Source organism: Musca vetustissima, unplaced genomic scaffold (genome assembly GCF_032173495.1).
Source record: "Musca vetustissima isolate MV318-11 ecotype Yass unplaced genomic scaffold, APGP_CSIRO_Mvet_v1 utg19164, whole genome shotgun sequence".
NCBI classification, from domain to species: domain Eukaryota; kingdom Metazoa; phylum Arthropoda; class Insecta; order Diptera; family Muscidae; genus Musca; species Musca vetustissima.
Window position 1 is genome coordinate 2,611 of NW_026874237.1, and position 144,179 is coordinate 146,789.

General features: G+C 35.1%; 11 protein-coding genes across 11 annotated transcripts in view; 8 read left to right on the forward strand and 3 right to left on the reverse strand.

Moving 5' to 3' along the window:
- Nucleotides 1–1,759, forward strand: part of LOC133331822 (uncharacterized) — a 2,742-nt gene extending 983 nt beyond the window's left edge. Inside the window, exons 3-5 of the mRNA XM_061540200.1 lie at nt 1,413–1,472; nt 1,524–1,661; nt 1,698–1,759. Coding sequence (XP_061396184.1) covers nt 1,413–1,472; nt 1,524–1,661; nt 1,698–1,759 — 260 coding nt within the window. The remainder of the gene's footprint in view (nt 1–1,412; nt 1,473–1,523; nt 1,662–1,697) is intronic.
- Nucleotides 1,760–23,252: 21,493 nt separating this feature from the next.
- On the forward strand, nt 23,253–24,111 carry LOC133331830 (uncharacterized). The gene is made up of 2 exons (XM_061540211.1): nt 23,253–23,354; nt 23,500–24,111. Exons 1-2 carry the CDS (start codon nt 23,349–23,351, stop codon nt 24,109–24,111), a joined length of 618 nt encoding a protein of 205 aa, XP_061396195.1. The 5' UTR covers nt 23,253–23,348.
- Nucleotides 24,112–30,962: 6,851 nt separating this feature from the next.
- Nucleotides 30,963–31,649, forward strand: LOC133331837 (uncharacterized). The gene is made up of 2 exons (XM_061540223.1): nt 30,963–31,006; nt 31,125–31,649. The coding sequence occupies exons 1-2, from the start codon at nt 31,001–31,003 to the stop codon at nt 31,647–31,649; spliced, it is 531 nt and encodes a 176-aa protein (XP_061396207.1). The 5' UTR covers nt 30,963–31,000.
- A 2,870-nt stretch (nt 31,650–34,519) lies between these two features.
- On the forward strand, nt 34,520–35,278 carry LOC133331848 (uncharacterized). Its single transcript, XM_061540235.1, has 2 exons — nt 34,520–34,582; nt 34,814–35,278. Exons 1-2 carry the CDS (start codon nt 34,520–34,522, stop codon nt 35,276–35,278), a joined length of 528 nt encoding a protein of 175 aa, XP_061396219.1.
- Nucleotides 35,279–48,896: 13,618 nt separating this feature from the next.
- Nucleotides 48,897–49,659, forward strand: LOC133331859 (uncharacterized). Its single transcript, XM_061540246.1, has 2 exons — nt 48,897–48,902; nt 49,069–49,659. The coding sequence occupies exons 1-2, from the start codon at nt 48,897–48,899 to the stop codon at nt 49,657–49,659; spliced, it is 597 nt and encodes a 198-aa protein (XP_061396230.1).
- Nucleotides 49,660–57,224: 7,565 nt separating this feature from the next.
- Nucleotides 57,225–57,648, reverse strand: LOC133331866 (uncharacterized). Its single transcript, XM_061540259.1, has 2 exons — nt 57,643–57,648; nt 57,225–57,572 (listed from the first exon to the last, which is right to left on the reverse strand). The coding sequence occupies exons 1-2, from the start codon at nt 57,646–57,648 to the stop codon at nt 57,225–57,227; spliced, it is 354 nt and encodes a 117-aa protein (XP_061396243.1).
- Nucleotides 57,649–67,840: 10,192 nt separating this feature from the next.
- On the forward strand, nt 67,841–68,796 carry LOC133331877 (uncharacterized). The gene is made up of 2 exons (XM_061540270.1): nt 67,841–67,846; nt 67,924–68,796. The coding sequence occupies exons 1-2, from the start codon at nt 67,841–67,843 to the stop codon at nt 68,794–68,796; spliced, it is 879 nt and encodes a 292-aa protein (XP_061396254.1).
- Nucleotides 68,797–76,436: 7,640 nt separating this feature from the next.
- LOC133331888 (ctenidin-3-like) lies at nt 76,437–77,075 on the reverse strand. Its single transcript, XM_061540282.1, has 2 exons — nt 76,769–77,075; nt 76,437–76,714 (listed from the first exon to the last, which is right to left on the reverse strand). The coding sequence occupies exons 1-2, from the start codon at nt 77,049–77,051 to the stop codon at nt 76,437–76,439; spliced, it is 561 nt and encodes a 186-aa protein (XP_061396266.1). The 5' UTR covers nt 77,052–77,075.
- A 10,130-nt stretch (nt 77,076–87,205) lies between these two features.
- Nucleotides 87,206–88,246, reverse strand: LOC133331899 (uncharacterized). The gene has a single exon (XM_061540292.1). The coding sequence runs from the start codon at nt 88,244–88,246 to the stop codon at nt 87,206–87,208; it is 1,041 nt and encodes a 346-aa protein (XP_061396276.1).
- Nucleotides 88,247–102,025: 13,779 nt separating this feature from the next.
- Nucleotides 102,026–102,433, forward strand: LOC133331910 (uncharacterized). Its single transcript, XM_061540298.1, has one exon. The coding sequence runs from the start codon at nt 102,026–102,028 to the stop codon at nt 102,431–102,433; it is 408 nt and encodes a 135-aa protein (XP_061396282.1).
- Nucleotides 102,434–107,001: 4,568 nt separating this feature from the next.
- Nucleotides 107,002–107,688, forward strand: LOC133331920 (uncharacterized). Its single transcript, XM_061540310.1, has one exon. The coding sequence runs from the start codon at nt 107,002–107,004 to the stop codon at nt 107,686–107,688; it is 687 nt and encodes a 228-aa protein (XP_061396294.1).
- The last annotated feature ends 36,491 nt before the right edge of the window (nt 107,689–144,179 follow it).

A 144,179-nucleotide genomic window follows, 5' to 3' on the forward strand; every position in this document is an offset into this window, starting at 1 on the left:
AATATTGAAAAGTTTTACCCTCTGTGAAGGAGGACCAATGGGTACGATCTTCGTACTTGATTTATGCTTGGTAAAGATAATAGGTTGTACAAAGTTTGAATAGTCCGTTTACATGTCATTATAACATTAATTTTTAGCACAATTTTGACCATTTTGTGAGGGAGGTACCAGAAGGAGTGGACCGATATTCCCCATCTTCCCATCGAACTTAAACTAAATTTGGATGAAATATTAAGTTGTGCATAGTTTGGATGAAACCGATTATTCCCTTCGAGAATTATCGTGCGCACCAGCCGACGACTACATGTAAATCGACTACAAATTTTCTAAAACGGATTTGGTCCAAGGAAACATGGGGTCTAAAACCAATATTTCGATGAGACACATTTTCACCGTATCAAAGTGTATATAACCATGTGTATATTAACCACGAGGGTACAAATATATACTTCACTTTATGGTGGCGGATATAAAAATATTATTGCAGCTAAACTCAAATATGGAAAATTATATTTCAATTCTAAAAATTACAAATTATTTCGAATGTGAATAACAACAAATGAAGCTCGTGATGGCCTACGAAAAGTACTTCAAAATACTGACAATTAAGTGGAAACCTTCAAAGACAGTAAATGGCACTGTGCCGTTATGTGTGTATTTTCTGCAAGTATATTTTTCATCCTCCAAGTATTCGAAATACCAAATAACAACCACTTAGGTGGAAAATACCTCAAATGGAGACGGGTCATTTATAAAAGGACTATGGAAAAACGTTTCACACCCCATATTAAACTTCGCACTGTTTAAATCGATTTAAATATATGACTGGTAAAAATTGTTAAAACAAAATAAACAAATTGGCTAGAATATTTGGATAAGTCAATCTGCATATTATTCTATAGCAAATGTGTCTCATAAATATAGCATAACGTATTATTTTTGATGAAATTTAATTCTATTATAACTACCTATCTCTTAAGAACAAATAAACAAGAAAAAAATTGTCAAAAAAAAAAACCAAAAATTCAAAATTTCTCATGACTTGTTTTGTAATTATAATTTTGCGGTAAAATAAGTACGCTTAGCACAAACCTGGAACTTGTTCTGCTTAATCCATCCCCCACAATGATAGACATGAAATCTTTTTATTATTTTTATTATAAAATCGTTAATAAAAAAACAAAAAATAATTGAATTTATTTCTAAAATCCATGTATTTAAGCAATACCGTTCGTAATGAGGGTACTAGTTTCGAAAGTCCGATAATGAAAGTAAGTTAAGAATACCCGATCGAGAATTACAGTAATAGAAATTAATACAAATTTTCTTGCATGGACTTTAGGTATACGTTAAAGTTTTGGCTTTGGCGTGCTTAGTCGCCACGGCCCATGCAGGATTCTTGTTTGGTGGAGGCGGAGGAGGTGGATATGGTGGAGGATACGGTGGGGGCTATGGCGGTGGCTACGGCGGAGGTGGCGGACATGTTGACACCTATAAAATTATATCCTATGGAAGTGGTGGAGGTTATGGCGGTGGCGGCGGAGGCTATGGTGGTGGCTACAGTGGAGGCTATGGCGGCGGTGGATGGGGTGGTGTCGGCGGCTATGGAGGCGGTGGAGGCTATGGTGGCGGTGGAGGCTATGGGGGCGGCTATGGCGGAGGTTCCCATGTTACCGTTTACAAAATTATAAGTCTAGGAGGAGGTGGTGGTTGGAGTGGTGGCGGTGGCGGCGGCTGGGGAGGATGGTCGAAAAAATAATCATTGCGAATATCAAAATAAAACGTAAAACAAAATTGTAATGAAGATCTGTGACCAATTATTTTCTCGGGGGTCTTCAGTGAACATTTCGATTGATATGTGGCAAATTTATTGTCCATATCAATACATTTCGATTGTCTAGAAACAGGAGTCATATATCACCTACATCTAGTTAGCTGTGACGGAAATTACGCAACATTTTAAACACATGGATGCTATACTATTCTGTCAAAACATCTTTTGGCTCCCTCATGACTCTGGAATGCCAAAGAACTGTGTCTTCAGTAGGAAATTGTATCTATAATCTTGAAATGGGATAAAAAAACAGATCTAGCGTGCAGAAAATAAACCAGTGAACGGAACAGTATCGTCGAACGGGACCGACTCTATGTTACCCTACTTAACGAACACGAAAATCGAACATTCTGCGGTTCTATATTCTGGGCCTAGGCAATATTTGCACCCTCTTGACCGATTATATGTTAACAGCTCCACTTTCTTTCCCTGGCATAATTTTTATATCTTGTTTTCCCGAAACGAATATTTACGCCATAAAATAAAAAAAAATTGTCATATTAGACATTGGTTGATTTGACCTTCGAAATATTCGTCGATCACCATCTAAACAGCCTTTCTAAGTATTTGGGCACTTTCCCTTTACCATCTAAAATATGTAATGTTCTGCATATTATAATGGCCTCTATAGCGACTAGGAAATCTGACAAAAAAAAAAGTTGTCGGTTTATTTCACATCCTAAATATCATCTCAAAATCAACGAAAATTATAGGCTACCCCCTTGACCGTAATCGGAACTTCATGTAAAATTTCAAAGATATTTCCGTAGTATGTACTAAAAAATAGCATAACGCATAGACACATTTAAATATTTACGTATAACTCCCACGTCCGAGTACATACAACAATATAATTGGTATCAATTTAAAGGTCAACAACTCTTCTTGAATATACGTCAAACTACTTCTTCAGGAGTAAATATATACGCCCCAGAATACAAACTTTGTAATTTTTGACACAAAAGTTTTGGCATATTTAACCCGCTTAATATTGACCGATCTTCATCGTATCATAATTGTGGCCTCTAGTCGACCAGAAAAAAAGGAAAAAATAAAGTTTTTGTCCATTTAATCCCTTAAATATTAACCGATCATTAAAAACAAACTCTGACCTCTTTTGGCCAAAGCTATAATACCCTTACAACATAGTTGTGTAGGGTATAAAAATTAAGTTAAAAACCTATCGAACATTACATAAGACGGCTTTGAAGTTTTTTTACTATAGAAATGGAAAGTAGACTCAAAACCCTTTCCAACGATATCAATGTTGTCCTGGCAGAAGTGTCCTGATGAAGCAATGTTCATTAACATATCCTTAATTATCCCATCCTTGTAATAAACGTGTCCATAAAAATTGCAGTCAACTCGGTAGGAAATTATTTAAAATTCAGCGAGACCTGTAAGTATTTTAATAATTTGTTGCGAATATGTTTTTACATCCTCAGCCTTATGACTAATGAGGGTATATGCACTTTGATACCGTGAAAATGTGGATCATTTGTTTTAGACCCCATGTTTCTTTGAACTAAAATCGTTTCAGACAATTTAAAGTCTGCCGGCTGGTGCGCACTATAACTCTCGGGGGGAGCACGGCTTTCATTCCAAAATTTCAACATCATAATATTTCTTCCAAACTTAGTTTAAGATCGAAGATTGGGAAATTCCGTCCACTCCTTCTGGCACCTGCCCACAAAATGGTCAAAATTATGCAAAAAATAATAATTTTATAATATCATGCGCACGGACTATCCGAATAGAGCCAAACTAACTATTATGTTTACTAAGCCTAGATCAAGTAGGAAGATGGGATCCATTGGTTAAAATTTCAATATTTCAATATTTTTAAATCCAATATCAGGCGAATTGAATGTTCGATTTTAACCAAATCTGGACCGATTTTCACGAAACTTGGCAGACATCATTCTAGACCTATCTTTACCTGGCTTGGATTAGATCCATTCCTTCTGGTATCTCCCCCATTATTGATCAAAACTTTCATTATCAGCATAATAAAATGTCCGATTTGAACCAAACTTGGCATAACCTATTATTTTTACCAAGCATATATCAAGTCCGACGTTGGGACACTTTGGCCCACTACTTCCGGTACCTCCCTCACAAATGGTCAATATTTTATAAACGTATATATTTAATTTGAAGCGAATTGAATAACCGATTTGATCAACAGTGAATCTGAAATAAAACCAGTAAGGAAAGTAGTAAAGTCGGACGGGGCCGACTATATGATACCCTTCACCACTATGGGTATATTAAACTGGACTATTAGCATAAAATTGGATGAAACAAAATATGTGATATTTATCTAAATGTGAATCTACCTAGATCTATCCATAAAGTATGTAAATCGACTTCAAACAAATATAAATAGGTCATCCGTTGGGCTATGTCTGTACTTCTAGAAAACGCAACTATATAATTTTATGCTCAATTTTGTACGATGTGCAAACTTTGATGTCAATCTGACTAACATGAGGAGTTTGATACCCAATTTACTTGAAATCGGGCGAAAATATATATGGTGCGTCAATTACTTAAAATCTATCTATAATAAAAAGGGCTATATCTATCTAAATCTGGACCGATTTTCACGAAACTTGGCAGACATCATTCTAGACCTAAATGATTAGGCTGTACCAAATTTCGTGCAAATCGAAAGATATATAGGGACTTTGGGGCACCATTTGCATGAAATCGGACGAAACTATATATGGGAGCTATATCTAAATCTGGGCCGATTTTCTCGAAACTTGGCAGACATCACTCTAGGCTTAATTCAGTACGTTATGCTAAATTTAGTGCAAATCAAAAGATATATAGTGACTTTGGGCACCATTTACATGAAATCGGACGAAACTATATACAAGAGCTATTTCTAAATCTGGACCGACTTTCTCGAAACTTGGCAGACATCATTCTAGACCTAAGTGATTAGGCTGCACCAAAATTTCGTGCAAATCGAAAGATATATAGGGACTTTGGGGCACCATTTGCATGAAATCGGACGAAACTATATATGTGAGCTATATCTAAATCTGGGCCGATTTTCTCGAAACTTGGCAGACATCACTCTAGGCTTAATTCAGTACGTTATGCTAAATTGCGTGCAAATCAAAAGATATATAGGGACTTTGGGCACCATTTACATGAAATCGGACGAAACTATATACAAGAGCTATTTCTAAATCTGGACCGACTTTCTCGAAACTTGGCAGACATCATTCTAGACCTAAGTGATTAGGCTGTACCAAAATTTCGTGCAAATCGAAAGATATATAGAGACTTTAGTGCACCATTTACATGAAATCGGACGAAACTATATATGGGAGCTATATCTAAATCTGGACCGATTTTCTCGAAAGTTGGCAGACATCATTCTAGGCTCAATTCAGTACGTTATGCCAAATTTCTTGCAAATCGAAAGATATATAGGGACTTTGGGGCACCATTTACATGAAATCGGATGAAACTATATATGGGAGCTATATCTAAATCTGGACCGATTTTTACGAAACTTGGCAGACATCATTGTAGACCTAAGTGATTAGGCTGTACCAAATTTCGTGCAAATCGAAAGATATATAGGGACTTTGGTGCACCATTTACCTTAAATCCGACGAAACTATATATGGGAGCTATATCTAAATCTGGGCCGATATTCTCGAAAGTTGGCAGACATTATTCTAGGCTCAATTCAGTACGTTATGCCAAATTTCTTGCAAATCGAAAGATATATAGGGACTTTGGGGCACCATTTACATGAAATCGGACGAAACTATATATGGGAGCTATATCTAAATCTGGACCGATTTTTACGAAACTTGGCAGACATCATTCTAGACCTAAATGATTTGGCTGTACCAAATTTCGTGCAAATCGAAAGATATATAGGGACCGTTAACATTAAATCGGTTAAATATATATATATATATATATATGGGAGCTATATCCAAATCTGAACCGATTTTTCCCAATTTCAATATGCCAAATTTCATCCAATTCGGATCATAAATGCGACCTGTACTTTGTTTACAATTTAACAGACAGACAGACGGACGGACGGACATGCATAAATCGACTTAGAAAGTGATGTATATTCTCAAAAGGAACCATGGGTCTATCTCGATTATTTTTGCCTGTTACAAACATGTGCACAAAGACATAATACTCTGTACCACAGTGTGGTGAAGGGTACAAATATAAATAAGTTATGCCTATTGTTAGAGCAGTCCACAAAAAATTTACATGCGCAAATAAATTTAATTTAATAATAATCATGGACGGAACATTGATTGTAAAGTATTTATTTATTAATAACTGACAAAAATATATTTGTTTAAATTATTATATTGTCTATTGATATAAAGAAATATAAAAAACAAATGTTAATAAATAATTAAACAATTACAGTGTTTCAATATTTCATCATGGCTATATAAATAACAATTATAAGGTACTAGACTCAGGCTATAAAATTGTAATATCTGATAAAACAAATTTAGGGTAATATAAACAATAATAAATACATTAAATGTTAATTTTGGGTTAGCATAGCCTATAAATATTAATGAAAATTATTGTTATTTTACTTTGTTGAAAATTGACTTCCGAATTGAAAGTCGTTAAACGATGGACATAATCATATTTTATGTTAATAGGTTAGCTACTGTTCGGGGGTCAGTCTATTAAACAGGAAATACGTTCAATCTTAACAGATTTGTTTACTAATTTAAATTCATTGTTACAGAATATTAACTTATTTTTGATTTGTCGGTCTGGTGTATATTTTATTTTAGCTACGTCTCTTCATCCAATATTTCGATTAGGTCTAATATCCGTCACCCAATTCACAAATCCGATCGACATTAATACATTTATTTAATAATTGTTTTATACAGATTGCCATGATGTCCAATTATTATATTTAATTATATTCATTACTTCCAAAAAAAGAAAAGAAGGAAAGGGTAAAAATATATGTTATTTTTATATTGCATATTAATTCCAAAATACGAGTTCTTTTGCAGCCTTGAAACGCTTAATAATACATTTAATATTATATTAAAAACATTGAACTTCAGGTAGAAATTTTTAACTAAAAGAATGTGTTTATTATAAATTTTTAATATAAATCTATCGGCATGATAAGCTCAGATATTGTTTAGCTTAGTCATTACTTCAATAACGTCGCATAAAATGTTGCAGATCATCGTCCGTTATTGAGACATCCTGATTTATAATGAAAATACTAATTCAGCTGATAAAATCGCCAAATGAGTTGGGATCACATAGATTTAAAATGTTTCTCTTTTGAGCGCTAAAACAGAAAGAGATTATGATAGAACCTTGATCATAACGAAAAGTACGTTAGAAAATGATGATTGAAATTCTCCAAATATATCAGAGTGGCGATATCGTTATATGGGCCTATAATAAAACGGAAATCAATATTGATATTTTTGGTAGTGAGTTTTTACAACCAATGATAATACAAATTAAAACCAATTCGGTTGAAAAACAAAATGCTGACATGGCTCAATATTAACAATTCTTAGTGCGGACATTTGGTGATACCGTTATGAGAACCCAAAATACAAAACTGAAACATTAATTTTGGTATGGACTTGTGTTATTCAATGATAACCCAAAATACCAAATTACAGCCAATTCAGTTGAAAAGCCTGTCCAAAATACTGAGTATTGGGGAGTACCGTTAAATAAGGGCTAACCTCTAACTTGGGTCAATATTAATAATTTTTTATACCCTTCACCACACTGTGGTACAGGGTATTATTAGAGGAAACGAGATAGACACATGGTTCTTTTTAAGAATATGCATAGAATCACTTTCTGAGTCGATTTATGAATGTCCGTCCGTCTGTAGATGTTAAATTGTAAACAAAGTACAGGTCGTATTTATGAACCAATTTGGATGAAATTTGGCACAAGTCACTTATTTGGCCAAAGGACGAACCCTATTGAAAATAGATTCAGATTTAGATATCGCTCTCATATATATTATGGTCCGATTTAAGGTAAATGGGGCACCAAAGTCCCTATATATTTTTCTATTTGCACGAAATTTGGTATAGAGTACTTAATTAGGTCCAGAATGATGTGTGCTAAGTTTCGTGGCAATCGGTTCAGATTTATATATAGCTTCCATATATATTTTCGTCATATTTAAGGTAAATGGGGCACCAAAGTCCCTATATATCTTTCCATTTTGCACGAAATTTGGCATAGTGTACTGACTTGAGTCTAGAATGACGTGTGCCAGGTTTCGAGAAAATGGGTTCAGATTTATATATAGCTCTCATAAATATTTTCGTCCGATCTAAGGTAAATGGGGCTCCAAAGTACCTATATATCTCTCGATTTGAATGAAATTTGGCATAGGGTACTGAATTAGGTCAAGAATGATGTGTGCTAAGTTTCGCTTAAATCGGTTGCGATTTAGATATAGCTCCAATATATATTTTCGACCGATTTTATTTAAATGTACTGAAGTTATTATAACCTTTCGTGTACCAAGTTTTCTTAAAATTGGTTCAGATGTATATATAAAGTTTTCTTAAAATTGGTTCAGATGTATATATATACTTTCGTTCGATTTTAAATAAATGGTTCACTAAAGACACATACCTAGGCGACTGACAAAACGTACTGAAATTATTAAAAATTAATACCTAACAAGTTTCCTTGAAATCGGTTCAGATTTAGATATAGCATAGCTTCCATATATCATTTCGACCTATTCATGTTGATTGTACACCAAATAATCAATGGGTGCCTGATTGATACATTTTAAACCGTGAAGCGTACCAAATAGCGTGTGTAAAGTTTGCTTTAAATCTATTTACAAAGTATGGAATAGGTTACAGAATGGAATGTGTTGGAATTGATGTTAGTTGGTTTACTTATAAATAAAGATCGCATATTTAAGTTCGTTCAATTTCATGTCAATGTTCCTTTGAAAAGGCGACGTCTGTTAGGATGCTCTACAAAGTGGTGAAGGGTATCATATAGTCGGCCCAGTCCGACTTTAATACTAACAGGGGCTGCACAAAAACCTAGACCGATATATCCTATTTGCAATATCAAATATCCTTAGATTAGTAGCAACGTCTGTGAAGAGCTCTATCTTAAATATTGCGATTTTCATCGTTATTTCAACTCGGACAGACAGACACACGGAAATGCATAAATCGACATAGAATATTACTTTGATCAAGAATAATACTTTATGGGGTCTCCGGTGAATATTTCGTTATACTCTCCAAGTTTGATATACACTCCACCTTATGGTGGAGAATCCTGATAACCAATAAGAACCCAAAGAACCAAATTTTAGCTAATTCGATTGAAAAAGGCGCTCAAGGACCCCAAAAACTGAAAATAAGGGATACACTTATATGGGAGCTATGCTTAAACGTGGACCGATATAGCCCATCTTCGAACTTGACCTGCATGCAGACAAAAGACAAATTGTGGCGATCTATCTCAATTCGTTCAGAGGCTTGAGTGATTACCACAGACAGAAGGGCATGCGTAAATTTGATTAAGGATATAAATATATACTTTATAGGATCGGAAAATGAGTTAAAAATGAGAAAATTAAAATACCTACCATACTACGGAGGAGGATATTAAATATTGGGTATTTGTTGCAACTTTTTAATATAATCGGATGAAGAGGTGGAACAATTTTGCCGAAACTTAATACTTGTCATTCAGACTCGATACGGTACAATATTATAAATTTAGTATCAATCGGACAAACCTTGGAAGTTTGGCACACCATTTACATAAAATCGGCTAAAAATATATATATATATATATATATATATGGGAGCAATATCTAAATCTGAACCGATTTCAACGTACACAGTTTGCTATTTCATTCCAATCGAAGCCTTGGTAGTTTGGTGTATCATTTATATAAAATCGGAAGAAAATATATGTATATGGGAGCTATATCTAAACATAGACTCAATTTGGTACGCTATGCCAAGTTACGTCCCAATCGGTCAAATTTTACGAGGTTACGAGGTTGATGCTGATTCTATTCATTTTCACAAAAGTAACTATGAACCTTTTCGACTTTGAGCTTATCCCAAATGTGTATTCAAAATCGCAAAAAATATCAAAATTTGATACTGTTATATGGAGGCAACCCAAACAATTTGAGAAATAGTCCCCGTTATATGGGGACTATGCCTAAACAAATTTAATCTATTCTATATTATGGCGGAGGGTAGAAAAAGGGTTTATATAGTGGCGAGTTTTAAAATAATCCAAAATTCCAACATACAGCCAACACGTTTGTAAAGGATTTTAGAAAAAGGATCGCTTTAGATTTCGACGCTAGGATCATCGACGAAGCACAACAATATAACGTCGGATGATTGCCCACTGTTTAGACTCCCTAATTAGCAATGTATAAAAAAAAACACTACTGGTTTTTCTCTACTGTAAGTTAACTGTCCCAAAACCAATGCAATACGCAACATTGGACATTTTTTAAACTGTTTACAATTTTTTCATCCTCCCATTGCAGGAAATTGTAATTAAACATATGTTTTGTTTATTCGATTGTTTTTTTATTGCAATTGTAAATGATTTACCAAATATATATTAATTTCATATGACGTGCGATTATTCAATTCGAAATCAATTTGTTTATATCAAATCGTAATCTCTTCAAACATAAACAAACATATATTTTTGTGATTTCCATTTATTTTACGACTTCAAAAATATCTGAAGGCCAACGAGTTTTTAAATCTATTTTTATTACCTAATTTTCAAGATTCGGGTTAAAGGTTCATCGCTGCACCCTTTGTGGAGACTATGTTGATGTAAAGTAAACAAAATAAGTTTAATAATGACCCAAACTAAAACCATCCAAACAACGGATTTCCCTTATTTAGTTTAAGTATGTTATCGATCTCTTTAATGTTTTGATTGTGGCAGTTGTTTCAGTGTCATTGACCAGTTGTTATGGGTTTTTGGTCAAATTATGTTCAAAGACACACAGATGGGAACGGATGCTCACACTACGATCTTACAGATTTTCATAGTCGTGATTAATTTGTTGTTGTAATTTAAATAAATTATATGTTGTGTGGGTACTACATAAGTCGATTATTTTCAAAGTGGCTCAAGTCCATTATATTGAAATAATTAAAGGTTTAGGTTTGTATTGTTTGAAAAATGTTGTTAAGTGGTATCAAGGGAACCCCTCCCATTCTCTATTTTAATTTTTCAAGATTTTCAATGGGCTGGTAAATCAATTCCAATGCTTATTAAGGTTTATAACTTTGCACATATATATTTGAAGATTTAAAAAGGAAGAAAAATAATTTACTAAAAATTTTTGTTGTTGTCTTGTTGTAGTTTTTTGTAATTAAAGAAAAGTCCTTATTTTTGATGGCGGACATGATAACTCCTCACTGGAACATCGGAATCCGAAAATTCCAACGGTGTTAGAAAGAGTACATGTCTGGCTCCCGCATGAACTATGATTATTGATTTCGCTATAAAATTAACCAAATGGCGGACCTTTGAAAAAATATTTTTGGAAAATCGCCGATTTTTGAGTTAAAAAATAAGGTAGATCTTCACCGATTGGCTTTATCCTAGTTCATACGATAGCTATACACTCACAGAGAAACGTGTAAAAATTTGGAATCGATTGGGTTATTAGTTTTTGAGTTATCGTGCCCGCCACTCGCAAAAGAGAAAAACGCGTTTAAAGTTTGAGAAGCCCTTTAGCCGTCACTTGATGCTGACACAATAAATCGGCTATATCTTCAAAAGTTATTAAGATTTTCACTTAAAATTTTGTAGGGACATTCTCGAATTAGTGTAGATTCGAATTAAATAAAAAAATTTTTTGACCCGAGCATGGGGGGTCCCCTTAACTTTGCTTGTTGATTTGCGCTATTCAACATGATAGAATAAATAACGTAATATGTTTTGTTAATAAACAACACCAAAGGTTCCATGTTAACTTATCGACAAATATTCTTCTTTATTCAACATGCCTTGTTATACCCTACAGAACTATGTTGTCAGGGTATTATAGCTTTGTGCATCCCCAAAAGTTTGTAACGCCACGAAATATTGGTCCTAGACCCACCTTTAAGTATACCGATCGTCATATCTCGACTAGCTGAGTCGATCTAGACATGTGTGTCCGTCCGTCCGTCTGTCCATTATAATTTGTAAACACGATACAGGCCACAGTTATGGACCAATCTTCACGAAATTTTGCATGTAGGATGGGTTCTGGCCAATGAAGACCCCTATTGTTTTTGGGAAAGATCGGTTAATATTTAGGGGATGAAATGGACCAAATACTAAATTTTTGTCGGTTTTTCTGGTCGCTCCAGAGGCCGAAACAACGGTCCGAACATCGTGAAATTTTGCATGGAGAAGCGGATCGGGCCAAAGAATAAGCATGTCTGTTAGGAGAAAGATCGGTCAATATTTAGCGGGTCAAATGGACTCCGACTTTTGTGTGAAAAATGACAAAATTTGTATTCTATGGCGTATATATTTACCCCTGAAGGACATATATCCTAGAAGTTGATGTTATATCCAAGAGGACTGGTTGACCTTTAAATTAAGACCAATTATATTGTTGTATGTGCTCGGATGCGGGAGTTACACCTAAATATTTACAGGTATCTCCGTATTCGTATATTATTTAGTAACCCATTATCACTCTGGAGAGCGGAACTATAGCGCTGATCGCTTTGAAATGTTCCATGAGGTTCCAGTTATGGTCAAGAACAATGCCTATAATTTTCGGTGGTGATCAGATAATCAGTTTGGAATGAAGTGGACCGAAAACTTAATTTTTTGTATTATTTTCGAGTTGATCTATAGACCTCAAATGAAAGCCGAACATCACAACACAACCCACGGTGAAGGGAATCTGGACAATAGCTGTACTGAATACTCGTAATATTCGGAAAATATGTCAGTGTGAGGAAGAGGAGCTGTTTACCACTAATCGGGCAAGAGGGTGCAAATATCACGAAATATTGCCCAGGCTCGGAATAAACATCCGCACAAAATTTGAGTTCCGTGGTAGTTGTGTAGGGTATCGTATGGTCGGCCCCGTCCGACTATACTGCTCCGCTCACTGGTTTTGATTAAATTTTGTCTGTGTTTTGTTTTCAAAATGTTCAAATTTAAAAGCTTTTTGAAAGTTTATCGACAATTTGTCTACATTTTTACAAAATAAAATTTTCGTTACTGCCAACGCTTTTATGTGTAGACAAATTGTCGGATCATTATAAGTTATTGAATCGATTTTGCAGAATATACTGAAGTTAGGATAGCCTTACGTGTACCAAGTTTCCTGAAAATCGGTTTAGAGTTAGTTACAAATGTTCACCCAATATTAAGTAAAAAGTCCAAAAAGTTAAAAAAAGTGTGTCGGATTGACATTATGCGCAACGTATCGAAATGGATCTACAATAACGTCTGGTAAGATTAGATGAAATTGGTTCCGATTTAGATATAGCTCCGATATATATTTTCGTCCAATTTTTGGTGAATGCTGCACAAAACTCTTCATGTTTGTTCGATTGATACCAAATTTTGCACAACGTTCTAAAGTCAGTATAACCTAACATATGTTTAGTTAAGGTCTTAAATTGAACCTAGAATATTGCGGTTTATAAAAATTGGTTCAGACTTATTGGCTCCAGTGTATTTATGTTAATTGTGAACCAAATAATGAACTGGTGTCCAATTGAGATTAAATTTTGAACAGCGCCCTGTGTTGTAGCATATTTTGTTCCATTGCACAACAACGACTCTAAATATGCCCTAATGAAATGAAATTTGACATAGGTTACCGAGGACATGTTTGTTGATTGATGTACCCAATAAGAACCCATTGAACTAAATCTGCGAATTCGGTTGAAAAGCGTGCTCATGAACCCCAAAATATCGAAAATTGTGGGGTACCGTTATTGGGGGCTACCAGAAAAAGTGGACGGATATTCATTATTTTTATTGGAAACATTTGGTACCCAATAAGTACCCATCGTACAAAATAAGCGCTTGATAAGCGCCCACGAACCCCCAAAAAAAAAAAAAGGAAAATAGGGGGTTCCCTTATATGGGAGCTAAAAGTGCACCGATATAGCTCATCTTCGAACTTAACTTGCCTGCAGAGAAAAGACTCCATGCTAAATTTTGGCGATCTATCTCAATTTGTTTAGAGACTAGAGTGACTACAACAGATATACAGACATGCTTATATCGCCATAGAATTTCAAGCTGATACATATATACTAGGATCGGAAATAATTATTTCACACCATTTAGTATTCAATGGTGATACAATTTTACACGGTATATTTAATTGACGAACCCTATTGAAATTGTTAAGATTTAAATATAACTACCAAGTAAATAACCAGTAAGGAAAGTTTAAAAGTCGGCCCGGCCCGACTATATGATACCCTTCACTGCTTTGGGTACATACAAGAGATGTTAATATCTACAATATCCTATAGATAGAACAGACATCAAATCTTTGGAAGACCATTGAGATGCAATCGGGCGAAATTAAATGTGCTATCTACATAGATATTTGAAACGATTGAAAAAATCCCATACACATACCATTCTGAAATCAATGAAAAATTGCATGTCAAACGGGCAGACTTGGATTCTTTGGTGTACCATTTGTATGAAATCGAGTAAAATTACGTATGGGAGCTATATATAAACACATGGACCTAATTGAGCTATACACCAATTGTTTTTTAGCTGGCTTGTTACAAAACGGTTGTTCCATAAGCCGAGAAAGTTTCCAAGCGCGTCGGTCTTGTGCGCAAATCCACCAGTTTGGAAGACCACGTTCCAAGATGTTTTTTTTCTACTTGATCTTTCCTGCGTGACCTTCCCCTTCTACGGGAACAATCAGTAGGCTCGTTTTTATATGCCTTTTGAGCTGGGGCATTCTCATTCATGGCCTAGCCACCGTAGTCGCTGCAGCTCAATACGACTGACTATGTCGATGACCGCGTATAAATTGTAGAGCTCGTGGTTGATTCGACGCCGATATTCACCGTCGACGCAGATCGGCCCGTAGATCTTTCGGAGAATTTTTCTTTCAAACACCCCAAGAGCTGCCTCATCTGCTTGTGCAAGTACCCATGCTTCTGATCCATATAATATCACGGGTAGTGGCCTTGCTTTTGAGTTGTTTGCTCAGACCATAGTAGCATCGGGTGGCCATCACATCCTTCTCCGATTTTCAAAGTTGATGTCGGTACCAAGGTATATAAACTCTTTAACTACCTCGAAGCTGTAGTTCTCAAGTTCCACAGTTAGTCCGAATCTACTGGACGTCTTGCGAGTTGATACCATCAGCTTGGTCTTCTCGCCGTTTACTGCCAGACCCATTTTGGCAGACTCCTTTTCAATTTGTTCAAAAGTGGCTGTTACCGCTCGCAATGTTCGACTCATTATATCGATGTGATTGGCCTAGGCGAGTAACATGTGTTGTTCGGTGTACAGAGTGCTATGGGAGCTATATCTAAAGCCGAACATATTTTAACAAATCTTCGCAGACATCAAACTAGACCTAATTCAATACTCTGTGCAAAATTTTGTCTCAATCGGACAAACATCTATGGTATGGTGCACCATTTACATAAAAACGGAGAAAACTATATATGGCAACTATATCTAAATCTGAACAGATTTCAACAAGACTTCACATTCATAAATTCGGACTTACTTCAGTACTCTGTTCAAAATTTTGTGCTAATCGGCCTAAATTTAATACTTTGGTGCTCCATTTACATAAAATCGGAGGAAACTATATTTGGGAGCCCTATCTATATCTGATCCGGTTCCCACAAAACTTGACATACATCAATCATGGCCTAAGTCAATACTCTGTGCAGTCTCAATCGGATAAATATTGGCAGTATGGTGCTCCCTTTACTTAAAATCGGATGAAACTATATATGGGAGCTATATCTAAATCTAAACTGATTTTAACAAAACTTCGCAGACATCAGTCTGAACATAATTCAGTAATCTGTACAAAATTTTGTCCCAATCGGACAAATATTAGGAGTTTGGTGCATCATTCACATAAAATCGGGCAAAAAAAATATATATCGGAGCTATATCTAAATCTTAACCCAATTTAACAAAACTTCGCAGACATCATTCTGGACCTAATTCAGTACTCTGTACAAAATTTTGTCCCAATCTGACAAATATTGGGAGTTTGGTGCATCATTCACATAAAATCGGACGAAAATATATGTCGGAGCTATATCTAAATCTGAACCAATTTCAAAAAAACTTGGCCAGTATCAATCTAGGCCTATTTCAGTACTCTGTGCAAAATTTTGCCCCAATCGAAATAGTGTATCATTCACAAAAAATCGAACGAAACTATATATATGGAATTTATATCTAAATCTGAACCGATTTCTACAATTACAATAGGGTTCGACCTTGGATAAAGATTAGTGAACTGTGCCAGATTTCATCCAAATCGGATCATAAATGCGACCTGCATATTGTTTCTATGCATATTCTCAAAAGGAACCATGGGTCTATGTCGATTCCTTTTGCCCGTTTCAAACATACATAATACATAATACCCTGTATCACAGTGTGGTGAAGGGTATAACAATGTTTAGTCTATTCACTTGACACGATCGTTTGCATGTGTTACCTCCATATGTAGGACCCTTATATATGAGTATATTGTGGTCCAATTTAATGAAAATAATGTTCCAAATAACTCACAAAATGTAACAAAAACTTTCGAATCAAGTCTATAATGGTGTTTCTTATGTATATTTATCTCGGTTCAGATTTTCACTAACTTCCATATATAATTTCATCCGATTTCATGTAATGATAAACGGCCTACGTCTTCGCGATATTTTACATATACTTTTTAATTGAGACTGGAATTACACGTGTCTACTTTTATTTAAATCGACATAGGACGGATGATTTGAAAACTCTTTATACTTGGGAATATATTTCGTTTAACGATTTGATCTAAAAATTAAGACGGAAAGAATTGTACTGCAATTTTATTATTTTCCCGCAGATGTGTTACTTTGCCAACGATCAACCGATAAATAATTAAGTGATTAATCTATTAGCGTTTGAAAACTCTTCAGATGTTACCTTGCTGATGGAGCGCACATGTATGCATATTTAATGTGAATTTAAAATCGCAAACATACACGGGTGCATACATACATATATGCAATCGGAAACACCCATGGACCTTAATTATACAGAAAAATAAAATACGTTTTCATATTGATTTTGAAGATTTGTTAAGTTTGGTCTTTGTTTTGTTTTTATGGAGTATTTTTCTTTTTGTCTTTTGTTGGGATATTCACCTTCAGCGGCAATTTGATGTTTTTTGACCACCAACTGATTGATGTGATTAAATATCTTATAACGTTCACTCAAACTAAAATAGCCTCCGGCATTATAGAGCTATCATTAACCGATACAATACTAAAATCTCCACAATAAAAACACAAAATCCGAAACATAAAAATAAATAATTAATGAAACAATACATGTTGAGAAAATTATAAAAAAAAGAAAAACAAAACGCAAATAAAAACACTAAAATTCAGTTTCGAATTCAAATCAAGTGATGTTTTCGAGCAGAAATCTTTAATCAACAACCGGTAACATTGTATGGGCTAGACAAAAGTGCGACACTTCAGCAGCACAATGACGAAGTACAATGAGAACTGGTTTTTGTTTGTGGCTTTGTTGTCATTATAATTTGCGTTTAAAGGCCAGCAAAGCACTTTGCAAACACATATGTATTTAAAGTACTTTAAATTTGGTATACCGCGACCTATTTATATTTTTGGCGTTTATTATTTTTATTCATTATTGTTTATTAAATTTTAATTCCACATAATATTTGCAAGCATAGTTTTTTTTTAACAGAATGAAATCACAAATAATGGCCTGCATTTAGCAAACATATTTATAGTTCGTGTTGATCAAATATTAAATTGGAACATGCCAAATATAGAAATGATTTAATTTAATCAGAATAATATTCAAAATATTTTGGAATAATTTGTACTATGAATTTGAAAAATATTAAAACACACCGGTAAATAACCGGAACATATGGAAATATTCAATGGATGTTCCCAAAATGCGATAATAGCGAAATTTGGGTGGTTCGATTATATGGGGGCTACATGGAAACCATGACCGGCAATGATATAAGATTTTACAGTAAATCTCAAATTCCCATGATTTTCAATATATAACTATCTTCCACTCCACCTGAAATTAATTTTTTTTGTCAAAAAAAAAAAAAAAAAAAAACAATAAGGGAAGTGTGCTGCACTGTTGAAAATTTAATCTCAACCACAGATTATTTGATGCACAATAAACATGAATAGATCGAAATTATATATATATATATATATATATTATTGAGTGCTAATCGGCGAATCTTTGAGTCCTTAGTGCATAATTTACATTATACGAAAAAAAGTATATGGGAGCTATATCTACATCTGAACCGATTTCCTTGAAACTGAACACACAACATTCTAGACTCAATGCAAGATATAAAGGGACTTTGCTACACGACTTACATAAAATCCGATGAATATATATATGGGAGCTATATATAAATCTGAACCGATTTTCAGGAAATTTAACACACTTCGTTCTAGGCTTAATTCAGTACGCTGTGCCAAATTTCATGCAAATCGGATATATAGGGACTTTGGAGACCAATTTACCTCAAATCGGACGAAAATATATATGGGAGCTATATCTAAATCTGAACCGATTTTTCACAATTTCAATAGTGTTCGTTTTTGGGCAAAATAAATGCGCTGTGCCAAATTTCATCCAAATCGGATCACAAATGCAACCTGCACTTTGTTAACAAAAATACCTCGACGGACGGACAGACGGACATGCATAAATCGACTTAAAAAATGATTCTATGCTTATTCGCAAAAGGAACCCTGTGTCTATCTCATAAGACATAATACCCTGTACCACAGTGTGGTGAAGGGTATAAAAAGCAGTAAGGAAAATAGTAAAGTCGGACTGGGCCGACTATATGATGCGTCTATACATGAAATTGAACGAACTTAAATATGCGATCTTTAACTATATGGTAACCGACTAACATCAATCCCTAAACATGTCATTCTGCAACCCATGCCAAATTTTGCAAATTGATTTAAAGCAAAGTATGCTGCACTGTTTAGAATTTAATCTCAATCAGACACCAAGTGATTATTTGATGTACAATAAACATTAATATGCCGAAATTTTATTTGAAAGCTATATATTATGTGCTAGTCGGCAAACTTTGGATTCTTAGTGCATAATCAAATATATATGGGAGCTAATCTACATCTCAACCGATTTTCTTGGAACTTAACACACGCCATTCTAGAGTCAATTCCGTACACTATGCAAAATTTCGTGCAAGTCGAAAGATATATAGGGACTTTGTTCCACCATATTCATTAAGCGGACCCCCCCCCATTCTCGGGGTCAAACATTTTTATACCCTCCACCATAGTATGGAGGGTATATTAATTTTGTCATTCCGTTTGTAACTCACCGAAGTATTCATTTCCGACCCTATAAAGTATATATATATTCGTGATCAGGGTAAAATTCTAAGACGATCTAGCCATTTCCGTCCGTCCGTCTGCTGTAATCACGATATCTTCCGAAGGAATTGAGATAGGGTGCTGAAATTTTGCATTGGGTTGTCTTTGGTCTGCAGTCAGGTCAAGTTCGAAGATGTTCGAAGATATATCGGTCCACGTTTAGGCATAGCTCCCATATAAGGGTACCCCCCAATTTTCGGTATTTTGGGCTTCTTGAGCGAGTTTTTCGACCGAATTCGCTGAAATTTAATACATTGGATTCTTATTGGGTACTAAATGTCTCCACCAAAAATTATAAATATAGATCCACTTTTTCTCGTAGCCCCCATATATCGGCATTTTGAGGTTCTTGAGCGCGTTTTTCAACCGAAATCACTGAAATTTTGTATTTTGCAGCCGTATATGGAAACAAATCTCCCTACCAAAAATTATTAATAGTCAACCCCTTTTAGGCGTAGTCCCTATATAAACTCCATTTTTTGTATTAATATAATTATCTGATTTTTCCGTTTTTTGAGTTTGGTTCTAACACTCTGTTGTAATCATTTCACCTGCGAAGGATATCGAGATAAAAAAAATAGAACATACGGTTCGATAATGAACTATATGTGAACTATAGCCGCATTTAGGCTTAGCTTAGCCCCTGTGTGGGAGGTACCAGAAGGCATGGACCGATATTCCCCAAATTCGGACTTAAACTAAGTTTGGAAGACATAATAAGATGGGATGAAATCAAATTTTTCTGAAACAGATTTGGTCCTAAGAAACATGGGGTCCAGAAACAATATCTCGATGAGCACATTTTCACCGTGTGAAAGTGTACACACACTATTTAGCCATAAGGCTGAGGGTATAACTTTCTATTAAAAATTATTGTTTACATAATCGGTTTGTAGAAATGTCGGTATAGGTCCATTTTTTGGTATGTTCCCTATATTTTCATTTCAAGTACCTGTCACTATATCTATAGTGGAGGGTATCCAAAGTTCGGCCCGGCCGAACTTAACGCTCTTTCACTTGTTTTAATTTAATTCGAATCTACACTAATTCAAGAATGTCCCTACAAAATTTCAAGTGAAAATCTCAAGAACTCTTGAAGATATAGCCGATTTATTATGTCAGCATCAAGTGACGGCTAAAGGGCTTCTAAAATTTAAACGCGTTTTTCTCTTTTGCGAATGGCGGGCACGATAACTCGAAAACTAATAACCCAATCGGTTCCAAATTTTTACACGTTTCTCTGTCAGTGTATAGTATTGATTTACCAGCCAATTGAAAATCTTGAAAAATTTAAATCGGACAAAAATATATACGGGAGCTATATCTAAATCTGATCCGATTTTTACGAAATTTATCACACATTATTCTGGACCTAATTTACTACCCTGTGCCAAATTTCGTGCATATCGAAAGATTTACAGGGACTTTGGTACACCATTTACCTGAGATCGGGCGAAACTATATATGGGAGCTATATCTAAATCCGAACCGATTGCCACGAAAATTAGCACACATCATTCTAGACTTAATTTTGTACGCTATGCGAAATTTCGTGCAAATCGAAATATATATAGGGACTTCGGTACACCATTTACATAAAAACGGACGAATATATACATATGGGAGCTATATCTAAATCTGAATCGATTTTCCCCAATTTCAATAGTGTTCGTCCCTAGAGCAAATAAATGAGCTGTGTCAAATGTCATCCATGTTGGATCATTAATGCGACATATTCTCAAACATCTCGTTTCCTTTTGTATCAAGTTTTATTGAAATCGGTTCAGATTCAGATATAGTTTCCATATATATTTTCGTCCGATTTTTAGCAAATGGTGCTCCAAAGAGTAACAGTGTTTCGGATTGACAAAACACCTTATCGAAATTGGTCTGCAATAACATCCTTCTCTGAATTCCAAAACTGATGTCATTCGTTTTATTTATGGCGGTACCAATGTATGTAAAGTTTTTAACTACCTCGAATCTGTAGTTCTCAATTCCACAGTTGGTCCGAATCTACTGGACGTCTTGCGCGTTGATACCATCAGCCTGGTCTTCTCGCCATTTACTGCCAGACCCACTTTGGCAGACTCCTTTTCAATTTGATCAAAGTGGCTGTTACCGCTCGCAATGTTCGACTCATTATATCGATGTCATCGGCGTAGACGAGTGTGTTGTTTGGTGTACAGGGTGCCATTTCTGTTCACCTTTGGGTCTCGTATGACCTTTTCCAGTAGGATGTTAAAAAGATCGCACGACAAACTGTCACCTTGTCTGAATCCTCGTTCGGTATTGAAGGGCTCCGATAGGTCCTTTCCTACTTTAACTGCTGACCTCGTGCCACTTAAAGTTATCATGCATAGCCGTTTTAATTTTCAGGAATGCCAAACGCAGACATGGCTTTAAACACCTCTGAACGGATAGGGCTGTCGAATGCGGCTTTATAGTCGACAAATAGGTGGTATGTGTCGATGTGTTTTTCGTGGGTGTTTTCCAGGATTTGGCGCAGAGTGAAAATCTGGTCAATGGTGGATTTGCCAGGTCTGAAGCCGCATTGGTATGGTCCGATGATGTCATTGATCATTGGCTTCAATCGTTCACACAGCACACTGGATAGCACTTTATATGCGATGGGAAGGAGACTTATTCCTCTATAGTTGGCACATATCGTCTTGTCTCCTTTTTTGTGCACGGGACACAGGTTGCTGAGGTTCCAATCATTGGGCATGCATTCATCTAGCCAAATTGTGCTAATCAGCTGGTGCATGCTCCTGACCAACATCTGGCCACCAGTCTTGAATAGTTCGGCTGGTAATCCGTCGGCTCCTGCTGCTTTGTTGTTCTTGAGCCGAATAATTGCTTTTATGACCTCATCTTGGCCAAAAAGGGTAAAGGGTATCATAAAATCGGCCCCGTCCGACTTTACTACTTTCCTTACTGCTTATAATGTGTAGTTATAACTACCACGCTTTCTTATAAGCATCCTCTTAAAATCGAGGCTTATAGATACACACATTCTTCTGAAATAATCCTATGAAAAATATATTTAAAAACTTCCATAATCGATTTTTTTTGACTGCTAATACGACTGCTACAATTCACGTTTAATACGGATGTGGTTCATCTGGTTATATTATTATTCAAATTTCGGAACTTATGCAAATACTAAGAACAAACAACTTTCTTATGAATTGTAGTCACTTCAAGTTTGTGATTCAATATGAAAAAGTTTCCATTTCTTGCAGAACATCTCAGTAGAGCTCACAATGAAGAAGACCAACAACATAGCCAGACAATGTTTGGTGTGTTTTACCGAAACCAACCCAACTTTTTGTCAACGCAAAAATGAAATGCATATTTCGAACAATGAAATCACTGAATGATATATTCGAACAAGTTAGAGTAGTTTGCTGTTTTTATTTAATATTATTATTTTTTATGTTTGTTCAAAATCCATTTGAATTAAGTTCAGATAAAACATTAACAAAAGATTAGTTTAGATAATGTTTTGCGGTTGTATTCAAAAATGATAGCGAACGCCTTTGATTTGACTTTGATGTGATGCGTTTTTTGTCAGTTAGTCTGTCTGTCCGATTCTTTAACTATGGCACGTTTTTGCAACACATGCATGCATTTATTAATTCTCTTTTATGATCCACTTTTTCAAATTGCTGGCCGAATTGTTTTCTAAGTTTTCGATATAAAAAGATGCCAAAACTAAATGCTAGTTATCAATCTCCATTTGGAAGTCATTGGATTTTGAACGTAGAAATTCAATTGATACAGCAACTAACATGAAGGTGTGTATAGTAGAAGGATTTATTTTGGATGGGAAAACTTGCCAGCCTAGCACTGTGGATTATAGGCACAAGTTTTTTTTTCCGTAATTTCCTTTGAAGTGGTAGAAATAGTTTTTTTTTAACAAAATTGTGTCTTTATTGACAGGTTTTCGTTTGTCTTATGGCCATTTGTGCCGTCGCTAATGCCGGCTTCCTGTTCGGAGGCGGTGCTGGAGGAGTTGGAGGCGGCTATGGCGGTGGTTATGGTGGTGGCGTTGGAGGCGGCTATGGTGGTGGTTATGCCAGCGGCCACGGTTATGGCGGTGGCCATGGAGGCGGTCATGCCGGCGGTGTCTCTGTCATCAAAGTAATTTCTGAAGGTGGTGTTGGCGGCGGTTATGGCGGTGGTGTTGGTGGCGGCTATGGCGGCGGTATTGGTGGCGGCTATGGCGGTGGTATTGGCGGCGGCTATGGCGGTGGTATCGGCGGCGGTTATGGCGGTGGTATCGGTGGCGGTGAAGTCAAAGTTATCAAAGTCATTTCTCAAGGTCACGCTGGTGGTCATGGAGGCAGTTTCGGTGGCGGTTATGGCGGCGGCTTCGGTGGCGGTTATGGCGGCGGCTATGGTGGCGGTCACGGAGGACACGGTGGTGTCGGTCACGTCAAGGTCATTAAGGTTATCTCTGAAGGTGGCTCCTACGGTGGTGGCTTCGGTGGCGGCTATGGCGGCGGTTATGGTGGCGGCTATGGTGGTGGTCATGGCGGTTGGGCCGATTAAATCCCTTATCACTATTAGACCAACTTTGTATATACATTCTTTCAAACGAAACCTTTTAAAAGAGTTGTTAAATTCTTTTAAGACAGTTTACAATAAACAGCTTCATTTTTGTTGAAGCTGTGCTGTTATATTTAGAAATAAAGTCTTTTTGTTATACACCAAAAATTATATCGTTTTATCTATACATCGTTTTATCTATACATCTATACCTTCAATGAGATCTATACCTTTCCTACCTCAGCTATCAACCATTTGTTTTGAAAATTCAGTCGAAAACGGTGTGGGTACCGTTGGGTATGGGCGGGTATGCTATGATAAAATTAAAAATGTACACTCAGGATGGAAAACCGGGCTAGGATCTTCGACGTATTTAAAAGTTAGGAATGAACTGACTTAAATCAATCCATACTCGTGCCATTCTATCATCTATACTTAATTTCATTTCGGGCTTAGAGTCCTTTCTGTACAATGGGCAACATTATGTAAATTGATTTAAAGCAAACCTGACATAAGCTACTAGGTATGCAGTGGTACAGGGTATTATATCTTTGTGCATATGTTTGTAACAGACAAAAAGAATCGAGATAGACACATAGTTCTTTTCGAGAATGTGCTTATCACTTTCCGTCCGTTTGTTTATATATATATATATGTAGGTAAATGGTGCACCAAAGATTGGACGATTAGCACACAATTGGGTACAGTGTTCTGAAGATAGTATAACCTTACGTGTGCCAAGCTTTCTTGAAATCAGTTCAGATTTACATATAGCTCCTATATATTTTCGTCCGATTTTAAGTAAATGGTGCACTAAAGACCTATAGCTAGGCCTATAGTGCACCATCAATCGGCCCGGCCGATTGACACAATGTACTGAAGATAATATAAATTAATCTCCGGAAAGTTTGTTTGAAATCGGGTCATATTTAGATATAGATTAGCTTTCATATATAATTTTGACCTATTCATGTTTATTGTACATCAAATAATGAGTGGGTGTGTGATTGAGATTAAATTTTAAACAGTGCAGCATATTTTGCTTTGAATCTTTTTGCAAAATTTGACATAGGTTGCAGAATGACATGTGTAGGGATTGATGTTAGTAGGTTTACATATAGATAAAGATCATATATTTTTAAGTTTGTTCAATTTCATATCAATGTTGCTTCAAAAAATTGACTTCTGTTAGGATACATATGTGGAATATACGCAAAGTTGTGAAGGGTATCATATAGTCGGCCCAGTCCGACATTACTACTTTCCTTGCTGGTTTCTTATATTGAGGTATTTAAGGTTTTGTTTTCGATATTTTCTTATTAATTGTTTAAACCTGTTTTTTTCGCTAATATACCGACAATGAAGTGTAGTAGCCATATTTGTGAAATATTTTTACATATTATGATTTATATCGCGATTTCAACAGACGAACATTGCTAAACTGAATTTAATAATAACAATGATAATGAATAATACTTTGTGAGGTCTTTGGCGAATAAGAAATGTAATTTAGTTTCAACATCGCTTTTCTGCCGAAAATTTTCCTAACCTTTCCCAATGAAATAACAACATTTTTCTATATGATTGACACTTTTTTAGAAAAGTGAGCACTATATTAAATATTGAGAGCTCTATTATAATTTCAATATATATACTTTATAGGATCTCGGCTGAATATTTCGAGATTACAACATCAGGTTTATAAAATTAATACACACTACATATTATGGTATAAAAAATGGATCCGCATGATATCCGCCGATCATAGGATATGCTACACTTGACTTACATTTCACAATTCTTTGGTATATATATACTTTATGGGATCTCGGCTGAATATTTCGAGATTACAACATCAGGTTTATAAAATTAATACACACTACATATTATGGTATAAAAAATGGATCCGCATGATATCCGCCGATCATAGGATATGCTACACATGACTTACATTTCACAATTCTTTGGTCAATTTTCCCATAATTACATCTCTAATATAGCTTCTCAGCTCTCTGGAATTGAAGTTGGGAATGTTTTATACCTTTTTCCATAGGAATATTCAAAAAACCTAAAATCGATCAGAAGTTTTATGGACATGTTTTGCCGTGGAAAACGAAATATTACACTATAGACACTCAGGATAGAAAATTGGGCTCCGAAAAAGAAAGTGTGACCTTTGTATGAGGGCTATGCAGAAAATAGATGTACAAAATTGTGATTAACTTGTTTATATGATCGTAGCCCAATATTGATAATTATGAATTAGAAAGATTTATCACCTAATGAGTACCGAAACTATTTAACTACAGCCAATTCTATCAGTCATACTGATATCCTCAACATTCCAAATCGTGGACCGATAAACCTCTTTTTCAATACCTAACACCCAAGCAACTTTTTCAATAGACGTGGCTAAATTGACACAGAATTTTATTCTGATGATAAATATACAAGGTCTGATCCATAAATAACCATTTATTTATTCGTCAATAAATACATTAGTTCTGGTCAGTGTCGATAAAAAAATTCCAGATTTTTGTAAAAAAAGCTAGAAAGTGCTAAAAACTTTAGAGAAGGAACTTCGTTTATAGCTAATAATGAGATCTTTGTCTTTTAAAAATGCATTATACAAACAATATGGAGTAGGTGTATTTTAAATATTCTAGCAACACCTCGAAATATTCACCTTATATCCTACCAAAAATTATCAATAGGGGTCTTTGTTACGGAGTGGAGCGGTACTTCAATTATTAGGTGTGTTGGTGACTTTAGTCACTTTTTTAACCGAAGTTGCTTCAATTTGATATTTTGGATTCTCATAAGGCATTCCGTGTTTCGGGATAGCATCCACGTTACACGTTAAGGTTAAAGTACCGACCTATTTTCGGTATTTTGAGGGGTTTAGTCGTATTTTCTGGGCTCTGTTAGGGTAGAAAATATTTATGCGGACATATACTCCATATAGCACTTCATTTCTATTCGCATACTTTTAAGGCTTTAAAACCTTTTTACCCCACTTAAGTGTCTGTATTTTAAAAAAAATGTGTGTGGAAAATTTTTCGATGTTGGTCCATCTCTTGCCATAACCCCCATATAAATTGGGACGCGACCCAATTAGTCCCATCCCATTTACATAAAGTCGTATATATATATATATATAAATATAAATCTGAACTGATTTTAAGGTGAAGTGTGGAGCTTGTGCTCTATTATAAACAGAAGTGTCATATAAAAGACAATTCGGTTCCAAATGATGTTTATTCGTATTTTTTAACCAAACACGCTGTAATGTGCCATTACGAATTCTTGGAGCGTTAAAACAGCTATACAGACATGTCTGAATATAGTCTTGTCTTGGACATTATGGGAGACTGGGGCACCTTCGGCGATCGCGTTTTCGATATGAAGCTTTCACCGTACATCACTAGTTTCGATACATAGGTATCCAATATCGAAATAAATAATTGTCACAAAGTTTGAAATTTCTAGCAAATAAACTTATTTAGATGCACGGATTTTTGTATTTATACCCTTCACCACACTGTGGTACAGGGTATTATGTCTTTGTGCATATGTTTGTAACAGGCAAAAATAATCGAGATTGACCCATGGTTCCTTTTGAGAATATGCATAGAATCACTTTCTGAGTCGATTTATGCATGTCCGTCCGTCCGTCTGTCCATGTTAAATTGTAAACAAAGTACGGGTCGCATTTATGATCCGAATTGGATGAAATTTGGCACAGTTCATTTGTTTGGCCCAAGGACGAACCCTATTGAAATTGGGAAAAATCGGTCCAGATTTAGATATAGCTCCCATATATATTTTCGTCCGATTTAACGTAAATGAGGTGCCAAAGTCCCCAAATATCTTTCGATTTGCACGAAATTTGGCGCAGCCTACTGAATTAGGTCTAGAATGATGTGTGCCAAGTTTCGTGAAAATCGGTTCAGATTTAGATATACCTCCTATATATAGTTTCACCCGATTTAATGTAAATGGTGTACCAAAGTCCCTATATATCTTTCGATTTGCACGAAATTTGGTATAGCCTACTGAATAAGGTCTACAATGATGTGTGCTAAGTTTCCTGAAAATCGATTCAGATTTATATATAGCGCCCATATATATTTTCGTCCGATTTCAGGTAAATGGTGTACCAAAGTCCCTATATATCCATCGATTTGCACGAAATTTGGTATAGCCTACTGAATTAGGTCTAGAATGATGTGTGCTAAGTTTCCTGAAAATCGATTCAGATTTATATATAGCGCCCAAATATATTTTCGTCCGATTTCAGGTAAATGGTGTACCAAAGTCCCTATATATCCATCGATTTGCACGAAATTTGGCATAGCGTACTTAATTAAGTCTAGAACGATGTGTGCTAAATTTCGTGAAAATCGGTTCAGATTTAGATATAGCTCCCATATATAGTTTCGCCCGATTTAAGGTAAATGGTGCCCCAAAGTCCCTATATATCTTTCGATTTGCATGAAATTTGGTATAGCCTACTGAATTAGGTCTATAATGACGTGTGCTAAGTTTCCTGAAAATTGGTTCAGATGTAGATATAGCACCCATATATAGATTCGTCCGATTTTAGGTAAATGGTGCACCAAAGTTTCTGAAAATCATTCGATTTGCACGAATTTTGACATAGCGTATTGAATTAAGTCTGGAATGATGTGTACACCTCCCATATATATTTTCGTTGGATTTTATGTAAATCCACAGCTAGGCCGATTGACACAACGTATTGAAATTAGTATAAATTAATCTCTGGTAAGTTTGCTTCAAATCGGTTCAGATATAAATATCTCGTAGCTTCCATATATAATTTCGACTTATTTATTGAGATTAAATTTTAAACAGTGCAGCATACCGAATAGCGTGTGTCAAGTGTGCTTTAAGGGAACCCCCCCCCCCCATTCTCGATTTTTTATTTTTAAGATTTTAAATGGGCTGGTAAATGAATACCAATGCTTGTTAAGGTTTGTAACTTCGCACATATATATTTGAAGATTTAAAAAAGAAGAAAAATAATTTACAAAAAATATTTGTTGTTGTTTTGTTGTTGTTTTTTGTGATCAAAGAAAAGTCCTTATTTTTGATGGCGGGCATGATAACTCCTCACTGGAACATCGGAATCCGAAAATTCCAACGGTGTTAGAAAGAGTACATGTCTGGCTCTCGTATGAACTAGGATTATTGACTTCGCTCTAAAATTAACAAAATGGCGGAACTTTGAAAAAATATTTTTGGAAAATCGCCGATTTTTTACCAAAAACAAAGTTAAAAAATAAGGAAGATCTTCACCGATTGGCTTTATCCTAGTTCATACGAGAGCTATACACTCACAGAGAAACGTGTAAAAATTTGAAATCGATTGGGTTATTAGTTTTTGAGTTATCGTGCCCGCCATTCGCAAAAAAATGTTTAGAGAAAAACGCGTTTAAAGTTTGAGAAGCCCTTCAGCCGTCACTTGATGCTGACACAATAAATCGGCTATATCTTCAAGAGTTCTAGAGATTTTTACTTGAAATTTTGCAGGGACATTCTTGAATTAGTGTAGATTGGAATTAAGTCAACAAAAATTTTGACCCCGAGAATGGGGGGGGGTCCCCTTAAATCGATTTACACAAATATGTGCCAGTGTGCGCAAGCGACTCTAAACTTGCCTAAATGAAATGAAATTTAGCATAGGTTCCAGAAAGAGAGTTTCCAAAAAGGCGACGTCTTTTCGGATACATATGTACCCAAAGTGGTGAAGGGTATCATATAGTCGGCCCAGTCCAACTTTACTACTTTCCTTACTGGTTTTACAGATGTTTTTGTAATATTTCCATTCCATTTCGTAAGTATTTCGTGTATAAAACTTTTCAAATATTAAAAAGTACAAGACTGATAGAAAAAAATTTAAAAAAAAACTATAAAAAGGACATTCGGGGTAGATTCGGCATTTTAATACCAAATAGAGTCTTTAGAGGATCTGAATTTTAACCAGACTGATAGCGATGATTATTATGCCGAAGCTACCCCGGGTTGGGGCACATTCGGCGAAACTGAGTTTTTTTACGAAACTGTAAAAAATTTGTAACTAATACTAATTTTTTATATCCTTTTGGTACAAATTTTTATAATTAAGAGTCAGAGGACAATAATAAGCCATAAAGTTTTTATATATGTTGAATAAGTACTGAGATATAGAGCTCTAAACCAAAAGTACCGAAGGCGCATTGTACCAAAATAATATCATATTATGCCAAACTGTTTTGTTAAGTCTACATAGTATATTTGCATAAATATATCGGTATGCATTTAACTTCAAACATAAACTAATACATATTTATGTGTTATTATACGGCAAACTAAATGTTTGACAAACCTAGCAGAATTTTGAACGTCAAATTTGTTTATCAAGAAATTAGGTCACAACCGGGTTACAATGTTTTCAATTCCACAAATAAAAATAAAAAATAAAACTGCTATTTTTGGAATTTGCATTAACATACTGGTATGCCAAACAAAACTGAGAACTTGTATGATGTGTCTATCTATTCAAAAACAACAACATTTTGAATTCCAAAATAAGACATTATTACAATGTTTTGTTGTATATGGACTATGGCTAACTATTTAGCCCTGGAACATCTCATCGATGCAGAATGATGACTGGTTTACTGGTTAAAAGAAACAACAACAACATCAAACATCGCTGAATAGGCCAATGCTAAAAATCGTTGATGAGACTCTTGTAGTGAAGAGTGTCTTTGGCCATCAACGCCTACATTTGAGTATATAAAGAAGTTGTAACTCTTGGAATGGCATCAATCTCAAAACAACATTCATTCAATTTACAATACAAGACCAAGTCAAACAAAAGTCTAACATGAAGGTTAGTTTGAAAAAGAAAGAAAAAAATATTATTTCGCCTAACACTGTGGATTATAGGCTTTTATTCCATGTGAGGTCCTTATCGATATCATAGGTAATCTTTGTTTTCAATTTTTCAGGTTTTCGTATGCTTATTAGCTATCTGTGCCGTTGCCAATGCTGGCTTCTTGTTCGGAGGTGGTAGCTCAGGCGGCAGTGGTGGTCAAGGTGGCTGGTCCAGCGGTGGTAGTTTTGGCGGCCATGGTGGCTGGTCCAGTGGTGGTAGCTCTGGCGGTTATGGTGGCTTTTCTGCACCTGCTGCTCCTCCAACCATTGTCAAAGTAATTCATCAGACCGCCGATGCTGGTCAAGGTGCTGGCTGGTCTGCTGGTGGTGCTTCCGCTGGCTGGTCTGCAGGCGGTTCCTCGGGTGGCTGGTCTGCTGGTGGTGCTGGCGGTGTTGGTGGTGAAGTGAAAGTTTTCAAGGTCATTACTCAGAGTTCATCCGGCGGTCATGGTCATCATGAACATGTTCATCCTGCACCAGCACCAGCTCCAGTTAAAGTTATTAAGGTCATCCATGAACAAGCTCCTGCACCAGCTGCTGGTTGGTCTGCCGGTGGTGCTTCAGCCGGTTGGTCTGCTGGTGGTTCCGGTGGTTGGTAATCAAATTACTGGAATTTCCATTGCATTGAATCAAATAATAGCGAATCACCTTCCCATGTTTAGTTAACTTTGTGATATATATCTTGTTATTGATGACAATGTGAAGATCATTTGTTTGACTTCCATTGGGCTGCTTCTGTTTTTCTGAAGCAGTGTTGTTATAGTATTTTTTTTTTAATAAAATATTAGAAATAATTGTTAAAGTGAAATTTTGTTGTGTTTATGATTTGAAAGGGACATAACGGAGCTTTTTTCTTGCCCATACACAACTATGTTTTGGGGGTATATTACGCTTCTTTTGGTCCAATTAACAATACAAAACATTTACCAGAGTTTCGATGTTTCGATGATTTAAGACAAATCAGTATCAGTCAACTTTTAGGCCAAACGACCTGCCAACGTGTGTCCATTATAATTTGTAAATAAATTACAGATCACTGTTGTGGGCCAATCAGCATTTTTTATGTAGGCCAAGTTATCCTTCGAAATAATCGGTTTAAATTAAGGTTACATTGTGGACCAATCGTCATGAAGTTTTTTATATAGGCCCGGTTCTGACTATACTTGGAATATCCGGTTCAAAAATTTAGATAACCGGTTCTTTCTTTCCTCGAAATCTACTTTTTACGTATTTGGCGTAATTATATATGTTTTTAAAAAGTAAATCAGACTCCAACAGTTTTCTATTTTTACGTATTTGGCATAATTATATATGTTTTTAAAAAGTAATTCAGAATCCAACAGTTCTACATAATAAACCAGTAATGAAAGTAGTATAATTTTTCAAGTGAAAATCTTAACAATTTTGAAGACTTTGCCGAATTATTGTGTTAGCATCAAATGACAGCAAGATGGCTTCTCAAACTTTAAACGCGTTTTTATACCCTTCACAACACTGTGGAACAGGGTATTATGTCTTTGTGCATATGTTTGTAACAGGCAAAAATAATCGAGATAGACCCATGGTCGTAAAGTCGGCCCAGTCCGACTTTACGACTTTCCTTACTGGTTTTCAAACAGCGTTTTTGCGAATAGAGGGTACGATAACTCAAAAACTAATAATTCAATCCATTTCAAATTTTGGGACGTTTCTCTGGGAATGTATATCGTATGAACTAGGATAAAGCCAATCGATGAAGATTTTCAGAAATAGGCGATTTTTCAAAAAAATTCAAATTTCCGCCATTTTGATAATTGTTGAGGGAAGTCAATAATCCTAGTTCATACAAGAGCCAAACATGTACTCTTTCTAACATCGTAGGAATATTCGGATTCCGATGTTCCAGTGAGGAGTTATCATGCCCGCCATCATCAATACAAAAACAACCAGTAAGAAAGTAGTAAAATCGGACTGGGCCGACTATATGATACCCTTCACCACTTTGGGTATATTCTACATATGTATCCTAACAGACGTCGCGTTTTTGTTATATATCTATATATGAACCGAAGTTTCCTTGAAACTTGACAGGGAATAATTTATATTACTTTAGTACGTTGTGTCAATCGGCCTAGCTATGGATCTTTTCACAAAGCTTAGTGTTGGAGGAGATTATTTTATATATTTTTATGTTTTACTTTATTATTTTAAATTTTAATTCATTTATTATAATTTCATATTTTGTTCGGCCCACCTTAATGTTTTTTGTTAATTTTAATAATCGGCTCACCCTAATGTTTTTGCATTCTTTTTTGTCGCCCTTTTTGTCGTTCGTCTTGTTAGGAAAGCAACAACAACAATATTCAAATACTGTTTGAATATTTGCTTGTTACTGCTTTCCTAGTTCTTCTTCGTAACAAAACAACAACAATGCAGTGATCTGTCGTTGACTGCATTGTTGACAGTTTTATATGTATGTAACATACATATTAATAACTGTCCTTTGTTTTGTTTTGATCGTCAATTTCTTTTATGTTTCAATTTCGTTTTGTTCCATTTGTTTTGTATGTGGCCCTACAAGAAGGGAATGCAATTATGCTTTAGTGAGTTGACTTTTAACCGGCATACGGAGCAACAAATAAAATTGTGAATATTAATATTTTAAATTAAAACCAACGTGTTTCCTTTCGGGAAAAATACCAAAAATTCTTTCTGCGCAACACTTAGCAACATCTTTCTAGACTTAATTCAGTACCATATACCAAAATTCGTGCAGATCGAAAGATATATAGGGACTATGGTGCACCAATTACATAAAATCGGACGAAAATATATATCAGAGCTATATCTAAATCTGAACCGATTTTCACGAAACTTAGCACTCGTCATTCTGGACTTAATTCAGTGCACTATAACAAATTTCATGCAAATCGAATGATTTTCAGATCTAAATCTGAAACGATTTTCACGAAACTTTGCACACATCATTCTAGACTTAATTCAGTACACTATGCTAAAAGTCGTGCATATGAAAAGATTTCCAGGGGCTTAGATGCACCATTTACCTAAAATCGGGCGAAACTATATGAGAGCTATATCTAAATTTGAACCGATTTCCATGAAAATTAGCACACATTATTATACTATTATACTCTATGCCAAATTTCGTGCAAATCGGATGAAAATATATGTGGAAGCTATATCTCAATCTGAAAAGTTTTACGCGAAACTTTGCACACATCATTCAAGACTTAATTCAGTACACTATAACAAATTTCATGCAAATCGAATGATTTTCAGATCTAAATCTGAACCGATTTTCACGAAACTTTGCACACATCATTCAAGACTTAATTCAGTACGCTATGCCAAATTTCGTGCAAATCGAAAGGTATAGGGACTTTGGTACGCTATTTAGCTTAAATGTATTGTATTACATTTTAAAAGCAACGAGTGGATGACATTTCGAACACAACAGAGAACATCTATAATGCTAGTTCGCATTCAACTACAACATCAACGCTTGATAAAAAATTGTGATTACAATGCCTGCGTATACTTTGGCACTACTAACTACTAACTACTAACGGAAGTTTAAGTATTTGGATTATGGTTAACTATTTAGCCCTGGAGCATCTTTGAATGGAGTTTTAAATTACTGGTTTTGACCAAGAAAAACAAAATTTGTTTTAACCTTACTCGGTTAATAGGTCAATGTTAAACATTTTTGAGAATTTTGTGATCAATATATTTATTTTAACTAATTTTTGTTTTCGCATTTCAGGTTTTTGTATGCTTACTAGCTATTTCTGCCGTTGCCAATGCTGGTTTCTTTTTCGGAGGTGGTAGCTCAGGCGGCAGTGGTGGTCAAGGTGGCTGGTCCAGTGGTGGTAGCTCTGGCGGTCATGGTGGCTTTGCTGCACCTCCAACCGTTGTCAAAGTAATTCATCAGACCGCCGATGTTGGTCAAGGTGCTGGTTGGTCTGCTGGTGGTGCTTCTGCTGGCTGGTCTGCAGGGGGTTCCTCGGGTGGCTGGTCTGCTGGTGGTGCTGGCGGTGAAGTGAAAGTTTTCATGGTCATTACTCAGAGCTCATCCGGCGATCATGGTCATCATGAACATGTTCATCCAGCACCAGCTCCAGTTAAAGTAATTAAACTCATCCACGAAGAAGCTCCTGCACCAGCTGCTGGTTGGTCTGCAGGTGGTGCTTCAGGCGGTTGGTCTGCTGGAGGCTCCGGTGGTTGGTAATCAATTTAATGGAATATCCATTGCATGGAATCTAATCGAATCACCTTCCCATGTTTTGTTAACTTTGTGATATATATCTTGTTATTGGTGACAATGTGAAGATCAATTGTTTGACTTCCATTGGGTTGCTTCAATTTTTCTGAAGCAGTGTTGTTATAGTATTTTTTTTTTTTTTTGTTAATAAAAATTAGACATCTTTGTACCTGTAATTCGCTGTCTGCATGTTATTAACAGCATCGTCAATAATGGGCGCAATTGCCAATATAACAGGAAACAAGTGAACCAAGTCAACCAACACTCCATTATAGTGGATTCCGATGGTGTTGTAATTCTTCGGAGAAATTTCGGGTTCAACCAGGATTTCGGGATTGAGAACATGTAATTTTCGTGTTTTCAAATGACCATGAAGTGTTGCTATAATTTTAACCTGACATATTTTCCGACTTACAACTTCGATTCGAATTGTGGTATTTAATAGACATATGTCTCTGATCATTTGACCTCTCAATATTAACCGATATTCCATTCTAATTAATTGGTCAGATCCCTTTCCCCATGGAAAATTTGTGATGTTCTGCTTATAATTGTTTCGATTAACGTGACTAGAAAACCAGACAAAAATAAAATTCTCTGTCTCTTTCATTACCTAAATATAATCTTCCAGGAAAATGTCTTAGCCATTACCTAAATATAATCTGTAAATATTAATGTGATAATCACAATAAAATTGGTATCAATTTAAATGTCTACTACCCCTCTTGGATATACTATCAACTTCCCGGGTCTATGTCCTTCAGAAGTGAATATATACACAACAGAATGCAAATTTTGCCAAGCCAAGATTCATTTGACCCGCTAAATATTGACCGATCTTTCTGATTTTATGAGCGACCAGTAAAACAGACAATAATTGAGGATTTGGTCCATGTAATCTCTTACAACAAAAGGGATCTTCTCTGCCGGATCTATATAACTGCGTGTTTACAAATTATTACAGACAGACGGACGGAAGGACACACATGACTAGATGGACTCAGCTAGTCGAGACATGACGGTCAGTATACTTATCTAGGACTAGGACAAATATTTCGTGGCATTACAAACTCTTGGGACCACACAAAGCTATAATACCCTGACAACATAGTTTGTAACGACACAAAATATTGGTCCTTGACGCATCCTTTTGAATACCGATGACGATTTCGACTATTTGATTAAATTAACCCATTTTATTTATATTTATTAATCCAATTGACTTTTGAATTTGTATAAATTGAATTCATTTTTATACTGGGATATGGAAGTGTTACTTAAATGGCCAGAGGGTTTACATACGCTGATATTGTTAAGTAGTATTATTATCACATCAGGAAATGTATGTCTTGCGGAATTTTTCACCATCATATATATATGAAATCGAGTATGAAATTTTTATTTAGTTGTTGTCCCCTTGCAAATGCGTGTTTTGATGTTTTTTGTTCGCAGTTTGGATGTAACGATCTGCCAGAAACACATCCGCTGCCGGTGCTATGTTGATTCCGGATCTGAAAGTCTGAAAACCATTAATTTTTTTACATATGAATTCACTAAATTTGTTGCCAATCAATAATATTTATGGCTTAATTCAACGTTACAATATTATTGTTTTTTAATATTTTAATAATTTCTTAAAACAGAAACTGTTTTATCAAAATACCATAAACAAAATAGTTATTTACATATGACGACATTAGCATACTTCTGTTACGATCTTCGATTAGTTAAATAATTATGTTTGGCGCTAAGCTTTATGAATGACGGAATACACCATCCAATTAAAAATTTGACTATAGACCTATGCAGACATTATCATTTTGCTATGGTCATTGATTTGGCGCCATCAAAAATATTTATATTCATTGATTCGGTAATTTTCAATTCAATATTAAGCCAACTTTTTCAATTCGATATTAAATAATAAATAAAAATAAACAAAAACCAGTAAGGAAAGTAGTAAAGTTGGACTGAGCCGACTTTATAATACTCTTCACCACTTTGGGTATATTGTACATATTTATCCTAACAATTTCATGTCAATGTTCCCTCGAAAGAACATACTCATGTCTGTCTGCAACATATGCTATATTTAATTTCATACGGGCAGATTTAGAGTCCCTTGCAATCTATTGCGAATGTTCGCATTGTACGAAAAATTCACGAACGATGAAATTTCTCTGCAAGCGAGCATTTATTGCTGAAGAAGATTCTTTCAAAAAACTCAAAAAAAAAAACAGTCAGGAAAGTAGTAAAGTCGGACAGGGCCGACTATATGATACCCTTCACCACTATGGGTATATTAAACAGGACTATTAACATGAAATTGGATGAAATAAAATATGTGATATTTATCTAAATGTGAATCTACCTAAATCTGTCCATAAACATGTCATTCGTTTGTTACAATTGGCCAAAGGTATGTAAATCGACTTCAAACAAATATAAATAGGTCATCCGTTGGGCTATGTCTGCACTTCTAGAAAACGCAACTACGTAATTCTACCCTCAATTTTGAACGTTGTGAAAAATTTGATGTCAAGCTGACTAACTTGAGGAGTTTGATGCCCAATTTACTTGAAATCGGGCGAAAATATATGGAAGCTCTATCCAAATATTAAGCGTTAAGTCAAACAAACTTGTCACAGGTTAGGTTATACTAATTTCAGAACGTTTTGTTCCTATCAGCCTATTGGATCCTTGGTGCGTCAATTACTTATAATCAATCTATAATAAAAGGGTGCTATATCTAAATCTGGACCGATTTTCACGAAACAAGGCAGACATCACTCTAGGCTCAATTCATTACGTTATGCCAAATTTCGTGCAAATCGAAGGATATATAGGGACTTTGGTGCACCATCTACATAAAATCGGACGAAACGTTATATGGGAGCTATATCTACATCAGGACCGATTTCCACGAAACTTGGCAGACGTCATTCTAGGCTCAATTCATTACGTTATACCAAATTTCTTGCAAATCGAAAGATATATAGGGACTTTGGGGCACCATTTACATGAAATCGAACGAAACTATATATGGGAGCTATATCTAAATCAGACATCACTCTAGGCTTAATTCAATACGTTATGCCAAATTTCGTGCAAATCGAAAGATATATAGGGGCTTTGGGGCACCATTCACATGAAATCGGACGAAACTATATATGTTAGCTATATCTAAATCTGGACCGATTTTCACGAAACTTGGCCGACATCATTTAGGACCTAAATGATTAGGCTGTACCAAATTTCTTGCAAATCGAAAGATATATAGGGACTGTTTACATTAAATCAGTTAAATATATATATGGGAGCTATATCTAAATCTGAACCGATTTTTCCCAATTTCAATAGGGTTCGTCCTTGGGCCGAATAAGTGACCTATGCCAAATTTCATCCAATTCGGATCATAAATGCGACCTGTACTTTGTTTACAATTTAACATGGACGGACAGACGGACGGACATAAAAAAAACATAAATCGACTTAGAAAGTGATTCTATGCATATTCTCAGAAGGTTCCAATGTGTCTATCTCGTTTCCTTTTGCCTGTTACAAACATATGCACAAAGACATAATATCCTGTACCACAGTGTGGTGAATGGTATAACAAAAATATTCGCGAATACTCGCAAGCACTGTAAAAACAACTATAAACAAAAATGTCACAAAAAAGTAAAAACACACACAACGAATGAATGTGTGTGTAGCAGAAATTGTGTGGAATAACAAAACACATGTTAAACAACAATTGAGTTCACGAACGTTTGTTGTTGCTGTTTTGAGCATTCGCGAGAATTCGGGAATGTATATTTTCATTCGTGAGAGAATGTCAGAAAGAATTCGAACCACCAAACGAAACGATCGTTGTTGTGTGCTCTCACTCGTTTGTTATGTGTGTGCGAATATTCTTTGGCGAATGCTCGTTTGGTAATAATTTATCGCCATAAATTCGTTCGTAAAATGAGCACAAAACGAAAAGAATGTATTTTAATTCATCCGCGAGCGAATTTTTGCGCACCCTGTACAAAACGCAATAACGTCCTTCTAGTCTCAATTTTATAAGTGGTGCAAAATTTCTTGTCAATAGGACAAACATTAGGAGATTGGTGCATCATTTACCTAAAATCGGACGAAAATTCATATGGAAGCTATATCTAAATCTGAACCGATTTTCACGAAATTTAACACACGTCGTTCTATATTTGATTCAGTACGCTATGCCAAATTTCGTGCAAATCGAAAGAATATATAGGAACTTTGGTGCACCGTTTACATAAAATCGGACTAAAGTATATATGAAAGCTATATCTAAATCTGAACCGATTTTCACGAAATTTAACACACACTGTTCTAGACATAATTCAGTACGCTATTGCAAATTTCGTGCAATTCGAGGAATATTAAGGGACTTTAGTGTATCATATACCTAAAATCGGACGAAAATATATGTGGGAGCTATATCTAAATCTGAGCCGATTTTCACGAAACTTATCAATCATCCTTCTAGACTAAATTCAGTAGGATGTGCTAAATTTCCTGCAAATCGAAGGATATATTGGGACTTTGGTACAGTATTTACCTAAAATCGGACGAAAATATATATGGGAGCTATATCTAAATCTGAACCGATTTTCACGAAATTTAAAACCTATCGTTCTAGACTTATTTCAGTTTCGTGTAAATCGAAAGATATTAAGGACTTTAGTGCATCATTTTTGCTAAAATCGGAAGGAAATATATGTGAGAGCTATATCTAACTCTGAACCGATTTTTACGAAATTTAACACATATCGTTCTAGACCTAATTCAGTACGCTATGCCACATTTTGTGTAAATCGAAGGATATATAGGGACTTTGGTGCACCATTTAGCTAAAATCGGACGAATATGTATATATATATATATGGGAGCTAAATCTAAACCGATTTTCACGAAATTTAACTCACATCGTTCTAGACTTAATTTAGTACGCTATGCCAAATTTCGTCCAAATCGACGACGAAAATATATATGGGAGCTATATCTAAATCTGAACCGATTTGTCCCACTTTTCGTCCTTAGGCCAAATAAATAAGCTGTGCCAAATTTCAACCAATTCGAATAAAAAATGTGACTTGTACTTTGTTTACAATTTAACATGGACAGACTGACGGACGGGCGGACATGCATAATTAGACTTAAAAAGTGATTCTATGCTTATTCTCGAAAGGAACCATGTGTCTATCTCGTTTTCTTTTGTATGTTACAAACATATGCACAAGGACCACAGTGTGGTGAAGGGTACCACAGTGTGGTAAATGGTATAAAGAGTAAGAAAAGTATACAATTTGGACTGGAACCCTTCATCACTTTGGGTACATACAATATATGCTCCTTAGATTCCTATTATAACCTATATACCGATTATACCGATTTATACCAAGCATCATAACAAATGTCATATCTGCTTTAGGTGATCGTTGACATGATTTCGGATTAAAATAAATATGTGAACTATATAGGTATGACCCGATTTTAATCGATCAATACACAGGTCATTCGATCTTACTAAGGGTCTATCTACATATATATGTATGTATGTACATACATACATCTATATATATAAAAATGAATTGCTGTTCGTTAGTCTCATTAAACTCGAGAACGGCTGAACGGATTTTTCTGATCTTAGTCTTGAAATGTTCGTGGAGCTTCAGGGAAGGTTTAAAAGGTGAGAAAAATTCGAAAACCGCGAAAAATTTGCAAAAAAAAAATATTATGAAAAAAAAATATTTTGAAAACAAATATTCATTTGTCAAATATTGAAAATTTTCAAAATATTTTATTTTATTCAATTGACATTGTAATGAAACTTTTTTTCTGAGAATGCAAAACAATAATTGAGAAGTATACGCGATCATTGTATGTACACGTCTTCCATGAAATTCACGTACATTTTGGGACAAATGCAAGGATGAAAATCTGAAGATTCAGAAAAGAGTTCTGATTCTAAGACACATGCCCTAGATTATTCTTCTTGAAAATAATAATAATAGGAACATAGGAACATGTTGTTATTGAAGTACCTAAAATGTACCATTATATGGTGGTTATATGCCTAATCGTTGGTCAATGTCTTTAATCGCATATGTGTATCACAGAGAAAATTAAGTTCATATTGAAAGGGAACAACTATAATAAGCATTTGTTATAACAAAGAATCTCGTGATGTTACCTCAAAATGTCAACTACCGATATATTTAATACCATGAAAAATCGTTGTTAAGATCGAACTTTTGTACTTTCTAATATGTAGATTCTTTAAATCGGCCGGGACATTTATATGGGGACTATGTTACACAGTATGTGTAGTAGATTGGAAAACGGGGGGTAAGAACTTCAACATACTGAAAATTAAACGGGAAATATGTATGGCGCCTTTTTATTACATTAAGCCAAATCCATGATCCATCCACTCCGTCAAATTCTTTACAAAACTGAAAATGGCGCGGGACCCGTATGTAGGAGCTATACAAAATTTGGTCCTGAATAGAAATGTTTCCGCAAATGTGTTTTACCCTTTAATATCACGGAATGATATATGATATGAATGACATACGATACTACAATGGGTATGGATATATATTAATACCACATGAGAAAATACCGAACATTAAGAGTATATCATTATATGTATATCAATATATGGGGCTACCCGGACCAATTTGCACCAATATTGATAATTTTTTGTAAACAGGTTTTCTTCATCCAAAATAAAACATTACAGCACTTCGGCTGAAACACTCCCTAAATGGGGATATCCCGCCGTTAAATGGGGATATCCGAATACTTGAGTCAATATGGAAAATTCTAATTAGGGATAATTTCTGCCCAATAAGTATCCCTAATATTAGGTTTGGGAAAAAGAAATCCATTAGACCGGTGGAACGATCGAATTTTACAGGTATGTCGTAACATCGTCCAGGAGCTAAAAATTAAACCATTCACACAAAGCTGGATTCAAAAAGAAGGTCAATGTTTGGGTGCCTCACCAATTAACAGAAAAAATGGAATGGATCGAATTTCCATCTGCGAAGCCTTGACCAAACGGAATGAGATACTCTAATTTTTATAAACGGATGGTGACTGGAAATGAGAAATGGATCACATACGATAACCCTATGCAAAAACGATTGTGGTCAAAGAGCGGTGAAGCACCTCAAACGGTGACCAAACCAGGACTAACGACCAGGAAGGTTCGGCTATGCATTTGGTGGGACTGGAAGGGGATTGTTTATTATGAGTTGCTTTCATATGGCCAAAAGCAAAATTCTGATCTCTACTGCCAACAACTGTACCGTTTGAAGATAGCAATTGACCAGAATTGGCCAACAGGGGAGGTGTCGTGTTCCACCAGGACAACGCTAAGCCATATTATGAGTAATACAAATGTATGTGCAAATATAAAATTTATATCTTAAATCGTGGAGGGAGCAACAAAACTCACTCATAAACATCAAATTCAGTTTTATAATGTTAACCTATGTGTGCTCTGATAAATTCCAAGATGTTACAAAAATATATACAAATCACCTTATTATGGAGGGTATAAAAACAACCTAAAATGCCGAAAATTATACATCAACAATATTGTTAGGCAAGACAACGTTTGCCGGGCCCGCTAGTATAGGTATAAGAGTCAATTCATTCTGAATTCTATACAAAATTACATGTTATACGTGCATGCATAGGCTTTTTCATGTACCATTTTATGAAATCTAACAAAATTATATATGATTGTCGGTCGCTGAAAGCTCCGAATGACAAAATTCCAACGCTATAATAAAGAGTAAATATGTACATACAATATCTGGTATGAACTAGGTTTATTGACTTCGCTCGAAAAGTACCAAAATGGCTGTTCTAAGAAAAATAATTTTTTGGAAAATCGTATATTTTCGACCACATATTATTCTGGAAAAAAGGGAAGATCTTCAACGATTGGATTTATCCTAGTTTATACGATAGCTGTTTAGTTCCAGAATAACGTGTTAAAATTTGGAAACGATTTAATTAATAGTTTTTGATTTATTGTACCCGCCAATCGTAGAACACTGTTTCGAAAAAACACATTAAAGTGTCGAGAAACACTTTTACTGTCCGGGGTGCTAGGGCAGTAAGAGTGTTATTCTACAGACATTTTGGCATTATTTACCCTGCAGAGACATCCGCCTTCTGCACCTGTATAAAAAATAATATCTGCACAAATAGTCCAGCGACGAATCAATACTTCGCAGACATAAAGCAGCTATTATGCGATATGGTAATACAACATTCCATGAAAAGGATGTGATACTGTAAACGTATGGTCATGCTGGTATTGGTTTTTACCCCCCACCATGAGGTACATTCAATTTGCTACAATTGAATTTGTTTTTTTTTATACCCAACACAACTATGTTGTCAGGGTATTATAGTTTGTGCAGCCCCAAGAGTTTGTAAGTATACCGATCGTCATATCTTGACTAGCTGACATGTCTGTCCGTCCGTCCGTCTGTCCATTATAAATTGTAAACACTATACAGGCCACAGTTATGGACCAATCTTCACGACATTTTGCATGTAGGATGGGTTCTGCCGAATGAAGGATCCTATTGTTTTTGGTAAAGATCGGTTATTATTTAGGGGATGAAATGGACCAAATACTTAATTTTTGTCGGTTTTTCTGGTCTCTTCAGAGGCCGCAATTATGGCCCAAACATCGCGATTTTTGCATGGAGAAGGGGATCGGGCCAAAGAATAAGCATGCCTGTTTTGATGAAGATCGGTCAATATTTAGCGCGTCAAATGGACCCTGACTTTTGTGTGAGAAATGACAAAATTTGTATTATATAGCGTATATATTTACTCCTGAAAGACATAGACCCGAGAAATTGATAGTATATCCTAGAGGAGTGGTTTACCTTTAAATTGATACCAATTATATTGTCGGATGTGCCCAGATATGGGAGTTATACATAATAAGGTAAATGTGACGATGTGCATTGTATTACCATTAGAGGACTGAAATGTCGCGCTGATCGCTTTGAAATTGTAAAGGATGTTCCGATTATGGCCATGGGCGACGCCTATAGTTTTCGGCGAAGTTAAGATTTCATTCAGGGGGTGCAATGAACGGAAAACTTTAATTTTGTCAGATTTTCTAGTCGCTCTAGAGGCAATTATTATATGCAGAACATCGCATATTTTACAAGGTGAAGGGATGTGACTAAATACTTAGAGCGGCTTTTTAGATGATGATCGGTCAATATTCCGAGGGTCAAATCAAACAAAACCTAAAGTGACCAGTTTTTTATTTATGGCGTAAATTTTCACTTCAAGAAAAAATGGAAAATATTCCTGGGTTAGAAAGTGGAGCTGATAACCTATAATCGATCAAGGTTGCAAATATCACGAAATATTGCCCAGTTTCAGAATATAGAACCGCAGAAAGTTAGAGTTCCGTGGTAGTTGTGTAGGGTATCATATGGTCGGCTGCGTCCGACTATACTGCTCCGCTCACTGGTTTTTACAATATTATTATTGCGCACATTTTAGATGTGTATATCGACTAAGCTTTTCGCATTTCAAAACTTAAGTGTCTGTAAGTTTCCATTCTGGGAACTTGGTGGGTTTCATGATGGTTGATTCATGATTCATTCGATGTTTTGTCCCAAACTCTCATATATGTATATCGAGAGACTTAGGTGATATCTTCAAATGGCATTCCGAAAAGTGAAAAGCATCGTGACGGAAAAAATTTTATATAGGTCCATGTTTAACATATACTTCATTTAAAAGTCCAGCCCAAAATTTATTTTATGATTCTATGCTAATCTTCCAAGCGTATATATACCTTCTTCCAAACAAGACATGATTTATGTTCGATATATTTAAGATTTATATTTTTCAATACTTCAACAAAAATGCTGATTATTATCTATAAATTATTTTTCGGATGCAGTTTCATCCAAATTATATCCAATTGTTGAGTTTTTTTTCATAGCTGGTTTGTATTTCATTAACTTTGTTTAGCTTTCGACATGCAAATGTATATAAACGCTATGGCGTGAATCACAATGGACAATCTTTATTTTTCGTTTTTTTTTTATTTTTTTTTGTGGATATAGTATTTCTTGTCAGACAACTAATCGCATTAATTAATAAATAAAATATGTGCATATTTATTTATATAATATAATGGTTTTTCAATAGAATATTCCACAAGAACAAAAGCCGGTTAGAACTGTTGAAGGAAGTTTTAAATAGCCAAATGTATGTGTAGCATATATATTTTGGTTTATATCCTAAATATGGTATTTGTAAACTAACACCTTTTAGGTTATTGCATTTGAAAATATACAGAAATTTGAGTTCATACATAGTTAAAATTTGTACAAATATATAATAATTATAAGAAGAAACAGCATTCCCAATAACTGCATTCTACTGGGAGTTATGACAGCATAACAACAACCACATAACAAGTTAATAACAACATGCTAATTTTGATGAAATAAAATAAATATATTAAAATATTATTGATTCGCTAAAACTTAATATGGCGGTGACAAAAAGACTGAAAAGAATTTGGATAGTCTGATTAAGAAGAGGGTTTGTCCTAGTAGACAAACATCCGCAGAGTCGGTACCAAATTACATATAAAATTACAAATTAAATATTTTCTAAGTGGTTATTTATACTCTTTCGAGTCGAGCTTGATGATCTAAGTTTTGCAATGAAAAGGAAATTCACTGCCCTTACAAAGCAAAATTCAAATAACATTAAACATTTTCTTATAAAAGCGAATTATGATGGAAGTGCAGCCAAAACTTTTACAAACGATATACGTTATTAGGATTTTTATACCCTACACAACTATGTTGTCAGGGTATTATAGCTTTGTGCAGCCCCAAAAGTTTGTAACGCCGCGAAATATTGGTCTTAGGTCCACCTTTAAGTATACCGATCGTCATATCTCGACTAGCTGAATCGATTTAGACATGTGTGTCCGTCCGTCCTTCTGTCCATTATAATTTGTAAACACGATACAGGCTACAGTTATGGACCAACCAAATAGGACGGGTTCTGGCGAATGAAGACCCCTATTGTTTTTGGTGAAGATCGGTTAATATTTAGGGGATGAAATGGACCAAGAACTTTATTTTTGTCTGATTTTCTGGTCGGTCCAGAGGCCGCAATGATGGCCCAAACATTGCAAATTTTTACATAGAGAAGGGGATCGGTCCAAAGAATAAGGATGCCTGTTTCCATAAAGATCGGTCAATATTTAGCGGGTCAAATGGACCCTGACTTTTGTGTGGAAAATTACAAAAATTTGTATTCTGGGGCGTATATATTTACTCCTGAAGGGCATAGACCCGAGAAGTTGAGAATATATCCCAGAGGAGTGGTTGGTCTTCAAATTGATACCAATTACATTGTCGTATGTACTCGGATGTGGGAGTTATACTTAAATACTTACAGGTGTTTAAATATTATTTAGTAACCCATTACCACCCTAGAGTGCCAAAATATAGCGCTGATCGCTTTGAAATTTTCCATGACGATCCAGGTATGGTCAAGGACAACGCCTATAATTTTCGGTGATGATTAGATAATAATATTGGGATAAAGTGGACCGAAAACTTTATTTTGTTTTTTTTTTTGAGTCGATCTATAGGATACAATTGAAAGCCGAAAATAACAACACAACCCACGGTGAAGGTCAAGAGAGGGCAAAAATTGTCCAAGATCAGAATATAGAAACACATAAAGTTAGATTAGATTGGTCGGCCCCTCCGACTATACTGCTCCGCTCACTGGTTTATTTGTAGGTTTGGTACGATATTACGATATTCATTCAATGGATCAAATCGGGTACTCCATCCGGCGTTGATCTTATTATTCACGTGACCTTAAATAATGAAGTCTCGGCATCCAATAGTTATCAATTCTTCGAGAGAAAAAATACGGTCTGAGGAAAGAGCAATTGTTTTTTTGCTCATCGTCCTAGATGATAAGTAGTGCCATCTTGAGACCTAGTACCATCTTGTTGAAAGCTAATATTGCCTAGATCCATACCAACTTACTTCTATCATAAAATTAATATTATTCATATGGCAATTTATACACCTTAACAGTTGATGCAACCTTTTTTCAAAAAGTACTCCCAATATTTAAGTTTACATAGACGAATACGAAACTAAATCCCTACTACTTCTAAATTAAATCCCGTCTGATATCCGTGAAGTTTTGTTGAAATCTAAATTTTTTGAAAGCGATTCAGGCTTAGATATAGCATCCATATATATCTCCATCCGATTTAATCTAAATGGTGTTACAAATAACTAAAGCTTTTCCGATTAGGACAAGTTTCAACACAACGTACCAAATTGGAGCTACTATTGGATTTTATAACATAACCTATGTTTATTTCGTCTGATATTCGTCTAATTTCATGCAATTTGTGTACCAAATAATAAATGTTTTTCCTAGCGAGATAAAAAAGTGGACAGTACACTTTGCTGCAGCATACAACATGCTGTATGCAACGATTGCTCAAATTGATCCGGATTTTGCTCGTTTTCATACACCAAAAAATCCAAGTCTGTCCGCTTGAAATCCATTTTTTCACAGATATAAGAATAGTTTTATTGTTTGAAATATCTATCTTCAATTGTAATATATATATATATATATATCATATAGTCGGCTCGTCCGACTTGGACAGGCATTTTTGAATCAACTCCCAATTATCTGAATCGTATTTGGACCAAAAACAACCAAAACAATCGATGTTTATACGAACTTATACTCGAACGATTCAGCCCAAATAATGCTCTGTCAGTTTCGTTTGCTGGGTTAGTCAACAGCAACCCACACCAACATAGTATTCAAATGTATTTGTTTAGCAACTACAATTCTAAAATAAAGTTCTTAATCTAAATTTTCATCCGAACATTTACCTCTAAATAACCAGCTCAAGGTTAAGGTTATGCGGCAAAAAACTGGTTCCCATATCTCGGTATAACCTAATTAAATTCATTATCAAATTACAATCCTAGCTAATGTATTACAGACATAAGTAACAAACGCGAGCATAATTAACGCTAACCTCCGGTCAGGGGTTATAAAGTTATGAAAAAAACCCAAAAGTCCGAAGATGTACAAAAAACAAAATAGTTTAACGGTAATTTAAACTAATAACAAAACAGGTGATAACGAATAAATCTTGTCAGCACGAACATAACTGCCGGAGGGTAATTAAGTCTATGCATAACTAATGCCAACAACAAAACGGACATGGAGCAGGTGATATATCACTATCGTGTGTGTTTCTTAGCCTTCTCTTTATTTCGCTTAAAGCAGCTTCTTGTTTTTTTTTCCTTTTTGACTGTATTCCGTTTCCCACAGCGATAATTGGTGGATGCTATCTTGGCATCAGGGCTATTATTTCTTTGACACTATAACGCAATCTTTAGCTCCTCTTTATGACTGTATAAATTGAAAGAAGTTTTGATTAGTGGCATCAATTTCGTTTGAGCAACGATCCAACATGAAGGTGTGTATTGGCGTCAAATCGCATTTTTTTGTTGTTCCTGAGAAGGACATAGTTGGTTTAAATAAAATGCCTAACACCGTGGATTATAGGTTTTATTTGACGACGATGTCCTTTGCAATTGACAGATTTCAATTCGTGTTTAATCGTGAAATTTTGAATTTGATAGGTTTTTGTATGTTTACTGGCGATTTGTGCCGTTGCCAATGCTGGTTTCTTATTTGGAGGCGGTAGTGGCGGATTAGGCGGTGGCCATGGTGGCGGATTCGGTGGTGGCCAAGGAGGTGGATATGGCGGCGGACACGGAGGTGGTTATGGTGGTGGTTATGGCGGCGGCCATGGAGGAGGCTATGGTGGTGGTGCATCATCAGGTGGCACTACTGTCATTAAAATCATCTCTGATGGTGGCGCTGGAGCCGGTGGTTATGGTGGCGGCTATGGCGGTGGAGCCGGTGCTGGTGGTTATGGTGGCGGTGCTGGTGCTGGTGGTTACGGCGGCAGTTACGCTGGTAGCTATGCTGGTGCTGGTTCTGGAGGTTATGGCGGTGGTTACGGTGGTGGCTACGCTGGAGCTTCATCCGGCGGCTCCGTTAAAGTTTTTAAGGTTATCACCGTAGGTGGCGGATCCAGCGGTTTCGGCGGTGGAGCCGGTGGCGGTTATGGCGGTGGTGCCGGTGGTGGTTATGGCGGTGGTGCCGGTGGCTGGTCCAGCGGTGGTGCCGGAGGTGCTGGCGGCTGGGCTGGTTCCGGTGGTTGGTAAATGTATTATGTAACCTGATCTTGTTGTTAAAATAAAAAAATCGACAGTTATAACTATGAAAAAAAATTTTCATTTGTATCGAATTTATATTTGAATCTTGCCATTCATTAATCGACAGATTTTACCATTATATATGTTCCACCATGAAGGTTGTTTCTCAGTTGTAGTGTCAGTTTGTAGTGTCCTCTAACATTTGGTGTGAATTCAAAATTCCTCAATCAGAAGAGACCTCAATCAGAAGAGAGGACAAGAACCGATAATTCCAAATTAAATCCACATTTCTGAGCAAATGCGACACAAAACCTTCAAAGCACCAAAGGCGGTATAGGAGCTATTTCAAATCATAGTGCCATTTCAAAAATTGTCTGCAGAGATTCCGTGGGAAATTCGGTTAAAACCTCCCGCATACAGTAAATGGGTGGGGCCTTTATTAAAACATGAACCCACCTCGTAATTTTCCAGCATAGAGTTTTTTCACCCTCTAAAAACCCGTAATGCTAAATTGAAACCACTTCGGTGTGAAAAACTTAGCGAATTGTCAACACATGGACCTATATTAAAAAAATTTATTGGATAAGTGTTTTATTCACTACGAAAGCGGAATGCAAATGGTAGTCAATACTCTATTTTCACCCTGCAAGAACAGATAATTCCAAATTAAATCCACATTTCTGAGAAAATATGACACAGAACCTTCAAAGCACCAAGAATTGGGCGGCATCTTCATACAGAGGATATTTCAAACCAGACGGCCATTTCTTCAAACCAACTCCACATCGTAATTTTCCTGCATAAAGCTTTTTCACTCTATAAAAACCCGCAATCCTAAATTAAAGCCACTTCGGTGTAAAAAACTCAGCGAAGTACCAACACATGGGGTGGGACCTTTATATAAGAGTTACCTCAAAACAGAGTCCCATATCGAAAAACAGTAAGGAATGTAGTAAAGTCGGACTGGTCCGACTATACATATGTATAGATATGTATCCTAACAGACGTGTTTTTGTTATATATCTATATCTGTACCGATTTCAGGGAAACTTGAAAGAGACTAATTTATATTACTTCAATACGTTGTGTCAATCTAGACTTAATTCAGTACCCTCTACCAAAATGCACCAATTACATAAAAACGGACGAAAATACATATCGGGACTATATCTAAATCTGAACCGATTTTCATGAAACTTAGCACACGTCATTCTAGCCTTAATTCAATACGCTATGACAAATTTCGTGCAAATCGAATGATTTTCAGAGACTTTGCTTCACCAATTACCTAAAATCGGATGAAAATATATATGGGATCTATATCTAAATCTGAACCGATTTTCACGAAAATTAGCACACATTATTATATACGCAATTCAGTACGCTATGCCAAATTTCGTGCAAATCGAAAGATATATAGGGTCTTTGGTGCACCAATTACCTCAAATCGGAAAATATATAAATATGGGAGCTATATCTAAATCTGAACCGATTTTCATGAAACTTTGCACACATCATTCTAGACTTAATTCAGTACGCTGTGCCAAAATTCGAGGAAATCAAAACATTTTCAAGGGACTTTAGTGGACTATTTAACTAAAATCGAAAATATATATGGGAGCTATATTTAAATCTGAAACGATTTTCACGAAACTTTGCACACATCATTCTAGACTTAATTCAGTACGCTGTGCCAAATTTCGTGCAAATCGAAAGATTTAAGGTACACCATTTACCTTAAATCGAAGGAATATATTTATATATATATGGGAGCTATATCTAAATCTGAACCGATTTTTCCCAATTTCAATAGGGTTCGTCCTTTGGCCAAACAAATGAGCTGTGCCAAATTTCATCTAATTGGGATCATAAATGCGACCTGTACTTTGTTTACTATTTAACATGGACAGACGGACGTCCATAAATCGACTCAGAAAGTGATTATATGCATATTCTCAAAAGGAACCATGGGTCTATCTCGATTATTTTTGCCTGTTACAAACATATGTACAAAGACATATCACCACAGTGTGGTGAAGGGTATACTTATGCCAGTTACAACTATGGGAAGGTGAATAGGAATCTATTCTACAATCGATTATTGGTCGAAAAATAACGGTAATCTGATTATTAAGATTTTATTGAATATTAATAGATATGTACATAGTTCCTATATAATATTTTTGTGATCTATTTTATAAAAATGATTCGTCTATTTTGTTGCAATTATTAAGCATGTAGTCATCCCATATTACATTTAATAAAATTCAAAGGATGGTACAGAATAGCATATAATCGGTTTTAGGCGGCTTTAAACCTATATGTTTTAATATTTACATGAATGTGTTTATTTTTAACATATTAAGGTTATATTGTAAAGTCGACCCCACTTAATGTAGCGTTCTTATCTTCATTGTTTATATATTTCTTAAACTTGTTTACCAAGGTAAACCTCTGCTAATTGTTTATTAGAAAGCAAAAGTAAAGTAAAAGACTAAACATAGGAAACATTAATAGAAAATACTAAACACACCAATTAGGCCTAGATAGACCACTTAAATAATTAATCATCACATCGGAAATGAGCATAGCAAAATTAAAATTTAATAAGTCGTGGCCCAGTAGCATCGGAAGACGAAGATAAAAAATTAGCATATTTAATGTTTTGTTTTATTATATTTGTAGTTCTTGTGCGCGTTTTTCAACCGAATACGCTGAAATTTGGTACATTGGGTTCTTATTGGGTACTAAATGTCTCCACAAGAAATTATAAATATAGGTCCACTTTTTCTGGTACCTCCTAATTTTTAGTATTTTGGGATATTGATCGTCTTTTTCCACCGAATTGGCTATAATTTAGTATTTAGTTCTAAATCTCTCCACAAAAAATTATGAATATAGGTCCCCTCATATAAAAGTACCTCCAATTTTCGGTATTTTGGGGTTCTTGAGCGCGTTTTTCTGCCGAAATCTCCCCACCAAAATTATTCATATTCGCCTTCTTTTTGGGGTAGTCCCCAAATAACCCCCTTTTTATACCCTTCACCACACCGTGGTACAGGATATTATGTCTTTGTGCATATGTTTGTAACAGGCAAAAGGAAACGAGATAGACACATGGTTCCTTTTGAGAATATGCGTAGAATCACTTTCTGAGTCGATTTACGCATGTCCATCTGTCCGTCCATGTATTTTTGTGAACAAAGTACAGGTCACATTTATGATCCGATTTGGATTAAATATAGCTCCCATATATATTTTCGTCCGATTTAATGTAAATGGTGCACCAAAGTCCCTATATATCTTTCGATTTGCACGAAATTTGGCACAGCTTAATGAATTAGGCCTAGAATGATGTGTGCGGAGTTTCATGAAAATCGGTTCAGATTTAGATATAGCTCCCATATATAGTTTCGTCCGATTTTATGTAAATGGTGCACCAAAGTCCCTATATGTCATTAGGTCTAGAATAATGTGTGTTAAGTTTCCTGAAAATCAGATTTAGATATAGCTCCCACATATATTTTCGTCCTATTAAATGTAAATGGTGCAAAGCGAATGATATATAGAGTCCCTATATTCGATTTGCACGAAATTTGGCACAGCGTAATGAAGTAGGTCTAGAATGATGTGTATTAAGTTTCGTGAAAATCGGTTCATATTTAGATATAGCTCCCATATATATTTTCGTCCAATTTAAAGTAAATGGTGTACCAAAGTCCCTTTATATCTTTCGGCTTGCACGAAATTTGGCACTGCGTAATGAATTAAGTCTAGAATGATGTGTGTTAAATTTCCTGAAATCGTTGAAATCGGTTCAGATTTAGATATAGCTTCTATATCAGACCAAATGAAAAATTAGTATAGGTTGCAGAATGACATGTTTATAGATCCAATTTCATTTTGCTGGTCCTTTAAAAATGCGACGTTTGTTAGGATTCATCTGTTGAATATACCCAAAGTGGTGAAGGGTATCATATAGTCGTCCCCGTCCGACTTTACTACTTTCCTTACTGGTGTCGTAATCATTTAACCTGCGGAGGATATCGAAATAAAAAACTAGAACGTAAGGTTCGATAATGATCTATATATGAACTATAACCCACATTAAGCCCTGTGTGGGAGGTACCAGAAGGAGTGGACCGATATTCCCTATCTTCGAACTTGAACTAAGTTTGGAAGAAATAATAAGATTGGCAATGTTAGGATGAAATCAAAGGAACATACTCATATCTTTCTGCAACCTAAGATAAATTTAATTTAATTCGGGCAGATATAGAGTCGTCTGGGTACCATGGGGCAAATTTATGGAAAACGATTTATAGCAAAATTGATACACGCTATTCGGTACGCCGCACTGTTAAAAATTTAATTTCAATCAGACACCCGTTCGAAATACATATGGAAGCTATGGCTGCATCTGGACCAATTTCAACAAAACGTAATAATGTCATTCAAATCTCAATTTGATACGTTGTGCAAAATTTCTGTTAATCTGACAAACATCTGAACCGTTTTTCCCGAAACTTACCACACATCATTCTAGACTCAATTCAGTACGCTATGCCATATTTCGTGTAAATCGAAGGATATATAGGGACTTTGGAGCACAATGACGCTATGTAAAATTTACATAAAATCGGACGAAAATATATGGGCAATATTGCCAATTTTTTAATATTCCATTTTCAAAAAATCGGCTTTTTTGTTTTTGTGGCACATCAATGATTTTTGGTACACATATGGAGAAAAATGTTCTGACTCCGAAACCGTTCGCGATCAAATTTTTGGTTGATGCGCGCAAAAGTTATCGAGGTTTTTATTTTGGGCATAAGAAAAAAAATCTTAAAATTACGCCGTTTATTATATTGACCAAAAACGTCGATATATATCTTCTTCCGTAAAATAAGAATATGAATATATTATAATAATCGCGAAAAAGTTGCACATCTTCACGAAATATGAGAAAAATAATAAAACTATAGGAGATTACGTCAATATTTTCATTATATTAGTGACATACACACACCTAAAAAATAATTTAAAAATATCTACATAATCAAAACACCATGATGAATCAAATGATATCAAAATCACACAAGTCTGTGTAGCGGTTTGTAAATTACACCGACAATAAAACAAGATATTGAGGAAAAATATTTGTTTTTGGTTCGAAGAAATAATGTCATCACATTTATTTTTTAATTTTATACAAGAAATTTCAGAAAAAAAATGTTGGGGTTATTCTTATATTTTACCCGAATTTCGCCGAAAAATTGCCATATATGAAAATAATAACTTCATGTGTATAAGTATACACCTTGCGGATTGTACCAAGACCCTTCCGATAAATCTTGGGGTTCTGTTAGTAGAAATAAATCTTAAAATAAAACTATATTATGAAATATACATTTTAAATTGCGTCTAAATCGCGTAATTATCAAAATCATTTGATGCGCATGCGGTTTCCAGGAAGTACTGAAGTTTATCTTCCAATCCATATATATTTTGCGAAATTTCATTTGACGGCTAAGATGTGCCACATGTTGCATTGAAGTACCCAAAAACTCGTAAAACGTGAATAATTTCCGAAAACTCCATATGCCATTAACGCGTATCCGATTTCGGTGTGCACCCTAAAAAAATACATCGATCTATACCGATTTCAATGTGGTCCATTAAGAACCATGGATGTGCCAGCTCATACTATTTTTGAGATAAATTGGGTACATCTCTCTTTCGGCTGAAGTTTTTAAAGTTCTCTTTTCGAAAAAGATCAAAATCCGTATGAGGTCATTTATTGAAGCGGAAATGATCCACAGAAAACGCAAATAAATCCGCGATATTTTCAAAAACATTTGTTGCTAAATTTCGTGTTTTTGGAAGGCCAGTTCCCTCCGTTCTAGTAAATGGATTTTCACGAAGAAAATTTTATATCATCCGAAACGTAAAAAACTTTATTGATCGCGGGTACCCATATCGAGCTTCAAAATGTCAGCATCATTTAAAGGTAGATGCAGTTAAAATTTTAGAAAAATGATACATAAGGGGCGTAGTCCCCATTTTGTTGGCTTCTAGTTTTACTTTGACACGAAGATCGTGAAATGAGTGGCTTAATCACAAATCGATAGAGAACATAAAAAAACTGGTTCGCCTCTATCTGTTTTTACACATTTTTTACATTAAAATAGACACAGCTTCCTCCAAAATAAAGTTTGGTGGTCAATATCATGAACAGGTTGCAACGACAGATCAATTAACCCAAAACTATTTACTTTTTTTCATATACTTAAGTATTTCCCGAGTTATAAAGGGGCGAACCTCCGCTTCAGCTATGTTAAAAAATTGGCAATATTGCCCATATATGGAAGCTATATCTAAATCTTAACCGCTTTTTACGAAATTTAAGACTCACCATTCTAGAATCAATTTATTACGCTATGCCAAATTTCGTGTAAATCGAAGGATATATAGGGACCGTTTACATTAAATCGGTCGAAAATATATATGGGAGCTATATCTAAATCTGAACTGATTTTTCCCAATTTCAATAGGATTAACTTTTTCCGTCCGATCGTTTTGAAAACATATATTCTAATTAGTTGTCCAGATTTCTTCCCCACCACACTTTTATACAAGAATTGTTCTAAGAATCATTATAAACCTGAACCTATTTGAAAAACACCTCAGTCGGTAGAATATGCAAAATGTCGTGTCAATTGGACCTTTGCACCATTTGTATGAAAGCGGATGAAATTATATGAAAAAGCTATCTAAATGTGTTGAATTCTCAATTTGATAGCTCGTGCAAAATTTCATCACTACAACTTAATGTAAAACTTCGTAATGATAGGTTTAATTACAATTTATAGTGGATGGGCACATAGCTTAATCAATTTATTTAATAAAGATCCGATTAGGATCACGCATTTTTGGCTTCTGAAGTAGGTTATTACATGTTCGGCTCTGACCACTAAATACCTTTGCTTGAACCTTGTCATCTTACCCAGCTTTGTAATTAATATCATGACATTTTGCTGTATTATATTTTAATTAATGACAACATCATTGTTAATTGAGCTGTCAAAATATAATCGACTTAATCATGCCTTTTTCAATACTTTTAAATAGACAAGACAATTTTAAATTAGTTACGGGATGAATAAATCACATTGACGAGACAATATGACAGGTGTATACGTAGTACAAGCACCTTCAAGAAATCGGTGTGATTTGTATTCTAAATTTATGCATACAAGTTAATCAAAATTTTGAAATTAATTTCGAATCACAAAAATTGAATTCGACTATCAGATCAAATAAAGTGACAATCCGACATTAAATTTACGCATTTAAACTATGCGAGCAATTTGATATATGCTGAATTTTTCCATAAGTGAGGTATTAACTTATAGTGCATTTTCAATTTTTTCGTTGAAAAGTGAAAAAAAAAATCAATTTGCGTGTTGATACTAATTAAAAGAATGGCATATATTGTTAAAAAAATTATTATTATTTTTTAGTTTCACGAAATCACCGTCAAAGGGTTCTTATTCAAATTATCTCCGAATATCTTATTGCCACCAACCGGACGAACGACCTTGTCCAGCCCAAGCAGCATTGGCGCCACTATCATAACCAGCACCACCAACAGAATTACCAGCCCATCCACCAGCACCGGCTCCATAACCACCATACGATGGCTTATTTACACCATGATGAATGGTATATTCATAATCAGCTGGAATCGGACTACCAGCCCAGGCACCCCATCCATAGCCGCCGCTGCCACCAGGATTACCAAATTTCCGCGAGACATGAGAAACTCCGCCGTGAGATGTGCCAAATTTAACCGAGGTAGAATCCACACCATAGCCGCCGGCACTGACCACAGCCAACGATACCAAAATGCAAATGCAGACCTATGAAATAAATGAATCACTTGTTATTTTTTCTATTGGCTTAAAAATATATTAATTTTTCAAATTTTACCTTCATATTTGGAAAATGTTAAAGTGACTTAGTGAATTGTACTACACAAAATGACCTGAAGCGTTGGAATACTTTATGACTTGGAAAATGTATGAATATATAGTCAAAATTTTGGCTCATTGCAAAATGCCAGTATGAAGATGATGGATTTCTGTCAAAAGGGTTCTTTCATAATTGTTGTTGTTTTCTTGATCCATTTGTGATGGTGGCAGATCATTACCGTATTTCAACCATTTAAACGATATATTTGTCATTTTTTTAGTAATTTTTCAAAATGCGCATTCATTTGTATATACATATCTATGTTTTTTTTCGATAATGATTGATTATGTTTCATGCTGCAGTACTATGTACAGCAGCTGGTCAAACTAAATTATAACAATTTCTGCTAGTAATTGAAAAATTGTCGTGTGGAGAAACCTTCAAATGCATCATGTCATTTAAAGCATAATATGAAGCCGATTTCATCTGATGCTGATGCAAATATCAAAATGTACCACATTAACACATTATTGATCAGATATTATTTTCTGGCCTACTATCTCTTAAATAACGGTCGAGCTCACAGTTTTTAAAATAGAACTTTCAAAATGTACTCCTATGAGATTTGACATTGAAAATGGGGTATTCATAACGGTGCCTAGCTCCCACGACGCCATCCAAAGTTCCTGTCCCCATATGAAAGTCTCGATAAATGTTAAAAACTTAGAGGGTATAAAGAGTTAGGCCGATCAAATTTAATGGCGTACTTTGTAAAAACGAATATTTAAATTTTAAATACTGCTACAATGCAGTTTAGACACTGTTTTAGGTACTCAATTGCCCAAGCATTCCTCTTGGCCAGCCAACGTCATTGCCGATCTTAACACATTTATATATTTTCTCAATTCAAAACAATTACTTGCCAGAGATTAAGTTATATTTACTTCAGTACACTGTACAAAATTGTGTGACAATCGGACAAACTTTGAGTCTTTGGTGCACAGTTTACATAAAATCGGACGAAAATATATATGGGAGCTACATCTAATTTAGAACTGATTTTCACGAAACTTAGCACACGTCATTCTAGACTTAATCCAGTACCCTATGCCAAATTTGGTGGAAATCGAAAGATATATAGGAACTATGATGCATCATTTACATTAAATCGGACGAAAATATATATGGGAGCTATATATATATCTGAACCGATTTTCACGAAACTTAGCCCACATCATTCTAGATTTGATTTAGTAGGCTATGCTAAATTTCGTGCAAATTGAAAGATATATGGTGACTATGATGCATCATTTACATTAAATCGGACGAAAATATATATAGGAGCTATATCAAAATCTGAACCGATTTTCAGGGAATTTAACACACATTATTTTAGACCTAATTGAGTACGCCATGCCAAATTTTGTGCAAATCGAAAGATATGTAGGGACTTTGGTGAAACATTTACATTAAATCGGGCGAAAATATATATGGAAGCTATATCTAAATCTAAACCGATTTTTCCAAATTTCAATTTCGTCCTTGGAACTAACGCCAAATTTCATCCAATTCGTATTATAAATGTGAACTGTGCTTTGTTTACAATTTAACATGGACAGACGGATGGATATACATACATCGACTCTATGTATATGTATTCTTTGTTTATTCTCATAAGGAACCATGGGTATGTCGTTTCCTTTTGCCTGTTACAAACATAGGCACAACGACATAATACCATACCAGAGTGTGGTGAAGGGTATAAATATTAAAAAACAGATCTATAATTTTTAAGTTAAATAACAATTTTGGCAGAATTTTTTCACATCTCCAACTCATTTTGGAGGTGGCCACGCGAAGCTTCGCAACGTAAATGCTTAATTATAAGGTAATCTTAAACCAGTGAGTGGATGTGTATAGTCGATCGGGGCCGACCATATAATACCCTACCACTGAGTCCTAGGGTTTTGCGGATCTATATCCAGGGCCTAGGTAATATTTCGCTTTATTTGCAATCTCTTGGCCGATTTAAGGTCAACTCGTCCCGTGCGGCATCTTTTTGGAAGAAGTCTAAAGTTTTGTTATAATACACAAAAAACTTTTGGTTCATTTGATACTTTAAATATTGACCGCATAAAAAGTTTTCGGAACATTGCATCCCAAAATATCATCTGATTCACATCGAACATTATAGGTATCGTTCTTCTTCCTATCCAACAGCGCTACATTTCCGCCCTCTTTTGTGGATTGGTTCATAAATGTAGCCTTGTTTAGCCTTGATCGACTCAGCTAGTCAAGATATGATCAGTGTTCAAAATGATGAGTAGAGTTGGGTAGTTCCGGAACGAACTAGTTCATTGGAAATATTCCGAGAAAGGAAGGATCGGAACTAGTTCCAACTCTTTGATTAATATAGTTCCTTTTTCTGATCTCGTTCCTTTTTATACCCTCCACTAACTCATCGAAATATTCATTTCCGACCCTATAAAGTATATATATCTATATATATAAAAATGAATTGCTGTTCGTTAGTCTCACTAAAACTCGAGAACGGCTGAACGGATTTTTCTGATCTTAGTCTTGAAATGTTCGTGGAGCTTCAGGGAAGGTTTAAAAGGTGAGAAAAATTCAAAAACCGCGAAAAATTTGCAAAAAAAAATATTATGAAAAAAAAATATTTTGAAAACAAATATTCATTTGTCAAATATTGAAAATTTTCAAAATATTTTATTTTATTCAATTGACATTGTAATGAAACTTTTTTTCTGAGAATGCAAAACAATAATAGAGAAGTATACGCGATCATTGTATGTGCACGTCCTCCATGAAATTCACGTACATTTTGGGACAAATGCAAAGATGAAAATCTGAAGATTCAGAAAAGAGTTCCGATTCTAAGACACATGCCCTAGATTATTCTTCTTGAAAATAATAATAATAGGAACATAGGAACATGTTGTTATTGAAGTACCTAAAATGTACCATTATATGGTGGTTATATGCCTAATCGTTGGTCAATGTCTTTAATCGCATATGTGTATCACAGAGAAAATTAAGTTCATATTGAAAGAGAACAACTATAAAAAGCATTTGTTATAACAAAGAGTCTCATGATGTTACATCAATATATCAACTACCGATATATTTAATACCATGAAAAATCGTTGTTAAGATCGAACTTTTGTACTTTCTAATATGTAGATTCTTTAAATCGGCCGGGACATTTATATGGGGACTATGTTACACAGTACGTGTAGTAGATTGGAGAACTTCAACATACTGAAAATTAAACGAGAAATATGTATGGCGCCTTTTTATTACATTAAGCCAAATCCATGATCCATCCATTCCGTCAAATTCTTTACAAAACCGAAATTGGTGCGGGACCCGTATGTAGGAGCTATACAAAATTTGGTCCAGAATAGAAATGTTTCCGCAAATGTGTTTTACCCTTTCAATATCACGGAATGATATATGATATGAATGACATACGATACTACAATGGGTATGGATATATACTAATACCACATGAGAAAATACCGAACAATAAGAGTATATCATTATATGTATATCAATATATGGGGCTACCCGGACCAATTTGCACCAATGTTGATAATTTTTTGTAAACAGGTTTTCTTCATCCAAAATAAAACATTACAGCACTTCGGCTGAAGCACTCCCTAAAATACCGAACTCCTCAAAGTACCGAATATTGTGGGTAACTCAAAGATTTAACCAATATTGACAATTTCAGTACGATTCATTCTACCAAATATACAACCAAACTGGCCAAATCCCCCACAGTATCGAAAAAGGTGGATTACTATTACATGGGGGATATTTGAAAGCTTGGGCGAACATAACATTGCAACCAAATACCGAATATTAAGGGATGCCGTTAGATGGGGATATCCGAATACTTGAGTCAATATGGAAAATTCTAATTAGGGAGAATTTCTGCCCAATAAGTATCCCTAATATTAGGTTTGGGAAAAAGAAATCCATTAGACCGGTGGAACGATCGAATTTTACAGGCATGTTAGCAGTCGTAACATCGTCCAGGAGCTAAAAATTAAACCATTCACACAAAGCTGGATTCAAAAATAAGCTCAATGGTTGGGTGCCTCACCAATACCAATACCGCAATTTCAGAGCACTATCTTAAAGATAATTTAATATTGGGCTATCGTTATGTGAATTATACATCAACAATATTGCTATGCAAGACAACGTTTGCCGGGCCGGCAATGTTGAATGTTGAAGTGTTCGTGGATCTTCAGGGAAGGTTTAAAAGGTGAGAAAAATTTGAAAATCGCGAATTTAGTATCGAGCTATATTGATAGCACCACGACGTAGTTGTTATTTTGAGCGAAAATTGGTAGCGTATCATTCCGTTAAGCCTACATTTGTCATTTATTAAAATTTTTCAAAAATATTATATTTTTTTTTTAATTGGATTGACATTGTATTGAAAAATTTTTTTGGGAGAATACAAAAAATAATTGAGAAGTATATTATTGAATGCACACGCGACCATTGTATGTACACGTTTTCCATAGAATACAGGTACATTTTGGGACCAATGCAAGGATGGAAAATCAGAAGACATTCTGAATCGAGTTCGTGGCCATTCAGGATATTCGGATTCTAAGATCCATGCCCTAGATTAATATGTTTGAAAATAATAATATGAACATGTTGTTCCGTAAAGTAAATGAAATATTGATATGCAACGGGAAATATGAAATCAGGTGGTTAAATGCCTAATCGTTTTTCAATATCTTTGAACTTATAAACAGACCACGTCGCATATATTCCATACCAAAAATGTGTATGACAGAGAAAACTAATATACGAGATATTTTCTTTGCAAAAATCTATCATTAAGTTCAGCTGTAAAGAGAACAACCGACAAAAAACCAGCAAAATTAGAAAAATAGCATAATATCTAATTTGATGGTTGCACCAAAACCTCCATCCGTATTGAACATGCCAACTACCGATAACACTCAGATTGGAAAACGGGAGTAAGAACCTTTAGATATAGTGCATAACTTCTGGGATGATGTTCTGCGATCCGTTATGCCAAATTATAGCCACCTCTATGAGAAGATTAGGCCAATGTCTTTATAATACCGAAAATGGGGCGAGACCTGTATGTATTGCTATATCAAAACTTGGACCTAAATAGTTGATTTTTCTCAGAAATGTGTCTCACCTCCAATATCCCGGAATGACATATTTTAGCTACTACAATGGGAATGGAGATATATACATTTTTGGTAGGAATATTTGACAGCATATGAGAAATTATTGGGGTTACCATTATATGGGTGCTCCCGGGAAACTTGGATCAATATTGATAATTCTTTGTAAGGAGATTTTGTACTCACTGATCATTTAAAATATAAAATTACAGCTAATTTGGTTGAAACACGTGTCCAAACCCCCAAAATACAGAGGAGTGGACCAATATTGACAATTTTAAGTAGGATTCATGCTACCAAATAAAACAACCAATTACAGCTGATTAGGTTGAAAAACGTGCCCAAATCTCCAAAAATGTGGAGTGCCATTATATGGAGGCTTTTCCGAAGCTTGCACAATTTTTTAAGGAACATTTTCTACTCAATGATCATCCAATATATAAAATTAAATGAAGTACAGATATTCTGTTGTAAACCGTGCCCAAGATCTTCAAAATATGGAATGTTTATTGCTACCGTTATATGGGCAGTACTCCGAAATATGTGCCAATATTGATAATATTTGCTACGGATATTTTCTGTTCAAATACAACCCATTCTGTTGAAAAATCGTCAAAACTTCTCATATTGCGAGGTAGTAGCAATGTATGTGCAAATTTCAGAGCACTATCTCAAATCGTGGAGGGTAGAAAAAGCAAACTTATTATTGGCCTATCGTTATGTGAATTATACATCAACAATATTGCTATGCAAGACAACGTTTGCCGGGCCCGCTAGTATATATATATTTTTGATCAGGGTAAATTTCTAAGACGATCTAGCCATGTCTATCCGTCCGCCAATGGGTTCTTATTTAGGGTTCTTATTTAGTACTAAATGTCCCCACAAAAAATTATAAATATAGGTCCACTTTTTTCTGGTAGCCTCTATATAACGGTACCTTCTAACTTGCAGTATTTTGGAGGTTTTGATCGTAATTTTCCACCGAATTGGCTGCAATTTAGTATTTCGAGTTCATAATAGGTTTCAAATCTCTCCACATAAAATTAAAAATATATGTCAAGTTTTTTCGGATATCCCCCAATTTGGTATTTTGTAGTCGTATATGGTAACAAATCTCCCTACTTCAAATTATTATTATTTGCCCCCTTTTTGGGGTAGTTCCCATATAAACCCCTTTTTATATTAAAGTAGTTAGCTGATTAGTTCCGCGTTTTGAGTTTGGTTCTAAGACTCTTTTGTAATCATTTCATCTGCGGAGGATAGAGAGATAAAAAATTAGAACGTAAGGTTCGATAATGAACTATAGCCGCATTTAGATCTAGCCCCTGATTGGATGTTCCAGAAGGAGTGGACCTATATTCCCCATCTTCGAATTTGAACTAAGCTTGGAAGAAATAATAAGGTGGGCAAAGTTCGGATGAAATCTAAATTTTCTGAAACGGATTTGGTCCAAAGAAACATGGGGTCTAGAACCAATATTTCGATGAGGCACATTTTCACCATGTTAAAGTGTATACACCCTCATTAGCCATAAGGCTGAGGGTATAATTATCCTTTAATTACTAAAATTTGTTTTATGGTTTACATAATCCGTTTGTAGAAATGTCGGTATAGGTTCACTTTTTGGTATGTTCCCTATATTTTCATTTCTAGTACCTGTCAATATATCTATGGTGGAGGGTATACAAAGTTCGGCCCGGCCGAACTTACCGCTTTTTCACTTGTTGGTATTGTTCTTTATGGATCTCGTTATTTTTTCAACACGGAACTATGTGAGCAAAAAAAAAACCGAAAGGAACGATGAAAGAGAGAGATTCAAAGGAACTATGTAGGAGTCGAAACTATATGGAGCAATGGAATTATAAAAAGTAAAGGAATTATAAGGAGCAAAGGAACTGTATGGAGTAAAGGAACTATATGGAACAAAGGATCTGTATGGAGCAAAGGAACTACTTGGAGCAAAGGAACTATTTGATGCAAAGGAACTATATAGAGTAAAGGAACTATATGGAGCAAAGGATCTATATGGAGCAAAGGAACTGTATGGAGTAAAGAAAGTATATGGAGCAAAGGAACTGCATGGAGCAAAGGAACTACATTAAGGAACTAGTTCCGTTTTAAAAAAGGAACGAGAAAGATCGATAAGCTACGTGAACTAGATTGCCCAATATTTAGCGGCGTTACAAACTCTTGGGTCACACAAAGCTATAACGACCTTACTGCATAATTGTGTAAAATATATTGATCCCACTGCATCCTCTAGTCAAATTCAAAACCGCATAGATTTGACAATCACCAAAATAAGTATTATCAGAAAAGTAATAGAGGTCAGATTAATCAGTCGATGACCAGCTAAAAAAACCTTTTATTTCATAAGAAATTATAAAGCCAGACTTCCATCTGAACTGGATTGTCTTACTTACTTACTTAGCTGGCATGTTACAGAACGGTTGTTCCATAAGCCGAGCTTAAAAAAGATTTCCAAGCGCGTCGGTCTTGTGCGCAAGTTCACCAATTTAGAAGACCACGTTCCAAGATGTTGTTTTCTACTTGGTCTTTCCATCTAATTCGTGGCCTTCCCCTTTTACGGGAACCATCAATAGGCTCATTATACCCTACACAACTATATTGTCAGGGTATTATAGCATTGTGCAGCCCCAAAAGTTTGTAACACCGCGAAATATTGGTCCTAGACCCACCTTTAAGTATACCGATCGTCATATCTCGACTAGCTGAGTCGATTTAGACATGTGTGTCCGTCCGTCTGTCCACTATAATTTATAAATACGATACAGGCCATAGTTGCATGGAGAAGGGGATCGGGCCAAAGAATAAGCATTACCTTTGATAAAGATCGGTTAATATTTAGCGGATCAAATGGACCCTGACTTTTGTGTGAAAAATGACAAAATTTATATTCTATGGCGTATATATTTACTTCTGAAGGACATAGACCCGAGAAGTTGGTATTATATCCAAGAGGAGTGGTTGACCTTTAAATTAATACCAATTATATTGTTGTATGTTATCGGATGTGAGAGTTACACCTAAATATTTACTGGTATCTCCGTATTCGTATATTATTTAGTAACCCATTATCGCTTTGAAATGTTCCATGAGGTTCCACCTATGGTCAAGGACAACGCCTATAACTTTCGGTGATGATCAGATAATTCTTTTGGAATGAGGTGGACCGAAAACTTAATTTTGTGTGCTATTTTCGAGTCGGTCTATAGACCACAAATGAAAACCGAACATCACAACACAACCCACGGTGAAGGGAATCTGGACAATAGCTGTACTAATATTCGGAAAATATGTCAGTGTGAGGAAGAGGTGCTGTTTATCTTTAATCGGGCAAGACAGTGCAAATATCACTAAATATTGCCCAGGCTCGGAATAAACATCCGCAGAAAATTTGAGTTCCGTGGTAGTTGTGAAGGGTATCGTATGGTCGGCCCCGTCCGGCTATACTGCTCCGCTCACTGGTTTTTATATGCCTTTTGAGCTGGGGCTCTTTCATTCATCCGCACAGCATGGCCTAGCCACCGTAGTCGCTGCAGCTCAATACGACTGACTATGTAGATGTCCGCGTATAAATTGTAAGGCTCGTGGTTCATTCGACGCCGATATTCACCGTCAACGCAGATCGGCCCGTAGATCTTTCGGAGAATTTTTCTCTCAAACACCCCAAGAGCTGCCTCATCTGCCTGCGCTTTTGATCCATATATTAGCACGGGTAGTATCAGCGTCTTATAAAGTGTGAGTTTGGTCTGGATTGTCAAACAAATAAAAAAGTGACAGGCGTTGTTGCCGCCTGATATATACCCTCAGCATATGGTTTGCAGAGGTCTTAGGAATTACACACAGATTCTATTATTCGCTTTTAATTAAATTTACAAGTTTAGAAAATATTGACCGCTTGTGGGGGAGTTACCAGAAGGAGTGAATCAATGGGTCCAACCTTCAAATTTGATTAATGCTTGGTAAAATCCGCCTACGGGGGGCAGCGCTGAATGCTAACGGCACAATATTATTCTTTGGGTTGCTGTGAATATCAAATAATCAGTCGCGGACAATCGACGGCTTCTGGCGGCAAATATCCCAGGATATTACCATGTGCAATGTTTGGATGAAATCGGTTATTCCCTTCGAGAGTTATCGTGCGCACCAGCCTGCCAGACACACATTTGTAAACCGTTTACAAATTGTCTGAAATTCAAATATCCAAAACAATTCAATTTAGGTTTATTAAATTAGCTTGAGCCTAACACAAAATGTAACATATCTCCATACAATATTAAGTTAAATGAATATTTTCAACTTCCGATATTTATCTTGTTCGCCCTTGATTTATGTATGTATTCGGTAAAGTTCTAATTTCAAATGTTTTTATCGATCAATCTGAGACAACAATTAGATATAACATAATTGACGAAGCGATTGATAATGTTTAATTGTTTCTAATCATATATTTTATAATACACCCCGCTGATATATATTATTGATGAATAAGACGAAGAAAAAAAGATAAATTTTTTTTAAATATAAAAATGAAAAAAAATCGATGATTGAGAAAAAAATAATAATTAATAGAATGTCCGAAACAAAATCATCATCAATTATACGATAAGATTATTGAAGACTTAGAAGTCAGTTGCGTTTTTTCCTAACATCAGGAAGATATGCACACAAAAAAATATTGAAGAAAAATTTAAAAATTTTTGCTAATTGTAGAAAAAACCCAAAAATGCGAGGGAACCACCTGAAGATGGAAACGAACAATGAATGGCATAAGTGATTGCCAAAAATAGCAACAACAACAAAACGGACGTACTTAATATCATTAAATCATCAATATATCTTTCAGTATTGTGATTGAATTGTGATTCTTAGAAAATTTTGCTATAAATTGTAGAATTTTCGAATTGTGATCATATTCAAATGCTTTACAGCATTACGAGTAAAACATTGGAATTAGCATCTTTATTTGGATATTTAGAAACATGAAGGTAAAGCGAAGGAGCACAAGGATATTGCCAAAGGAATATTTTTCACTGACATCAATTTATTTTTTCCCTCGTTTTAGGCCTTTGTTTGTGTTTTGGCTTCATTGGCTGTGGTCAGCGCCGGTGGCCACGGCGGCTATTTGCCAGGTGGTGGTGGTGGCTTTGGAGGTAGCTTTAGTGGTGCCAGCTCTAGTGCAAGTGCTGGAGCCATAGCTGGAGGATATGGTGCCGGAGGACTTGGTGGATATGGCGGTGGTCATGGTGGCAGCTTTGGAGGTGGTCATGGTGTTGGCCATGGAGTTGGACATGGTGGTGGCTTTGGCGGTGGCCACGGTGTTGGCTTTAGCGGTGGTCACGCTGGTGGCTTTAGTGGTGGCCATGTTTCGAAAATTTCAGCTCCTGTTGCTCTCTATACTGCTCCTGCAGTTTCTTATGGTGGTAGCGGCGGTTATGGTGGTGGAGCTGGATGGGCTGGCAAATCTGTCGGTGGCGGTTTTGGTGGTTCCGGTTGGGCTGGCAAGTCTGTAGGAGGATTTGGTGGTGGTGCCGGTGGTTGGGCTGGCAAATCTGGTGGAGGTTTTGGAGGCCTTGGTGGATTTGGTGGTGCTGGAGCATCAGCTGGTGCTTATAGTGGTTCCTCTGGTTGGGCTGGCAAATCTCTTGGTGGATTTGGTGGTGCTGGCGGTTATGGCTCTGGTGCAGGTTGGGGTGGTAAGTCTATTGGTGGATTTGGTGGTGCTGATGCAGGAGCTTTCAGTGGTGGCTCATCCGGTTGGGCTGGCAAATCAGCTGGTGGATTTGGTGGCCTTTCTGGCGGTTACAGTTCTGGTGCTGGCTGGGGTGGTAAATCTGTTGGCGGTGGTCTTGGTGGCGGTGCTGGTTGGGCCGGTTCTGGTGCCAGTAGTTATGCCTCCAGTTCTTCTTATGGCAAAGGCTCTTCTGGTTGGTGGTAAAACTACAAATATGACGATGCCTGACCATAAGTGATAGAGAAATGTATATTGTGACCTAATAAAAGTGTGATCTCTAGTATACAATGTCTTTGTTAATCAGTTTTTGGGAATACATATCACATATTAAATTATATAATAATATTTTAATGGGGTTAGTAGAGGCCGAGCCGAACATTCCTCCACCACGAGGATGACGATCTAACGATCTAAAATAATGGGAGCTAATAGGAACTAACTCATGTAATGATATTTTATGGGAGCTACCCTCAAACGTAGGTCAATATTAACTGTTTATACCCCTTACCACACTGTGGTACAGGGTACAGGTATGTCTTTGTGCATATGTTTGTAACAGACAATAGGAAACGAGATAGATACATGGTTCCTTTTCAGAATATTCATAGAATCACTTTCTAAGTCGATTTATGCATGTCCGACTGTCCGTCCATGTAAAATTGTAAACAAAATGCAGGTCGCATTTATGATTTTAATTGCATGACGAACCCTATTGAAATTAGGAAAAATCGGTTCAAATTTAGATATAGCTCCCATATATTTTCGTCCGATTTAAGGTAAATGGTGTACCAAAGACCCTATATATCTCTCGATTTACATGAAATTTGGCTCAGCATACTGAATTGAGTCTAGAATGATGTGTGCTTAGTTTCGTAAAAATCGGTTCAGATTAAGTTATAGCTCCCATATATATTTAAGGAAAATGGTGCATCAAAGTCCCTATTTATCTTTCGATTTGCACAAAATATTGCACTGCATACTGAATTAAGAGTAGAATAATGTGTGTTAAGTTTCGTGAAAATCGGTTCAGATTTAGATACATACATTGGAGCTATACAATGTATATTTTCGTCCGATTTAATGTAAATGGTGCATCAAATACCCTATATATTCTTAAGACCCTATATATTCTGAATTGTGTCTAGAATGATGTGTGCTCGTGAAAATCGAAATGATGTGTGCTAAGTTTCGTGAAAATCGGTTCAGATTTAGATATGACCCTATATATATTTCGTCCGATTTAATGTAAATAGTACACAAAAGTCCGAATATATTTTTCGATTTGCACGAAATTTGTGATAGCGTACTGAATTGAGTCTAGAATGATGTGTGCTAAGTTTCCTGAAGATATGTTCAGATTTAGGTATAGCCCCCATATATATATATATATATATATTTTCGTCCGATTTTACATAAATGGTGCAACAAACTCCTAATGTTTGTCCGATTAACACGAAATTTTGCACAACGTATAAAATTGAGAATTAAATGACGTTATTGGGTTTTGTTGAAATTGGTACAGATGCAGCCATAAATCGTTTTCCATAAATTTGTCCCGTGCCACGCATATGACTCTAAATCTGATTCGGATATGTGTTATTCAATGAGAACCCAAACTACCACATTACAACCAATTCGGTTGGAAATGGTGACCAAAATCCCCAAAATAGCGAATATTGGGGGTGCCGTTATACCCTGAAACTTGAGTCAATATTAATAATTTATAGTATGGACATAGGCTATACCATGAGAACCCAAAATGCAAAATTATAGCCAATTCATTTGGAAAACATGTCTAAAACCTCTAAAACACCGTGAATTGGGCGGTAGCGTAATATTGGGGACATCCTTGAAGCTTGGGTCAATACTAATAATTTTAGGTACGTATATGTGTTAATCAATGAGACCCTAAAATACCGCATCACAGCCAATTCGGTTGAAAAACGTGTCCAAAATCTCCAGATTATGAATCCTGGGGAGTACCGCTATATTGTGGACACCCTAAAACTTAGGTCAATATTAATAATTTTTACCACGGATATGTGTTATTTAATGAGAACCCAAACTACCACATTGCAAGCAATTCGGTTAAAAAACCTGTCCAAAATACCGAGTATTGGGGAGTATCATTATATGGGGGCAACACTAGTACTAGCAATGTATTTGCAAAACTTCAGAGCTCAATCTCAAATATTGCGACCTCTATCGTGATTTCACAGACAGACACGCATAATTTCATAGAATTTTATTCTGATCAAGAATATATATATACTCTATGGGTTCTCCGGTAAAATTTCGAGGTGTAGCAAACGGAATGTCAAATTTCAAACCAGAATAACATACAAAAGTCAGGAAAAGTGTATACTACATTCATACTGACACGTTTTTACTTGGTATAGGGGATGTTTTACGCCGAAGTGTCTGTACTTTGACATTCTAGATTACTGGTGAATAAAATACTTTTTCCCAAAAAAAAAAAATCATTATAGAACCTCGCAATGGTCAATATGTTGAAGTTCCTAACCCAACCTATTAGAAATATGTCCCCATGTACCGACTTAGGGATTTTGAGTGCGCACCACATGGTGGGAGGTATATATAAGTGGGCCTGGAAACCGAACTTAATAACGTTTTTTTACTTATTGAAAAATAGAGGGGTCAAAAGTCATAGATTATATATATATATATATATATATATATATATATGAAGGACAAGAGATGGATTCCTAAAAACAAAACAAAAATATTTGGTCCAAACGCGTAATGCCTTTTTTAAAAGGCGTTTTTATCATGTATGCCAGGAAATTTTAGCAAAGCCATTTTTAAATTAGGATATCATCATAAAAAATCGATTGTTACATAAAGCTGATGATATTTTTTCACTTATAACATTGAATATTTTCAGTATTGAATAATCTAAAATTAATTAAATCTGTTAACAAAATTAAAAATAAAATAAAAAAAGGTTTCGACACAAATCACAAAAAAGCTTTATTGTCAAAAGCCCGTCTCCAAAAAGTGTTTACATTAGTTCATAGATGGCGCCATCAACAAGTTAATCTCATATAAAATGTGAATAGCTTTAACTGAAAGCGTCCGTCATTTACAATGCGTTAACAATTTGACACAAGCTTGCAGTTTAAAAATTCAAAAAGAGGTTGCTGTGATGACGCAGTGTATTGTAAAGCTGAGTTTATCCAAGTTCAATGCCAACAAAAATCGAAAGTGAAAGTCACTATGCCCACCTAATGTGTATTCATTAAGTGTTCGCGCGTAAAACTTGTTGTTTCGACGTGTGAACAACAATGCGAACATGTGCGTGGTATACATACACCTTACATGGGTAAACGTGTTCCCAATGTACAGAGGGTGTCATTAAAAAGTATTCAAATTTCATTTGAGACGCAAAGAATAAAAACTATTTAATATAAAAATCATGGTACAATTATAAAAGGTAACAGCAAATCCCAGCTGATTTGATTCCAATGTAATACTAGTGTCAATATGAATTTGACAAATTATGTTTTTAAAAATCACCCAACAGGAAAATTTGGAACGCATACAATTTGAAATTGTTCTTTATTAATGTGCTCCCGCATTCAATTTACTCAATCTGCCTGCTGGGAAAGTTTGAGGAAGCAAATCTTTCTTGAAGGAATTACTCGCTATTCCCAGCATTGTCATTTGTGTTACACATATATATGGCAATGGCTCAATTAAAGGAAAGATTTGGAAGCGATAGAAATATAAATTTGATAGATTTTCATTCATGTTTTTCAATTTTTATTTTGAGGATTCGAAAATATTCCATTTTCAAAATAAAAATAATTTGATGATAATTTATTTGTTTGTTTACATTTTTCTGTCAAATGAGTTGACACTAGTAGAACTTACAACAACAAATTTCCATGTGGTTGTTGTATCGTTTTTTGTACAACAACACTTGCTGTTACCTTTTATTATTATACCATGTATAAAAATATGCGATGGGAAGACTTTTCGATCATTACAAAATAGATAACAAGAATTGACTTTAATTGACGCTTACTGTAGGTATTAATCATCCAATAACAATATCCTCATTTAAAGGTATGTAATTATTTGGAGGTTCTTTTTGAGCAATCCTTTGTAAGGTTGCTTACCTTGGAAGTAAACGATTGCTTACTGTTCATGGAAGAAACTGGAAGTCATATAGGGTTATTTTTTCATTTGTCAGATTATATTTAATGTCAATATTAAACCGTGAACTGAGCAGTATAGTCGAACGGGCCGACATTTATGATACCCTACATAACTACCACTGAACTTTTACTTTCTGTGGATTAATATTCCAAGTCTTGGTAATATTTCGCAATATTTGCACGCTCTTGACCGATCAGAGGTCAACAGTTAGAAAATTTTCCGAATCACATCTTCCCATAATATTAGAATTTTGGTATTTAGCAGACAAAAGTCTCGGTTCATTTGACCCGCTCAATATTAACTGATAATTGATTCTAATTAATTGGTCGCACCCCTTCCCCATGGTAAATAGGTCATATTAAGCTCATAATGTGGCTTCTAAAGCGACTAGAAAACCAGACAGAAATAAAATTTTCGATTTATTTCATCACCTAAATATAATCTGATGAACATGCGTCATCCTTTGCCATAACTGGAACCTCCAGGTATGAAAATGGTAATACTAACAATGTAAGCATAGGGTCTACCCATGCGGTAAATATTAACGTGTTACTCTCGCATCCGAGTAGATAGAACAATTTAAAGCCAACCACTCCTCGTAGATACTATCAACTTATTCGGTCTATGTCCTTCAGGGTTAAATATATATGCCATAGAATGCAAATGTTGCCACTTTTCGCAAAAAAGTCATGGTTCATTTGACCCGCTAAATATTGACCTATCTCTATCAAGGCATGGCCTGATCCCCTTCTTCATATATATTTTCGTGGTGTTCAGGTCATAACTCATTTGGTTAATTTCATCCCGTAAATATTAAATAATCATTTCCAAAATAGGGGTCTTTTATCGTCAGAACAGGTCCTATACGCAAAATTTCGTGAAAATTGGTCCATAACCGTGAAATGTATCGTGTTTACAGATTATAAAGAACAGGCGGGCGGACGGAAGAACACACATGTTTAAATCAGATAGTCGATATAACGATCGGTGTGCTAAAAGATGGGTCTAGGACCAATATTTCGCGCGTTACAAACTATTGGGGCCACACAAAGCTATAATACCCTTACAACATTGTTGTGTATAATAAAGTATTGGATGTAGTCGAGCATTTTTTTCATATGGACAATTTATTAATATTAATCTTACAAGTACAGTAGGTAGTAAGACGTGGTTGACTATGTCATGTTCTACACAAAATACTTTGATAACGAACATGGAATGGAATAATTTTGCACAGACCTCAGACAAAGCCCCATTTGTAATTTCTTAGAGAGTTGGAAAATTCCTCACAAAAATTTTCGGAATAGGTTCAGCTTTAGGGCGAATATTAACAATCTTTTGAATGAATTTTTGTTACCAAATACGAAAACAAAATACCAACTACATCGAATTTGGTTGAAACCCTCAAAATACTGACAATTTGGGTTACCGTTGTATGAGGGCTACCGGAAAAAGTGGACTTATATTTGTAATTTTTAGTAGAGAAAATTGTTACCCAATAAGAATCCATTATACCAAATTTCAAAATATCCAAAATACTTTGATAACGAACAAAGTATGGGGGTTATGTCTAAACGTGGGCCGATGTAGCACATCTTCGAACTTAACCTGCTTGCTGACAAAAGACAACTCTATGCCGATACAGTAGCAGCCAATTATGTGCAATTTTCGTTTCGTAGATTCCGTTCAGAAATTTTTGATGTTAAAGACGCACATGTAGGATAGCATAAAACTGTTTTAAACCATTTAATGTTTGGGTGCCACACCAATTAACAGAAAAAATAGGGTGGCATAATTTTTCATCTGCGGAGCCTAGGCCAAACGGAATGAGATAGACCCATATTTTAAAGGGATGATGACTGGAGATGAGAAATGGATCACATACGATAACCCTGTGCGAAAACAATTGTGATAAAAGCGTGGTGAAGCCCCTCAAACGGTGGCGAAATCAGGACTAACGGCCAGGAAGGTGGTTCTATGCATTTGGTGGGACTGGATGGGAATTATTTATTATGAGTTGCTTCCATTTCGTCAAACGCTAAATTCAGATCTCTTCTGTCAAAAACTGGACCGTTTGAAGATAGCAGTTGACCAGAAACGACCAGAATTGGCCAACAGGTGTCGTGTTTCACCACGTTGGAAGTTTTAATACATCCGTAATACAGTCCGGACTTGACACCAAGCGATTATCATATTTTTCTTCCATTGCAAAATTTATTTAAGGGAACCCCACCCATTCTCGTTTTTAATTTTTCAAGATATTCAATGGGCTGGTAAATCAATTAAAGAGAAGTCCTTATTTTTGATGGCGGGCATGATAACTCCTCACTGGAACATCGGAATACGAAAATTCCAACGGTGTTAGAAAGAGTAGATGTCTGGCTTCGGATGTTGACTTCGCTCTAAAATTAACAAAATGGCGGACCTTTGAAAAGATATTTTTGGAAAATCGCCGATTTTTTACCAAAAACCAAAAAATAAGGAATATCTTCACCGATTGGCTTTATCCCAGTTCATAAGATAGTTATACACTCACAGAGAAACGTGTATACATTTGGAATCGATTGGGTTATTAATTTTTGAGTTATCGTGCCCGCCATTCGCAAAAGAGAAAAACGAGTTTTAAGTTTGAGAAGCCCTTTAGCCGTCACTTGATGCTGACACGATAACTCGGCTATATTTTCAAGAGTTCTTGAGATTTTCACTTGAATTTTTGTAGGGACATTATTTAATTAGTGTAAATTCGAATAAAGAGCAGGACTTCTATGAGAGAGGCAATATGAATGAATTTCTTTTCCCTCAACCTAATATACATCCCATACTATGGGGGAGGGTATAAAAAGAGGATTATATGGCGGCAACCCCTAAAATGGAGCGAATTTTGATCATTTTTGTGATTTGCCACCATATACCACCATAAAAATACCCTCAAAACCTCCCAAAAATACTGTATTTTGAAGATTTTTACCGCATTCCGTTAGTTTGGCATTTTGCGAGTGGAAACCATATTTTTAGGACATTTTCAACATACGTCCATGTTTTGGTATACCCCCTCATAACAACGCTGTCCGTTTCCGACATTTTTCAACAGAACGAATAACTATGCTGAAAAAAATATTCAGTAAAGGTTTATGTTTTTTTACATAGCCTTCATATAACTTATTCGAATTTAGATATTTTTATGCTTTGCCAACAAAAAATATTTTCACATAGTCCTATAACTAGGACCCTGTGTGATATGCTGAAGGTCTTAGCCGGATTGTCCAACCTGAATGTCTGCAATTTTGCAGTTCATTCACTTCGAGGATAAAAATTCTCTATTCGAACTATGAACGACTATGATAAAATTCGGATGACACAATACCCAATTCATGTCTCCACTTTGATAACGGATCTTTACGTGATTCTGATATTTCTTTAAGGTATTTTATATTTCCCACTATTTAAGTCAATGCACAATTGTATTTGTTTAATTTATTTTCACATTATTACCTTCACATATATTTAAATTTTTACAGTTAGATTTACAATGTGATAATTTTGGAAACAGTCTCACAGTTACACAATATTTTCTTAATTTCGTTTCAAATATTAAAGATTATTTTTTTAGAACGCAATAAATCGAATTTATTTAAAATTATTTGAATTTCTTAAATTGAAATTTACCAACTATTGGAGTAGCTGCCACTGGATGCAGATGCTTGAGCAGAAGCTGTGGCATAGGAACCGCTATTACCACCGCCACCACCATACAATTGATTTCCGCAAGTGTTGCAGCCACCACCTCCGCTATTGCCACCCCAACCACCACTGTGACCACCGCCATAACCACCCTGGCCGTAACCACCTTGGCCACCGGAATAACCTCCATGGCCACCATAGTTACCACCTCCAACACCACCGCCATAGCCATGACCACCATATCCACCACCACCACCTCCTTTTTGGACAGCAACAGTGTAAACGGGAACTTCTTTTACGACAATAACTTGGCTGCCTTTATTGTAACCACCGCCGCCACCATAACCGCCATGACCTCCATATCCGCCACCGCTATAACCTTGGCCTCCATAACCTCCACCACCGCCATAAACACCATGACCTCCATAACCACCACCGCCATAACCGCCACCGCCGCCTCCACCATAACCAACTCCAAATCCACCACCAATGCCACCACCCAAACCTCCGCCCAACAATTTACTCTTCAATTTATGAAGAGTGGGTGTGGCAGTGGCCGTAGCCACCAATAAAGCCAAGACAATAAAACACTTCATTATCCTCTCCTTAAAACTCGAACCGGATCTATGATTTGTTTTTTTTTGCGATACAAAATAATTTCGAACGAAATTAAGAAGTTATTTGATTATTTAGAAAGGTTACAATGAACTGAAGTGCCTGCTGGTAAAATGTTTGCCATTTATAGTCAGATTGTTAAAATCAAATATTCTAGGCATGCCACAATTGATTCTCACATAACACCTACAGTAGCAGACACTCACACAGAAACACAACACCTCATATAAAAACACAAACTCTTCTTTGAGCCGGACTAATATTGTTGTTTGGGCCTCATTTATTTTATTCTAAAATTCAATGGGAATCGCATGCAATTTGTATGTAGAGGGTGGATGGATGGATGGTTTCGGAAAGCAAATGAGAAAAGAGTCGGCAGTAACAAGCTAAATTATAACGTCATCAATGAATACATTGGAGGATCTATGTTTACTTTGGTAGAATCGTGTATACCCTATGGGAAATAACTACTAAAGGTAAGTTCGATTATTCATCATAAGATGGGTTTTCAAAACATTTTAAATCTTTTGAAAGTCTTTGCGGTTTTCGATATGAAAATACCTAAAATGGACCTAACTTCAAAATTATGTGCAAATTTGTTTACCCTCACCCTATGTATCGGTTGAAAAATGGGAGCTATATTTGGGAGAGCTATACCAAAACGTGGGCCTATATTGACAACAATAACCGAAACCACCACCATATGTTGGACAGCCACAGTGTTCGCCTCTGCATCCTTGGGGTAGGTTATGGACCCCATTACCGCCATAGACACCATGACCATATAAAGATGGGGATACGAAGTCAATACCTATAATTTAATAAACAATTGCATATGTGTAGTTCGCAACAAATGTCGTTGACAACTCAACCATACGAAATGTAACGTAAATTAGAAATTTCATTCAAGCATCTAACAAATGGAGTGGATATTCCAATCGAACAAAAAATGGCTATAATTAATTTTGAGCGTGTTATTACTTTGGGAAAACCACCACACTACCATCGACGCCGCACCATCAATATCTCAATTGCTCATCTTTCACAGCAAACGAACGAGCGGCACAGTTATGACAGATCGGAGAGATGTAATTAATTTATCGTAGTCGTTAAACCAGTTATAGAATGTCTCATAAAATGGGAAAATCTATGGGAAATATTCAGGTAAATATGTCATAATTTCATGTTTTGTAATATTGTCCCATGGTATATTTCATTTTAGTAAGTATTTGTTTAATCGAACGTAGTGCATTATTTGAATGAAATCAGATATATTGGAGCTATGGTACACCACATTCTAAAAAGTAAAATAAATAATACTGTGTGTAAAATAATAATACTCAAAAATTTATATTGGAAGACCATGGGGAAATTTCTTGAAATTCTTGCATATTACTGATAACAAGTGAAAAGCGTTAAGTTTACCGGGGCGAACTTTGGATACCCTCCACCATAGATACTGACAGGTACTTGAAATGAAAATACAGGTAACATACCAAAAAGTGGAACTATGTAGACCATAATGTATACCAAATACCAATTTCAGCTATTTTTAATGAATATGGATGAATTTATACCCTCAGCCTTATGGCTAATGAGGGTGTATATACTTTGATACAATTAAAATGTGCCTCATCGAAGTACTGGTTCTAGACCTATGTTTCTTTGGACCAAATCCGTTTCAGAAAAGTTGGATTTCATTTAAACTTCGCACATCTTATTTTTTCTTCCAAAGTTAGTTCAAGTTCGAAGATGTGGAATATCGGTCCACTCCTTCTGGTACCTCCCACCAAAAACTGTCAAAATGGTGATCCAAAGGTCCACTGCTTCTGGTACCTCATTATAGTTCATTATTGAACCTTACGTTCTATTTTTTATCTCGATATCCTCCGCAGGTAAAATGAGGAACAAATCAGACAACTATTTTAATATAAACAAGTGAAAAGGCGGTAAGTTCGGCCGTGTCGAACTTTGGATACCCTCCACCATAGATATATTGACAGCTACTAGAAATGAAAATATAGGGAACATACCAAAAAGGGGACCTACACCGACATTTCTAAAAACGGATTATGTGAACTATAATACAAATTTTAGAATCAGCCTTATGGCTAATGAGGGTGTATACACTTTAACACGGTGAAAAAGTGCCTCATCGAAATATTGGTTCTAGGCCCCATGTTTCTTTGGACCAAATCCGTTTCAGAAAATTTAGATTTCATCCGAACTTTGCCCATCTTATTATTTCTTCCAAGCTTAGTTCAAATTCGAAGGTGGGGAATATTGGTCCACTCCTTCTGAAACTTCCAATCAGGGGCTAGTTCTAAATGCGGCTATAGTTCATTATCGAACCTTACGTTCTAATTTTTTTATCTCTCTATCCTCCGAAGGGGAAATGATTACAAAAGAGTCTTAGAACCAAACTCAAAACGCGGAACAAATCACATAACTGTTTTAATATTAAAAAGGGGGTTATATGGGGACTAGGCCAAAAAGGGCGCGAATATTAATAATTTTTGGTAGGGAGATTTGTTACCATATACGACTACAAAATACCAAATTGCACCAAATTCGGTTGAAAAACGCGCTCAAGAACCCCAAAATACCGAAAATTGGGGGTATCCCTATATGGGGGCTATCCGAAAAAATTGACCCATATTCATAATTTTTGGTGGAGAGATTTGGAACCTATTAAGAACCCAATGTACCAAATTTCAGCGTATTCGGTTGAAAAAAGTTCAAGAACCCCAAAATACCGAAAATTGGGGGGTACCCTTATATGGCGGATATCCGAAAAAATTAACCTATAGTTATAATTTTTTTGTGAAGGGATTTGGTACCTATTGAGAACTCAAAATACTAAATTACAGAAAATTCGGTGGAAAATACGATCAAAACCCCCAAAATACTGAAAATTAGGGGGTACCGTTATATGGGGGCTACCAGAAAAAGTGGACCTATATTTATAATTTTTTGTGGATACATTTAGTACCCAATAAGAACCCAATGTACCAAATTCCTAAACGTGGACCGATATATCCCATCATTTAACTTGACCTGCTTGCAGACAAAAGACAACCGTCAGCGTGATGACAATAGACGGACGGGCGGACATAGTTAGATCGTCTTAGAATTTTACCCTATATAATTTGTTATATTATAATTCTGAATTCCACCTCTATTCCTACCTCTAATATCAAGTATTTTTAATACTCTTCATACACATAAGAACTTTTATCAGAAATCTCTCTTTTATTTCGATTACACAGATTAAATAGTGATGACAGATTAAATAGTGTATATTTTAGCAAATACGTACAGGTTCTACAATTAGTTCCATTCAGCACTTTTTGAACACCTAAGTACACATTTCGAAGACAACCTCCATACCAACACAACCACTAAATTTAGTACCATTTAGTCTGTTGGCCAAAGACCAAATTGTACCTAACTTGGTATCATTTTGTAATTTTTGTACCCATATTCCAAACATATCTCAGTCCTACACTCCCACAGTAACATAATTTGCAACATTAACTATACCAGTTCTACCGATTCACCAAAGTCCAAGTTGTACCAAATTTAGTAATAAATTCAAGTTTCCAGTACTATTTCAATCCTGTAGTCTACTCTAACAGTAATTTTAATTCCAAATATAAGTTCTTCATCTCTATCCGTTCACTTTTGTAACTCATCTGTCCTAATCCATTACGATTTCTAATCTACAATTAAATATCCTAATTATAGATCCTTTAAAATAAAGTTCGAACCCGTCCAAATATATTACTTTTCTTACCATGTTTAATATTTTTAGATCCTCCTACTACGAATTTCCAAAATCCCAGCTTTATATCATCTTTGGTTTAATAATAATACCTTCATATTATTTTTCAATCAAGAATCCCAAATTGACAGTCATATAGTTTTATTACTGTAATTTGTTGCGCTTCTAAGATACTTTCATTTCGACAACACGACATGCAATAATTACTTTCAAAAATATTTTTAGTATTTTCCGATTTTTCAAAAGGTGATTCCCCATTTACCCGGTCATAGACGTTGTGCCGCTGACGAATATTCTCAAACATACATACACACACACAGAAAAATACGTAATAAATGTTGTGATTAGCACATTGTTAAATATTATTTTTGTTATTATATGCTAATAAGTAATTTGTTGTCTGTTGTTGTTCTAAACTATTCAGAATAGAGAATTTTTTTATCACTGTAAGGGAAGAACTGCAAAAGGTTAAATTGTAAATGTGATGATTTGACATTTTTCATTGGAGGTTGCCTGTCATTCAGTTTGTAACTATTGGAAGGGTCATGATATATGTCTATGTATGTGAAATTTTAATTTTTGAAATATAAATGTGAAAACATTGAAACGAATCTATAATTGTATATTTGTTTTGTGGGGAGCAATATCTCATTCCATTTGCTTAATGAAAAAAGCCAGATGACTTCGTCATCAATATTTACAACCTGGTTAGATTGTTAATTCTGGTCTTAGTAAAATATTACTTCATATATTGTGGTGATGATAAAATCAATTAAAATTCTGTACAGGTTTAAAAATGATTGTAAGAATTGTCGTAAAACTAATTGTTAAAGTACATAAATTCTGACACATCCTATCTTACAAAAATAAACAATATCTTGGGTCCATTAGTCTCTGTCAAATCATACACACTTTATGGAAGATACTTAGGTAGATAGTAGAATCAAATTACAAATGATGTATCAACAATGTAAAAACTAGCTATATAAAAGAGCTTCGTGATAAGTGAGTGACTGATAAATCTTCGCATCCCGTTTGCCTAATAACCATTATATTAGGCAAACGGAAAAAGCCAGAATTCCGAAATTCGGAATGTGGGTCACTGATGAAAAGTTAGAAAGGTGTACAAAAGGGTTTTTGGAAATTCGGCCTTTACGAAAAGTACTAAACTTTACTAAATTTATTTATTTTTTTAATAATTTCTCTTTCGAGATGAGCTTCATGATCGGAGTTGTAATCAAAAGGAAAGCCAGAGAGATACTACATTCCCACCACTATGCGGCGCGTTAAGCGGCTCATCATGCATATTGGGCAAAGTGGCTTACAAATGTCTTTACTTTATAAGTTGTATTTTTATCGACTATTGTTGCGAAATTGCATCTACGAATTAAATTCAACCGTGTCAAGGTTCGGACATTTGGCATCACACTGGAACATTCCTTTTCAGAGCAGATTTTTCTGGTAGTGACGGACTTTTTTTCCATATAGACTACAATATTTTTCTTCAATGGTATGCAACTGCATATTGTGCAACCTTAGGAAGATAAGGAGGTGGCTTTGAACGCTAAGGCGCCGAACACCAACGGATGCCATGGGAACCAGGGAACTAAATTTAGTTCTAATTGTATATGTATTGAATATATATAATTAAAATCTTGAAATTTTATACGGAATACAGGTTGGTAAATGATGTAAATGTATGGAAATGATTTTAGAAATTCATACTTATATGTATGAAAAATACTGAATGAAAATGATTACTGTTGAGTATTGGGGTATAGAGACAACTTGGAAATTCGTATATATGTGTACGAAAAGTACTAAACGACTTTAAATTTGGTACAGTTTGGATTTGGGTGAACGGAGAGAGAGGAAGGTGTTAAAACATTTTGAATAATGGTTGCTGTTGGAGTTTTGTAGAACGAGATAGACACTTTTGAGAATATGCATAGAATCACTTTCTGAGTCGATTTACGCATGTCCGTCTGTCCGTCCATGTATTTTTGTGAACAAAGTATAGGTCGTATAGTTCGCTTATTTGGCGCAAGGGCGAACCCAATGGAAATTGGTAAAAATCGGTTGAGATTTAGATATAGCTCCCATATATTTGTTCGTCCGATTTACTGTAAAAGGTGCAATAAAGTCCCTATATTTCTCTCGATTTGCACAAAATTCGGCACAGCGTAATGAATTAAATCTAGAATGATGTGTGTTAAGTTTCCTAAAAATGGGTTCAGATTTAGATATAGATGTATAGATATATTTAGATATAGCTCCGATGTATATTTTCGTCCGATTTTATGTAAATGGTGCACCAAAGACCCTATATATTTTTCGATATGCACGAAATTAGGCACAGCGCATTAAATTGAGTCTAAAATGATGTGTGCTAAGTTTCGTGAAAATCGGTTCAAATTTAGATATAGCTCCCACATATATTTTCCTCCGATTTTATGTAAATGGTGCACCAAAGTCCCAATATATCATTCAATTTGCACGAAAATTGGTACAGCGTAATGAATTAGGCCTAGAATTATGGTTAAGTTTCTTGAAAATCGGTTCAGATTTGGATATAGCTCCCATATATATTTTCGTCCGATTTAAGGTAAATGGTGTACCAAAGTCCCTTAATATCTTTCGGTTTGCACTAAATTTGGCACAGCGTAATGAATTAGGTCTAGAATGATGTGTGTTATGTTTCCTGAAATCGGTTCAGAATTAGATGTAGCTTCTATATCTGTCCAAATGAAAAATTTAGTATCGGTTGCAGAATGGCATGTTTATGGATCCAATTTCATTTTACTGGTCCTTTAAAAATGCGACGTCTGTTAGCATTCATCTGTTGAATATACCCAAAGTGGTGAAGGGTATCGTATAGTCGGCCCCGTCCGACTTTACTTCTTTCCTTACTGGTTTTTTATGTGAACGGATAGGGCTAAAATCCTGATTGAGGCATGGAGGTAGTTTCAAAATTTCGTAATTAGGTATACTAAATGGAACTAAACGGATACAAATGGAACCCTGAAATTTCAATTAAGATTACTGGTAGAAATATGCTTGGGGTAGTTTAGGAAATTATTTCTTATAGGTACGAAAAGTACTAAATATGGTCCAATTTGGATTTGTGTGATTGGATAGGGCTGAGATCCTGAAATTTGGAATCAAAATTACTGTTGGAGTGTAAGATCGAGGTTGTTTTGCAAATTCGAAGTTATGGCTACGAACAATAATAAATATTGTAGAAGTTGAATTTTTGTGAAGGTAGGGCTAGGACACTGAAAGTTTTGCAAGGTTGAGGTAGTTTTGAAAATTCGTACCTATAGGTTACGTAAGCTGCTAAATGGCAATAATTTGATACAATTTAAATTTGGAAGAATTATTGGAATTTACATTACTGTTGAAATTTGTACTTATTGGTACTAAATTGCACTAGCTATGATCAACTTTGTTTCTTTGTGAACGGATTGGGCTGGAATCCTGAAATTTCGAATTTGGCACGAAAAGTGCCAAATATGGTGCAATTTAGATTTATGCGAACGGATAGGCCTGAGATCCTGAAATTTGTAACTATAATTACTTTTGGAATGCAGGACTGATATATGGTAGTAATGTTGGTACAATTTAGATTTGAGTGGGAAACTTACATTTGGAATTAAAACTGTAGTATAAGGTAATATTGAAATGTTGCAACTGAAAAGCAAATGATTAGAAAAGCGTAATTGGGAACCACGAAATTGTTTTTTTCTAAAACAAATTATTTTCTTCCACGATCGAACTATTTTCTGATATGTAATGTCAATAAAAAAACAATACGAAAAATAATTCATTCAATATTCATTAAAATGCAGAAGACGATACATTTTGTGGGTGGTACAAGTAGCAAAAAGCACGTTTTGATTTTCAATTACGATTAAGTTGCTGTTTGTATTGAATAGTATTTGAGTATTCAAACTTGATGCAGATAACGAAAATAATGTCATCAAGAGATATTAGTTGAAAAATTGTATCTAAATGATATAAAGCGGCTGACAATTTTTGCAATAATCTTTAACCAGTAAGGAAAGAAGTAAAGTCGGACGGGGCCGACTATATGATACCCTTCACCATTTTGGGTATATTCAACAGATAGAATCCTAACAGACGTCACATTTTTGAAGGACCATTAACAAAAAATTAAACATGCCATTCTGCAACCTATACTAAATTTTGGTCAGATATAGAGTTGCTTCTTGCAATGGGACAAAATTATGGAAATAAGTTTAAAGCAAAATATCGAAATCCAAACCGATTTCATCGAAACTTGCCACATGTTAGGTTACACTTATTTCAGTATGTTTTGTGCATTCGACCACATTTTGAGTTCTTTATATACTTATAAATCCAAATTTCGTGCAAATCGAAGGATATATAGGGGCTTTGGTGCATCATTTACATAAAATCGGTAGAAAATATGTATGGGAGCTATATCTAAATCAGAACCGATTTTCACGAAACTTAACACACATCTCTCTAGGCTTAATACAGTACGCTATGCCAATTTTCGTGCAAATCAAAGGATATATAGTTACATTGGTGCACCATTAACATAAAATCGGAGAAAAAATGTATATAAGAGCTATATCTAAATCTGAACCGATTTTCACGAAATTTAACACACGTCGTTCTAGACTAAATTCAGTACGTTGTGCAAAATTTCGTCCAAATCGAAGGATATATAGGGACTTTGGTGCACCATTTACATAAAATCGGACGAAAATGTATATGGGAGCTATATCTAAATCAGATCCGATTTTCACGAAACTTAACACATATCTTTCTAGGCTTAATTCAGTACGCTATGCCAAATTTCGTGCAAACCGAAGGATATATAGGAACTTTGGTGCACAATTTACCTAAAATCGGACGAAAATATATGTGGGAGCTATATCTAAATCTGGACCGATTTTCACGAAATTTAACACACATCATGCAAAACTTAATCCAGTATGCTATGCCAAATTTCGCACAAATCGAAGAATATATAGGAACTTTGGTGCACCATTTACCTAAAATCGGTCGAAAATATATCTAAATCTGAACCGATTTTCACGAAATTTTAAACACATCGTTCTAGACTAAATTCAATACGCTGTGCCAAATTTCGAGCAATTCGAAGGATATATAGCGACTTTGATGGACCATTTACCTAAAATCGGACAAAAATATATGTAGGAGCTATATCTAAATCTGGACCGATTTTCAGGAAATTTAACACACATCATTCTAAACTTAATCCAGTATGCCAAACTTCGTGCAATATATATATATATATATATAGGGACTTTGGTGCAACATTTACCTAAAATCGGACGAAAATATATATTGGAGCTATATCTAAATCTGAACCGATTTTTCCCAATTTCAATAGGGTTCGTCCTTGGGCCAAATAAGTGAGCTATGCCAAATTTCATCCAAATCGGATCATAAATGCGACCTGTACTTTGTTCACAAAAATACATGGACGGACGGACGGACGGACATGCGTAAATCGACTCAGAAAGTGATTCTATGCATATTCTCAAAAGGAACCATGTGTCCAAACATATCTCGTGTTCCTTTTGCATGACAATAAAAAACAAACATATACACAAAGACATAATACGCTGGACCACAGTGTGTTGAAGGGTATAAATATCAGCAATGTATAAATGAGGAAAAGCCTTAGTAAAATACAGCTAAAGGATGAACAATGTTGATTTTGTGCATATGTTTGTAGCAGTTAATAGGAAACGAGACTGAATATGCATAGAACCATTTATGTCTGTCTGTCCACTTTAAATTTAAAAAAAAAAAAACTGTAATAGTAATTGTCGCATTTTTTATCCGAATCGGATGAAATTTGGCCCAGTCCACTTATTTGGCACAAGGACAAATTCGTTTCAGATATATAGGTTTGTCCGTTACCACAATATTTCACCCAATTCACAATTTTTGTCCGATTGAGACAAAATTTTCCACAGCGCACTGAATTAAGTACAGATTGACGTGAGTGGAGTCTTGTATAAATCGGTTCAGATTTATATGTAATTTCCATATAAATAGGGAATCAATGCCCCTATATTTCTTTTGAATATATTTATTTCGAATCACTCGAAATTGTGCATAGCATATCAACTTGAGGCTATAGCGATGTATGTAAAGTTCACATATATAGATGGGAAATTACAAAAATGTTTTTATAAAGTCATGTAGAAATCAGGACAATCTTGTTGAAAAGAAATAGAATGAAAGAGAGTTTTTAATAATTGGTTCTTATATTTTCTACAACTAAACTGCTTACAAATTATTATTATTTCATTATTTTTTTTTAGATCAATGGGAATAGCTGCTGCTAGATGCGGAAGCTTGGGCATTAGATGATGCATATGAACCAGAATTTCCACCATAGCCACCTTTCTTGCCTCCTCCAATACCAGCACCCAATCCAACACCAATTCCAGCTCCTAATCCACCACCAGTGCCAAATCCTGAGCTTTTACTGCCACCAGCACCTAATCCTGCACCAATTCCAACACCTAAACCGCCGCCAGTGCCAAATCCAGAGCCTTTACCACCTTCAAATCCGCTTCCTTGGCCACCTCCATATCCGCTTCCTTGGCCTCCACCTAATCCACTACCTTGACCGCCGCCAAATCCGCTACCTTGGCCACCTCCATATCCACTACCTTGGCCACCGCCAAATCCGCTACCTTGGCCTCCACCTAATCCACTACCTTGACCACCGCCAAATCCGCTACCTTGACCACCGCCAAATCCGCTACCTTGGCCTCCACCAAATCCGCTACCTTGACCGCCACCAAATCCGCTACCTTGACCACCGGCATATCCGCTACCTTGACCACCACCAAATCCACTGCCTTGACCACCGCCATATCCACTACCTTGGCCGCCACCAAATCCGCTGCCTTGACCACCGCCAAAACCGCTACCTTGACCACCTCCAAATCCACTGCCTTGACCACCTCCAATTCCGCTGCCTTGACCACCGCCAAATCCACTGCCTTGGCCTCCACCAAATCCATTGCCTTGTCCTCCACCCAAACCACTACCTTGACCACCGCTATGGCCACCGCCAAAACCACCACCATAGCCGCCATTACCGCTATTACCAGCATAAGCACCACCATAACCTCCACGGTTACCATGTTTTTTGTGGCCATGTTCTTCACTGCTGGAATCATCTTTTCCAGCACCACCGCCAAGTCCTAATCCTAGACCCAGATCTAATCCTAAACCAAGTCCACCACCACCTCCTCCACCCAATAATCCTTTATTCTTCTTGTGGGGCTTAGGCGATGCAGTGACCATTGCCAACACAGCCAACGTCATTAACAAAACTACGAAGCGTTTCATTTTTTACTGAACCGATTTGTTGATATTTTATCCGATTTCGATTTTAATTCAATTAACTTCCAATATCCGATAATCTGGAGATGTCACAATGTACTGACCAGCTGGATGAAATAGCCTTGGCATTTATAGGTAATCTTTGAAGTATTAAATATTCTGGACATGCTGTTTTGCGCTGTATCCCCCAAACTGTTTACTCTTATCAGTTCTTAGTCATTTCGTAGAAAAAAATTTAACTTTTTTTGGATTATTTCATTAACTCGATGACAATGGGAAAAAATAAGATTCGCTTATAGGCAGTGACAGCGACACATTGATACCCTCTTGGCACGCGTCATAGAAAACGACTTCGCTGGAACTAATGTTTTTTTTTTATTTTGGAAAATGTGGGAATAATTCGATATTGCGTACGAAATTAAAACGGTCGGCTGAACGTGATTCCGGAAATATCACTAATTAATTCATTGAAATTCATAATATGGCACCCTAATGTAGATTTAAATTTACGTCTATGTTTGTTGTATTAATAAATTGTGCGATTGTAGGGTGAATTAGTTTGTATTTTACATTATTCTGTAGTTATAATGAACTTGTCAATTATCAGCGTATTGTTGTTGCAGGGAAATCCAATTTTTAACATTCATCTTCACGATATCGATGACATGCATTTTGATTGTCATCGATTGCGTAATTAAATCATTAATAAGGGATAAGACGATTTAAGGGGACCCCCCCCCCATTCTCGGGGTCAAAATTTTTTTGATTTAATTCGATTCTACACTAATACAAGAATGACTCTACAAAATTTCAAGTGAAAATCTCAAGAACTCTTGAAGATATAACCGATTTATTGTGTCAGCATCAAGTGACGGCTAAAGGGCTTCTCAAACTTTAAACGCGTTTTTCTCTTTTGCGAATGGCGGGCACGATAACTCTAAAACTAATGACCCAATCGATTTCAAATTTTTACACGTTTCTCTGTGAGTGTATAGCTATGGTATGAACTAGGATAAAGCCAATCGGTGAAGATCTTCCTTATTTTTTAACTTGGTTTTTGGTCAAAAATCGGCGATTTTTCAAAAATATCAAAGGTCCGCCATTTTGTTAATTTTAGAGCGAAGTCAATAATCCTAGTTCATACGAGACGACATGTACTTTCTAACACCGTTGGAATTTTCGGATTCCGATGGTCCAGTGAGGAGTTATCATGCCCGCCATCAAAAATAAGGACTATTTTTTAATTACAAAAAACAACAACAAAACAATAACAAAATTTTTTTGTAAATTATTTTTCTTCTTTTTTAAATCTTCAAATATATATGTGCATGCAAACCTTAACAAGCATTGGTATTGATTTACCAGCCCATTGAAAATCTTGAAAAATTAAAATAGAGAATGGGTGGGGTTCCCTTAAGTAATTTCGATTATTTAATATTCGACATCAATAGGTTTTTTTTGGTTCATAAATAAAAGTGGTATTTTTTGAAGGATTGTCACGGATTTAAAAAAAAGAAACATTGCATGAAAGTAGGTCCAAGCTATAATCATGGATGTCTCTACAAGAAGTTCTTGGATGTTGAGAAACCACTTTACTGAAAATTATTTATATAGGTCCATGCTTTAATAAAGGCCGACGACCAATCAATTGCCAGTGTTGAAAGTTGTGCACACATTTTGAAGGTTCTTGAAGGTTATAGACTCACTTTTCCGCCGAAGTGGCTTTGACCTGGTTGTTGAGGGGATAAATATCTTTACAGACCATTTTCAACATAAGTTCATATTCATAAGAAGGCCCACGTTGGGTGCCTATAAAACAACTCGGAAGCGGACTTGGTATGGCTTTATCCGAAACAAACGATTTAAGCTCCCATAAATATTTTCGTACGACTCTATGTAAATGGTGCACCAAAGTCCCTATATGTCATTCGACAAGCACGAAATTTGGCATTGCGTACTAAATTAGTCTAGCATCATGTGGGTTAAGTTTCGTGAAAATCAATTGATCTGGTTGTTGAGGGGATGAATATCTTTACAGACCATTTTCAACATAAGTTCATATTCATAAGAAGGCCCACGTTGGGTGCCTATAAAACAACTCGGAAGCGGACTTGGTATGGCTTTATCCGAAACAAACGATTTAAGCTCCCATATATATTTTCGTACGATTTATGTAAATGGTGCACCCAAGTCCCTATATGTCATTCGACAAGCACGAAATTTGGCACAGCGTACTAAATTAGTCTAGCATCATGTGGGTTAAGTTTCGTGAAAATCAATTCAGATTTAGGTATAGCTCCCATATATATTTTCGTCTGAATTAATGCAAAAAGTGCATCAAAGTTCCTATATATCTTTCGATTTAAACAAAATTTGACATAGCGTACTGGATTAGGTCTAGACTGATATTCCTATATATCTTTCGATTTGAACGAAATTTTTCATAGCGTATTAAATTGAGTCTAGAATGATGTGTGTTAGTTTTCGTGAAAATCGGTTCACAGTTCACAAAATTGTGTACAAAGTAGTGAAGTTAGTACAGTCTAACGTGGGGAAAGTTTCGTTGAAATCGGTTCCGATTTGGATATAGCTTCTATATATATATATATATATATTCCTCCGATTTTTAATACATTATACACCAAGGACCCAAAATATAGCCGATATGCTCAAAATGTGCTAAAAGTAGTATAAACTAACTGTGACAAATTTCATTGAAATCGGATTATATATAGTTTCCATTAATATTTGGAACTTTTCCAAAAGTATCGCCTTCATATACACAAAAATATGTAGGGTATCATTGAGTCGATCTCTTTGGACTTTGTATTTTATTTCCTTTTCGGTGTGAAATACATTTTTAAATAAATATATCGTCATCAAAAATGCAAACGGACGTAACTACAGAAAAATTAGTTTTCACGACAGAGGGGTCTACGATCCGAAACGACCCGAGTCTTACTCGGTCAACGTCTTTCACCTCAGCCCATTGTGTAAAATCAGTAGGGCTACAACAACAACAAACAACAGAAAAATTCGAAATTGACTTTTTGTTTGATTATCGTTCGTCTAATCAAACTACATGTTCGCACAAAAATTTCTTATTAAGGGGACCCCCCATTCTCGGGGTCAAAATTTTTTTTATTTAATTCGAATCTACACTATTTCAAGAATGTCCCTACAACATTTCAAGTGAAAATCTCAAGAACTCTTGAAGATATAGCCGATTTATTGTGTCAGCATCAAGTGACGGCTAAAGGGCTTCTCAAACTTGAAACGCGTTTTTCTCTTTTGCGAGTGGCGGGCACGATAACTCAAAAACTAATATTCCAATCGATTGCAAATTTTTACACGTTTCTCTGTGAGTGTATAGTTATCGTATGAACTAGGATAAAGCCAATCGGTGAAGATCTTCCATATTTTTTAACTTGGTTTTTGGTCAAAAATCGTACGAGAGCCAGACAATTACACTGTGCAGCACTAAAATCTTGAACCAATCGAGACCCCCAAAATCTTGAAGCTTGTGATGGTGGAAGAAAATCCCTAGCTGGGTTTTGCATTATTAGCTAAGTTTTTTTTTTTTAATTAATTTTTAAAATATTCGACTGGGGGTGGATTTTAGCACAATTTTCGAATAATACTATATCTATATCTCGTAAACTATTCGAAATATTGCTTTTCTCTCTTAAGCAATATTTTAATTAGATCTAAAAATTTTCTTTTGAGATAAAATCAATAAAACAACACCATCATACTGAAAATAGCACAACTGCAAGAAAATTAAAATTTCGACTTACTTTTTCCATGTTTAATTTTTACTTCAATTTTGTACCTATTTATTGAAAAAAGCATAGCAATTTTTATTTCTATAAACATACAATTGGGAGTGAATTTCTTTGGTTCATTTTGATGAATTTGTGAGGCTATAACTATGTGAAGGAGTCAACCAATGAAATCGGGGTTTTAAGAAGAGTTGTTTGATTTGCTATTGGCTATCTTTTTGTCATATATTTTTTGTCCGAGTCAGTAGCAGTTTCTGAAATAAGTGTGAAAAACATGGAAAAAGTATGTCTAAATTTTAATTTTTTTTGCAGTTGTGCTATTTTCAGTATGATGTTGTTGTTTTATTGATTTTATCTCAAGAGAAAATTTGTAGACCTAATTAAGAGGAAAAATATTGCTTAAGAGAGAAAAGCAATATTTCGAATAGTTCACGAGATATAGACTCAATAATAAGTACGTATTATTCGAAAATTGTGCTAAAATCCGCCCCAGTCGAATATTTTAAAAATTAATTTAAAAGAAATCCTTAGCTAATAATGCAAAACCCAGCTAGGGATTTTCTTCCACCATCACAAGCTTCAAGATTTTGGGGGTCTCGATTGGTTCAAGATTTTAAAGTTGAAAAATGTGTCACTGTGTTATATCGGAGACATATTTTATGTCTTTAGTGCAGCAATTACACAAAATCGGTTAAAAATGTGTATGGGAGCTATATCTAAATCTGAACCGATTTTCACGAAACTTAACACGCATCATTCTAGATTCATTTCAGTACGCTATGCTAAATTTCCTGCAAATCGAAAGAAATATTGGGTCTCTAATGCACGATTTTTACAAAACTTAACATACATTACTCTAGACTCAATCCAGTAAACTCTGCAAAATTGCCTGCAAATCGAAAGAAATATAGGGGCTTTAGTGTATCATTTACATTAATTCGGACGAAAATATGTGTGGGAGCTATATCTAAATCTGAACCGATTTCAACAAAACTCAACACACGTCACTCTAAACTCAATTTGGTACGCTACAAATGTTAGTCTCAATCGGATAATTATTAATCATTTTGTTGTGCTATAAGTGTGTTTTAGTTACGTCCTTTTGTTTCAGGAAATATCAGAAAAAGGACTTAACTGACATAAAACCTCTAAAAACCAAAAAAAAAAAAAAAAAAAATTAATAAATAAATACAGTCAAGCCTTGAAAAAAATCCAGCCGTATTCCATTTTTATAGATATTATAACGTTTTTTGCTTCTCCTGTAAAATTAGTAAAAATGTAGTTACGCCCGTTTTCTTTTATGATGACGGTTCAAATACGTTGAACGGTTTAGAAAAAATACAGTTGTGCCAAATTTACTTGTGATACCAATTCGGTTTTTAAATAAAACAATTACAGTTATTTATATATATTTATAATGTTATTATTTATGCCTCTTTATCAACGCTATGGAAAATTAGCCAATTATTTTAGTACAAAAGAGCTATGCATGGCGGCCTTGGCAAAAATTGTTCTTATATTTGTATTATATGAGAGAGACGGTATAAATCAATTTCAAAAATTTACTTACAAACGAAGTTCCCAGAACTTGGAATTTAAAATGTAGCCACTTCTGTTGTCAAATTCGGCTAAAACCTTCAAAATAACGAAAAAAGGTCTGGGCCTATATGTGAAGGTCATTTTTAATCCTTCTGGGGATTATGTAAAAATATGAATATATGAGTTTTACCCCCAAGAATCTGGAGGATACATTAATATGGCTTTCCTTTTGTAACTTATTGAAATAGTAATATCCGACCCTATACAATTTATACATTCTTAAAGAGCGTGAAATTCCATGTCGATATAGTCTATCTGTTGTAATCACGCTATCCTGTTAACGAATTGAAGTAGATCACTAACATTTTGCATGGAATTGCCTGCAGGAAGATCCAATTCCATGATGGTCTATATCGGCCTCTAATTTAATATATCGAATTCACATTGGGTGTCAAATCTACATATCAAAAATGTGTGTGCTTTAGGTAGTCTTGGTTTGTATACCCTTCACCACACTGTGGTACAGGGTATTATGTCTTTGTGTATATGTTTGTAACAGGCAAAAATAATCGAGATAGACCCCATGAGAATATGCATAGAATCACTTTCTGAGTCGATTTGTCCGTATGTCTGTCTGTCCATGTTAAATTGTAAGCAAAGTCCGAATCGGATGCAATTTGGCACAGCTAATTTGTTTGGCCCAAGGACGAACCCTATTGAAATGGGGAAAAATCGGTTCAGAATTAGATATAGCTCTCATACATATTTTCATCCGATTTAATGTAATTGGCCCACCAAATAACCTATATATTTTTTAGATTTGCACGAAATTTGGCATAGCGTACTGAATTGCGTCTATAATAATGTGTGTTAAGTTTCATGAAAATCGGTTGAGATTTTGATATAGCTCCCATATATAGTTTCGACCGATTTTAGGTAATTGGTGCACCAAAGTCCCTGGAAATCTTTTCATTTGCACGAATTTTGGCATAGCATACTGAATTCAGTCTAGAATGATGTATGCAAAGTTTCGTGAAAATCGGTTCAGATTTAGGTATAGCTCCCATATATATTTTCATCCGATTTAGGTAATTGGTGCACCAAAGTCTTTGAAAATCATTCGATTTGCACGAAATTTGTCATAGCGTACTGAATTAAGGCTATAATGACTTGTGCTAAGTTTCGTTAAAAGATCCATAGCTAGGCCGATTGACACAACGTACTGATTTAATATAAATTAGTTTCTGGCAAGTTTCCCTAAATTCGGTTCAGATATAGATATATAACAAAAACGCGTCGTCTGTTAGGATACATATGTAGAATATACCCAAAGTGGTGAAGGGTATCTTATAGTCGGCCCAGTCCAACTTTATTTCTTTCCTTACTGTTTTTTTTTTTTTTTTTGGTTTTTTTAGTTTATCATTGATTGATTATCACTTTTTAGATTACAGATGTTGCTTAAGCAAATAGCACTACTGGAAGTAATCAATACTGGACTTGGGTTGGAAACTTCGTTTCACGCAACTGTCAGTATATCTGTGGGTATAAAAGTTCGCTCCGGCAGAACTCAGCGCCATTTTAATTATTTTTTCAAATGACTCCCATTTAAAAATTGTTTGTCTATATACTACGAGTAACAGCTACAAAAATTCCCATTAAAATTCTTGATATCCAATCAAAACTATTTTAAAACATTGCATACTATTTAAAAACATCGATACAAATCTTCGATTCTTGTATAATTTTAGAGTTCGTGTCTTAAGTCTTTTGTTTATATATATATATATATATATATATATATCAAATACACGTTTACTGTCATAAATACTGCTTTAAATTGAATTTTTATAATTCCAGTTTAGCGTAATCAAAATTATATTACCAGTTCATTAACTAAATAAAATATATTTCAACAATATCGTTTAATTTGAAAATTTTTATTACTCAAGAAGTAATCAAATGAAATATTTCATCTATCTATATATATATATAAAAATGAATTACTGTTCGTTAGTCTCGCTAAAACTCGAGAACGGCTGAACGGATTTTTCTTGTCATAGTCTTGAAATGTTCGTGGAGCTCCAGGGAAGGTTTAAAAGGTGAGAACAAATGCAAATCGAAAACCGCGAAAAATCTGCAAAAAATTATTATGACGCATATTTGCATTTCCACGAATTTTGTATCGAGCTATTTTGATTGCACCACGTCGTAGTTGGTATTTTGAGTTATTTTGAGCGAAAATTGGTAGTGTATAATTCCTTTAAGCCTACATTTGTCAATTATTGAAAATTTTCAAAATATTTTTGGGACAATACCTTTTTTTGGGACAATACAAACAGTAATTGAGAAGTATATCATTGAATGTACACACGACCATAGTATGTACACGTTTTCCATAGAATGCACGTATATTTGGGACTAATGCAAGGATGGAAAATCAGAAGACGAGTTCGAGTTCGTGGTCATTCTGGGTATTCGGATCCTAAGATTTATGCCCTATATTGATTTGTTTGAAAATAATAATTATAGGAACATGTTGTTCCTTAAAGTACCTGAAATGTTGATATGTCACTGGAAATATAAAATCAGGTGATTATATGCCTAATCGTTTTTCAATATCTTAGAACTTATAACCAAAAATGTGTATCACAGAGAAAACCAATATACGAGATATTCAAAAATCTATCATTAGGCTCAGCTGTAAAGAGAACAACTAACAAAAAACCGGCAATATTAGAAAAAATAGCATAATATCTAAAAGCTTCGTCCGATGTTACCTATTCGTATTGAACATGTCAACTACCGATAACACTCAGGTTGGAAAACGGGGGTAAGAACTTCAACATACCGAAAATTGAACGGGAAATAATTATGGCGTCTTTTTAAAACGTTTATCTATAATTCATAATTTCTGGAATGATGTCTTTTATCCACAGGAATCCGTTATTCGTAATTATAGCCAACTCTATGAGAAAATTAGGTCAATGTCTTTATAATACCGAAAATGGGGCGAGACCTGTATGTATTGCTATATCAGAGCGTGGACCTAAATAGAAAAATTTTCGCAAAAATTAATAATATTTGGTACGGACACTTTCTGCTCTATTACAAACAATTCTGTTGAAAACCCCGTTAAAATTGCTCATATTGCGAGGTACCGTTATATGGGAGCTACCCTAAATAGTGAATTAATATTTAACATCTTCAATACCAAATATCCTAGAAGTAGTAGCAATGTATGCCCAAATTTCAGAACACTATCTCAAATCGTGTAGGGTAGCAAATGTATAAAGTTACATGGGCTATCGTTGTTTGAATTATACATAAACAATAGTGCTATGCAAGACAACGTTTGGCGGGCCCGCTAGTATTTTATAATAGTGATAATTAAATACCATAATAATATAATATTACTATCAAAATTATTGGGGGCTACCCCGAAACTTGATAATTTTTGGTATTAAGGTTTGTTTCACAATTATAACCCCAAATACCATTCATTTTGGAATGAGAACGTACCCAATATCCTCAAAATACCGAATAGTACGTACCAAGACGTGGGCAGATCATTTCAATTAGAAATGATCTGTGCACAATTTCTTTTCTTTATAAGGTAGTATTTTTAAGTTTTCGTTTTTAGTAGTTTGAATTTCGCATTACAGATTCCTGTTGAATAAATAACATCTTCTTAAACATTTTATACCCTGCATCACAGCATGAAATTATGTTTTTATCCGATTTTAAGTAAGTGATGCACCAAGGATCAAAAATATGGCCGATAGGTACAAAACGTACTGAAAGTAGTGTAACCTAACCTGTGACAAGTTTCTTTGAAATCGGTTTAGATGTAGCTACCATTTATATTTTGGTCCGATTTTAGTAAATGGTGCCCCAAACTCCTAATTTTTTTCAGATTGACGCGAACTTTTTAAAAAATTGAGTATAGATTGACGTAATTGCTTTTTCTAGAAATGTAGACTTTGTCCATATACTCGATCGACTTCATGTTTATTGGGTTTCAAATAATCAACGAGTGTATGATTGAGATTTGCTTTGAATCGAATTACATGATTTTGTCTAATTCTCTATCTATTCAAATGAATAGGTTATAGAATGACATGTTTATGGATTGATCTAAGTCGGTTAAGATTTGAATATGGATCACATATTTTAGTTCATCCAATTCAATGTCAATGGTTCTTCGAAAATGCGACGAGTGTTAGAATGCATGTGTTGAATATACCCAAAGTGCTGAAGGATACCATTTATATGGCCCGTCCGACTTTACTACTTTCCTTACTGATTTTATTTTAAATTTGAAGTTATATCTCTGTTGGTCTAACTGAACTGTGTTGTATAGCCAACCGTCTGCGATCGATATAGCCATAACTTTATATTTTCTTCTTTTATGTTGTCAATATGGTATAATTCAATATAATTTCTGCGTGTTCGTGTACACAAGTCATGCCAATTCTTATTTGTATAACTAATTGGAAATAATTGATTTGCAAATTTCCACGAAACGAAATTTGAAATAAAGAACTTCCTTCATACAATATCAGCACTTCCCATCAGCAGTGTGATGAAACGAAAATCAAATACATCTGTTTAGTTTCCGATAAGAAACTTCCGCTTTTTATAAGAGCGAAGAAGACAACGAACGAACATGTCATAAATTAATAAAAACTAGTAACAACAAATTAAATCATATATTAAAAATTAACATACATCTTTGAAAACTGTTAATCCATTAATTTTTATGGCTTTGGTTTCATGCGGTCGAAAGACAAAGCGAAGTTGAGTAACTAGTGTTGGACAAAATGTTGAACAGATGTTCATTAGATTGACTAATTATATAAAGTTATATAGTTTTTAAATGATGGAACAACTGAACTAACTCAAAGATACGAGCTATACGGTTATTTTGTGGTCATATTGATATCGAAAATATCTGAATGTGGGAATTAGTTACATAGAAATAAATGATCAAAAGCTGAGGTAGCAGATCGACAGAAAGACCACGGGACAAAATTTGGGTTTTTATACCCTACACAACTATGTTGTCAGGGTATTATAGCTTTGTGCAGCCCCAAATGTTTGTAACGCCGCGAAATATTGGTCCTAGACCCACCTTTAAGTATACCGATCGTCATATCTCGACTAGCTGAGTCGATCTACATATGTGTGTCCGTCCGTCCGTCCGTCCGTCTGTCCATTATAATTTGTAAACACGATACAGGCCACAGTTATGGACCAATCTTCACGAAATTTTGCATGTAGGATGGGTTCTGGCCAATGAAGACCCCTATTGTTTTTGGAAAAGATCGGTTAATATTTAGGGGATGAAATGGACCAAATACTAAATTTTTGTCGGTTTTTCTAGTCGCTCCAGAGGCCGCAATTATGGCCCAAACACCGCGAATTTTTGAATGGAGAAGGGTATCGGGCCAGAGAATAAGCATGCATGTTTTGATAAAGATCGGTCAATATTTAGCGGGTCAAATGGACCCTGACTTTTGTGTGAAAAATGACAAAATTTGTATTCTATGGCATATATATTTACTCCTGGAGGATGTAGACCCCAGGTGTTGATAGCATATCCAAGAGGAGTCGTTGGCCTTTAAATTCATACCAAATATAGTGATGTAACTACTCAGATGTGGGAGTTACAGTCAAATATTTACAGGTGCTTACGTATTCAGATATTATTTAGTAACCCATTACCATATTAGAGGGAGAAATATCGCGCTGATGGCTTTGAAATTTTTCATGAAGTTCCAGTTTTGGTCAAGAACAACGCCTACAATTTTCGGTGATGATCAGATTAAAATTTTGGGATGAAATGGACGGAGAACATAATTTTTGGTGTGTTTTCGAGTAGAGTATAATCCGAAAATCACAACACAACCCACCGTGAAGGTAATCTGGACAAGTAATTAGAAGGACTGTACTGAATATTCGAAAAAAGTAAGGAAGAGGTGTTGTTAACCTCTAATCGGACAAGAGGGGGCAAATATCACGAAATATTACTCAGACTCGGAATAAACATCCTCAGAAAGTTAGAGTTCGTGGTAGTTGTGTAGGGTATCGTATGGTCGGCCCCGTCCGACTATACTGCTCCGCTCACTGGTTATATTCTATATCGGTATATTTAACCCCCTAGCAAATTCTCCCGACCTCGTCATCATATATGGAGACTACGCCAAAAAATGATATGTACAATTGTCCAAAAGCCGGGTTATAACCTAATTTTTTATAGATTTTTTAAATATTTTTTTATAGAAGACTATCAAAGGCGTAGATTTTTTAAATAATTTTTAATAGAAGATTATAAGAGGCATATATTATTTAAATATTTTTTTTATAGAAGACTATTAGAGCCGTAGATTTTTAAATAATATATTTTATCAAAAGATTTTTATACCCTACACAACTACGTTGTCAGGGTATTATAGCTTTGTGCAGCCCCAAAAGTTTGTAACGCCGCGAAATATTGGTCCTAGACCCACCTTTAAGTATACCGTTCGTCGCATCTCGACTAGCTGAGCCGATCTAGACATGTGTGTTCGTCCGTCCGTCCATTATAATTTGTAAACACGATACAGGCCACAGTTGTGGACCAATCTTCACGAAATTTTGCATGTAGGATGGGTTCTGCCCAATGAAGACCCCTATTGTTTTTGGTAAAGATCGCTTAATATTTAGGGGATGAAATGGACCAAATACTTAATTTTTTTCGGTTTTTCTGGTAGCTCCAGAGGCCGCAATTATTGCCCAAACATCTCACATGGAGAAGGGGATCGGGCCAAAGAATAAGCATGCCTGTTTTGATAATGATCGGTCAATTTTTAGCGGGTCAAATGGACCCTAACTTTTGTGCGAAAAATTACAAAATTTGTATTCTATAGCGTATATATTTACCACTGAAGGACATAGACCCGAGAAGTTGATAGTATATCCAAGAGGAGTGGTTGACCTTTAAATTAATACCAATTATATTGTTGTATGTGCTCGGATGTGGGAGTTACACCTAAATATTTACAGGTATCTCCGTATCCGTATATTATTTAGCAACCCATTATCACTCTAGAGCGCGGAACTATAGCGCTGATCGCTTTGAAATGTTCCATAAGGTTCCAGTTATGGTCAAGGACAACGCCTATAATTTTCAGTAATGATCAGATAATAATTTTGGAATTTTTTGTGTTATTTTCGAATCGATCTATAGACCACAAATGAAAGCCGAACATCACAACACAACCCAAGGTGAAAGGAATCTGGACAATAGCTGTACTGAATACTCGTAATATTCGGAAAATATGTCAGTGTGAGGAAGATGTGCTGTTTACCTCTAATCGGGCAAGGGGATGCCAATATCACGAAATATTGCCCAGTCTCCGAATAAATATCCGCAGAAAATTTGAGTTCCTTTGTAGTTGTGTAGGGTATCGTATGGTCGGCCCCGTCCGACTGTACTGCTCCGCTCACTGGTTTTAAATAATTTTTTATAGAAGACTACTGATACAGAGGCGTAGATTTTTTAAATAATTTTTTATAGAAGACTAAATAATTTTAAATAATTTTTTATAGAAGACTACTGATACAGAGACGTAGATTTTTTAAATAAGTTTTTATAGAAGACTAAATAATTTTAAATATTTTTTTATAGAAGACTACTGATACAGAGACGTAGATTTTTTAAATAATTTTTTATAGAAGACTACTGATACAGAGGCGTAGATTTTTTAAATAATTTTTTATAGAAGACTACTGATACAGAGGCGTAGGCGAATTGGGTATAGGTTTATATTTTATTTCCCCATTTTCAGTTATTAATTTGAAAATGAATATCTGAAAATGTTTCAAACTAAATGACAAATTTAATATACTTTTTCACCTACTTATGGCGGAGGTTATAATTATTTTTAATGATTCATTATTAAATACAAATAATTATCTAATTTTATCATCAAATTTGGCTAAATTACGAATGGTCAGTTATCACCTAATATTATCACTTTCATTTATTGAAGTTGAATTTTGTGATAGTTTATAAATTTTGGCATCATTATTTGAAATCTATTAAAAATATTATTGTATCCGGTTTTTCTGTATACTCCCTCCGGCCAGTTTTAATATCATCAAATTCCATAGTTAAAATATTATTCAAATGCATTTATTTATGTTTGTGTTAATTTCAGATATTGTATGCAAAAAAAATTAGCAAAGAATACGAACACAATAACCAGCTACTAACTAAAAATTGTTTTTGGCTACCAGCTGAAGACAATAAGCGTGCAGTGCATTCTTTTGATTTGTTGCGATTTTAAATTGGTTTTAAGAATTATATTTAAGTTAGTGTCGACGTTGTTTGGTTAAGTAGTTTAGATCTAACCGTTCTATTTAGTGGATCGTTAGATATATACATTTCGTAAGGCTAACGATCGCGTCGAATATAATCAATATGAAAGTGTTCACCTGCGTCTTGGTGATGTTTGTCGCCATGGCTGCCTGTACACAGGGCCACTCTATACAGAAACGTTCCTTGGATTTACAAGGCTTGATTCAAACTAAACTCTCGCTGTTGAGTAGTTTAGGTGGAGGCTTGGGCGGTGGCGGAGGTGGTTATGCCAGTGGTGGCGGCTATGCTAGCGGTGGAGGATATGGTGGCGGCTATGGCGGTGGTTATGGTGGCGGTCATGGCGGCGGTTATGGTGGAGGTGCCGGTGGCGCCTCAAAGGTCATAATTGTTGTTGCTGGCGGCAGTGGAGGCGGCTATGGCGGTGGCCATGGAGGCGGCTATGGTGGCGGCTATGGCGGTGGTTACGGAGGCGGCCATGGAGGCGGCTGGAACGGTGGTTGGAATGACTAAATGCTATAGAACAATTTGTTATTATTTGTCAACCAAATCCAATCCAAAAATTAGCTCTTAAGTTCATCGTTAAAAATTTTAAAATAATAAATTCTAATAGTTAACAAAATATCACATTTCGATAAAAGTTGAAAATAGTTTGAATGCGATGAACTCTTTATGTAAATCTTCGTATGGCTACAACAGGATACAGTTTAACTACATGATCTAATATATTAGTTCGATAATGGAAGGTCGATTGAAATGTCCTGGCTCATAGACATTAACAGTTTGCTACTACGCACATACAAACAACCAAAAAATCAAATTTAATTGTCCACTCGATTTCACTCTTAGTGTGAACTCTTACTCTATTTCGAACGTTTTAACTCTCACTCTTTTTCTTTAATAAGCAGTACTCGCGAGCACTCCCAAACAAAATAAAAGAGTGAAGAGTATACTCCTTAAAAAACTCGTACTCTTCTCGTGCTCCCACTCGGGAGTATTTTTCACTCGCGAGTAAAATCGAGCGAATCGGAGCTCTGGTCCTGACACATGATTTGAATAGTCCTTACTTATATAAATATGACAAAAGTTAGATCATTAGATTGTGGATGATGAAAGTTTGCATTTATAATGAAAAACTACTGTTTTATAATCCACATGGCACCATATCAGCAAAAAAGGTCATTTTTAAATTTCTCGTAGACTATCCTTCAAAATACCAAAAATTATGGGGGACATATATGTGGAGACTATGTCTAAGCGTGATATGTACCATCGTAGGTTTTTTTTCAGAAGCGTAGCTTTTTAAATAATTTTTATAGTAGGCTATCAGAGGTATAGATGATTAAAATATTTTTTTATAGAAGACTACCAGAGCGTAGATTTTTAAAATAACATTTTTTTAGGGTTTTTAAGAGGCAAATATTCTTTCAAAAAAAAAAAAAAACAGTAAGGAAAGTAGTAAAGTGGGACTGGGCCGACTATATGATACCCTTCACCACTTTGGGTATATTCTACATATGTATCCTAGCAGACGACGCGTTTTTGTTATATATCTATATCTGAAACGATTTCGGGGAAACTTGCCAGAGAATAATTTATATTACATCAATAGGTTGTGCCAATCGGCCTAGCCATGGATCATTCCACGAAGCTTAGCAACATCATTCTGCACCTAATTCAGTACTCTATGCCAAATTTCGTGCAAATCGAAAGATATATAGGGACTTTGTGTGCATCATTTACCTTAAATCGGACGAAACTACATATGGGAGCTATATCTAAATCTGCACCGATTTTCTCGAAACTTGGCACACATCATTCTGCACTTAATTCAGTACTCTGTGCTAAATTTCGTGCAAATCGAAATATATAGAGGAACTGCGGTGCCCCATTTACCTTAAATCGGACGAAAATATATATGGGAGCTATATCTAAATCTGAACCGATTTTTCTCTATTTCAATAGGGTTCGTCCTTGGGCCAGATAAGTAACTATATCTGCAAATCATCTGAACAGATTTTTCTCTATTTCAATAGGGTTCGTCCTTGGGCCAAATAAGTGACTTGTGCCAAATTTCATCCAAATCGGATCATAAATGCCACCTGTAATTTGTTTACAATTTAACATCTACAGACGGACGGACAGACGGACGGACGGACATGCATAAATCGACTCAGAAAGTGATTCTATGCATATTCTCAAAAGGAACCATGCGTCTATTTCGTTTCCTTTTGCCTGTTTCAAACATATGCCTGTGGTACAGGGTATTATGTCTTTGTAGTATTGTAGTTTTGTTGTACCTGTACCCCACACAAGTATGTTGTCAGGGTATTATAGCTTTGTGCAGCCCCAAATGTTTGTAACGCCGCAAAATATTGATCCTAGACCCACCTTTAAGTATACCGATCGTCATATCTCGACTAGCTGAGTCGATCTAGACATGTGTGTCCGTCCGTCCGTCTGTCCATTATAATTTGTAAACACGATACAGGCCACAGTTATGGACCAATCTTCACGAAATTTTGCACGTAGGATGGGTTCTGGCCAATGAAGACCCCTATTGTTTTTGGGAAAGATCGGTTAATATTTAGGGGATGAAATGGACCAAAAACATTATTTTTGATGGTTTTTCTGGTCGCTCCAGCGGCCGCAATTATGGCCCAAACACCGCGAATTTTTGCATGGAGAAGGGGATCGGGCCAGAGAATAAGCATACATGAAGTATTGATAAAGATCGGTCAATATTTAGCGGGTCAAATGGACCCTGACCTTTGTGTGAAAAAATGACAAAATTTGTATTCTATGGCATATATATTTACTTCTGGAGGATGTAGACCCGAGGAGTTGATAGCATATCCAAGAGGAGTGGTTGGTCTTTAAATTGATACCAAATATAGTGATGTATCTACTCAGATGTGGGAGTTACAGCCAAATATTTACAGGTGCTTACGTATTCAGATATTATTTAGTAACCCATTACCACATTAGAGAGGGAAATATCGCGCTGATGGCTTTGAAATTTTTCATGAAGTTCCAGTTATGGTCAAGAACAACGCCTACAATTTTCGGTGATGATCGGATTAAAATTTTGGGATGAAATGGACCGAAAACTTAATTTTTTGTGTGTTTTCGAGTCGAGTATAATCCGAAAATCACAACACAGCCCACCGTGAAGGTAATCTGGACAAGTAATTAGGAGGACTGTACTGAATATTCGAAAAAATAAGGAAGAGGTGTTGTTGACCTCTAATCGGACAAGAGGGGGCAAATATCACGAACTATTACTCAGACTCGGAATAAACATCCTCAGGAAGTTAGAGTTCGTGGTAGTTGTGTAGGGCATCGTATGGTCGGCCCCGTCCGACTATACTGCTCTGCTCACTGGTTTTATAATAATTTTGTTAGATGACTACCAGAAGCTTAAAGTTAAAACATAATATTATACTGGAGTGTACCAGAGGCGTGGATTTTGAAGTAATATTTTACGGAGACTAAAAGAGGAGTAGATTTCCAAAATAACTTTATAGGAGACTATTAGAGGCGTAGATTTCTAAAATAATTTTTATAGAAGATTATCATATGTTTAGATATGTTAACATTTCAAGGTGTTGTTAACTAGATATTTGGTATTGCAAATGCGGTATATTGGTCTGTTTTGGTGCAGCTTCCATATAAGAGTGCTGCCAAAATTTTGGGTAATTTTCCAACCGAAAGAACTGTAAATTAATATAGAAGACTATCAGAGGCGTAGATTTTTAAAATAATTTTTATAGAAGACTATCAGTGGCGCAAAGTTTTAAAATAATTTTTAAAGAAAGAACTGATTTTTAAAATAATTTTTTAGGAGACTATCAGAGGCGTATATTTTAAAAAATGTTTTTTTTAATTTTTATAGAAATTCTTCAATTTGATGATAAAGTTTTTAAAAATTGCACAGAGATTTCTATTATCCTAGAATATTTGTATTGTAAATGTGGTATATTGGTCCCAGTTTTGGTACAGCTCCCATAAAAAAGTGCCGCCAAAATTTGGGTAATTTTCCAAACGAAAGGGCTGTATTTTAATATTCCAAGTTTTTGGAGGCTGACATACATCTATGCCCATGTTTTAACATTGTCTTCGGTATTTTACATGTTACAGCATTTCAGTGTCTGCAATTCGGTATTAAAACAAAGACAACATTCCAGCCCACAATGCAAATACATGATGCACATTACAAGTCCCGACCGATTACGAGGTTTAAAATGCACACAGCCTGAGGGAGGAAACAAAAAAATTCGGAGGGTTAAATAAACAACCTGTTTGATTTTCATATTAATTATTCTTAAAACAACTTCCGCTAAATTTTACAATGTAAAGTTATATTAACAATAGATCTATAAACAAAATAAACCAGGTTTTTACTTTTTTATATTAATTATTCCAAAAACATCTTCCGCTAAATCTTTACAATGGAATGCTATTTTAACAATAGGTCTATACAATAGGCAAAACTTTGAATATATAGAAGAATTTACTACTAACATCGATTTCAATGCCCAAATGATTATCATCCATAAACTTAATTGGTATTTCATTACTTGTAAAGCTTTGCTAATTTTATTCGTATTCCAATAATAACTAAGTTTGATAAAACACGACCGGTTTCTAATGGCGCGGCTATTATTCTTTGAAAAACGAAGAAGATTTCATTTGTTGAAGAATCTGTTAACAGAACCAATACCAAAAGATGCTGGGTGTGTTTGGTGTGCTTTTCTTTTGTTGGGCCCTATCTGGCAAATTTATGCAAATATACAACACACAACTATGAGCTGAACTGTGAGTGGTAACATAATATTCATGGATTATGGGAACAACAGATACCTTTGCATGTATTAGTTTAATATTCTAAAAGTTTTTTATTTTTTTTTGGTTTCCAAGCCCTTACTAAAGTTCTTGTAGTTGCTGAACTTTTAGTATTCGAATTTTGGTATAAATGACGGCTGATGGTGACACGGTCATTTAGTTGACATCTTGTCGTCGTTCCCTTTATTGGATTACTTAAGTTTGTGGATTTACCGCCGTTTATCGAACCAATCGCCATGAAACCATTCACCTGTGTTGTGGCTCTCCTTGCCCTCTTGGCCTGTGTCCAAGGCCATAATGTCCAAAAACGTTCCATAAGCGAATTGCAAGGTTTGATTAGCTCCAAACTTGGTGGTTTGCTCGGTGGACGTTCCGGTGGCTCTGTCTCAGCTGGCGGTTATTCTGGTGGTCGTGGTGGTGGTTATTCCGGAGGACAAGGCGGTTACAACGCTGGTGGATATTCCGGAGGTTATGGCGGTGGCTCATCTGCTGGCGCTTCCAAAGTTATTGTTGTCCAAGTACAAAATCAGGGAGGTTATGGTGGCGCCCAATCTGGTGGTTATACCGGTGGTTACAGCGGTGGTTACAACGGTGGTTACAACGGTGGTTACAACGGTGGTTATAGCGGCGGTTATAACGGTGGTGCATCTGCTGGCGCTACTAAATATGTTGTTGTACAAAATGCCGGCGGCTACAGTGGCGCCCAATCTGGTGGCTTTAGCCAAGGTGGTTATGGTGGCGTCCAATCTGGCGGCTGGAGCCAAGGTGGTTCCACTGGTGGTTATAACGGTGGTTCATCTGCCGGCGTTACTAAATATGTTGTTGTACAAAGTGCCGGTGCCCAATCTGGTGGCTATAGCCAAGGTGGTTATGGTGGCGCCCAATCTGGTGGCTGGAGCCAAGGTGGATCCGGTGGCTGGTAAAAACCAACATCAAATTTTCGGTGAATAAATAGTGAATGAGAACAAACCACAAACTAGAATAAGTAATTAGTTTAATGAAAAAAAAAACAAAATAAAACAAAATATTTTCTAATGAAAAACATACAAGTTATTGATTTGTTTTTTCTATTAAACAGTTCATCCACTGAAATCGAGTTATGACTAAATTTGTTGTTCAAAATTGTTCACAGAATGTTCGTAATTTTCTGGACGAAAAATGTCTATCAAATGTTTGAGTGGAATACACATTGTGGCATCTCGCTACTACACTGGTGCAGAAATAGTGCCACAAACCACCAAAAATCAATTAAAACGTCACCCGTAATACGGTTCACCATAAAGTTAGCCCTAATTTCCAGCCGAACAGGTTTCAATTCAATAAACCAATCCTTATAATGTCCGAATATGGGACTTATAGCTACATTCTTTCTAGTATATGTCTCACTAAGGATCAGTATTTTGTAAATATCATATATAGCGAACGGAGAATATAGATTCTTCCAAAGATTGATCATCGTAATATTATACCAAACTTAAATATAGTCCAAAAGTAATAGCCTAGACAGAAACAGCCTTAATTTGCATTAACAGCCTTAATTCAAATTAACTTGTACATTATCCTCATTTTTATGTGTTGTTAATGCACAAAATCAAACTGAATTTATACTGAATTAAGTAATTTCAATATGGCAATGCTGTAGAAAATAAATTGAATGTTGTCAAATTTGTTTACGTTTACGAAAATAAAAATTAAAAATAAAGGCAAAATTCAACATTTCTTCAAATTTGGAGCTGTTTCATCTTCATTATAGCTGTTAGTTTTCCTTCCTGCCATGTATCAATTTCAAAAAGATGTAATCCTAAAAAATATTGTAAAGAAATGACAATATTTTCTTCCTACACACAGACAAACAATAGTTTTGAAACAAAAAACTGGTTCATAAATGCAGAAACTTTCGTCTGTCAGGGGTAAATTTTAATTCAAATTAAGAACTTGTTAATGCAAATTAAGGCTGTCGTCTGTCTATGGTATAAGACCCGTCTAGCCGTCTTCTGGTACCTTCCCAAGAAGTGTCAATACGTTGAAAATGTTTGCCTATAATTTATTTGATTTCCTACCAAAAATTATCAATATAGGTTTACTTTTACGGAATAGCTCCAATAGAACACATTTTTCCTCCGATGCTATATCGAGTTCTTCAATTTGACATTTCAGGATATTGGAGAGTAAAACACATTTTGGCGGAAAATTTTCTAGTCCAAGATTTGATATATCCCCTTACATAAAGTTCTCTCTCCATTATAATTTTTATACCCTTCACCACACTGTGGTACAGGGTATTATGTCTTTGTGCATATGTTTGTAACTGGCAAAAATAATCGAGATAGACCCATGGTATCTTTTGAGAATGTACATAGAATCACTTTCTGAGTCGATTTATGCATGTCCGTCCGACTGTCCATCTGTTGGTGTTAAATTGTAAACAAAGTACAGGTCGCATTTAAAATCCAATTTGGATGAAATTTGGCACAGCTCATTTGTTAGGCCCAAGGAGATTTAGATATAGCTCCCATATATATTTTCGTCCGATTTAAGGAAAATGGTGTGCCAAAGTTCTTATATATCGTCCGATTTGCACGAAATTTGGCATAGCGTACTGACTTAAGTCTAGAATGATGTGTGCAAAGAAAATCGGTTCAGATTTAGATATAGCTCCCATATACAGTTTCGCCCGATTTTAGGTAAATAGTCCACTAAAGTCCCTATATATCGTTAGATTTGCCCGAAATTTGGCACAGCGTACTAAATTAAGTCTAGAATGATGTGTGCAAAGTTTCGTGAAAATCGGTTCAGATTTAGATATAGCTTCCATATACAGTTTCGCCCGATTTTAGGTAAATAGTCCACTAAAGTCCCTATATATCGTTAGATTTGCACGAAATTTGGCACAGCGTACTAAATTAAGTCTAGAATGATGTGTGCAAAGTTTCGTAAAAATCGGTTCAGATTTAGATATAGCTCCCATATATATTTTCGTCCGATTTAAGGTAAATGGTGTACCAAAGTTCCTATATATCTCCCGATTTGCACAAAATTTGGCATAGCGTACTGAATTAAGTATAGAATGATGTGTGCAAAGGTTCGTGGAAATCGGTTCAGATTTAGGTATTGCTCCCATATATATCTTCGTCCGATTTAAGGTAAATGGTGTACCAAAGTCCCTATATATCTTTCGATTTGCACGAATTTTGTTATAGCGTACTAAATTAAGTCTAGAATGATGTGTGCAAAGTTTCGTGAAAATCGGTTCAGATTTAGATATAGCTTCCATATAAAGCTTCGTCCGATTTAAGGTAAATTGTGTACCAATGTCCCTATATATCTTTCGATTTGCACGAAATTTGACATAGCGTACTGAATTAAGTATAGAATGATGTGTGCAAAGGTTCGTGGAAATCGGTTCAGATTTAGATATAGCTCCCATATATATCTTCGTCCGATTTAAGGTAAATAGTGTACCAAAGTCCCTATATATCTTTCGATTTGCACGAATTTTGTTATAGCGTACTGAATTAAGTATAGAATGATGTGTGCAAAGTTTCGTGAAAATAGGTTCAGATTTATATGTAGCTCCCATATATATTTTCGTCCGATTTTGTGTAATTGGTGCACTAAATTCCCTATATATCTTTCGATTTGCACGAATTTTGGTATAGGGTACTGAATTAAGTCTAGAATGATGTTGCTAGGCCGATTGACACAACGTACTGAAGTAATATAAATTAGTCTCTGGCAAGTTTTCCTGAAATCGGTTCAGATATAGACATATAACAAACACGCTACGTCTGTTAGGATACATATGTAGAATATACCCAAAGTGGTGAAGGGTATCATATAGACGGCCCAGTCCGACTTTACTACTTTCCTTACCGTTTTTTTAAGTTTTTGCAGCATATTCCCACCGAATTTTTGAAATAGGTGCCTGTGTTGACATGGTCTTCATATAAATGTCGGTATTAGAAAGGTCAGTATTATTAAGGTTTTGGCCTGCGAGCCACATGTTGGAGAGTTTTAAAAAATCCAGTTCGCCCGAACTTAATGCTTTTGTTTCATGTTTGGTATATCGAGGGTTATAGATGCATAATCGCCATATGTTCCCAATTTGGGGTATGTTGATGTTCCTAAGAAAGTAGAACAATATTTATTTTTTATTTTCAGCATTAGTCATTTTAGGCCATGTTCTGATATCAGTGTAACTCAATTAAGACTTCAGCTGTTCATTCACCTATAAAATTTACATATATTTACATTTACCTATATAAATAAATTATAAATGTTTATATCCAATTAGGGGCGAGAAATGGAAACAAACCAAAAGCATAACAAATACCACATTGCAAATTAATTTAAAATAATACTGAGAGATTCTTATACATTTTATTTACCTTTACCTATACGATACTACTTTTAAATATTTGTCTTTACTTTGTTGATTAATTATTAGACAATATTTAACTTCCGATATATTTATTTGTATTTCTCACACCGACTTTCTGCAGTACATCGAAGACAGCTTTCAGATGATTTCATATCAGAAATTTGTCTGTGTGTATGTTTTTTGTGAGATCTTCTCATCGTCCACATGTTATCGATTGTCTGGCATATTTTTAAATATATTGAAGAGTTTTATGGATTTAACGATCACAACCGGTTTCACGAGTTCTTCTACAAAATAAAAATGAAAAAAAAATGTTGGAATATTTCTTTACTCAATTAAAAATTCTATATAATTTCAATAGTTTTTGTTCTCAACACACAAAAATAGTTCCAACTCGTCTCATAAATGTTAATGTGTTTTTTAAACCTTACGTGAATAATTTAAGAAAAAAAGAAGATATTTTGTTTTGAACACCAAAAAAAACATCAATAGATAATTGGTGGGGGGTTCCCTTTTCAACCAAATCCATTTTATCGATACATTATTTAAAAACGTGTTATTTTCTAAGACTAGTCAATGTGATGCCGCCTTTTTGTCTATCTTACAATATACGGTCCACTATATATATATATACGAACATCAATATCTTCTGTAAATGGTGGTATAATATATTTCTACAACTTTCTAAAGTAACTAAAAAAGGAAAAAGAGAATAAATTTCTGCAGAAATCAACTTTATGCAAAATTCAGAGTGCTTTCTCTGTCCAGCAAAATAATTTGTAAAGACGTACAGACCAAAGTTATGGACCAATCTTCAATACTTTGTCTGTAGGACCGGTTCTGGTAAAAAATACCATTATTGTTGATCGATTAATGTTTAGGAGATAAAATCGACCAACAAGTTTATTTTTTGTCAGATTATGACACGAACATCAAGAAATTTAGTTTGGAGGAGGGGATCATGCCAAAGAATAAGCTTGCAAAGAATAAGTTTTGACCACGATTGATCAATATTTAGTGGGTCATATGAACCCTGATTTTGGGTGGAAAGTGACAAAAATTGAATTCTATGGGGTATATATTTACTTCTGAACAAAATAGACCCGAGAAGTTGACAGTATATTCCAGATGAGTGGTTGGTCTTTAAATTGAAATCAATCTTATTGTTCTATCTACTCTGATGTAGGACTTATACGTAAATATTGAAATGTGTATGTGTTATTAAATTCTTTAGTATTACTATTACCCTAATAAAGGACGGAAATGTCTTGCTGATCGCTTTGAAATTTTACATGAAATTTCGGTTTGGGTCAAAAACAATGCGTATAGATTTCGGTAATGTTGAAATGATATTAATGGGGATGAAATGGACCGAAAACGCCACAATTAAAAGCCGAACATGACTTTTTTGTTTAAAATCTTATGGAGTCATTTTTTACTTCGGGAAAAACTTGATTCGAAAAGATGCTGCAGATGAGCTGTTGACCTCTAACCGGTAAAGGTAATGCAAATATAGCTCAGTGTTTTTTTCTGAATCGTAATCAGCTTCCCTGAAGTCGCTCTAATTATGGCCAGAAATAAGATATGTCACCCACTGCGCCCAAATACGTTTTACCAGATTTCTTCTCATTCGGATCATTACATTGATTATTTCTGTTAGGGGGATTACGTACCCAATGATAATCTAAAATACCAATTTATTCACAATCAACAAGAAACTTAATATGAAACGGTGTTAAGTTCGGCCCGGCCGATCTTTTTATATCCATCACCATGAGAATGACAATCAAAATATCCACACTGTGGTACAGGGTATTATGTATTTGTGCATTTGTTTGTAACAGGCAACAGGGAACGAGATAGACACATGTTTTCTTTTGAGAATATGCATATAATCACTTCCTGAGTCGATTTACACATGTCCGTCCGTCCATGTATTTTCGTAAAGAAAGTACAGGTCGCATTTATGATCCGATTTAGATGAAATTTGGCATAGCTTACTTATTTGGCCCAAGGAAAAATCGGTTCAGATTTAGCTATAGCTACCATATATATTTTAGTCCGATTTTATGTAAATGGTGTATCAAAACATCTATATATCTTTCGATTTGCACGATTTTTGGCACAACGTAATGAATTAAATATGGAATGGTGTGTGTCAAGTTTTCTGAAAATCGGTTCAGATATAGATATAGCTCACATATATTTTTTGTCCGATTTAATGTAAATGGTGCACCAAAGTCCCTATACATATTTCGATTTGCACGCAATTTGGCACTGCGTAATAAATTAGGTATAAAATGGTGTGTGTTAAGTTTCCTGAAAATCGGTTCAGATTTAGATATAGCTCCCATATATATTTTCGTCCTATTAAGTGTAAATGGTGCACCAAAGTCACTATAAATCATTCGATTTGCACGAAATGAATTAGGTCTAGAATGATGTGGATTAAGATTCCTGAAAATAGGTTCAGATTTAGATATAGCTCATATATATATTTTCGTCCTATTAAATGTAAATGGTGCACCAAATATAAAAAATGCGACGTCTGTTAGGATTTATCTGTTGAATATGCCCAAAGTGGTGAAGGGTATCATATAGTCGACCCCGTCCGACTTTACTATTTTCCTTACTGCCATGAAAACCCAAAATGCCAACTTTCGACCAATTCAGTTGGAAAACGTGTCCAAAATCCCCAAAACACCGAATATTGGGGGTACCGTTATCTGGAGCTACACTGAATCTTGGTTCAATATTAATAATTTTTCGGACTGAGATAAATAAAAGCTAATTTGTTTAGAATTCGTGAGGGGTACCGTTATATGGGGGTTACACCAAAACGTGGACCAATATATGACATTGCAATACCAAACATACTAGGAGTGCTATCAAAGAGCAGAGCAGAGAATTTCAGAGCTCTATCTTAAATATTGCAATCAACAGACTGCGTTAATCGGCATGGAATTTTATTGTGATCAAGAATATATATATATATATATATATATATATCGAGGTGTTGCAAACCGAATGACAAATTTTAATATACACTCCATCTTATGGTGGAGGGTATAAATAAATATCCCGTTGTATACAGTCTATGTCTAAATGTGAACCGATGTCGAACATGACTTGCCTTTAGCCATCAACCTCAATTACAAAGAAGGAAAATAGTCGTACATCTAATATATAAACGATCAAAAATACATATAATTTGGAGGGTCAGAATACGAATAGATTTTACAAAACGAGGTGTTCGGCTTTCGAAAAAAGCTATAAAAAATGTAAACTATAAAGATGCTATTTGACAGAAAAATAGTAGTATGTATATTTTTGTGAACTTCCTAAAAATATGTGAATATTTTAATCAATTGGCTAAGTTAACAATTTTCGAAAAAAGCTTCAGCACGCTTTTTAACATTGCTATTATTTGCTAACATTTTGGTAACATGAACAGCTTCTGTTTAATGAAAGTTTTCAAATGCAATGTTCATTGTTTTTCAAACTTTTATAAAATTATAAAAAATTTGTGTATATATATAAACACTTTATTTAAATAGTTATAATAGCTTCGTGTTTTTAATGAAATAATCATGGGGATGGTAAACGTGTAATAAATGTAGCTAGGGAGTTTCAAGTCCAATAACTTTTATATGTTTTTTTTTAATAAATATAAATGTTATTGAATAATTTACTTTTATAGAAATTATCACAACAACATGTCCAGCGAAATGAAGCTGTCATCAAAACAACTTATGTCAGCCATAACGGCTGCTTGTCTTCGAATCGATAGACAACAAAAAAACTTGTTGTTATTGTATCGAATCTATCAAAAAAAATGTGATGTTAATTTATTAAATGACAACATTAGCAGCTGTATCATAGGCATCCGATTATTATGACAATTTTGATAAATTGTATAAAAATAAAATAAAATTTGTTGTAATGTTAAGTCAAAATAATATACGCGTGAACATTTATATTATTCGTCTTAGATTGATAGCTAATCATAGGAAAGGGAAGTCAATGAAACATCATGAATTAAGAGGTTAAAATAGAGCTACAGTGTTTCACGAAGTCAAAAAAATGTATTCACATAAGTAATACATACATAAATAGTTTATTATCATAGACAGATGTAATAAAACATTTTCAGATTATCTAAAGCAAATAACTGCCTTTGAACTTATTTCTTTCGGAGCCAATTTCCGTATTATTTCCGATATAGGTCAGAAATTTATATATTTCACTTTTAATCAGAATTATTTTTGATTCTTGTAAAAAAGAATACAGAGACAATTTCTAAATGAATTTTCCGTCGATTTTCCATTTGGTTTTCTTGATATTGGACTTATATTTTCTGAAACAATGTACTATATCTCCCGAATGCAAGGATGGGGCGTTACTTTAAATCTCTGGTCAGAAATTTGTTCTATGATTACGGAAAAGATCGGGGCATAAAGGATTCAATTCAAACCCTTCAAAGCCAGTAAGGGAAGTAGTCAGACTGATCCGATTATATGATACCCTTCACCACTTTGGGGTTTTTCAACAGATGCGATCAATCCTTAAATATGTGATTTTAGACCCTATGAAAATGTTTAATTTGGGCAGATATACACCTTAGTCTGTTTTTACACGGTAGATTGGTTCCAGAAGAAGCCGTGTAAAAAAGGGAATTGCCTTAAATTAGTGCTATTCACATTTGCTTTGACCTGTAAAAAGTGTTTGTACGCGCTAAACGGGAATTCACTTAAATCTTGAGTGTTCGCAAACTATCGATACTATCGATGGTTTCAGACTTTTTCTTTCATAAATACTATTTTGTGATATAAACGTACTTCGCAAAAATTATATTTAAAAAAAAAAATAAAATGCACATAAAATTTCAAATCGTGCTAAATGGAATAAAATCGTGTAAAAAAATAAAAATATTCAATTTTCAAACCGTGTTATATCAAAACCGTGTACAAAAAGACCGTGTAAAAACAGACTTAGGTGTATGGTCTTACTTTTACAATGAGGCATTATAAAAATCGACAAAGCAAATCTCAATCGGACTGTTGATTATTAACGTGAAGTCGACCGAAAATATATAGGCTATGTCTACATTTCTTCAATTCTGTACGTAGTGCAAAATTTTATGTCAATCTGAATAATATGGTGAGTTTGGTGCACCATTTACTTAAACTCGGACGAAAATATATATCGAAGCTATATTCAAATCTGAACATGTTATGTTATACTCACTGCAGTATGTTGTTGTGCAAATCGGTTTAACTTTGGGTCTTTGGTGCACCATTTACTCCGTCCGACTATGTCGATGTCAGAAAATAGATGGCGTTATTCACCGCCGACGCAGATCGACCCATACATCTTTCGGATAATTTTTCTCTCAAACACTCCAAGAGCTGTCTCATCTGAATGCGCTAGTTACCATGCTTCAGATCCATACAAAAGCATGGGTAATAGCTGCGTAATTTAGAGTGTGAGTTTGGTCTGGTGAGAGGTGGCCTTGCTTTTGAGTTGCTTACCCAGACCATAGGTCCTTTTCGACTTTAAATGCTGACCTTGTACCAGTTAAAGTTATCCTGCATAGTAGTATTAATTTTGCAGGAATGCAAAAAGCAGACATGACAATGCGGCTTTATTGTTCGTGGTTCTTTTCCAGGATCTGGAGTAGAGTAAAAATCTGGTCAATGGTGGATTTTCCAGTCCTGAAGCCGCATTGGTTTGGTTCAATAGTGTCATTGATCATTGGCTTTAGCCGTTCACACAGCATGCTGGATAGTACTTTATATGCTATGAGAAGGAGACTTATTCCTCTATAGTTGGCACATATCGTCTTGTCACATTTTTGTGCAAGGGAAACAGGATGCTCATGTTACAATCATATTTCGATATGGATGGTAATCTGATTTTCAGGTTTTTATGGGATTTGAAATCTTCCTACCAAAATTTGTGAACTTTTGTTCACGTTCTATGGGAGCTATACCAATCCCATAGAACAGTTTGAGTAATTTGCTAAATGGGGTTATTGAAGATTATTAATATCGGTCCATATTTGGACATAACCCCCATTTTTATACCCTTCACCACACTGTGGTACAGGGTATTATGTCTTTGTGCATATGTTTGTAACAGCCGAAAAGAATCGAGATAGACCCATGGTTCCTTTTGAGAATATGCATAAAATCACTTTCTGAGTCGATTTATTTTATTTGAAATTTAGCACAGGTCACTTAATTGGCCCAAGGACGCACCCTATCGGTCCACGTTTAGGCATAGCTCCCATATAAGGGTACCCCCCAATTTTCGGTATTTTGGGGTTATTGAGCGCGTTTTTTAACCAAATTTTGCAAAATTTGCACAGAGTACTGAATTAGGTCCCAACTGATGTATACGGAATTTCTATATCTACAGGATATTGTAGATATTAACATGTCTTGCATGTACCCCTAGTGGTGAAGGGTATCATATAGTCGGCCCCGTCCGACTTTTGAACTTTCTTTACTGGTTGATATTATAAGGTTAAGCTCAACTTCCCTACCTAATTGGTTGCAATTTGACATTTCTTGGAGGATAAAAAACATTTTTGTAAAAATTTTTCGACATATGTAGGTGCGTTCAGACATATACCTATATAAAGATCCGGCTGCACTTTTGGAATTTTGAAGTATTTAGCTAAATTTTCCCACTGGATCTAATTTAGCTTAGTTTTCAAACTTGAGTGTCTGTAATTTAAAATTTAATTTCCTCAGAGAATAAAAAAACCACCTACCAGACAATTTACAGACTATATCCACACAAATGTCCCGTCATTTTAAGAAAGTTTTGGAGGGTATAAAAACGTCATTCCGTCTGAACTTAACTTCTTGTTTCTTGTTATTTTTATATATGTCGTCGCACATATCCAATCAACAAAAAATGATCAATTCACAGCCAATATTATGTTTGGGAGCTCATATTCCACATTCACTTGTCACTTTCATACTTCAGACTCTAAAATTGTTTTTCTAACATCCACTGTGCACACTGTAGTGAAACGTTGAATTTATGTTATTAAAACCAAAAATAAAAACTAACACTTCTTTGTTCCGAAAAACAATACTGAACCCAAATTGACAAAACGCCCGTCACAACAATACCTCCAGGCCTTCCTAGCTGGCTAACTATAAAATGATGATGATTGTGGCTTGCGGTTACCGTAGCAAATCATCTTCTTAGTCTGCTTTGTGGAATGGAGTCCAATGAAATAACAACAACAACAAAATGGTTCATTTGAAAAATTTTGAGGTCTATTAAAATGAAATTAATAACAACTGTGAACTTGACTTGATTTTTGATAAATGATTGAGAAAAAAATTGATAATTAATTTTTTTGTTTTGTAAACCACAACATAAAGAATAAATTTGATTTATTTGGATTGTGGCACAGTGGGGATTCACCTAAGGTACACGTAAAGTAGCCGGATTTTTACACACTAAAAACCCTTAATGCCACATAAAACCCTCTTCGTTAAAAAAAATCCCCCCACGAACCGTAAATGTCTCAGAACTGAAGAGGGACCTTTATATGGGTCTTTGTCACATCATAAACCTTTATATAAGAGATTCTACAAAAATAGTTTTTCAATCTCCATGCTGGCATAGCCAATTACTGTCCCAAACCCTTAAAAATAGACACAGTGGTGATAATGTTTGAAAATAATAGCACCTCCATTTTTCATTTTGACAGATTTAGCATGACCTTTAAACATTTTAGAGAATTCCGATTAAATTTTAAGTTAATAGATCATAAAAGTGACGGTATTGTCTGTTTATTTATTCATCAATAACTTCTTCCCCTCAGATAGAGGGGGAAGGCGAACGTATGTGTCGGTATTTTTAAGTTATTAATTCCTATATTTTGGAGTTGGAAAACCTTTTCGGAATTGGGGCAGAATGCCAATATTTTGAGGCTGATGGATATCCATGTACAAAATTTTTCAATAGGCCCCCTTTTAAAGATCCGTAAAATTTTCGGCATTTAAAACTTGTTTTTCTGTGTTCTCGTAGTGTGAAAAACATATTTACAGAAATTTCTTGATGTAGATCCTAGTTTTGATTTTGCACCCCGAAGTTAGAATGATTACAGCAGATGTGGTAATGGGTTACTAAATAATATATGAATATCTAAGCACCTGAAAATATTTAAGGGTAACTCCCAAATGCGAGTACATACGATAATATCGAGCCATATTCGCAAAAAAAAACGTAACACTCAAATTTGAAATTTTACAGGAGAAGGTTTTTTTCAATAAATTCAGATTTAATAAAGCTATTATTTTGAAATTTAGAACTATAGTTTGGTTATAAAATAGCTTTGCTTTAAACTATAGTTCTAAATTTCAAAATAATAGCTTTATTAAATCTGAATTTATAAAAAAAAACTTCTCCTGTAATTCTCAAATTTGAGGGTTAGGGAAGACTGGGGCACCTTCGGCACTTTTGTTTAGAGCTCTATATCTCAGTACTTATTCAACATATATAAAAACTTTATTATTGTCCTGGAACCTCATGGAACATTTCAATGCGACCAGCGCTATATTTCTGCCCTCTAGTAATGGTTTAATAAATAATATCTGAATACGTAAGCACCCGTAAATGTGTACTTGTAACTCCCACATCCGAGTACATAGAACAATATAATTGGTATCAATTTAAAGGCCAACCACTCCTCTTGGATATACTATCAACTTCTCGGGTCTATGTGCTTCAGGAGTAAATATATACGCAATAGAATACAAATTTTTGTCATTTTTCACACAAAATTCAGGATTTATTTGTCCCGCTAAATATTGACCGATCTTTATCAAAACAGGCATGTTTATTCTTTGGCCCGATCCCCTTCTCCATGTAAAAATTCGAGATGTTTGGGCCATAAATGCGGCCTCTGGAGCGACCAGAAAAACGGACAAAAATTAAGTATTTGATCCATTTCATCCCCTTTATATTAACCGATCTTTACCAAAAACAAAAGGGGTCTTCATTGGGCCGAACCCATCCTACATGCAAAATTTCGTGAAGATTGGTCCATAACTGTGACCTGTATCGTGTTTACAAACTATAATGGACAGATGGAAGGACGGACACACATGTCTAGATCGACTCAGCTAGTCGTCTAGGACCAATATTTCGAGGCGTTACAAACTCTTGGGGCTGCACAAAGCTATAATACCCTGACAACATAGTTGTGTAGGGTACTACTCCGAAAATTAATAATTTTTGGAAGGGAGATTTGTTATCATATACGAATACAATATACCAAATTACAACGAATTCGGTTGAAAAACCCTCTCAAGAACCCTAAAATACCGAAAATTGGGGAGTACCCTCATATGGGGGCTACACGAAAAAATTTACCTATATTTATAATTTTTAATGAACCTATAATTTTATATAAACTATAATTTTTAGCTACCCAATATGAACTCAAAGTACTAAATTACAAGGAATTCAGAAGCTAGGGTGATTACAACAGACAGACGGATAAAAATAGTAATTATTGGGTATAGGTAACATATTGTAGTTTTTTTTAACGAATGGAGTCTAATTTAATACCTATTGGTTCTCATTGAGTGTCAAATCCCTTTATATAGAATTTCATACCGATGTATTATTGTGAACAACGGGTCCTATTTTTGACCCAATGAAATGCCATTAGCAATAACTCATTCATTAGGTCCAAGGACAATCCATACTGAAATCAATTCAGATGTACATCCATATTGAAATCGATTTAGATTTCGATATAAATCCCATATATATGTTTATCTGATTTTACGATGATCTACGAAAGAGTGACCGTTTCTTCTATTTACACTGAATTTTGCACAAGACGCCGAATTAAATCTAAAAAAAATTATGTGTAAGGTTCAGTTAAATTTCAGTCAGATTTAACCATACCTCCAATAGATAAATTCAACCGATTTGATCTGACTAATGCGATTCGCTCATAAGATTCCATCTTCGGCATAACCATATTAGTGTATCATAGGTTTCATATAGTCGGTCCCGTCGGACTTTTTTCATTTCCTTAATGGTTGTATTACTTTACCCTTCAAAATTTGTTTACTGCCCTTCAAAACTTTTACAAAAACTCCCCCACTGTGTTAAACAATATATACAACAAGATGTGTAACTAATATTGTATGCCGCACAAAAGAACACCTAACGTGCGTCCGTGCCATTTTATTTAAACCTTCAGTGAAACGGGTGAATGGTCATATCAATAAGTTATTGAAACGTGTATATTTGTTCATTTTCTCTCTCTCCGTAGTTTAGCCTAATTTCAAATGAATTCAATTTGTTGTAGTCTGATTTTAATTCAAACAAAAAATTAAAAAGTTTTGCCTACATTTTTAATAGCTGTCTGTTATTCAGTTCTTTGTCTCTATTGAAAGCATTGTTGGTTCGTGTGCGTGTTTGTTAAGAGAGGCTATATATGCCTGTCATAAATTGTATTTACAAAACATTTGTCATTTTGATCTCATGAGGAATAGACAGACACAAAAATGGTCATATATCATAAGAAATTAATAATAAACGTGCTACCGTGGCTACTATTCGCGCAAATTACATCGGTGGCATTACATCCGACAATTGGTCCCGCCAATCCGCTTACACATTGGTTGTTGTATCAACAACAATTTAATTTGGATTCATCACAGAGCTACAAATTACCAGTACCTGCACCATTTCGTTCATTAAAATCATTAGAGTTAGTAACGCCAATAGAATATAACCACCCACAGCAAACGGAGGAGGAGGAGGATAAACAGAAGGAGGAACAACCGCCATCAAATCACAGATCAGAACGTAAACTCAACGAATATTCATATTCAACGCAACAAAATGCCGCAGAAGAACAAATACATCATTTGAGCGATTTCGTGAATCCCCATGCCCAAAATATTAATGCCGAATTGGAAAAAGCCTTTGCTGCCGCGATTGCATCATCGTACGAACAAAACGATCTACAAACTGCTGTACCTGAAGCCATAACAAATGACTTGAATTTGGATCAATCACCTACAGGTGCCACTACTGGCAGTGTGCCATTCGATTGGCATCAATATTTTACAATGGATTCACAGCCATTACAGCTACAGCCTCAAGAGCAAGAGCAGCAGCAAAAACCGTCAGAGCAACAACAGTCAGAGGAACAACAACCAGAGCAACAGACTGAACAACCGCCTTTGGAGTCGACTGCTGATGAAGTATATCAAGCCAAACAATCAAAAGAGGAATTAAATAAATCTGAATAATCGAATTTTTCTTTGTAATTTGTGTTTTTGTGGAAGGGGGAATTGAATATATTTTGCCAATCAGACTGAACAATTGAACTGTAATAAACTTGGTAAATAAGAAAAACATATTTGGTATGTTAGTGAGTGTGATCTGTTGTATAGAAAAATTATCAAATTGCTTCGATTAAAAGTAGATATAAATTCGCGTGATGTTACTTAGTAACGTTTTTTTTTTTTACATTTGAGTGATGTGCCTATAAGTTTAATCGGTTAATTAAAATCGGTAAAAAAAGGTTTATTATCTAAAAATTGGTTTAAAAAATTTCGGTTTCGTATCTGTCATCTGCGAATGATATTTGAGATTAATTCATTGGAAATAATGTAAAATTTTATCGAAAAGATCGGATAAAAGTGAAAAAGACGAAGAAAACATAAGTATATCGATTTCATGTGTTTGAGGACGTTTGCGATGTGATCCTTATGATCGAAATTTTGGTATAATATTAGGAGGTCAAAAAGTATTGTTTAAGTTTCAAGAAAATAAGGACGAAAGCGACATATTATGTCTTTGTGCATATGTTTGTAACAGACAAAAATAATCGAGATAGACCCATGGTTCCGTTTGAGAATATGCATAGAATCACTTTCTGAGTCGATTTATGCATGTCCGTCTGTCCGTCCGTCCGTTCATGTATTTTTGTTAACAAAGTGCAGGTCTCATTTATGATCCGATTTTGATGAAATTTGGCACAGGTCACCTATTTGGCCCAAAGAGGAACCCTATTGAAATTAGGAAAAATCGGTTCAGATTTAGATATAGCTTCCATATATATTTTCGTCCGATTTAAGGTAAATGGTGTACCAAAGTACCTATATATATATATATATATATATATATCTTTCGATTTGCACGAAATTTGGTATAGTCCACTGAATTATGTTTTGAATAAAGTGTGCTAAGTTTCGTGAAAATCGGTTCAGATTTAGATATAGCTCCCATATATAGTTTCGCCCGATTTTAAGTAAATGGTCTACCAAAGTCCCTATATATCTTTCGATTTGCACGAAATTTGGTATAGCCCACTGAATTAGGTCTAGAATAATGTGTGCTAAGTTTCGCGAAAATCGGTTCAGATTTAGATATAGCTCTTATATATAGTTTCGCCCGATTTTAGGTAAATGGTCTACCAAAGTCCCTATATATCTTTCGATATGCACGAAATTTGGTATAGCGTACTGAATTAAGTCTATAATAATGTGTGCTAAGTTTCGTGAAAATCGGTTCAGATTTAGATATAGCTCCCATATATAATTTCACCCGATTTTATGTAAATGGTCTACCAAAGTCCCTATATACCTTTCGATTTGCATGAAATTTGGTATAGCGTATTGAATTAAGTCTAGAATCAAGTGTGCTAAGTTTCGTGAAAATCGGTTCAGATTTAGATATAGCTTCCATATATAGTTTCTCCCGATTTTATCTAAATGGTGCACCAAAGTCCCTGCTAATCTCTTGATTGGCATGCATTTTGGTATAGCGTACTAAATTAAGTCTTGAATGATGTCTGCTAAGTTTCGTGAAAATCGGCTTAGATTTATTTATAGGTTCCATACATAGTTTCGTCCGATTTTAGGTAAATAGTGCACCAAAGTCTCTGAAAACCATTCGATTTGCACGAATTTAGAATCTTGAAATTTCGGATAAGGGTCACACTTGGTCCAAAAGTGTCAGCTAGGCCTGGATTTTTGGAAATTCGTACTAGATCGGCATGAAAAGTACTAAATGTGGTACCATTTTTATTTGGCGAACGGGTAGAGCTAGAACTCTTGAATTTGAAATGAAGTTCTCTGGAGTGTAGAATACATGTATCAAAGATCTGAGAATTTGAAATGCGAATTATGGTTGAGAAGTGGAGTCGATATAAGGAAATTGTGTTGAGAGCGTACACTCATGTTTACGAAAAGTACTAAATAGTACTAAATTTGGTAAAATGTTAATTTGGAGAAACTGATGGAACTGGGATCCTAAAATTTGAAATTAGCATTACCGTCGAAGTGTAGGATTGATATATGTAGATAGTTTTGGAAGATTGTACTCATGTGTACGATAAATATTAAATGGTACTATATACTGTACGATTTTGATTTTGGGTAAACCGATAGAGCTGGAACACTGAAATTTGGAAATAATATTACTACTGCAATGTAGAATTGAGGTATGTTAGTAGCTTGGGAAGTTTTGGGTGAGTCAGTAGAGCTGGAATCCTAAAAGTGGAAGTTGGGATCACTGCTGGGGTGTAGGGTTGGGATATGTAGGAAGTTTTAGAAATTTCTACTAATATGTAAAAGATTTGGTACAATTTGGATTTGGGTTAACCCAGAGAGCTGGAATACTGAAATTTGGTTTTATGATGACTGTTGGGGTACGTAGGAAGTTTTGAAAATTTCTACTAATGTATACTAAATGGTTCTAAATTTCGTACAATTTGGATTTAGTTGAACTGATAGAACGTGGAATTGAGGTATGTGAATAATTTTGGAAAATTATACTTAGGTGTACTAAATGGCACTAAATTTGATAAAACTTGAATTTTAGTGAACCAACTGAACTCGAATACTGAAATTAAGATTACTTTGGGTGTGTAGAATTGTGGTATGTGTGTCGTTTTTAAATTCGTACTTATGTATAAATTTGGTACAATTATGATATCTGGATTTAGAGTGAACCGACAGAGCTGGAATCCTGAAATTGGGTAATACGATTTAATAATAGCAATGGGAATTGGTACTGCTGCAATCCTGAAATTTGGCATTAAGATTGTGTTATATTGGAAGTTTTGGAAATTCGTACTTATGATTGTTAGGTAGGTATTTATGGAAATTTATATTAATGTATACTAACAGCTACTAAATTTGGAATTGGGTGAACATATTATGAAATTTGGATTTTTTTTTTTTTTTTGCAAATAAGTATTACAAGTGTACGAAGGGTAATAAATGATACCAACGTATAGAGTATAGAGCTAGATTTCTGTTGCAGTCAGAATTGATGTGTAGTCTTGAGGTATGGATGTAGAATTGAAAATACGTAATATAAGAGAACTTAGTTACTAAGTGGTAGTACAATTTTAATTATGGTCGGTATTAATTTTTATATAATTCCCACATTCGTTAACGAAGTAGCAGGCATATGCAGTTATTTTTATAAAATTTTAGTTTCCGACTTTGATGAAAGGTTATTTTAAGAATATCGATGAGATTCTGAGAAGTGCTTCGAATCATTCCCGGGTCCAATTGGAATTTGGTGAGAATCTGCCAATTTTAGCTTATATAAAGAATATTGATAAAATTTTGAAAATCGTCCACTTTTGTGTGTGACCAGTATTTTTTTTATATATTTTATAAATTGATATATTGATTTCGCAATGGAATAACGGTAATGTGAAATTTTGGGTTCTCAATTGGTAGAATTGGAATATTTTGTACCCATTGAGAAGGCAAAATTTCACATAGTCAATCTATCTATCTATATCTCGCTAAAACTCGAGAACGGCTGAACGGATTTTTCTTATCTTAGTCTTGAAATATTCGTGGAGCTTCAGGGAAGGTGTAAAAGGTAAGAAATAACCGAAAACCTCGAAAAATTTGCAAAAAAATATTATAAAGCCTTGTCAATTTTTTTGAAATTTTCAAAATATGTGCATATTTTATTTTTTTCAATTGGATTGTCATTGTATTGAAAATATTTGAGGTGAGAATACAAAAAAAAAAATAATTCAGAAGGATATCATTGAATGTACACGCGATCATTGTATGTACACGTTTTCAGAAAAATTCACGAATTTATTGGGGCTATGCAAGAATTGAAAATCAGAAGACATTCGGAATCGAGGTTGTGTCCATTCAGAGAATTCTAATTCATCCAGTCAATGACATATTGCAGCAACTATAATGTGAAATTAGGAAGATTTGACACCACATGAGAAAATGCCGAACAAAGGGGAATAACATATATGGGGGCTATCTGAAAACTTGGACCAATATTGATAATTTTTGCTAAGAGAAGCTCCCCAAAATGCCGAACGGGTACCGTTGGCCAAACCACCGAACGCATCGAATAATGTGGAGTATCATTGTATGGGGTCTATTCGGAAGCTTTCGTGAATATTGATAGGTACATTTTCAACAAAATATAACATTACTGCGAAATGCGAATTCAATTAGAAGGTGAAACCAGAAAGGAAAGAAGTAAAGTCAGACGGGGCCGACTATATGATACTCTTCACCACTTTGGATATATTCTACATATGTCTCCTAACAGACGTCACCTTTTCGAAAGAACACTTTCATGAAATTTAACGAACTTGAATATGTTGTCTTTATGCGTTTCTAGAACCTATGCTAAATTTCATTTCATTCGGGAAAGTTTAGAGTCGTTTGAGTACAATGGGACTAATTTAAGTAAATCGATGTAGAGCAAACTTGATACACGCTATTCGGTAGTCCGCACTCTTCAAAATTTAATCTCAATCTGGCACCCGTTTGAAATATATATGGAAGCATCTGCGCTAATTTTAACAACACGTAATAACGTCATTCAAGAGTCAATTTGATACGTAGTGCAAAATTTCGTGTCGAGCTATATCTAAATATGAACCGATTTCAACGTAACTTGCCAGAAATTAATGTATATTAACTTCAGTACATTGTACAAAATTTTTCATTCAAATCGAAAAGTATATAGGGGTTTTGGTGCATCTTTTACATAAAATCGGACTATACTATATATGGCAAGTATATCTAAATTTGAACCGATTTTCACGAAACTTAGTGCATCATAATTCTAGACTCAGTTCAGTATGCTATGACATTATTCAAATTTATTGCGTGTGTGCTATAGCTTCCAATGTAACGTTCAAAATCGGTATATGGCGAAATATATCTCTTACCCAGAAAAATTGTTTATGCAAGTATGAATAAAAAAAGCAAAATGAAAAACAAATCTGAAATACTGAAAATTATTTCTTAACAATATTGTTAAGGCAAGACAACGTTTGCCGGGTCCGCTAGGATTGGTATAAAAAATAAAATTGGTATAGTAAAAATAAAAAAGTAAATTTTAACATTTTGGCAAAAGGTGGATTGAGGACATAATTTCTGAGGTACTACAATACTTTTTAAATTCGTGTACTCTCCACAATGAGATTGGCATTGAAAATACCTAAAATGGTCATTACAATTATGGGATATAGTTCATTGTTAATACCATATCAAATATGTCGATCGTAAACAAGTGGTTCTTCTATTTTTGGGATTTTGGACACGTTTTCAAAGCAAATAAAAAATTAACTCCATATTTGCAGAATTTATGAAACAAAAAATTTAATTAAAACCTTTATTTTTCTTGAACAATATTTAATTTTAAAATTAAGCTTTTGGCCCAGAACCAATATTAATAATTATATACATTGTATTGTAAATGGCAATTTATATTTCTAAAAAAAAGAAACAAATAACGCTAACAAAAAATCAATTTCAAAATTAATTAAAAGCCCTTTGGCGTTAAGACATACAAAACATTATTAACAAAATTCAATAAGATATTGCCACACTTGTAATTGGAAATTTGAACTACTTTTGATTGGCTCCAATTTAAAGCGCATGACCAGAACTAGTGAATATATTAAAACCTATATATTTATTTCAGTTTTGTTTCACCTATAAATTAATGCTCATTTATTTTTATAGGTTGTTGTTTTAATTTTTTTTTTTTTGGTATCAAATGCAGATCAAATTACATCAACTTGCCTATCAACTTCACACTGCCGTAAGATTATTATATTTGGCTTGGCAGCTGCTCTTGTCTATTTCACACAAAACGCCTACTCAAAATATTCAATTGGCCAATTTGTCGAAAAAGAAATAAATGTCTGACCATGTTAAAATAACAGAAATGTATAAAAGACCACCACCACTCCAATGGCCAAAGCGAACAAATGAACTTGCATTTAACAAAGTTCAGAGGTTAATTATAGATGAAAATAAAATTTTGGCAATTCAAATTATATCCTTGATTTTTCGTAAATGTTTTCAATGTGATGGTATAGGAATAAGAGGAATAAATGGAATGTTTTTATACAGCTGAAACGATTAGAAACAAATATAAAATTACGAATTCTTAGTATATTCTTGGACCCAAATGGATATAAAAGTGAACGAAAACTACAAAAATATACTATTGGTCTGTGGTAATGATACAGCAGTAGTTCTGAAAATAAAAACCAAATGAAAAACACAATATAGTAGGTAGGTGTGTGAATGGAACATTTTAAATGGTACTAAAATTGGTATTAATTGACGGATAGGAAGTTCCGTATAACGAAAATGGTTGGGGACGGTTATAAAGGACGATGTTAAAATGTGGTCCTGAATTCACAATTTAGTGCAAAGAAATGCTTCTCCCTCCAAAAAACTTTACTTTCTTTTGAAAAATACGTCTAAGGCCACTACAATTCATTAACATGTAATAAAAACCCATAAACAAGCCATTCTGAAATCTATAAAAAACTGCATGTCAATCCAGCAAATGATGTACGGGGGCTATATGTAAATCTGAACCGATTTCAACATAGCTCCACAGACATCAAACAGGACTTAATTCAATACGCTTTGCAAAATTTTGTCTCAATCGCCAAACCTTTGGAGCTATATCAAAATCTGAACTAATTATACCCTACACAACTATGTTGTCAGGGTATTATAGCTTTGTGCAGCCCCAAGAGTTTGTAACGGCGCGAAATATTGGCCCTAGACCTACCTTTAGGTATACCGATCGTTATATCTCGACTAGCTGAGTCGATCAAGACATGTGTGTCCGTCCGTCTGTCCATTATAATTTGTAAACACGATACAGGCCACAGTTATGGACCAATCTTCATGAAATTTTACATGTAGGATGGGTTCTTCCCAATGAAGACCCCTATTGTTTTTGGTAAAGATCGGTTGATGTTTAGGTGATGAAATGGACAAAATACTTAATTTTTGTCGGGTTTTCTGGTCGCTCCAGATGCCGCAATTATGACCCAAACATTTTTACATGGAGAAGGGAAACGGGCCAAAGAATAAGCATGCCTGTTTTGATAAAGATCGGTCAATATTTAGCGGCCCTGACTTTTGTGTCAAAAATTACAAAATGTATATTCTATGGCGTATATATTTACCCCTGAAGGACATAGGCCCGAGAAGTTGATAGAATATCCAAAAGGAGTGGTTGACCTTTAAATTGATACCAACTATATTTTCGTATGTACTCGGATGTCAGAGTTTCACTTAAATATTTGCAGGTGCCTACGTATTCATATATTATTTAGTAACCCATTACCAGAGAGGAAATGTAGCGCTGATCACTTTGAAATGTTCCATAAGGTTCCAGGTATGGTTAAGGACAACGCCTTTAATTTTTGGTGATGATCAGAAACCAATATTGGAATGAAGTGGACCGAAAACTTAATTTTTGTGTTTTTTTTTTCGAGTCGATCTATAGGCCACAATTATAAGCCAAACATCACAACATAATCCACGGTGAAGGACAATTAATTGGAAGGGCTGTACTGAATATTAGTAATATTTGTTGACCTCTAGTCGGTCAAGAGGGTACTAATATCGCGAAATATTGCCCAAGCTCAGATATAGGACCACACAAACTTAAATTTTTGTGGAAGTTGTGTAGGGTATCATATGGTCGGCCCCGTCCGACTATACTGCTCCGCTCACTGATTTTATAATTGGTTATGAGGCTTTTAATTGGTTATAGAATTGATAAGACTAAATGCTTATTTTCCGTTTTGAGTTTATAGTCGTTAAAATCCGCCGAACCGAATTTTTATACACTCCAACTGGTGGTGCATATTCTAGATTCTTTAAATCGGTCGACTCTCGGGGACTATGTTATTGTATTATTGTATTGTAATATTCCACTCTTAGTCTAAAGGTATCAGATAAGGATGGGTTTTTCGTAATAGAAAGGGACGAAAAGAATTAAAAGTGGTACAATTAGTATTTGGCGAACCGGTGCAGCTAGAAATCCGGAATATATCTTTAGATTTGCACAAAATTTTGAATTGGCCCCAGAATGATGTGTGCTAAGTTTCGAGAAAATCGGGTCACATTTAGATACATATCTTCTTTCGATTTTATGTTAATGGAGCACCAAAGCCCCTATATGTAAGTGGCTTTGAAATCGGTTCAGATTTAGATATAGCTTAGCTTCCATATATAATTTGGACCTATTTGATATTACATTTTAAACAGTGAAGCATACAAAATATAGTGTGTACATATTGCTTTAAATCTATATACAAAATTTAGAATAGGTTGCAGAATGGAATGTGTTGTGATTTATGTTCATATTTAAGTTCGCTCAATTTCATGTCAATATTCTTTCGAATATACCCAAAGTGGTGAAGGGTATCACATATTCGGTCCTGTCCGACTTTGATGTGTGTTAAGTTTCGTGGAAATAGGTTCAGATTTAGATATAGCTGCCATATATATTTTCGTCTGATTTAATGTAAATTGTATACCAAAGTCCCTATATATCTTTCGATTTGCACGAAATTTTGCATGGGTATAGAAAGATGTGTGTTAAGTTTCGCAAAAATCGGTTCAAATTTGGATATAGCTCCCATATATATTTTCGTCCGATTTAATGTAAATGGTGCACAAAAGTCCGTATATATCTTTCTATTTGCACGAAATTTGGCATAGCGTACTAAATAAAGTCTAGAATGATGTGTTTTAAGATTTCTGAAAATCAGTCCAGATTTAGATATTAATCCCATATATATTTTCCTCCGATTTAATGTAAATGGTGCACCAAATTCCACATATATCTTTCGATTTGCACGAAATATGGCATAGCGTACTGAATAAAGTCTAGAATGATTTGTGTTAAGTTTCGTTAGAATCAGTTCAGATATAGATATAGCTCCCATATACATTTTCAACGGATTTAATGTAACTCCTATATATATTTTCTTTTGAGTTTATGTAAATTGTGCACTAAAGACTCAAATTTGTCCGCCACAATTTTGTACAATGAACTGTAGTTAATATAAATATCTGACAAGTCTCGTTGAAATTGGTTCAGATTTAGATATAGCTTCTACATATATATATATATATATATATATATATTCGTCCGATTTTACACAAAATTTTGCACAACTTTCAGAACTTATTATAACATAGAAAATAGATATAAATTCTACACTAAACTCCCCAGGTGGGCCCGATTCACACAAAATTTTGCTCAACGTACTGAAAATACTATAATATAATGTGTGGCAAGTTTTGTTGAAATCGGTTCAGATTTAGATATAGCTCATAGATATAGTTTCATCCGATTTCAAGTAAAAGGTGCAAAAAAGACCCAAAGTTAGGCCGTTTGCTATAAAATTTTGCACAACGTACTCAAATGTAACGTTGTGCAAACGTTTGCAATATTTTGTAGGAATCTTTTCGGATTTAGATATAGCTCCCATATATAGTATCGCCCGATTTTAGTTAAATAGTACACCAAAGACCCAGCGTTAACATAACATTTTGCACAGCATACTGAAGTTTATATAACCTAGCATGTGGAAAGTTTGGTTGAAATCGGTTCAAATTTTGATAGAGCTAACATATATATTTTCTCCCGATTTTAGGTAAATGTTCCACCAAGAACTCTAAATGTGGCCGATATGCATAAAACATACTGAAATTTGTATAACCTAACCTGTGACAAGTTTCGATGAAATAGGATTATATATCAATATAGCTTTTATATATATTTTCGTCCGATTTTAAGTAAATGGTGCACCAAATTTCTCATTTTTATCAGTATATCATATAGTCGGCCCCGGTGAAGGATATCATATAGTCGGCCCCGGTCGACTTTACTACTTTCCTTACTGGTTTCTATTAGTCAAAATTCAATCCACAGTGTATAAAAAAATCGAAATATTAAATGGCGCCTGTTATTATATGTTATATGTTATATGTTTTCACGTCATTTTTCTGAGTTTATTTCCAATGTGATTAATTGTACCAACTGCCATAACATTTGAATACACCGACTAATAGTAATAATTGGCGTCTGATATATGAACAAGTAACAAAAAGCGTTGGGAAAATTATGTTCAAAATTATGTTTTTTTAAATAAATGATTTTTAAAATTGTCTTGTTTTGAAAATTACTCAATTTATAGGCGTCATCAATAAATATATATATGGAGATTATATAGGTATATGCAACAGAAAACTTATTTTGAAATATTGTCTGGTTTCGAGAACCATTACATATATAATAATAATGCAAAATATACATCACAATAATAATAACAAAGCATAGAGGTAACATTATACATATGTATGTACTTGTAACCTTAAGTTGTCCATTGGTAGTACTTAAGTAACATCAGTTAAGTGTTCGGTAATGGCATGACGAAGAAAAATTAAATTGCTTAAGTTGTACCGGAACATAGATATGAACATTTGATTTAGAATTACGATTACAAACGTGAATGCCTCGCCAAAAGAACAATGGTTTCTACATCGCCAGAGCATAGGCTAATTAACAGCAGCATGGCGATGATGAGGTCTAGCGAATTAAAACTAAGAAATGACAAAATGTGAGAATGTGAAAAAATATTATGTCTGTTACTAGCATTTCCAGGCAAACAAGGTATTCAAATTAATTTGCTACAACACAAAATATGCACACATTTTACATCATTCATAAACATTATATATTTAACATTTCAATTTGTAAATTTGAAATTAAATGAAAAGGGACAAATTCAAGCAAAGCCGACACTGTTTGATGCTACACCAAGAAAAAAGTTACGAGGGCGGTTCGAAAACTTCTTAGCCTAGCAATGAAAGAGAATAGTTATTTTTTTCAAAAATATTTCTATTTGTATACCCTCCACCATAGTATGGAGGGTATATTAGTTTTGTTTTTCCGTTTGTAACTCATCGAAATAATCATTTTCGACCCTATAAAGTATATATTTTATTGATCAGCGTAAAATTCTATGACGATATAGCCATGTCCGTCTGTCTGTCCGTCTGTCTGTTGTAATCACTCTAGCGTCTAAACGAATTGAGATAGATCACCAAAATTTTGCATAGAGTCGTCTTTTGTCTGCAGGCAGGTCAAGTTCGAAGATGGGCTTTATCGGTCCACGTTTAGGCATAGCTCCCATATAAGAGTACCCCTAAATTTTCGGTATTTTGAGGTTCTTGAGCGCGTTTTTCAACTGAATTCACTGAAATTTGGTACATTGAGTTCTTATTGGGTAGCAAATCTCTCCACAACAAATTATAAATATGGGTCCATATTTTCGGATAGCCCCCATATAAGGGTACCCCCAATTTTGCGGCATTTTGGGGGGTTTGATTGCATTTTCCGACCGAATTCGCTGAAATTCGGTACTTTGAGTTCTTATTGGGTAGCAAATCTCTATGCTAAAAATTATAAATATAGGTCAAGATTTTCGGGTAGCCCCCATATAAAGGTTCCCCCCAATTTTGGGTATTTTAGGGTTCTTGAGCGCGGTTTTCAACCGAATTCGCTGAAATTTGGTACATTGGGTTCTTATTGGTTACCAAATTTCCCCACTAAAAATTATAAATATAGGTCCCCTTTTTCTGGTAGCCCATATAAGGGTACCTCCCAATTTCCAGTTTTTGAGGGTTTTGACCGGATTTTTTCACCGAATTGGCTGTAATTTAGTAATTTCAGTTATTATTGGGTAGCAAATCTATCCACAGAAAATTATAAATATATGTCATTTTTTTCGGGTAGTCCCCATATAAGGGTACCCCCAATTTTCGATATTTTGAGGTTCTTGAGCATGTTTTTTAACCGAATTCGCTGAAATTTGGTATTTTGTGCAGGTCGCATTTATGATCCGATTTGGATGAAATTTGGCATAGGTCTCTTATTTGGCCCAAGGACGAACCCTATTGAAATTGGGAAAAATGTTTCAGATTTAGATATAGCTCCCATTTATATTTTCGTCCGATTTAAGGTAAATAGTGCACCAAGGTCCAAGGGAACAGCGTAATAAATTATGTCTAGAATAATGTGTGTTATGTTTCGTGAAAATCGGTTCAGATTTAGATATAGCTCCCATATATATTTTCGTCCGATTTCAGGTAAATGGTGTACCAAATTCCCTTAATATCGTTCGGTTTGCACGAAATTTGACACAGCGTAATTAATTAGGTCTAGAATGATGTGTGTTAAGTTTCCTGAAAATCGGTTCAGATTTAGATATAGCTTCTATATCTGATCAAATAACAATATTGTATCTGTTGCAGAATGGCATGTTTATGGATCCAAGTTCATTTTACTGGTCCTTTAAAAATACGACGTCTGTTAGGATTCATCTGTTGAACATACCCAAAGTGGTGAAGGGTATCATATAGTCGGCCCCGTCCGACTTTTGAATTTTTCTTACTGTTTTTTTTTACTGGAGCACTTTCACCTAATTTTATCATTATAAATTTATAGTCCGAATAAACTATTTTATGGAAATATTTAATGACAGCACGCATTTCTAATTTTTCCATTGTAAAAAAATTGCGGATGCGTTTCTATATGAAGGAGTTCCATTCATGTATTTTATACTAACAGAAGGCTGCATCGATGTGTGGTGCTTGTACGCGAGTATTTCGCCAGAAATCGCCGCTTTGGTCCCAACTGACTTTTTGCTCTTCCCAGAACTGAAGACACCGATGAGAGGAAAACGTTTTGCTGCGATTGAGGAGAAAAAAATCGAAACCGAAGCTGTTTTGCGAATTGGAGAAAAAATGCAGGGATATGTGCATTGTATCTGAGATAGATCAATTTCAAGGGGACACATTTATTATTGACGAAAAATAATCCGTTAATTTTTTTGACATTTTTTAAATTCTATGCTGATTTGATTTCCCCCTGGCATTTCTGGTAATTGAAGGGTGAAAACATTGTTTGTGAACAATTTCAATTTGGCTCCAAGTTTTGACATAGCCCCTGTCTAGTGTACCTCCCCATTTTCATATAATTTCCCTTCGAAATTGGTGTAATGTAGTTTTCCTCCTGAATCGAAACCGATTTGTTATACTCCTCACCATACAGCATTACCTGGTATTGTCTTTGTGGATATGTTTGTAACATGCAACAGGAAACAGATAGCATAGTATCATTTTCTGAGTCCATCTGCCCATGAGTTTGTCCGTCCGTCTGTGGATTTAAAATTGCAAACATAATATAGGCCGTATTTATGATGCGAATGAGATGGTCTAGGGATGAATCCTATTGAAATTGAAATTGTGGCGATTAAGTTTTGTCCGATTGAGACGAAATTTTGCATAGCGTATTTATTTGAACCTAAAATAAAGTGCTTTTAGGACCATTGAAATAAGATCAGATCTAGCTCATATAAAAATGTTCATACTATTTTATGTAAATGACACACAAAACTCCCAAGGTTGATTCGATGGCGTACTATTTTGTGAATTTGTTTTTTTTTTTTGTTTTGTTATTCAATTTCGTCCCTATTTGATAAACTAATTCCTATTAATCCAAAAATTTGTAACATACCGACAATTCGAAGTGTCAAATTAGACACTTGATAAGTTTGTTAAGATTATTCGCTACCAAATCAATATGAATTTTCGGTCCAAAATACTCCAAATACCAATTATCGTGAAGTACCATTTTATCTCGGTTATGTCTGCCTTTGTAGAAAATTTTAGCCATCTTTGATATAACAAACTAATACCATCCTCTTCTGGAGTAGGGTATAGCTATTTTAACCATAACCATAGACTACGTTTAATGAATGTGATAACGCAAAAAAATGCTAAGCTATAATTTTCGCACATCTACTAAAAAATAATCAAGCTCGAAAATGGTAATTATCCCAACACATTCACGAACAATTTTTTTTTTTTTTAATAAATGGACTTCTATTAATGAATGATATGTAATTATGTCGGTATATACATACATATATAACAATGACTATGTATGTAACTATTTTATTTTTTTCATTCGGAGGTTAAAAGCTGTTAAGAATAATTTAACCATAAATTGTTAACTCAAGAAAAATCAACAGCACAATGCCTCCTGCTAACAAATAGACACATGGGTGTATGGCCACAGAATAAATGGATGGATGAATGGTGGTGGTAGTCCACCACCATTACTGTCATTAATTTTCAGTGCGTCTTGTTTACAAAATTATTTGAAGAATAGACCTACCTGTAACGTCGACTGGCCACGTCCATTTGAAATAACTGGCGCTATAATTCAAACGTAAGACGAATGAAAAAAAGACCTCCAAAATAAAAATGAGCAAAAAATTGGCTACAAATGTTGCAAACTTTAAATGATGAGTCCGCCTGTAGTACGAGTATTCATAGTTAGTTAGATAGTTTGGTATGATGTGAGCAGAAGATATCAGAAATTCACATTGATTACATTGCAAGTTCTATGGCATAGTTGATGGTCAAATGAATTATATACATTAGATCATGTTTTGCAGTGACTTATTAATTCACTTTTCAAAAATGCTAAACAGAAAATGTTTTCAAATAATAATACGTTTAATTTGAAGATATTATTCAGCATTTAAAAGATGATTTTTCGAAAATGTTTGTTTTGCAAAATGTCTATATATTGGTTTATATTTTTGTTTACCTGAGGTGGTTGTTGTTTTGGTCCAACTATTATATCGCATTTCGTATGTACGATATACATTCTAATGAAATTAGAGAACGCTCAGAATAAATTATTGTTGGAGGAAAATGAACACCATACCTTTTGGCAGATACTAAAAATTTAAATTAGAAAATTGGCAATATGGCACTTCACGAGATGGTGCAAGCCTCTCATATAGAAGCACAAACCAGTAAGGAAAGTAGCATAGTCGTACTAGGCCGACTATATGATACGCTTCACCACTTTCGGTATATTCTACATATGTATCCTAACAGACGTCGGCTTCTCGAAGGAATATTTACATGAAATTGAACGAACTTAAATAGGTGATCTTTATATACATGCAAACCAAATAACATCAATCTAAATTTTGTAAATGGATTTAAAGCAATCTTTACATATATATCTAAATCTGAACCGATTTCAAGGAAACTTGTCAGATATTAATATATATTCATTTCAGTACGTTGTGCCAATCGACCTAGCTATGGGTCTTTAGTGCACCATTTACATAAAATCGGACGAAAGTATATATATGAGCTATATGTAAATCTGAAACGATTTCAAGAAATCTTGACACACAAAAGGATATTTTAAGTTCAGTATATTGTGCAAAATTGTGTGCCGGTCGGCCAAACATTGGGTCTTTAGTGCATATCTAAATCAGAACAGATATATCGAAATCTGCATCGATTTTCTCGAAACTTAGCACACAGCATTCTGGACCTAATCAAAAGATATATAGGGACTTTGGAGCCCCATTTACCTTAAACCATACGAAAATATATATGGGAGCTATATACAAATCTGATCCGATGTTCTCGAAACTTGACACACATGATTCTAGACTCTATGCAAAATTTCGTGCACATCGAAAGATATATAGGGACATTGGTGTACCATTTATATAAAATCGGACAAAACTATATACGGGAGCTATATCTAAATATGAACTGATTTTCACGAAACTTAGCACACATCATTTTGAACCTAATTCAGTACACTATACAAAGTTTCGTGCAAATCGAAAGATATGTTGGGGCTTTGGTGTACCATTTATATAAAATCGGACAAAACTTCATATGGGAGCTATATCTAAATCTGAACGGATTTTCACGAAACTTAGCACACATCATTCGGGATAGACGGACGGACATGCATAATTCGACTCATAGTGATTCTATGCATATTCTCAAGAGAAACCATGTGCCTATCTCGTTTCCTTTTGCCTTTTACAAACATATGCACAAAGATATAATACCCTGTACCACAGTGTCGTGAAGGGTATAATGATTCATGATTGGCATAGCACCAAAGTAGCGGTCCGTCCTATTTATATGGCTGTAATGTGGGATTCATTGACGAACATTTTCATTAAGATCTAATTCGAAAGCATAGCCTCATTCTCCAACTGGAATAACAGCAATTTGTGATTGGGTCTCTGTGGGCAAAAAATTCAAGTCCCAAAACAACTTTACATTGTTATTGCAAAATAGTCAGATGTTTGAAGACTTTATCCGATCTTGTGGAATAACCGGTTTAAGGAAGGCCGAGAAGATAACGAACTCGTCCTGGCATCCCGATCACTTTAACAAACAATGAAAACATTGAAGCTTTCACGGCTTTTGGATAATTATCCAATTACTATCAGAGAGATTGCTCATGATATTGGCATGTTGCTCGGCTGGTGCCAATCAATTTTTTCGGACGTAGTGCGACGTTGGTGGAAAGCACTTCGTCAGAATTATAGAAAATCAAATCACCTTGAGAGTTTTTAGCCAAAAATACAATTTTTATCAGCCTCAACAGTATTCAAGTAACTTGGCACCGATGATGTTTTCATTTTGCCAAAAATGAAGATACCGACTAAGGGAAAGGTTCTGAACGATTGAAGATATAAAAGAAAAAAATAGCTCATGATTTCGATGATTTTTGATGCGTCTGTCCTCTGACAAAACGAAATATCTAATTACAGATTCATGAGGAACGACCCTTAATAGAAAAATGTTTTTCTCCCACGCAGCACCGGTATGCCCAATTACGGTCACTACGGTTGGAAATTGCTTCATTGGCTATAAAATACCGGCAAATTGGGTAAATCAATTTTTGTAAATTTCACCTTTGGCCTCTTTTGTTTTAATCGATTTTTATATGCGATTTGATAGTAAATAGAATTGATATTGAAGCATAATATGAAAAAAAATCAAAAATTTAACATTGCATTCCTCTGCTACTACAAAATCGAAGGCGAATTTTTCTGTGCATATGTATATTACAGCAAAAGGAAACGAGATAGACACAGGGTTAATTATCAGAATATGCATAGAATCACTTTCTGAGTCGTTTTATTCAGGTCCGTTCGTCCGTCTGTCCATGTTGAATTGTAAATGAAGTAAGTGCAGGTCGCATTTATGATCCGAATTGGATGAAATTTGAAACAGCTCTTTTAGTTTGCCCAGGGAACCTTGTTGAAATTGGGAAAATCTGTATATATATATATATTCGTCCAATTTAATGTAAAGTCCCTATTTTCACAAAATTTATCACAGCGTACTGAATGATGTCTAGTATGATGTGTGCTAAGCTTTGTAAAAATCGGTTCAGATCTAGATATATTTTCGTCCGGTCTTAGGTAAATGGCGCATAAAACTCCGTACCAAATTTAGTACACATTAGTAAAAATTTTTAAAACTTTCTACATATCTCGATCATACACCTCTACAGTGATCATGACTCCAAATTTCATGATTCTAGCTCTATTGGTTCGCCAAAAATTCAAATTGTACCAAATTTAGTACCATTTAGTACCCATGAATATAAATTGCTTAAACTAAATCCTGACCCCTACAGTGATCCGATTTCAAATTTCAGTGTTTCCGCTCTATCGGTTCATCCAAATCCAAATGGTACAATTATAGTACGATTTAGTACTTTTCGTACACATCAGTAAAAAATTTCCAAAACATATCCCATTCCTACACTCCGACGGTAATGCTAATTTCAAATTTCAGTATTCCAGCTCGATTTTTACTTCCAAAATAAATTTGCACCAAATATAGTAACACGCTTTCAAAGCCATATCCTTCACACTCCAAATTTCAAGGTTTTAGCTCTATCCGTTCACATGCTACTATAATGTACCAAAATTAGTACATTTTCGTACTTTTAGAATAGTTAAAGTTCGAATTTCCAAAAACCCTTTGGTACATCTATCCTACTCGCCATCAACGACCACAAAACCCAAATTTCAGAGTTCTAGCTCCACCGGTTCGCTAAATACAAATGGTATCACATTTAGTACGTTTAGTACTTTTCGTACCGTTCTAGTACGAATTTCCAAAAACCCAGCCTTATCTGTCACATTTGGACCAAGAGTGAGCCTCACCCAAAATTTCAAGATAATGGTATGTCCTTTACTCATTTTCACAATACATTAGTACTAAAATTTGTGTACCCTTTTATGCAAAATTATATATTATGACGATATATTTTGGAACCCATAAATGTACTTGTAGATTTTCTCTTCCTCCTTATTTTCGATTAAAAAAAATCTATCATAGATGTCTCTTTTCTATTAACCAAGGTTAACACTAAACAATTATTTGGTAATAGCAAATTCGAAATCGTCTTCATTACGACGATTTGCCGCATTGAAAGGGGCACTGGAACAAATAAAGTCATAAAATGTGGCCACAAGGTGTAGTAGCAAAAAAATTGTGATGGTTGATGATTAGTTGGATTGTACCTGCAGAATAATGGACGCATATTTTCAAGTTACAGAAGCTTTAGAAAAATAAAACTAAGCGGACAATAATTGCTGGTCTTGTGGTGAAACATTGGATTACAGATAGACGTGCAACAAAATTAAAAACCAAACAAAAATGTGAAGGCGTTTGGCTTGGTGATGGATTTTTTGGCAATGGCAACGACAAAAGCAGCAGCGCAAACAATTAAACGAAAAAAATGATAACAAAAAGACTACCGCGGCGACGACGACGACCTGACTTTACAAACACCGGCTCCAATTTGCCAAAAAAAAAAAATACAAAAATTATGGCCCACTAAATAAGCGAAGAGAATTTTTTTTTGCTATTGTTGTTTTATTATTCGCTCAACAAATGCGAACTGTGCACAATTGAAAGCACTTTGTGTGCATTGTTTGCGCTGTGCGACTGTAATCATCGGCTCAAGAATAGAATTCAATACTCAATGAGAATAGACCGAACAAACGGCCAAATGATGGCCGGGCGGACAGACAGACAGGTAGACCGGCTTGAACAGCAGCAAATTTTAAATGCAAACTTATCTTTGCCACTGATGCTAACGATAAATCCCAGCATAGGGTCAGGGGGGCATTGCGACGATATCCGTTTTATGCCTTGGGTATGGTTGGTTGATTGGTTGGGTGGATGGTTGTTTGTTCGGCTGTTTTATGACTAACACTGTGTCGTTTTGTTGTAATGGTCTGTTGTCAAACTTTTATTAAACTAACGTCTTAGTGCAATTGTTGAGTATAAATAGTTGTTGCTAATCTCCAGTAGTTATTAGTTGAGAACCTTCAATCTTTGCGGTCACAGCTGTTCCCTGATTTGTTTGTTTGGCATAGGATATTATTAAGAAATGAGAAGTTGTATCCTTGTTTTATTGGTGGCTTTTGCGGCCCAGGCATTAGCAGGCTACTTGGGTGGCGGTGGAGGAGGAGGCGGTTGGTCTAGTGGTGGAGGTGGCGGCTGGAAATCTGGCGGTGGAGGTGGCTGGTCTTCAGGAGGAGGCGGCGGTGGTTGGAAATCTGGCGGAGGTGGTGGTGGCTGGTCAGGTGGCGGCGGCGGTGGTTCTACAAAAATTATTAAAATCATCTCCTTGGGCGGTGGTGGAGGTGGTGGCAAAGGCGGCTGGTCTTCTGGTGGAGGAGGAGGTGGCTGGAAATCCGGCGGAGGGGGCGGCGGTTGGTCTTCTGGCGGAGGAGGTGGTGGCTGGAAATCTGGTGGCGGCGGTGGTTGGTCCTCGGGCGGAAGTGGTGGTGGCTGGAAATCGGGAGGCGGCGGTGGCGGCTATAAATCTGGTGGCGGTGGTGGTTGGTCCTCTGGTGGTGGAGGTGGCGGCTGGAAGTGGTAAACAGACCAAAGTTAAATGATTTTCATTAACCACAAAGTGATACCAATTATTCAAGCAGTGATATCTTTAAAAGACAAAAGGCTAAATCGTGTTCTCATAAATTAATATAAAACGTTTATAAAAAAAAAAAAAATATGATACTTTTATATAAAACGGAAGAGAAATTATATATTATTATGTGTGTGCATAAATAAAAATGTATAGTATTAAGAGTTAAACAACAACAAGGTATGCGACCTTTCATTGCCTAATCAACATTATTATTCCAAAATTCATAAGAAAATTATCAAAATCTTTGGCATAGTATATTCCAATTTGATGGACATAGCTGAGAAATTAAACGAAACGTATATGAAGGAGCTATATGTACATCCTAAACCATGGATGAAATATGCCTGATGTTTCGAATACATAAGTCGCGTTTTGTGTTTAAGTGATTCCCCATTATCGGTTTCAAAAAATTTAATTTTAGTTTTTATTTAATTCGAACATACACTAATTCAAGAAAGTCCCTTTAAAATTGCATGTGATAGATATTGCCGATTAATGGTGTTAGCATCAAGAAATCAAGAGTGGGGGTCCCCTTTAAAAGACAAGTGCTTTCATAACAGTGAGAAGAGTGAAATATTACTCATAAAGAAATAATCAGGCGTCAGTATATATCGAACGTTTTGGTGTATTGGCTATTGATTCGTATTATTCTTGAGATCGGAGGTCACGACAATATATTAAAGTTCCTAGTGGTTTGGAGACTTCATAACACACAAATGCCAGTAAACCCTATCGTGGATCGTCATATCTCGACTAGCTGAGTCGATCTAGACATGTGTGTCCGTCCATTATAATTTGTAAACACGATACAGGCCACAGTTATGGACCAGTCGTCACGAAATTTTGCATGTAGGACTGGTTCTGGCCAAAGAAAGTAATGATGCGTTAATGTTCAGGGGATGAAGTGGACCAAAGTTTTTTATCTGTGTCTGTTTTTTGGTCGTTCTAGAGGTTACAATTATAACCCGACCACCACGAAAGGGTTCTGATAATGGAAAATTTTTAAAATTTCTATTCGATGGCGTACATATTTACTCCTGGAGGACGTTTTTGAAGGAGAAGTTTATAGTATATCGAAGAGGTATTGTTGACTTAAAATTGATACCAATTATATTGTTTTACTTATTCGGATGTGGGAGTTATGCTGTCTACGCATTTTGATAATATTACCATTACCAAACTAGAGGGTGAAATCGCGCGGATTTACGTTATGGTCAAGGACGACACATACAAATTTCGCTGATGATCCGATGAAATTTAGGGATTATTGCATGAAAATTATAGTTCGGTTGTAGTTGTGTAGGGTATCATATGGTCTATTTTTATACCTTTTATACCTCCACCATAGTGTAAGGGGTATATTAAAATTGTTTAGATCAGCATAAAAGTCTATGTCAGTTTGTAAACTAGTCTGTCCCCACTAAATATTATGGGTCCACTTTTTCTGTATATTTCACCATAGTATTGGAGATATTGTGAACAAGAAGTTTTCAGTTTATATCCTGTAAAGTATGACATTCTATCACAATTAAGGCTTTTGCCTCCGTCTATGCGTCTGTTGTTATCATTCAACCTTCGGAGGGTATCAAGATAGAAAATTGAAATGCCAGTTTCGAAAATGAGCTCTATCGACCCACATTTATGCATAGCGCCATGTAGTGATTCATCCCAATTTTCGTATTTTAAATGCTAAGATTAATTTTGGTATTGACATACAAATCAAAAAGGTGTAATGTTCTTTCATATCAAGTAATTGTCAGTGCACTTATGGCGGAGGGTATCCAATGTTCGGCCGAACATAAGCCCTTTTTATACCCTTCACCA

What these genes read in the sequence shown, in the direction of transcription:
- LOC133331848 (XM_061540235.1), top strand. Translation starts at nt 34,520, where the DNA reads ATGCTAGTTCGCATTCAACTACAACATCAACGCTTGATAAAAAATTGT. An exon ending in ATTGTGATTACAATGCCTGC is followed by an intron (nt 34,583 to 34,813) that starts GTATACTTTGGC and finishes TTCGCATTTCAG; the next exon opens with GTTTTTGTATGCTTACTAGC.
- LOC133331910 (XM_061540298.1), top strand. Translation starts at nt 102,026, where the DNA reads ATGAAAGTGTTCACCTGCGTCTTGGTGATGTTTGTCGCCATGGCTGCC.
- LOC133331888 (XM_061540282.1), bottom strand. Translation starts at nt 77,051, where the DNA reads ATGAAGTGTTTTATTGTCTTGGCTTTATTGGTGGCTACGGCCACTGCC. An exon ending in CGGTGGTTACAATAAAGGCA is followed by an intron (nt 76,715 to 76,768) that starts GCCAAGTTATTG and finishes CTGTCCAAAAAG; the next exon opens with GAGGTGGTGGTGGTGGATAT.
- LOC133331920 (XM_061540310.1), top strand. Translation starts at nt 107,002, where the DNA reads ATGAAACCATTCACCTGTGTTGTGGCTCTCCTTGCCCTCTTGGCCTGT.
- LOC133331899 (XM_061540292.1), bottom strand. Translation starts at nt 88,246, where the DNA reads ATGAAACGCTTCGTAGTTTTGTTAATGACGTTGGCTGTGTTGGCAATG.